At 41.0% G+C, this 135456-nt stretch overlaps 1 protein-coding gene and 5 long non-coding RNA genes across 9 annotated transcripts; 1 reads left to right on the top strand and 5 right to left on the bottom strand.

Annotated features, from left to right (window-relative positions):
• Positions 1-16601: 16601 nt before the first annotated feature.
• LOC135416115 (uncharacterized) lies at positions 16602-21396 on the bottom strand. Its single transcript, XR_010431459.1, has 4 exons — positions 21282-21396; positions 17713-17808; positions 17154-17295; positions 16602-16805 (listed from the first exon to the last, which is right to left on the bottom strand). It is a non-coding gene; the product is annotated as an uncharacterized LOC135416115 (long non-coding RNA).
• An 8617-nt stretch (positions 21397-30013) lies between these two features.
• RAD21 (RAD21 cohesin complex component) lies at positions 30014-52616 on the bottom strand. Its single transcript, XM_064646338.1, has 14 exons — positions 52373-52616; positions 46217-46390; positions 44717-44846; positions 42502-42601; positions 41422-41528; positions 40337-40540; positions 39759-39884; positions 39449-39571; positions 37574-37797; positions 37101-37260; positions 36584-36735; positions 34935-35084; positions 34395-34478; positions 30014-31785 (listed from the first exon to the last, which is right to left on the bottom strand). Exons 2-14 carry the CDS (start codon positions 46358-46360, stop codon positions 31594-31596), a joined length of 1896 nt encoding a protein of 631 aa, XP_064502408.1. The 5' UTR covers positions 46361-46390; positions 52373-52616; the 3' UTR covers positions 30014-31593.
• Positions 52617-61178: 8562 nt separating this feature from the next.
• LOC135410046 (uncharacterized) lies at positions 61179-74602 on the bottom strand. The gene is made up of 2 exons (XR_010428499.1): positions 63476-74602; positions 61179-62328 (listed from the first exon to the last, which is right to left on the bottom strand). It is a non-coding gene; the product is annotated as an uncharacterized LOC135410046 (long non-coding RNA).
• Positions 74603-88387: 13785 nt separating this feature from the next.
• LOC135410034 (uncharacterized) lies at positions 88388-112259 on the bottom strand. Of its 4 annotated transcripts, XR_010428489.1 has the most exons (5): positions 111916-112259; positions 98723-98833; positions 93628-95225; positions 93150-93275; positions 88388-88813 (listed from the first exon to the last, which is right to left on the bottom strand). It is a non-coding gene; the product is annotated as an uncharacterized LOC135410034 (long non-coding RNA). The 4 variants fall into 4 exon arrangements; XR_010428490.1 differs by lacking the exon at positions 98723-98833; XR_010428492.1 differs by lacking the exon at positions 98723-98833 and having other exon boundaries at positions 93628-93702.
• Positions 112260-115578: 3319 nt separating this feature from the next.
• LOC135410029 (uncharacterized) lies at positions 115579-118777 on the top strand. Its single transcript, XR_010428488.1, has 3 exons — positions 115579-115815; positions 117166-117228; positions 118365-118777. It is a non-coding gene; the product is annotated as an uncharacterized LOC135410029 (long non-coding RNA).
• Positions 115969-134851, bottom strand: LOC135410025 (uncharacterized). Its single transcript, XR_010428486.1, has 2 exons — positions 134736-134851; positions 115969-116326 (listed from the first exon to the last, which is right to left on the bottom strand). It is a non-coding gene; the product is annotated as an uncharacterized LOC135410025 (long non-coding RNA).
• Positions 134852-135456: the final 605 nt, after the last annotated feature.

Genomic DNA, 135456 nt, shown 5'->3' with positions numbered 1-135456 from the left:
CTGAATCAAAGCACTGGCCAACACCTAATGCTGTCACAGTATAGCACAGCTGTGCAGGAGTCCTGGAATACAGGGCAGCTGACAGTGATGGGACTCAGGCCCTGCTGCCTGTTTCACTGTTCTGTAAGGTTATGAACAGAACAGAACTGAGTTGGAGGAGAGTCATGGTTTAACCCCAGCAAGCAGCTTAGCCCCACACAGCCATTTACTCAACTCCTCCTATGTGGAGGTGGAGAGAATCAGGAGAGTAAAAGTAAGAGAACTTGTGAGTTGTGATAAAGACAGTTTAATAGGGAAAGCAAAAGCCACACACAAAGCAAGGCAAAACAAGGAATTTGTTCACAACTTCTCATGGGCAAGCAAGTGTTCAGCCGTCCCCAGGAAAGCAGGGCTCCATCACGTGTAATGGCGACCTGGGAAGACAAACACTGTCACTCTGAATGTCCTCCCCTTCCACCTTCTTCCCCAGCTTTATATGCTGAGCATGACGCTGTATGGTCTGGAATATCCCTTGGATCAGCTGTCCAGGTTTGTCGCCTCCAAACTCCTTGCGCACCCCCAGCCTACTTGCTGGTGGGGTGAGAGGCAGAAAAGGCCTTGATCCTGTGTAAGCACTTCTCAATGGCAACAAAAACATCCTGACACTGTTTTCAGCACAAATCCAAAAACACAGTTCCTGTGAAGCAAACTAACTGTATCCCAGCCTAAAGCAGCACAAGGAAGGAGTTTCCAAATTGTTTCAAGTACCCAATTTTCTCTAGTAGCTATTGCTTCCTATGCCTTCTTACGTGTCTGGTGGCATTAAGTCAGAAGTGAGTGACTGTGATGACATAATAGAGGGGTGTGCACTATAGCACATGCTATGGCATAGGTGTGCTTTCACGGTGTTCCCAGTCATCACTGCCCAGATTTTTAATTTTTCTCAGTGCACTTCTTCTTAACCAAGATGTAGTCCTTAAAAGAAAAGTTTTCTGTTTCTTCATCTGTGTGAGTTTAAGCCATGTGCCCTAAACAATTCTTCAGCCTCTGTATCATGTGTTTGCAAGGTAGTTTTTCTATGCGTTGTCTGCGCAGGTTCTTGAATGTCTGGAGTACACAGCTGTATTGTTGGCCTTAAATCATGTGGAAAGCTGTTTCACGGAGTTTGAGAAACTAGCTTGAGTGATGAGAGTTAGCCAGTCTTAGCAAAAACTGCAGGATCATTCCCTAGAATCTGCAGAGTATCACTCTGGCCAGCACAGGAAGGTGCACAGGACACTGCTGCTGTAGCCCCAGTCCAAGCTGTTCCTCCCAGCACGGCTGTTAGGAGTTGACTGTGCCTTTACTGTTCCATACAAGACCACATGCATCTTGGGAATGGACGGTGAGAGACAGAAGCAGCAAGGAATGGTGCTGTAGTGAAGATGAAAGCTTATTTGAAGTTTAAAACAGTCACGCTCATCATGGTATTGTTCCTACATTGATTGCCAAAGTCAGTCCTGAGGCGAAATTTAGTAACTCCTAAAAATATCTTAATGCAGCATATTTGTTTGATGCATATTGCCTTTCTCAAGCTGTCATAGCCCTTTCACCTGCACTCATTTGGGCACAGTCCCATGTTAATGTAGTTTTACTTCTCATTCTACTGTAAATATTGCTTGTATTTCTTCTCCCTCCCCAAACTGACCCATAGACATCACTGCTGTAAGTAAAGCTTGGAGCAGACAGCAGAGATGGTTCAGCATCAAAATCTCATTCTGAGTCATAAGTATATTAAAACTCAGTAACTTTACTAAAAATATTGTTTTTAAAAATAGAGAAGAAAACACCCTAATTATTTGCAGTAGTCCCTTTCAGTGTAGTTAAAGCTTAAATTCACTTTTTTTTGAAGACTTATAGACAGATGAAAACCTAATTCCTGCAAAAAAAAAAGAGTATTTTAACAGTCATCTAATGACTCCCACCTTAAGGAATTTAAAACAATATTTATCTATGTTTCCTTGGCATTTTGTTAGCACAAACTGAGTCATGGTGTTGCCATTGGGAAGAACTGGAATGTAAAGGGAGTGAGCTCTTAAGAGAAAAGCTGTAAAATTTGTCTGCATAGCTGCAGCTCTCCTCCAGCAAGGTAAATAACTTGTCTGTCAGCTTTGGGAGAGAGCTCCTTCCCAGGCAACAAGCAATCAGACCGTGTTTTGTTACCATTTTGAAATATGAAAAAAAGAAAGCCCATCCAGGTCAAACTGACTGGCTGTATTTATACCATTAAATCAGCAACACTCGGAGCTGCCTGTAAGCCCGAGCCCAGCTGGACGGGCTGGCTCTGCCCGGGCTGGGCTCTGCTCAGAGCACACACCACCAGCGCGGCTGCCGGCAAACCGGCCGTGTGGATGCTCTCAGGATGTGCTGCCTCTGCCTGCCAGGGGTTGGTGAGGTTTAGTTGGCCCGGGCTATAAACCAATGACAAGTCCCTCTAGTAATTCTGTGGTGCAAGTCACTGGAAGCATCCCTAGCCCTATGGAAAACACCACTGTGGAAGTACCTGTAGAGCTAACTTTGCTGTTCTAGGTGTTCACGTTCTGCCCAAAAAGCCACTGCCTTATTTATCAAGAAATGGTCTGGAGTTGTGACCACAACTCTAGCATAGACAGGGTTCCCAATATAGCTTTTCAAATGAAGTTTAGGATCATTTTGCTGTAGGGTGTCGGAGGGACTGTTTTCAGTTTTGAAACTACAGAAAGCCAGAGGTAAATTAAAACAAGCATGAACAAAAACTTCTTGGGGGCTACTGATTTCCTCTTTTCTCAGCATAAATATATACCCTAAATCCTAGGCAGTACCTCGCTAAATCTTTCTTTTAAAAGAGAGGGAAATAACCAGTGTTGTAGAGTACTATGTATGCTACATGTGCAGAGTGATAGAAGAAGAAAATGTCAGCCACAGTCTGCAGGGCATTAATGCTGAATTTAGAGCAGAGTCTCATCTACCAGCAGCAGAAGACATTTATCTAGACTGCCTGCCAATTCAATTGGCTGGATTTGTATGTTGGTGTGATCCAGTATTGTACAATAAATCACTCCCTGAGCATCTGTTAATGACGCTAAATAGATGAGTTAATTAGAAGCTTCTGGAACCTGGGATGTTTATGAATCATTAAAGTAAATATGAATATGGTATGACTTGAAGAATAAATAAATGCTAGTGGGGAAAAGAAAATAGGATGTCCAGAGCAGTCCTGCTCATTTGTTTTCAGCTACACTGATACACTGTGAATGACTTCTGCGTCAGCTTTAGAGCGTTCCTGGAGTTTCTTGAACATGTTCTGTCAGAGACAAGATGAAGAACGTTGGAACAATACCATGATTTATACTCATTGCATCTTTCAGATAGAAGTTTCACAAGCAGCTACTGTGTATTTCATACCTCTGTGTGGGCGTAATATCTCACACAGGGAGCAGCCGGAGATACAGAAATGAACAAATAAGAGCCTCAGCAGGTGTTATCATTTACAATTTAAGGGAGAAAGATTGCAGTGTTCAGAGAGAGAATGACAGAAAGCAAAAGTTTTTGTACGCAGAGAGTCAGTAGTGAGAGAGAGACTGCACCTTGTGATTTAGGAATGGCCTAACTAATGCCAAGAGAGGGGGTTGTGATGTATTTCTCATAATTATTATGTCTGTGCGCTCCAAGCCCCAGATTTGTCTCAGAGAGCTCAGCTGTCTGCCCACAGAGGCAGACATTTTGTAAAAGTTGCTACAGCTTGTTATGGAAGACGCAGGCTGGGCTCTCTCAGGGGGACTTTATTTTCTGATTTCTTCTCCTGCAGTTGAGAGGGAGAACATGCAGCTGTGCTCTGTGTATGGATACAGGGAAACAATGAAGCTGTTAACAAGAGTCCAATTAAAAACTATTCAGAGTCAAGAGCTGGAAGGAAGAAAAGAGACAGTAGTTACTGGGATTTAAAGAAATCAAGGAAGAAAGAAAAATATATATAAGGGTTTCTGAGTGTTAACTGGAGGAAAGAATTGGTCAGCAGCAAAATGTGAACCAGAAATGGCTCAGCAGTCAAGGAGAGTAGGGAACAAAATAATAAACCATAAGCAAATTAAAAAAAAAAATGATTCCATTTCCGTTAAGAAAACCTCATTGCTCTTTGTGACTCAGTTTCTGCCTTTTTAAAACAGGGAGCTGGATGGACTAAACCACTCACAGATCTTGTGTTGATAGCCCAAGAGTTCCTGCAGAATGTAGGTCTCATGATGACAAACACTCTGTGTCTTTATGGTTTTTCAATATCACACACTTTGCAGCACTGGCAGGTTTGCAGCCAAATCATTCTGCTGTGGATCTTGCCTAACATCGCGTGTGGCTCACTGCCCAGCACACAGATATTACATCCAGGAGCAACCGACTCATGCCATTATTGATAGGGTGAATCCACGCAGTTAATTGCTCCTGAGTGTACTCACAGCAATAGTCTGGGATAGCCAGCAGTTCTGGCTGTGGAGATCATGACCTAGAGCATGGTTTGGGGTTTTTTTAAAGTCTAATCTCCTTCCAGGAGCTCAGTAGGGAACCTCAAAAGTTTCTCGTTGCAGTCTTGACTTCTAGTTGATCCAGAATGATCATTTGGCCATGTTAATTGCTCTGGGGCCAAAGATGCTACTGATTAGACTCTTCAGGGGGATTATTTTTTCAGACTGTCTTGGGGAAACACTGAGGAAATTTTTCACTCTGTGAATTGGCACCCATTTCGACAGGCAGGTTTTCAGAAAAAATGAAGAGAGAACTTTTCTAGAATTCCTGGCTCCCTCTTTCCACCCTGACCTCTCTTTCAGCTCCCAAGAATACAAGCAGAGCTCTTCTGGGTGGTCCAAAAATCTGTCTCACCCAGCATCACACCTCCAATAGTGGCTGAAAGCTGTTTCTTAGGAGTATTATGAAAATTGACAAAACATCTTTTTGGTGCTTCCTCAAATGACTTTCCAACTTTCTAACAATTTGTTAGGGAGTTCCTGACCCCAGAAAAATATTTTGTTTTTAAAAGTAGACAATGAATCTCTCTTTCACTAATTTAAGCCTCTAATTTTCTGTGGTAAGGAGCTGCACAACTTGAACACATGAAAAATACTTTCATGTATGTTTTGAATGTGCTGCTTACAAGCTGGCCCTTGTAATGGGTGAAAGTTTAAGCAGTCATTCTTTAGTCACCCTTCCCATGCCACTCATGACTGCATAGACATCTGTGATATTTCCCCTCATTCTCTCTTTTCCAAGCTGAAGTGTCTTCTGCATCACAAAGAGCAGCACCTAACAGGAAAGCAGATTTCAGCTTAGTCAGGCTCACCTGAAAAGACCAGAGAGTCCCTGCATTCTGCTGGATGTTCTTCATAGAAAAGCATGAACAGGAAAAGTCTTGTGAGAAAAGGTCCAGGACAGGAACTCTGCATTCAGCTTTTTGTTTGCCACAGACTCCCTGCTTGAGCTGAATGCCATTGCTCTTAAACATGTGTTGGCTTCTTGCCTGTGGAATGATGGTGTACGTAATTCCCTGAGCGCCTAAGCTCTCCACAGATTGGCACCACTAGACAACAACATTCACAAGACAACTGGCTACTGTGCTGATATTGTTGGAAGAGCCCAGTCTTTGCCCAACACACAGTAAATCCTAAATAAAAGTTAGCTGCACACTGGGTTTATGATGGTATCCCTGTACCCTAAAATTAAGATGTAAATGATAATTTGAATATGATAGAATCATAAAACAGCCCGGGTTGGAAGGGACCTTGGAAGATCATTTGGTCCAACCTTTCACAGGTCAGGGAGCCTAAGTGAGATTATCTAGCATCCTGTTCAATCACGTCTTGGAAACTTCAAGTGATGGGGACTCCACCACATCCCTGAGGAGATTGTCCCACTGAATGATTGTTCTTACTGTAAAAAATATCTTTTTTTTATGTTGATATGAAACCTGTGCCAGTGCCACTTGCTCCTGTTGCTCCTTGTCTTCTCTATGTGACTCTTTGGGAAGAGACAGCCTCTGTCCTCTTTGTAGCCACCCTTTAAATACTGAAATACAGTGTTGAGTTCTCCCTGAGCCTTCTCTTCTTCAGGGAGAAAAGACCTAAGTCCTTCAGTCTTCCTTCACAGAGCAGGTTCTCCAGTCCTCTGATCCATCTTTATGACCTCTCTTTGGACCCTCCCCAGTCTGTTCACACCTTTCTTGAATTGTAAGGGCCAGAACTAGACACTCTACTCCAGGTGCAGCCTAACAAGCATGGAGTAGAGCGAGATGGTGATGTCTCTACCACTGCTAGTACTGGCCCTGCAGATGAAACCCAGGATCTGCTTTGCTGCAGCAGCACACTGCTGACTCATGGTCAGGTTGCCGTCCACCAGGACCCCCAGGTCCTTTTTGGCGATGCTGCTCCCCAGGCACACAGATCCTGGCCTCTTCTGGGCTTTTTGTTATGTTGTCCCAGGTGCAGGACCTTGCACTTGTTAACTTCATCTAGTTCCTGCTCACCCTCTTTTCCAGCCTGTCCATGTCTCTCTGCAAGATGTTTCTCCCTTCTGACATGTCCTCTTCACCACCCACTCAGGTGTCATCAACAAACTTGGCGAGGCTTCTTTCAATCCCATCATCCAGATCATTTATGAAGATGTTCAGCATCATGGGGCCCGGTATTGATCCCTGGGGTACCCTACCCATGATCTCCACAATTTTTCAAATATTATAGACAGTGGCCTGGCACTAGTTTCCCTACCCTGTTTAGCAATGGTCCTATATCTTCCCTGTGCTTCTGCTTACTGCCTATGTGTCCAAAACCCCATTTTTTGTTCTTCTTGACATCTTTGGCCAATTTCAGGTCTAGCCGAGCCTTAGCCTTCTTGACTGCCTCTGCACATCCTTGCAAGGTTCTTGTAGTCTTCAAAGGCTACAAGCTGCATGTCTATAGCCAGAATCTTCCCCCAAGTCCTATGTCTGTATTTTTATCCCACTTGTAGACTTTGCCTCCTTTGCCTCTCAGAATATGTTCAGCCTGTTCACATTAGATTTTTTATATTAATTAACTTGGATATTAAAAAAAGAGGAGTTCTACATCATCATCAGAATGCCCACAGAATGCAGTGTTTCTTTTTGCATTGGGTAGAAAAGAAGTCAGATTTATTGCTGCCCTAAACATAAACAACACCATTGGTGTCAAGCTTGAGTCAAAGATAGATTTGCATGAAGATCAGTGCTATCAGAACCCAGGCAGGCCTGCCAAGCTTCTGAGATGAAGATAGTAAAACTAAAATGGGGATATGGCATTCATACAAACCACTGCTTTATGCCAGTCTGTGGAATTTTCTTCCATCTATTTGGCCTTTTGTGATGGCCGGATGATTTGTTTTCAAGTCTGTATTTACTTCTGAATTCTGGTGAGAACTAGAACATTGTTAATACATATGCTTGGCAGTATCAAAATGGTAGACAATTAGCTTCAGTTATATAGGGTACCTGAGGGTTGTTTAATTTATTAGATTTTTAATTGGTCTCTGTGTGTAATGGACTTGGAAAAGATAAGAAATAAGGCCCTATAATTCATCTGAATAAATCTTGGTTCCTCCCCACATTCCATCCTTTTCAACTACTGATTTTTATTTTTCTATTAGTTGTTGCTTTTGTTGTTATTTATAACATATTTAATTACGTGCTTTGGAATAATTTTTGGTGGATGCTTGCCAGTTTACTAATATTCACTGCCCACTACCTGATGGTGTCACAAACATACCATCTGTTCACTTGTGCCTTCCAGAACTCTCTGAAGTAGCTCACTGATTCAAGCTGCAGGTGGTAGGATTGCTCAAAATACATAATTACCAAACTTCTAAATAACAAAACTTTCATTTCATGTATGCTTTTTTAAAACCACATTTGATTAAGGCTTTTTTAGCCACCCTCCAGTTAAACACAAACTTACCTCCACCACAAACATATCTGATACCATTATGCTGAAGAAGAAGGCTAATGCTCTGCTTTCACTTTTTTTTGGTTTTTCTGGAGGATTTCTCAACATCTTTTTTTCATGATTGGGCCAAAACTGTGTGTCCTGGTCCCGGGACAACTTTCTCTTGATATCCTACTCATCTGCCTAGTGGTAAGCACCACTTGTGTGGTATATCTGAGGGTGCCCCATCTTGGTTCACCTTTCTACCGAGTTTTGAATGGGAGAGTGGATTTGAAAGCTGGGAACACTGGCTCAGCCTCCCACTCATGCAGGTTGGTGCATGAGGCTCAGCTGTTTTGTGGCTGCTGTGCCCTTTCCTTTGGTTACTAATGAATTAATCCTTGTTAGAACATCTTCAAAAAAGAAATCTCAGTAGGTTACAATAATAATAATATAATTCTACCAAAAGGGGAAAAAAAGCATTATTTTTCGATGGGATAGTGAATATCTTGACAGGCTTTTACTTGAACTCCCTGAAACAGCCAGTGTTATTTCTGTGACTGAAGATTAATTTCTGTGCCATTATCAAATGTAACCCTTGAGGAATTAATTGCATTCGCATATCGAAGTCCTATTTATACCATCAAGCAATCTGGAACAGATAAGGCCCTTCTTGGGAAATCTCTGCTGCTCCACAATATTTGCCTTTGCCTCAGACAGGTTATGGCCCACTGGGACCTAAGGAGCTCACTAAAGCACCATTTGTAATGCAGCGTGACAAATCCCGGAGCCAGGGCGATAATCTCTGCAAACTCTGTACAAACAGTCCCTGTGCCTCAGCAAAAGTGATTAATGGGCTCTGCGGAATCAGCATGCGGCCCTCGGCATTAATTACTTCAGAGGGACACTCAGTGGAAACCCGGAGGTCTGCAAAGGATCCGGTGGGAGGCTGGGGGGTTGGTGAGGCCGGGCTGGATGCAGGTCCCTGGACTCTGGCTGTGCTGTGGGAGGGTGCGAGGCATCCCAAGCTCCCTGGGGAGCCCGGGGATGGCTGCAGAGCCAGTGTGGGGGCCCCAGGATGCTGCTCCACAGGGAGCCTGAACACAGGGAGCGGGGCCACGCCGGCTTGGGGACACGATGGGGCACACGATAGGCACTGAGCTGCACTGGCTGCAGCTCTTGTGCCCTGGTCACACCGGGTGCTGGTGGACAAGAGAGAGAACCTCCATCGAGCCTGGCTTTAGAGTGGGGTCAGGGAGAGCAGCAAGGCCTAGTCCTTCAGGAGAGATTGTGGTTTGCAATATTCCTTTTCTCTCTGCCATAAGTGTCGTGATTTAAAATTCACAGGCCCTTTGTAAATTATTGCAGTCCTGCTGCAATGAGTGAATCCGTGCCAGTTTGTCTCCAGGGAAGATCTAAGCCTAAATGTTTTACAAAGAATGAAAGACGATGAGAAGAGAAGTGTGCATTTATCTTTCCAGTATGTTATCTGGGCCTCATCCAAGGGGAAAATTTCTACATCTTGTTTCAAGTCCTTCAAATCCCAGCTAGGGGACTCTGGTTAGAGACCCTCGTGGAAAAGTCTTAATGAATTTACCATGCATTTTTTATAATTCATTAAATATATGTCAAATCCAGTAAAGCCTGCCTGTATGTTTTCACCATAGAAGTCTATGGCAGGGATATTATGGCCCACCCAGCCCTCTAGAGTTGCTCAGTGGTGGCACAGCCTCAGCTGCTCTGCCAGATGTGATGTATTTGTGCCCAGCAGGCTGAACCCCCAGTCTTTGTACCATAACAGTGATTTCAGCTGGAAGCAGTCATTTGGTTATTCTGACTGTTCAGTGTGATCCAGTGAACACAGAGGACTTCAGTGTGCCTGGATAAGAATTATGCTGACAGCACTACATCAAGTTTTGAGCCCACCCTGACTAGGATTTGACCCTCTCTCTTGTGTAGTGGCCTGTGCCAATGGACATCAGGCGGGGGACTGTTCCCTACCCTATGTTAAACAGAAGAAAACAAAGGCAGAAGTATCTTTTCCACTTTATATTTGAGGGATAAAAATTAGAGCACTTTGGCTTCCTCATCTTGTCCTTATCATAATATCCTAGTCCGTTCTTAAAGAGTGTGTTTATCTGACAGCCACCTTCCTAACTAAAGCAATACCTCAAAATGGATAAACATAGGAAAAGATACCTACTGGGACACTTTGCACAGTGACAGGTGCTTAAATAACAGGGGGTTTTTAAACATAGATAAACAAATAGGACAATTTTACGCTTGCTCAAAGCACCCATCACCCCTTGGGTGTAATTTGGCATTACACCTGATTTCTGAAGGCACTGATCTGAGTGAGAGTTAGAAACTCTTACATATCAGCTGTGAAGATAGTACTCATGTAGGGACACTTAATCCAGAAGATCTGGAAGGAGGATGTATTGTGACATTCACGAGTGGTTTTCTAGGTGCCATAAACAATTTGATAGACATTTTATTCTAGAATAGCACATTCAGAGTCGTGGATATAAACAAAGGAAAAGTGTCTAAACTCAGGTAACCTTTCAACTTCCACTCATCCAGAGTCATTACTACAGGACATGTTTGGCTTTGTGCTGGAACAGCCTCTCCACAAGGCAGACAGGTCAGAAGAGCAGTGCTTGGAAATTTGTTGATGGGAAGAAGTGCCTTGGGAGAGGAAAGAGCAGCTAGCCTGAGGGCAGTGGATCCTCTTTGTACCATTTGTTTTGCGCCTCACGGAAGGTGTTTTTAATCTTCTTTGGGAAGTTTCTAGCTTTTGTTGGTATTTCGAGAGAACAGTTAACCCAAAACCACTGGCAGCAGCTCAGCACGAAAAGGCCATGTTACAGAGGAACCTCTGGGAACTCTCTAAATTGCATTTCCTCAAAGTGAAACAGGGTGGGATTGCAATGTGTCCTTGGCATGGTCCTGAAACCAAAATGATTCTTCACTGACTAAATACTTTCATACAGTGGTTAGACTACTACAGGCTACAGCCAGAGATGAAAGGGAGCTGCCTTTTCCTTGAATTCTGTTCCTTGCTGTCGTGAGAGTTGGAAACGGGACTAATTTCATTGCCAACCTCAGGCTCCAGTTTGATTACTCACTGCAGTAATTTACTGATTCTGTGATTTGAACCCATTGGCTTATTGATTTATTATTAATAGGAACACTGATGCACTCACCGGATTGTTCCATTTTTTAATTAACTTTGGCAAATTGTGGCAAATTTACCCTTGCTTATTCTTTTCAATAAACTCCATTTCAGTAAAATCCACCACACCAGTTTATTCTGTTGGACAGCTTCATGGATCAGGAGTGCACGTTTAGAATGAAGTATTTCCAGGCCAGTTGATTCTTCCTTCACATTAGTATGAATCCCTCATACAGGGTGAGAATGGCACAGAAGGGAACATGGAAAACGAAGCCGAATAGAGGAAAATGACCTTTTTTTTCTCATACTACTCACTTTTCCCTTAACATGCTATTCAATCTCATAATTATTTCTAACTTAATGACTGACAGGTAGAAAAGGTTAAGAAATATGACTTAGGCATGGACAAAATAACTGTTCTCACTGGTAAATGAATTTCCAGATGTCAGACTATTCAGTAGGGTGGCTTTCAATAATGGCCATAGTTCATATTTGTACAGAACCTTACAGTCTGCTCTGCCTTCTGTCACATTTGATAAGGAAATATTCCACTTAGTGTATTGAAATTTCAACTGCAAGCCTCTGCAGAGTGCGATCATATGTTTTTAGGGCATTTTCCATCCTGGCTATCTGGTGCTATTATTGAACTTTTCAATTTGTTGCCTATTCTTTTTGCAGTGTGATTGTACCTTTTATTTCTTTCTCAGCACTCCTTCTGTTCACTGTTGCTCACAGAAATCTCCAAGACCAGGTGTCCAAGTACGAAGTAATGTTGCACAGTCCAGGCCTGTGGAGTTCATATTTTAGACAGGGATCTCCTACACTTACTGTGTGCATCCTTCTGGCACTCTCAGAAAGATGCTGGTTTTCTCCTTCAGTTCCATGGCCCTAAGTTGTCTTATTTAGATTTGGTACTCTTTTTTGTCTGAACTAGAGTCAAAACAGCTCACCATAGGCTGAATACATGTGCTTGTGGATGAAAAGCTCTATGAGCTGGTTCTCCAGTGTGACTTTCTGAGTCAAAGAATGCAGAGAAAGAAGAGGGATAAAAGATCTATTGTCTGCCTAGAAAAAGTAGAATGTCTCTAAATGAAAACATGGGTGAGAAAGAACCAGAAATTATCAAGATGTTGATGCATCTCAATTTGTCTCCAAAGCTACAAGCAAGAAAATGAACTGCGTCTCAATGACCTCTAAAAGAAACTGTGACATTGACTTCTATGAGCTTGAAGCTGGTCTAATGAAATCATGAGATGTGAGCAAACAACTGGAAGAGGAAAACTGCTGGTGTAAAGACCTTGGGATAAACTGTTCACCAAAGTAACAGCAACTACAGAAATATGTCAAATTCATTCAAGTTCCAAGAAGAAAAGACAACTGCTGACCACAGTGGTGCAAAGGAAAAGGTGGCTGCCAAAAAAATCAATGGTTATGAGCTGTGAAATATCCACAGCATCAACAAAACAGATCCTCTCTTCTCAGCAGCTCTCGCTGGGACTTTTGCAACTTCTGGGAGCTCCCAGCATGGAGGAAAACCAGTGACTGGAGGTTTTGCTGAGCTACACATTCACACAGAAGGGAGCCTCAACTGATTACAAGGCTGCTACAAATGAGACCCTGCTGGTCCTGTTGTTGCAGCTGGGATGCACTGGAGAACTCCTGAGATCTGCCCTGAGACTCTGCTGGGACAGTGGATGATGGGGAAGTGTCATGATTTAACCCCATCTGTCAACTCAGCCCCACACAGCCACTTGCTCGTTCCCTTCCTGGTGGGATGGGTGAAAGATTCAGAAGGGTAAAAGTGAGAAGTCTCATGGGTTGAGATAAAGACAGTTTAATAGGCAAACAAAAGCTATGACACAAGGAAAGCAAGGAATTGATTCACCGCTTCCCATGGGCAGGCAGGTGCTCAGGCATCCCCAGGAAAGCAGGGCTCCATCATGTTTAGTGGTGACTTGAGAAGACAAATGTCATCACTGAATATCTCCCCTCCCTTTCCTTCTTCTTCTCCCAGCTTTATACACTGACAATGACACCATATGGTAGAGAATATCCCTTTGATTGTTCGGAGTCAGCTCTCTCAGCTGTGTTCCCTCCCAACTTCTTGTCCACCCCCAGCCTCCTTGCTGAGTTTTTTTCTCCTGTATTTGAGGTGTTATTTTAATGCTGTCAATAACTGAGCTAATTTTTGATGGGAAATGAGCCCATCTGCTCCCTACTAATGTAAATATTTCATTTATCATCATGCTTTTTCTGGCTTTCAAACTTATGCTGCTGAGAGAGCTCAAAGGTAATTCTATGCATCTTGTGAGTGTGACAGAGCAAACAGAAAGGTCACAGCACTGCTAGCTCACCCACTCATCCCTCCACAAATCCGTGCTTTTCCTGATAAAGTGCTTTACAAAGTAATATTATACACCAAAAAGATTAAGCTTTTAAATGAAGGAAGAAGCTGTGTAACAGCTTGGTGAGCATTGGGTGAACAGTAACTGGGAAAAAAAAAGCCTGTTTCATATCATATACAATGGAAACTTTAGAGCATGTTGTAGGACACAATTGGTTATTTTAAATTTTGTACAATGGACCACTGATACTCTACTCACATATACACACAAGTAAATTATACGATACTTTATTTTCTCTATCTCTCAGAGAAGAGTAAGAGGCTGGGTCAACTCACCCAGAAGAAACACGAATCCCAAGAGTATCCACAGCTTCAGTTCAAAGCTCAGATCAATAAGGTATCCCTGTGCCTTAGAATAAAGACTTGTAAATATGTACTTGCCACCTGATTCTCTTTGTAATATAACCAGGGGGTATGTCTCAACAAGTGATAATTGGAAAACAACCACATGTGAGAAATCACCTTCCTTCAGAAAGGAGGCAGCCAAAAATAGAATTGAGCAGATCACAGCCCTGGGCACTCCAGGATCTTTCCACATGAATGAGAATGAGTGAAAATGAAATGGCAAAATCAGAGCTGATGACAGCCTGCCTGCCTGCTAGATGTGACCTGAAAATGGAATTTAAAATGTTTCCAACTACTATCACAATTCAGGCTGCATATCTTTGTTACCTGCACACAGAGGGGCATTTTAGAGGGGAATAGGTGGCTCTTTTTCTGGCCATGCCTCTTAGTAAGCATGAGGTATCCCCAAACCCTTTGATTCAGTCTGTGATATCTGCTATGCATCTTTCTGTGCCAAGCGTACCCATTTCACATTGAGCAAATCATCTTAGGAGTAATGAAACTGCCATTTCCATCAGACATGAGTGCTGTGCCAGACCTGGCTTGCTGCAAGAAAACAGGATCCACTGTACAGGTTGGAGCTTGGCAGGAAGAGACAGGCAGGATGGGTTTCAAAAAAGCAGCAGGTTTTTAAGAGCAGGAGACCAAAAGCAGGGTCTGTTTGATTTGGTACCCTGCTTTCAACAATCATCAGGGCTGGGTGCCTGCAGGTTTGGGTAGGACAAGATATCCCAGGTATCTGGGACTTCTTCAAGGAAGAAGTCACCAGACTGACCACTACACAGGTCAGGTGTCTGTACATCAGGGTAGCTTATTTCAACATCAAGAGCATTTTTGTTTTGCTTCTGATAAAGTATGTGGAGAACCATCAGAGAGCCCCACCGTACCTAGGTTACCTGCATGTCTGGATGGAAGCAGGGTCCAAGGAAGGTGCAGTTTTGTCTGAGGTTATTTTAAGGAAGGAACAAACATATCCAATTTCCTGTTCTTTGACAGCAGTCAGATCCATTACTCACAGGAGTTTTCCAATGTACCTGTTGAGCAGGACAGGCTAACTAGAAGAACCTGAAGTGCAGGATTAGAGGACAGGCTTCTATTAGAGCACGTGCCCTCCTTGCCTGCTTTCGCCACACCAATCACCATGGAGATTTCAACTGGGCATGGAGACAACAGGCAGACAGAAGCTACCACAGGACAATAAAAGAGGAAAAGAAAGTAACTAACTATTGAGCAGTGCAGAACCATGATGTTCACCCAGTGGCTAATCCTCTGTCTGACTCCCTTCAGATACCAAGTGGCTTCTGACTGTGACAGGCAATTTGTTCTGTCTTTTTTAAAACCCAAGTTCCACAATCACTTTTTCCTTTCTAGTCCAACGTGCAAAAAATTAAGGGATGATCTTCCTTCTCTGGACTATGGCTTTGAGTGTCATTTGGAATTTGTAGTGGTCACTAGGTTTGTATTTCAAGAGAAAGAGATGTTTTTCTGTGTTCCTTTCTCCAGTAGGTGTGGGTGTGGGTCAGATGAGGAGGTTCCTGCCTGGACTCCCTCCTCCTCTGTCAGCTAAAGCAAAAAGGGGAACATGTAAGATAACCGAAATGGTTAACCAAATTGGCCAATGACCACATAATAATAATGTTTGAATGTTATTTCTGTTCTCTCAGTATAAAGAATAAGGAGAGAGTGAAGGACTGGCTGATACCAGCCCAGCACAGTCCTCTGGGGTGACCACAGTGATTGGTTGCAGAGGGTTACATCTTCCCATGAGGCAATGAAGACCATGTTTCCACAACACCATTTCTGTTTGTTACGGCACTGGTGGTGAGTGAGAGTGAGCAGTGGCATCAGCTCCCATGGGACACGATTGCCATGTTTCTGGCCAAGACCGTCAACTGTCCCCTCATGACATCCAGCTCCTTGGTCCCAAACTCCAGGAACAAGGCACCAGTTAACTGAAATCCAGGGGGAGATTTCCTCTCACTTCAACAGCAGTGGCATTTCAGCATTGTTTTCTTCATGACACAAAATGCCACACTTTCCCAGAGTGATTTTTTTTGTCCCTGTACAAAGCTTCCACTAGTATTGAGTAGACTTTCGCCTGCCTTTGGCCTAGAGTGGTGAAATCTCCATACCTGAACAAAGGGAAAGAAACATTTGTCCTGTAGTTTGAATTTAAAAAAGAAAAAGGAAAAGGAAAATCATAAGCAAAAGCAAAAGCAAAGGCAAAAGAAATGGAGGAAGACAGAGCCACAGGTGAGGGGGCTAGGAAATGAGAAAGTCCTGAGGAGATGGAGTATTGGAAAGACAGTAGGTCAAAGTTGCACATTAAATTTATCACCAGGCTGTTATTTTTGTACAGTTGGGTCATCTATCCCAGGGATATTTTCTGTAAATGTGTGAAGCATATGGCAAGCTGCCCTTACAGTTATGTTCACATACAGGAGTGAAACACCTTTTCCTAATTTTTGCCAGAAATTTCTGGGTATACTAAGAAAACAAGGAGATTTTTTTCTAATTCCACTTACTGTAGGATCATTCTTTTCCCTGTTTTATAATAACCCTGCTGTGAAGGTGGGACATCAGTTGAATTTATCGTACTTCATTTATCAAGTTTGCAAAGATACAGAGGAGACATCTCTTGAGGGATGGGAAGTCCTGATACTCAGAGATATAAATGTTAATATCTACTTTGCTGGTGTAATTGAAAATTTTATTACATTCAGAAACATATTTCAAGTTGGGAGGCAAAGGTTTTAGGCAGATGTTTTGGAGAAAATTGTGTTTTATTGAAAATGGATGTAAAAGTAGATTAAGTCTCTTCCCATACATTAATGCAAAATTCTTTGGACTGCTTCAAGAGGTCTGGCCAGCTTATGAAAAATCTGAGCTTGTATAGTTGGTTTACATGGGGACATCCTCCAGGTGAGTCCAGTGTTTACATTAAAGCATCCTGAACATTGGCAAGTGTCTGTGAAATCAGGAAAAGAAAATTAAACTAGACAACTTGAAAATCCATTCTTACTGAAAAAAATATGTATGAAAAACACTGGCAAAAATCTCAAATGCTGTGAAATACTATAGCAGCAGTAGCTTCAGCAGACAAACTGGAACTGGTGCCTTGGAGATCTAAGCACAGTTTTGTCTTCTGCTCTTCTGGCAGTGCCTAGATAATCAGCCAAGATTTGATTCCATTGCCTGAGAGTTAGTTAAGGTCTCAGTGAAAAATGCCATCCTCTGGTGTTAACATTCTGCTCGCTTGCAAGTGGACTTGCAATGCAAAGAGGGCAGGGAATTTCAGCTATGGTGAGTCTCTTACCCAGACAGGACTCTCATCACCAAGAGGGTCTGAAATATCCATCTCAGCTCCATGAAGTGATGCAAAGGTAGGTCCAGCACAACTCTAAGAGGGGCTGTAGTTGGCACCACCACTGAGGAGGTTGGCTGTCCTGGATGCTGCTCTGGGATAGTGACAAAGCACATCAGACCTTCCTGAGCCTCCAGAAACAAACAAGTTGAGAAATGACAGCCTCCAAAAAGGAAAATAGTGTCTTTCTGAAGGATATCAAGGAGTGATGCTGTTTTGAATCTAGTACCATAAATAAAAAAAAAAACAAACTCTTCACTATAGGAAAATTGTTGTTCCTCCCCAATATTATTCTAAACAAATCTGTTCCGCCACATGTTCCCAACGCTCTCAAATATGAACTCCTCTATACAATTCTCCCAGCCCCAGTGTACATCACTGTCATTGTCCTTGCCTCCATCCTTCAGGTCAGCAAACATCTTTCTATACTTCACGCATGGACAGTGCATGAAAGGCTCCCTGCCCAGAAGGTTTTCTGGCGCAGCTGTATTGGAGTGAGACATTTTCCTACCTGCTGCTCTTAGGACCAAAAGCAGTAGGTTCTTCTATGCCCCTACGTTCCAACCAACAGATAGTGTTTTGTACCAGAGATCAGGGCTAGATGGATCTAGATGAGCAAAGAACACTCACGTATGTTTTCAACTTGATGGACAATCAGGAAAACTGGAATGTCGTTTGAACACTGCTTCCATTGACTCTACAAGAGAAAACTAGAGACAAAGTGATTTATATAGGGAAAATGCAGGAGAGAGTTCTTTTGTGCTACTGGAACTGGAATTGTGATGCTTCACTGAGCTAAGCATTACTGTGAATAGCAGATCTGTGGCAGAAGTGAGCTGGGATGGGAATTTATGGGCACAGAGAAAGAGTAATGGCCATAAATTATGGGAATCATAGGATCATCATCATCATGGCTGGGCTTCGCAAACGAAGATTTAGGAAGGCTCTATCCACATTTGTTACAGGCACGCTGGTGGCTAATGAGGCCAGTACGAGATAGACATATCCAATTGCAAAAGGCACAGCAGAAAGACTCCATAGGTGGTAAATTCTGCAAGACACAATTCTTTCTGCGTTGTCTTTTCTCCTCGAGAGTGATCCTGCGTGCGTTCTCAAAGGCATCAGCAGCATTATAGATGGTGTGCCTCCAGACCTCCCGATTGGAGGCCAGAGTAGACCAGTTATGTTGATCAATATGGCCAAGGCTGAGATGTTGTTTCAGGGAGTCCTTGTATCTTTTCTTCGAGGCTCCTCTCTTGCAGCAGCCGGTGGCAAGTTCACCATAAAGCAAGATCTTAGGGAGGCGGTGGTCCTTCATCATTGAGATGTGCCCTGCCCAACGCAGCTGTGTTCTCAGCAACATGACCTCAATGCTTGTGACTGCTGCTTGCTCTAGAACAGATGCATTAGTCACATAATCTGACCAGTGGATGTTTAGGATTGTATGGAGGCAGCATTGATGGAAGCGTTCTAGGAGATGCAGGTGGTGGCGGTAGATGACCCATGTTTCAGAACCATATAAGAGAGTAGACAGCACAATGGCTCTGTAAACACTGATCTTGGTACTTTTCTTCAAGTGTTTATTGTGCCATACACTTTTATGGAGTTTTCCAAAAGCACTGTATGCCTTTGCTAACCTATTGTCTGTCTCTCTGTCAATCTTACCATCTGAGGAGATGAGGTTGCCTAGGTAATTAAACTGCTGGGCTTATTTGAGCTCTGATTGGCCAATGGTGATATGGGGATGATGGGGGACTTCCTGAGGTGCAGGTTGATAGAGAATTTCTGTCTTCTTTAAGCTGACTTCCAGCCCAAAGAGCTCAGCAGCATCTGCAAAGCAGGATGTTAAATGCTGCAGAGCTGCTTCTGTGTGGGCAACAAGGGCGGCGTCATCAGCATAAAGCAGCTCCCGGACAAGATGGTTTAAGGTCTTGGTGTGGGCCTTCAGTCGCCTTAGGTTGAATAGGCTTCCATCAGTACGATATCGAACGTAGATACTGTCCTGATCATCGAGGTCTGCAGTGGCCCTTTGGAGCATCATGCTGAAAAAGATTGTGAATAGAGTTGGTGCAAGAACGCAGCCTTGTTTCACACCATTCTTTATTAGAAAGGGCTCATAAAGTGCATTGCCATATCTGACTTGGCCTCATGGAGTGAGATGATCCTCATGGAGTGAGATGATCATTTTAAGGAACTTGGGGGGACAACCTAAACGTTCCAAAATCAGCCACAGACCTTTTCTGCTCACAGTATCGAAAGCCCTGGTGAGGTCAACAAAGGTTGCATAGAGACCTTTGTTCTGTTCCCTACACTTCTCTTGCAGTTGTCTGAGAACAAATACCATGTCTGTGGTGCTCCTGTTGGCTCTGAAACCACACTGACTTTCAGGTAGGATTCCTTCTGCTATAGCGGGTCTGTTCAAGAGTATTCTTGCCAGGATTTTGCCAGCAATGGAGAGCAGAGTAATACCACAGTAATTTGAGCAGTCTGATTTAATTCCTTTCTTCTTATACAAAGTGATGATGACTGCATCACGAAGGTCAGATGGTAGTTCGCCTAGTTCCCAACAGTGCATCACAAACTCATGAAATTTGGCATGGAGTGCAAGGCCCCCATGTTTCCAAACTTCAGGTGGAATTCCATCAACCTCAGCTGCCCTGCTGATTTTCACCAGCTGTATGGCCTTGAGGGTTTCTCCTAAAGTGGGGGCAGTATCCAATTCGTATTTCACTCGTTGTTGTGTGATGGACTGAATTGCTGAGTCTTGGACTACATGGTTGGTACTGAAAAGAATCTGAAAGTGTTCAGACCATCGATTCAGAATGGAGGTTTTATCTGTCAGAAGCGTTTGACCATCAGCGCTGAGTAGAGGGCTTTGGACCTGGTATGTAGGCCCATGTGCTGTTTTCAGGGCCTCATAGAATCCTTTGTGATCACCCGTATCTGCGCATAATTGAGTTTTTTCAGCTAGATCGATCCACCACTTGTTCTGGATGTCATGGAGTTTCTGTTGGAGCTTGCTGCATGCAAGACAAAAGGCTGGGTTTTTTGCGTGACAGGATGGAAGTGCAAGGTGTGCTTGGTGGGTGGTTCTCTTCTTCCTCAACAATTCCTGGATCTCTTGATTGTTTTCATCAAACCAGTCCTTGTTCTTCTTGAAGGAGAACCCTAAGGATTCTTCAGAGGATTGCAGGATGCTGTTTTTCATATGGTGCCAAATTGTTTCAGGAGAGGAATCTGTAGAATCTATGGAATGGTTTTTGAGCCTAGTTTGAAGGTTCGCCTGGAATCTGTCTCTTACTGTGGCTGATTGGGGACTGTTAACTTGGAGTGTTCTCCTTGGGATACTGCCCCTCTTAGGTTTGAATTTAAGATTGAAGTTAAGTTTACAGCGCAAAAGCTGATGGTCTGTTTGGCATTCTGCGCTGGGCATCACGCGGGTATGGTGGACATCTCGGACATCCCTCCGTCGCACCAAGACATAATCAATGAGGTGCCAATGCTTAGAACGGGGGTGCATCCAGGTTGTCTTCAGACTATCTTTCTGTTGAAAGATAGTATTAGTGACGGTGAGCTGTTGCTCCACACAGAATTCTAGCAGAAGTCGACCATTATCGTTGCAGTTTCCAACACCATGCTTGCCTAATATTCCTTTCCAGGCTTCAAAATTCTTACCTACTCTGGTGTTGAAATCACCAAGGATAATGATCTTATCATCTGCAGGCACCTTTTGGGTAAGGCGGTGCAGGTCAGTGTAAAATTTATCTTTTTCAGCAGGGTCAGCTTGGAGAGTTGGGGCATATATACTAAAGAGGACAATGTGTTGCTTGTTGTGTAGTGGAAGGCGTAGGGAGATAATGTGGTCAGAGTGAGCTGTCGGCAGATTTTTGAGTTTAGGAACAATAGAGTTTTTGATCATGAAGCCAACTCCTGAGATATGCTTTTTGGTTCTGGGCTTACCTGACCAAAAGAGTGTGTAACCGGCACCATGTTCTCTAAGGCTCCAGTCCGAGGACCCCCACAGCCCGCCCGGTACCCTTCCACTCCCACCCCCCCTTCCCCCAAACCAGACCGTCAAACCTCTGTGTGCTCTGAGGCTTCCACTCTCCTTTCTCACAAGGGCACAAAGCCAAGCTGGCGAAGCTCCCTGACTCCTTTCCCCTGCCAGAGGGGGGAGGGGTGGCCCCGCGCGGGCCCAGGGGCGGCTTCTGGGGGGGGAAATCATAGAATCACAGAGTTGTAGAACGGTTTGGATTGGAAGGAACCTAAAAGATCATCTCGTTCCAGCCCCCACTGCAGTGTGGTTTGCAGAGGCCCATCTCTCAAGCCTATCCGGGTTCCTCTGGATGGCATTCCTTCCCTCCAATGTGTTGCCTGCACCACACAGCTTGGTGCACTGGATCTCACTGTCCATGTTATCAACAAAGATGTTAAACACCACCTGTCCCAACACCAACCCCTGAGGAATGCCAGTCATCACTGGTCTCCCCATTAATAGTCCTCTATGGACTTCCTTGTAAAGAACATTCCCTGTTGGGTTGTATCCTGCCTGGATAATTTTAAATGAGATTTTATATTCCCTGTCTGGGATGTTTAGCTCTTTTGGGTTGTCTTTGTCAATTAGGTAGTCTGCTAGTTGTGATTACCTCCAGGGCAGCTGGTCTGGTCTTTCCCAGGAAGTTTGTGCTCTGGTGCTGATCTTCCAGCTTCCTCAAGCCTCCTAAAACCTTCTGAAACCTCTCCTTGCTCAGAAGCAGTCCTCCCCTGTCCTGCCTGGCTGTAAACACCACCCTGAGAAGCACAGCTCCTTCAACAGGAAATTGGTGTCTCCTGTCACTGAGGGTTGCCAATACTTTTTGAGTGTGTGGATGACCTTGGCCTCCGGGATTTCAAATGAAGACTACAAAAAAGCGAGTTTACATAAATCCACATCAAGAAGGAACTGGACAGTTAGTTCTGAAGTTTTGTTACATGTCTAAGTAGGAGCATTGCTTAGATGTGGTCTGATTCTAACTAGCAGGGTGAAGGGACCCGAGAAACCTCTTTTGCCTAGAAGACCTTTCAGATTTGAAGACAGAAGAGAAATGGAACAAAAAGAGTCTCAAAATCTGTTTTCTGTACAACTAAACTTCTCCATGGCAAAGAAAGCATATGGTATGAATGCAGAAACTCATTAGTGCAGACCTTTGGGAGACACTACGATTAAGCAAAACAGAGCCAGATGAACATTTGAGAGAAACAACAAATCGCCAACACTGGAGAAAAATAACTGAGAGCCAAATGACTACAGTTGCAGACTCACGAAACAGATATTCAGGAATGTGATTTCTGGGAAAGACTTTTCTGAGGATGGTTTTCTGGCTCTGTGAGACCAATTTAGACATGGAGGGAGTAGGTTACCTCAGTCCTCAATGGTGGTGCTGGAAGATATTTAAGTTGGTAGTAGAGAGATGATGACATTTTTCTGTGGGCTGTTTCCACCTCATAGTACTTTAAATATTTTAAGAATTTAGGATTCTCCTCTAGGTTGCTTAGATTCTTCATCCTTTTTACAGTGAGGTCTTCTAAAATTAAAACACTAGTGCAGAAATGCCATGAAGACAACTTTCCTTCTATTTCCAGAAGGAAATACAGAGTCACAATTGAAGATAAATGCGTATGACCTCACACACATCCTTCAGTCACCAGGAAATTAACTGCTTTAAATCTTCTTTTCTTGGACTTTTGCCCATAGTTACATGGCTTTCATCAAGAACTCATGCCTACCAGACTTTATCATGCTTCTAAACCCTAAGCTTGAAAAAGATCTAATTTAATTGATTGAATGAAAAAATTACAGAGAAACTACAATTTGTAAGGAACTATTTTAGCTGCTTCTACTACATTTAACTGGGATCTAAAAGCTAGTTATAGGAGGCTGTGTTTTAAACATGTGCAAACTCTGTGTTGTGGTGATGATTTATCAAATTATGCGTTCTGCAATCTAAAAGGTAGTGCCTCATAACTACTTGTACCTTTTGGTTAAACAGGATTTCTTTATCCTGTGTTTGGAACAGAATTATTTTGAACAGCATTAATTAGAAGCTGAAGTTTTCAAATAATGTACAGTTTTTTTGTAGCAGGCTTGTCCAATGACCTTGAAACACTATTTTTTTTCTTTGAACGTCAGATCCAAATTTACTGTAATGTTTTAAGTTACGTCAATGGATTTAAAACCTGGTGCTAACTTGGTAGTTCTCTGTTGGAGTAGGCAGAAAAGAGTCATGGATGAACATTCATTACTAACACTTGTGTGACACTCACGTGAAACCAGCTTGATTTTTCTTAAGAGTACCTTTTCCTGGTGCTCTTGTCTAGGCCTTTCCCAAGTGATGAAGACCTGATTGAGCATCAGTGACTTAGGTGCAGGAACTCTGTCCTAACTGTAAGGCTCCTGGTGAGAGATGCTCCCTCCATCCTGTTTCTCAGCTTTGCCACTGGCAGGTTGTGCTGTGCTGGGTAAGAGAGTAGCAGCTTTCCTCTGCAGCTGTGATGTGCGTGAGGTGACGAGATGTAGGAGTGGGATGTCGGGGCACACAGCTCAGTCATCTTCACAGGGTTCTTTCATGTGGGCTTCACCCTGGGTAAGCACAATCGAGCTTTCTAATAGGACAGGCTGGGAAATTCCTCTGTCAGGGAGGAAGAAGAGTGGAACTTTGTAGTCCAGGTGGCTCCTCGCCATTCAGCGAGGAGTGTCCTCTGTGCGTTCTTGCACAGTGCATCTCTGAGGAAAATGTCAGCTTCTGTGGAGCAGGCAAAGCCCGAGTCGAAGGCTGCCAGGGAACTCTTGGCAGCTCGCAGTTGAGTACCAGACTTGGGCCACTGCATAACAGCATCCATTTTCCCTTCGGGCAGAAGAACATTCAGGCCAAGCTTTCTCTCTCAGAAATGGTGTGTAAGCCAGTTGCTACACTACAGAAATCTGACAGCTGTGGTACCCTTCTCTCATAGTGCTGCCTCCTTCAACCAGGCACAACCATTAATACATGTGCCCATTTTCTTTACAGTTAGATCACATGTACTGCATTGCTATGTACAGGCAATGCAGGCATTTTGCAGCTCAGCTCCTCTTACAATAAGGAAGGAAGTGTCAGTTCAAAAAATTACTGTTGTTTAGTTGTTAACTAAAACCACACACATTAATACAAAAATAGAAGTACCATACTTAAGAGACAAGGGCATGTAACCACGAAAACCTAGAGAGTAAGAGTAGTCTCATCTTTCCTTCCAGTATGGTAAGCATGTTTTGATTGTGATTTTCCACTCATGATACCTTATTGTGCATGTGAAGTAAGGGTGTGCTTTGTTTCACAGTACAGAATGAGCACATGTAGCCCTGGTTCCAGAAATCTGGTCAACAGAATCACAGAATCAATTAGGTTGGAAAGGCCCCTGAAATCATCGAGTCCAACCTATGACCAAACACTATCATGTCAACTAGACCATGGCACCAACTGCCATATCAAGTCTTTTTTTCAACACCTCCAGGGACCATGACTGGAGTCCAGCCCATTCCCATGTTTAATCACCCTTTCTTTCCTTTGATGGAAAAGTCTTGGCCCTAAAATTAAGCAGAAAACTCTTTGTTCCTGTGAAAAAACTGGACCTCAGGGATGACAGAAACAGAGAGGTTTTGAAGAAAGATGACAGAGACATGTTCATGTTTGTACCTGGGTACAACATGCAGGTAATTTTGTCATATCCTACTTTTGTTTAGCAGGTGAGTAATTTTGTCATATCCTTGTCCCAGTAGCCAAACTGCAGGCCCTGTCTCCCATCCTGCTAAATCCATGTCCACAGCTGGCAGACCTTATGTCTCCACCTCATTTGCAATGAAAACCTACAGTTCTCTCACTTTCAGCCCAGCCTTAAGGATTTAGAGTCCTATGGCTCCACTGCATGTATGCCCAGCACATCTGGCTGGATTTGGTACCCACTTGTGTTTCCCTCGGGGCGTGAATGATCTGCACATCATGCTGAATCAGAAGGGCCCTTTCCTAACACAAATGGCATTACTAAGTCATAAGAATAAAGTGCTATAAATGCAAAATAATTTTATGTAAGGTTATGTGTGCACCCCTGACACTGTTCCCTGGGGAAGGCTCATTGTCCTCCTTCCCAGTTCTGCCTGTTGAGAGCAACCTGCAGGGAACAGCTCTGGGTGACCAAGCTGCACTGAAACCTTCCTCCATGGCTGTGTGCACCAGGGACTGAGCTGCTTGCTCTGTTGTGCCTCACCAAAAGCAGCTCCTTGGTGATCAACAAAACCTGCCAGACACCTGCAACACTCTGATGGTCATGTCACCCTGCCAAGGGGATAGCACAGGAGAGACAGGGGTGGCTTTGCAGCTGATGTGAGGATGATTTAAATATTCCTGATAGATTCCTCTTGCATGTGGTGGGACTGCTCTTCTTGGGCTTGGTTTTAAACCTTTTTAGCATCAGCTTTGAACAGAGCCTCCCTGTAATTCCACAGGCTCAGTGCTGAAGGTGAGAGATCCCAGGGATCTCAACCCCAACTCACACCCTGGGGAGCAGCCTGCCACAATTAATGAACTGGAACTGCTTCTCACGGATGTGAAGATGAAACTTTGCACTGGAAGCACTGGTCTTTTCTGCACTTAGTTCAGCCTTGACACATGATCAAGGAAAACCTACAGCTTGTGTTGCTAAGTAGCTGCCATCATAACAAATCTTTTTGTGCCTTTTCTGGCTCATTGCTGCCTCCCTCAGCATCATCAAGACTAGGTACAAGTTTGCATTCATATAATTACAAAATGCAAAATTAGTTTATTTGCAGGGTCTCTCATCACTTATTTCACCAATCAGAGAAACATTCCTAAGCATCAAATTTGGCCTTGAAATCCAAGTACTAAGCCGCTTCTCTTTCTATTTTTTTCTCAGAACACTGACTGTGGTTTCTTATTCCTTAAACATCAGCATTTCTTTTGTTTTGGAGATTAGTCCCGTAGTCAAGGAATACGAGAAGCAGATTAATTTGTACAAAGACAGATTTAGCTGAACTTTTCTGCAAAAATGCTCAGCAGTGGAATGGTTTATGGTATTCTGATCTCTTAGTTTCAGAGTTAGCAATACAGTGCAATGTGTGGTACAAGCTGCCAGTGGAGCTCACGTTGACACTAATTCTGGCTTACTTTCCAGTAATGTGAGGACTGGGTATATTACCTTTCACAAAATGAACAAAAAATTAGTGCAGACGTATCTGCTGGCAGAGGCTGGACTTGAGCTCTGTCATAGAAATATCTGATTTGAGGGAGTACTTTCTACTTCTGCCTTGGAAAAGCAGAATATTAATAGTGGTGTGCAAATTGACGATGAACATGCCAATATACCAGTTTTAGCCAGGCTTGGGACATCTGAATTCAAACAGCAATATTGTGAATAATTTTCTTAGACTGATTTAGCACACATGCAAAGTTGGCACAGCCATCCAAAAAAGCAATCCTCACTCCTTCCCTTCTCTACTCTCCTGCCTGGTGATTCTTGTGTTATGCTGGAATAAGTTTCTGTGTGGCTGCCCAGTGTGCAGGATGTAAGAGTTGATCCAGCTGGAGAAAAATAGGTTTCTTTTGGTGGGTTTTGCCCTGAATCAGTTCCCACCATCCTCAAACCTAGAAAACTAAATTGTACAAATAATTGCCAGCACTACCTGGGCACTGCAAGGCAGGGATGGGGAAAGTATTCCAAAAAATACTGCAAAAGAGTTTAATTTAGAGAGGGATCCTTGCATGGAAAACACTACTGGCTTTAAACCCCCATCTGCTCCAGAAGGATGCCAAGTGTCATGAGAAACTCTGTGTTCCTCATAATTTGTATTCTTGATCGATGTCAAACAACATTTATAAACATCCATAATTAAAGGTTAACAACACAGTCCTCACTCATTAAGTGTTAGTTTCAGGCTATGTTATGATGTTTAATGTTTTTACTGAAAACGAAAGTTGGGCAAACAAGAAAAGCAGGGGGGCTGGGGAGGGAGAACACGTAGAGACCCAGCTTGTGACAACCAAACTAACTGTTGTATTCTTCCTGGCTGCTGGGGAATAGCTATGGCCAAATGAAATTAGAGGGTGTGTTCTCCCAGAAAGTTTCTGGCATTTCATTCTACTTATAACACAACATTAACATTAGTGTTTGGCTAATATGAATGTTTTCTCCTAGCTGACTTTTTGTATTGTTTTTTGATTCTACATGAAGATGTTCTAAACCAAAGAAAAAGTAAAACCAGCTCCTGTGACAATAACCAGGGAAAATCTTCCCTTCCTCTATCTCCTGTTCTTGTCTCCTCCCATGGATTATCATAGAGAGGTCAGCAAGAAATGCAGATAACTGTCCTTTCTTCCTTGTGTGTTGAAACAACCTGCTTCTTGGTCCTTCAGCTTTTCTGTTTGTGTTGTAGAAGTTCACAGCATATAGCCCAGCCACTCCTTGGAGGTGTAACAGAAGAAAAATATTTGAAAAAGCACAAAGACGAATGCAACCTCTTGAGGAAAGATGTTGCACAAGTAGTAGATACTTGAGAGCTTTAGAAACAGAAAAATTTATCCAAATCCCACTCCCCCCTCAAGAAATGTCAAGTACCCCCACACAGACTCAGGTGTAGCAGAGGGATGAAAATACAGAGTGAAGAATAACCCTTTGCAATTTGACTTCCTTTGCTGGTGTGGGACACCAGCTGGAAAAGACCAAAGCAGAAAAGGCAATCTCGTGTCTAAAAACAATGGTCTCAGCTCAATATCCACAGTACTATTTATCTGAGCCTCCAACAAAGTCCCTGCAGCAAAGTCACACACAACAGCTGCCAGGTCAGTTGCTTAACAAGTTGGTTTAAAATCATGAAGCATGAGTTCCCGTGATAGCTAAAATTATTGGCTAAAGGTAAGTCTTATGAAATAGGAAGAGTCCTCTACTTATACCCTTCCCAGAAACAGAGCACTATTTAACCTCCAGCTGTAGATAACATCACCTGCCTGACTTCTTCCCTTCAACTCCAGTTAAAGCAAGAACAGAGCTCTCTCAAGGGAGAGTTGGAGCAGTATGTCTTCAAGGTGGTCAGAGACACAGGGCAGGAATTCATTCAACAACTCAATCTCCTTGAAGGAATATTTCTTAGATTCATGAACTGTTTTCCTTTTTAGCCACCAAGGAGCAGTAATTTGGGAAGCAGGGCATGCACAGTACCCCTGCTGTGAACAGTTAAGCTTTGCAGACAGAACAAACCTGCTACCAATAGGAAGATGGAGCACGGAGAAGCATTTAAAGCAGTTCCTTCCCCTCACTGCTGCAGTGCAACACTAAAGCCAAACACACTAGAGACAGTCCAGCCTGACTGGGAAAGCAGCAAGGAACACATTTTACAGTAATGTTATCAATCAAATCTAAATCCCTCACGTGACAGCTTTCTGAAAACTAGATGTTAGTCACTGAACTGCAAGAAAAATGGCTTCCTATCTAGTAAAAACTAAGTGAATGCTGTGGCTAATTCCTTTAAATCCATTTAGACATTTGTTTGAGGAGGAACTATAATAAAATGCAGATGCTGTACTTCTTTACAAAAGCACTTTAAAAAAAGCCCAAACAACAGCAGTCATAGGGCAAACAAAGAAGGCTGTGTAACAGAGAGCCTTTCTGCATCTCATCATCTGTGTCCATAACAGAGAAGGGAAATATACTTCTTGTAGATACAGGAGAAATATAGAGAACAAATGCTCTATAACCAATCCTTAGACCTCATTGAGCAGCTGATTGGTGTATTACCACAAAGCCTCCTTTCCAAGAAATGTAAGCCTGTCAGTACTACTTGTAGGCCATGGTCAGAACTAGTAACAAACACTGTATATGATGAAGTGGAGCTTGCATTCAGTGTCCCAGATTATAGTGTCATCAGGCACATAGGTTTGTGCAAAATCAATTTGTCATGAGTGTTGATCACAGTGGTGTAACAGAGCAAAACTGATGATAAAAATGTACCAAATTTTTGATAGAAAAGGCAGAAGAGGTACCTTTCATTCTAGTCTGAGTGCCCAAGTCCCTGTACTTCTATCCCTTACAAGCTTGAACCAAAGGAATGCAAGTCGCTATTTTCCAGTGCAGGCAAGCTGTACCTACACACACAGGGGCTGGCTCAGCACAGGCCAGCCTGCATCCCACGGGATGGGCCCAGCTGCTTCCACAAAAGCAGTACAATCACTTGTGTGCAGAGCCCAGACTAAGCTCACCGGATCCAGGCTGGCTCTTCACCTTCCCAAGACAGCCCCTGTCGATCAGAATTCATTGCCCCAGCCTCTGTGTAAGTTCTGCAGGTAACCATGTGACTCCATGGGAGATGCTCTGCGCCCGTAGGCTTGGATCCAAGTGTCTGGATCTACCAGGAGCACATAACTTCAGAGGCACTGACATACCCACATGTAGAGGCAATTCCAGAAGCAAGGGAACAGCAGAGCTAAAAGAATTCAAGCTGGATATGTTCTGGCATTCAGAAGGGACAGGCATGGAGATGAATCACATTTTACACACAGTCTCCCCTGTTTTTCCAGACATTCCTACCACAGAATACCTGAACAAAAGCACAGTAAAGCCAGTAGAATAACCCTTCTTAATGGTAAGAAATCTGTTTACATATTCAAGCTTTAAATCTCTCAAAGAGCTAAATCCTTACATGTCCACTCCTAACACCAAAATAACCAACCTGTAAGTGCTCAGTCCCTCCTAAATCAACGGAAGGTGTTCAAACAAGACACAGAGCTAACACATAACAGCTTATAACACAACTTTTATTAGAAAAGTTATACATAACAGCATCAACTATTTTCATTATTAACCTTGAAAAGCAACAAAAACAGACTAAAAATGTGTAACAAGAAACTAATGACCTTCTCTATAATTAAACATTCAAGTTATCTACAATGTCTCTTTTTACAAAGGGGAAAATTATGGTTTTACAGGCACATCATGTTGAAAATAAAGCTGCAGTAACTTTATACAATTAACTTTTTAAGGATTATTAAACCATGGTCATCATGTAGTCTCAGAGTTTTTCAAACATTCACATAATTTTACAGTTGAGTATACACTGAAATTTCAGAGTCCCAAAATTATTTCACAAAAGTGCCAACATTAAAACCAGAACCTTCAGTGTGAACAATTTTGCCCTAAAAAAAGTTAAGACAGGTCTCCATAATCAACATATTCACATAATATTTGGTGCTACCTGGTCTAACAGTAAAGCTTCATTCTTTAGAATTAAAATCAAATGGGACTTCTTTTGAAAAACTGGTAAAATGTTTTGAACACAGGAGTGTAAATTATCAGAACAAATTGATACTAAAACCATAAATATATCCTAATAGCCATTAATGCACTACATGATTAAGTGGAATAGGGCCCATTTGTACTCTGTATTCAAAGTTTGTTGCCCTTTTGGTACAAGTGGTATCTGAATTCACCAACTTTTCTTCATATGCCTGCTTAATAAAGAAATCAGATAATTTACAATCTAGAAGTCTGTTTTAAAAAGTCTGGAGTTTATATACAGCTCTAACAAACCTAAAGCATTATATCTTAAAAGTTTAAATGAAATTACTAGTTTTCATTTGTCACTTATTAACAGTAATTAGCCATTATCAGTAGTGGACCATAATGACATGGTAAGTGAAAAGGAATGTTTTGTCTAAAATGCTTAACATGTTCTGTCCTTTCTTGTATCACGTGGAGGAAGTGCCTTCCACAGACACTCGATTCCCCTTAGCGTCAAGGGCTACAAAAATCCGACTGCAAAAATGCAGTGACACAGCAAGCTGACATATCAGGCACTACCTTTCATACTGGCAGCTTTAAGAGACCCACAGTATGCACAAAGATCTAGAGAAGGGGAAAAAAACCTACTACTATGAGAAGCAGGCCGAACATTTCAGACGAGTTTGGCAAAGTTTTAAATCAGACAATAGGTTGGCCATTCAGGTTTACTTGTATAGGTTAAAAATATCTATTGAATCAACTAGTCAAATTACTGTAAGACATTTTCATTGATACTCAACATCACATGCACCAATATTGCACACATCTGCTCCGAGGTGTTAAAACAATCTTAATCTGGGCGCTTGAGCAGTCTGGTTTCTGCAGCTGGAAGTCAAGTCACCCACCCCAGCAGTTTCACTAAAAATTTGAGTGGTAAAGTTAAAATACAAACCCCAAAATAACCCCAGAAGAAAACCAAGGACTTTATACAGACAATAAAATCTAAATTTTCTGCAATGGTCTTGTGGGCCCTACAGACAGGGCAATACACGTACACACTAGTGAGATGAGCACTAGCTCTGCTCTACGTAACCATTCAGATAATATGAAACCTGGGACCAGGTGTTGCAATGATGTCACTGTAGGGCTCCTCCTGTGTCAGCTCTATTGCTTGTTGTTTTTTCAGTACCAGGAAACTGTAGAATTTTGCAGCTGCTTGTTTTCTATTTGTATTTCTGCACAGCTCAAGCAAACTGATGGATTCTGCTCCAGTCTTAGCAAGAGCTCTCTGAAAAACACATTGACACCACAAATTAAATAGAGAACTACACAGAAACAACATCTCTTGGTAAGATTCTGTTTGTTGTCTACCCCAGGACACTGTGAAAGATTCGGAAGAACTTGACATTGGATGGGCACATTACAACATGTACACAAAAATTTCTATATAGATCTTACCTAAATGAAACCAAGTAGGCTTCCCAGGGACATGTAAAAAATCACTCTTGAATCTGCTGAACTTATTCCAGAAACACTGTAGTATAGCATAAGATTTTCTTTTTGCAGCAATAACTAACCAGTCTTATTTTAATACAGGACAATTTTTTTAAATAGGAGAAAAAAAATCAGATTTCATTTCTCAAAATGAAAGTAACTCTAAAAATAATCAAATAAAATTTCAAGAGCTAATGTTCTTTAAAAGATGTATACTTTCCTCAAGGTGAAAGTCTGTTTATTTCTAAAACTCCTCTGTTTGTCTGAAACTAGCGACACAAAGCTGCTTACATTTTCTCAAAATCTTGGCAATAATGTATTAAAAAACAGTAATTGTAAAAATACATATTTTTTCTGGCTAGGACAACAACTGACATCATCAATTTAAAACAGAATCTGCTCTGGAATATCTACTAGATTAAAAGATATTAGGGCTGGCCAAAGCAAATTACTTTAATCAGATCTCAACTTTGAACCTCACTGCAGACTTAACATTTCAGTCATCCAGAGTGATGCTCTTTTGGTACAAGGAAGAAAGAGTTGAAAAAGCTAGACGTGGTCCAAAGAGAATTCTGAAGCTCTTTCCAGACATTGTGATGAAACAGAGAGGAAACATTACACAACATTACCAACTCAACATCTGTGTACTTTAGATACTACTTTTAAGCTACGGTTGTACTGGTTTGGGCTGGGACAGAGTTATCTAAACGTCAGTTTCAGAGCTATCTTTGCAGTAGCTCATGTGGTGCTGTGTTTTGGAGCAAGTAGGCTGGGGGTACACAAGGAGTTGGGAGGGGACACTGCCAGCACAGCTGAGTCCAGCTGGCCAAAAGGATAATCCTTGCCATACGGCATCACGCTCAGCACATAACACAGCAGGAAGGACGAGGGCGGTGTGTGAGCATTTGGGATTCCCAGTGTGGCATTTGTATTCCCAGTCACTATGACAAGTAATGAAGCCCTGCTTCCCTGGAAAGGGCTAAATGTCTGCCTGCTGTTGGGAAGCAGCGAGTGAACTCCTTATTTTGCTTTGCTTGCATGCACCATTTTCACGTTACTTATTAAACCATCTTTATCTCAACCCACAAGTTTTCTTGCTTTTACCCTTCTGATTCTTTCCCCCATCCCAGCAGAAGGCAGTGAGTGAGTGGCTCTGTGGGGCTGTGCTGATGACCTGGGTTCTTTGTTTAAAGCAGTCTTACTTAAACTACCAGTATTCCTGCAGGTGTGCAAAAGAACTGACTTAAATCACATTAGTTTACAATGTAATCTGAACTAGATTTAAGTGTATTAAAATATCATAAGGGATATTTAGGAGTTTGAAATTAAGGTTGTTTGAAGATATAAGCAATTAATTCCTATGATAGAACTCTACTAACATTTTCCAGAGATGTAAAGCTTTTCCTTGATTATATCTTAATTTTGAGAAACTTAACAGAATACACACTAGAACTGAATCTCAGTTTACTGAAAACTCTTCCCCCAAAGCCACCATACTGGAAATTCAGAGATACAGGAAGTTCAGAGATACAATACTGACTATGACATTTTATAAGGACAGATGGAGCCTATCAATTTCACAAAAAAAACAAGGATGGCTTTGGAAAACAGAAACAGTTTAGAGTGATGAAACTGAAGCACTTCAGTGACTGCAGAAACTCAGGAATTGCCCAAATGTTCAAGGGAACAAAGGGGTAGGAGCTACAAACTTGGGTGAAAGGCAAAGGTAGTCCAAGAATATGTGAAGGACACACAGAGGCCTATAAGCAAATGAACAGTGGTTTGTGCTTCAGTTCAAGTGCTCACAAGAGGTGTTCAACCATCAGATCAGAAAAAAGCTCTTGAGTTCCAGTAAGCAAGAATCCATCTTACAGATAGAGTCTGTGCAGATTGAAGCCACATCCTGGAAATCAGACAAGGTCAGATTCCCATTCAGCTTCTCATGGTGTAGAATTTTTCCAACTAGCACAGCCAGGAGTAAACATCCTGTAAAATGGTTTTAGCCCTAGACCTTGATGGACTTTGCCTAGGGCCACACAGCACAAAGTCAGAGGTGCTATGGTTTCATCCAACTCAATAACTTTAAAATTTAAATTTCTGGGAGTCTTACATGCACACCAAGTGTGGACATAAAGGTTGAAAAACATCTAAGCAAAAAAATTTACTTCAAATATTCTTTGGAATAAAATGACAATTATATGAATATAGATTTAATTTTAATTTAATTATTTTACATAGATTAAATCAACTACATGCATTTTTCCCCCTCTAAGACATAACTGATATTTTAAGCTGTAACATCTACTGCAAAGAAAGCTCTTTCTTAACTTTTTAACTCAGGTGAAAAGCATCAGTGGGCACACTCAAAAGCTACTTCAAGAGAAAGCAAATGATCGTATGTACCTGAAGTCCATGAAGCATTTGTTGAGTCCTCTTGTTCCATCTCCTTTCTTCTTGATCCTGATCACCCCCTGTGCCGTCTTCCTCCTGCAAGCAGGTGTAAAATAAAAGATGTCATTGAAGTTTGTCTTGACAGCCACAGAATATTAAATATTGTAGCTAAGAGACAAGTTATCACATTTTAGGACGTGGCTGGTTTTCTTGCAAAAAGCTACTTTCATAAGGCAGGACAAACTATTTAAAATGAACAACAGCATCAAGTTCAAAACTTCTTGCACAAGGTATCATAAATATATAGAGTGGTTTAATCCAGCCATGTGTGAGAACAGGAGAACCTTCTAACTCAAAACAGAATGTATATACAATTTATAATACAAAATACCATAAATATTATAAAATGGTCATGAAATACTTTAAGAATTTACATTTCCAAAGGCAATCATTTCCCAAGGATACACTAAAGATTTTTCTTATGCCATTTACTGAATCCACAGCCAAACGCTTCTGGGAGACACATAAACTCTTCCTACACAGAGTTCTTACCTCTTCTTCTTCCTCCTCCTCTTTCTCCTTTTCTTTCTCCTTCTCTTTTTCTGGCAGAAGTTCTAGCTCTGGTATTAGCTGGCAGATGTTTTGGGGCTCCTCTGGAGGCATTTCTACAGGTGGCATTTCCAGCTGTTGTGACGGTGGATGCTGTAAAGGTACACAATACAGTTAAACCAAGGGATAATTCTGTCTGTGCTTTTACAATACAATGACGATGCAACAGACCAGTTGCATAAAATTCAAGTATCTAAATCTTAGCTATTTGTCTGAATTTTTCTTTTTTAAAAACCGAAAAGCATTTTTTTTGCTATCCATACATGTATTTTTAATCCTTTAGATTCTACTCCAACCAGAAATTATGATACCTCTATAAGAAAAAAGGCTTTCCAATAATTTCACTTAGTCCACCATCCAAACCATCGATCCCATTTCTTGAATTGGCACATTCGAATTTAAAATCCTAGATAACCAGATTCAGTGCTACATGAACACACTAACTTGGTAGAATAAGACATCTTCAAAGTATCAAAATGCTGTTCTCAGTGATATAAATGTGAAGGAATTAAAACACAGGTATCTCGCAAAGTTTCCTAAAATCTATGAGTGACTTTGGTGCTCAATTATCATTCTCAGAAAATATTTGTATCAAGAGAAAAAACCAGAAAAGCCGTTTAACAGGATTTATGTAGTCAGTTTTAATAAAATTAATATACAGTACTCTCCTTGTGAATCTATATGCAGTTAAGTGTTTGCCAGTAAAGTTACACTGACACCTGAAACTGTTTCTACACATACTCTAAAATGGCTAAGCAACTTCTGACTTGGTCAAACAGCAGGTAACACTACAGGTATGTTGACAGAGGCCTGACCTGCTCATGTGATCGAAGAATTCCCAACACTCACTCCCCCAGCTATACTGACTTCAGTACAGTTGATGCCAATTTCACCCCATAACATGGCCAAGTGGAGCAGCAGCTGCCACCCTTTTTAATAAGATAATGTAACATCAGTCTCATTCTACAGCAAACAACCTGCTGGCCAAGGAACGTGAAAAGTGAGGTTAAACATGCACAATTATGAGACATAGCATAAACCAGGACTTTCTCAGCAGATAAGCATTCAGAAAAAGAATATACCTTTCATTTTGCCCTTTTCCTTCCTTTCCCCTTCAAAATATTGTTTCCTTTCACACTGCATCACATCTAGTTTCCAAGTCTACTCATAGCTCAGCTACGAAATACCTCCAGGCAATCAGTCTTTCTTTGAAGCCTTAAGCCTGGAACAATAGGACTGTCTTTAAAAGGAAGTTTGTGCAGCTAGCACAATCCTTGCTTCAGTGGAAAATGTTCATATACACTTGCCAAGCAGAACCTGATAGCTTTGTAAACAATACACTTAATTCCTTGAAGATTTTTTCTGGAGGAAATAGTGTCATTTCCTTATCCTACATGCATTTTAAATGTTTCAGTAAGCTTTTCACTTAAGAAGAAACACCAGAATGCCTACCCAGGGGCAAATGTTCTGCTACTACTCCAGCGAATCTCACATGACCATGGAAAGCTGGGGCCTCAAATCTGTCATTTCCTGCTCAAAGACACCACCCACTTCTCATTCCCCATAAAAAAACATAGAGAAATCTTACTCACGGGTAGCACTGGCTCTGGCTCTACTTGCTGCACTTTGCGTTTCACACCTGTCTGAGGTGGTGGGGGCGGCATAACAGATTCGTCCAGGTTGGTTCTGCTGCCTTCCATCATCGACTCCTGTAAACGGCTTGGTTCTTCGAGAATAGGTTCATCTATATTCCACAACAAACCTTGGTTTAGATGTATTAGAAACCATACCAAAGTCTAATCTGCTATTAATTTAGAACTGAGCACTCTTAACAGCCTGCACAGCTTTTGCAGTGACAAGCAGAATTGGCACAGATGTGCATACAACCCAATCCAATACACGTTTAGTCCACTGGTTCAAACAATTCCTAAGCGCCCTCTATTTCTAGCAAAAATAAGTTATTTTTGGTCACAGACTGTACATCAAGCTAAACAACCATTACAAAGCTCTTTGCTCCATTCATAATCTTCGATGACTTAATACAAAGCACAAAAAAAAAGAGAAAAATAAGCTCTGAAGGAAGCAGAGCATCTTTGACAAGACACAAACCAATGACATCTCGTTGCTGCTGTTGATGCTGCTGCTCCTCTCTGGGAACTTCTGGGTTTTCAAAGTCTTTAAGGAACTCATCAAGATTGTCAGCTTCTCCACCTTTCCTCCTCTTTCTTAGGTCTTCTGGTACCAGAGGTGTAAGACAGCGAGTAAAGAGCTATAGAGGAAAGATTACATTATTCACTATTGCAGTTCTCAGTGTCCTTCAATTTCATTTCAGGTCAAGTAATTATGGTCTATCTTACTTTCCTAATTTTTAAGCTCCTCTCCACAGTACTAATATAAAAAAAAAATTTACTTCTGTAACTGGTAACACCAATGCTTAAAATAGTTATCTTTCTTGTTTTAATGCGTTTTTTTTTCCAATTATGAATATTACTATATCACTATTGATATGCTGATGTTTACTATATGTGAGGCACAGTCCTGAATACAGTCCATTTAAAAATGAACCTGCACAAAAACATTACCTTCAGTAGCCTGTTGTTCCACAAAGGCTGTGCAGGCAGAGAGAAAAGCTTTTCAACTCCACCAGTTTCTTTCCACATCATCAGTTTCTTAGTAGGCGGTGCCAAATCCAAAGTGGTAACAATATCAGAGTAGTCACTTAATTGGGCTCGAATAGTCTTGCTATCCAGTTCTTTCACACTGTCCACAATCAGCTTTCTCTTCCTCTTTGCTTTGGTTTCTTTGACTGTTGAGATTTTTAGCAAGTAATGAAGGTTAGCTCAGATACCACACCATAGAAGAATCTTGCAGGTTCTCTATAGGTCTTATTTGCCCACGTATAAAGCTACCTAAAGCATCTAAGGCAATGTCAGCTTTGGGAGAAGGACTGAAAGGCTATAAGCAGTGTGAAAGATAAATACTAGGAATGCTGTCCCGTAACCTACAAATTCTTTTGTGTAGACTCGTAGTTTTACTGAATCTACCTAAGCCTTGATGTCCTCAGCTGCACATGCCTCCCTCCCCCATGGCTTGCTTGTTAGGCTGGTGCAAACCCTGGCCATCATGTTGATTAGAGGGATGGAGCACCTCTCCTATGAGGAAAGGCTGAGCGAATTGGAATTGTTCAGCCCGGAAAAAGAGAAGGCTTCGGCGCGATGTAATTGCAGCCTTCCAGCACTTGAAGGGAGCCTACAAGAAAGATGGAGGAGACTTTTTACAAGAGCATCTAGGGACAGGACAAGGGGCAATGGCTTCAAACTGACAGAGAGTAGGTCTACATTAGGTATTAGGAAGAAATTCTTCACCGTGAGGGTGGTGAGGTACTGGAAGAGCTTGTCCAGAGAAGCTGTGGATGTCCCACCCCTGGAAGTGTTCAAGGTCCAGTCGGATGGAGCTCTGAGCAATCTGGTCTAGTGAAAGGTCTCCCTGCCCATGGCAGGACAGTTAGAACTAGATGATCTTCAAGGTCCCTTCCAAACCAAACCATTCTATAATTCTAATCACAGAGTGAAAATACTATACCAAGTTTTATCTCTAAGCCCTGCCTGAGCTTTGGTGGAGTTAATGTGGGTGGTTATCTTACCTGTACCTCTCACCCTGCTCTAGGATGACATTGCTTACAGCCTGGCACTCTGCAGCAGACCATGAAGCTCTGGCAACAGCTGTCTTTGCTGGTCCCAGCAGATCTGCTGGACCCCTGCAGCCAGCCTGCCACGAGAGGGCAGTGCCAGGGCTCTCTGATTGGTCAAGCAGGGAATCAGGGCCTGGAGCTCAGTCTGAAGACACAGGACAAGCTACTTTCTTTCTAGATCCTAATTTTTCATTAAAGCAGGGATCTGTTTACAATGAGCTAAATACAGTATTGGTTAAAGTAAGAAAGTTTCTTGCATTAAAGAGAAAGACAAGGAAATCACCTATCTAGTAGAATTTCAAATACAAAAAGATACATTTCCTGAACTCAGCAATTCATTAAAGCTACAAATCACTAGAAGAGCACTCATTCTCAGTGTAAGCAGTCACTCCTGGCTTTCAAACATAGTATATCAAGAACTGTGCTGCACTACAGATAGCATATTAGAATGAAAGACACGATGAGTTCTATTTCAACTCAGTGCATTTTAACTAGCATGTTTACCAAAAGCTATAGTATTGTGCTATTATACATTTCGACTGCAGAAATTACAAACTAGTATCCTCCAAGACCATCCATGGAAGCTACCTACCTGGAAAGTACTGGAAGGCTACTGTTAGAATAAAAGGAATTCAGCACTTGGTCCCTGGTTTCTCTTCCAGCTGAGAAACAGAATCAGCAGCAGCTCTAGACATTCATTTCCACTCCATCAAGCTAAGGTAGTCTCTGACAACACAAGTAAAATATTCCCAAATAGCTTACTCACCAGTTATGTCAATAGGCTCCAGAGCAAAAGCTTCCTCTTCATTGGGAACAAGCGTTGTCTGATCAGTCATAGTTGGTAACGGTTCAACTGGATCCACGGAGTCCGGGCTGTCTGGGCCACCCACTGCCAACGAGAACAGGTACCTTGCACTATTTCACAGCATGGAGAAACTGTGCTACCCTGCCCATCCCCTCCTCCACAACCTCAATGACCATTTCATACTTTTGAGTTTAATATGCTTTTAAGGAATTAGAATAAAAATCAAATCAGTTGAAGAGTAATTCTAGATCTAGCCCTAGCTAATACTCACTTGATACATTATCATCATCATCCATATCATCGTGGGGAGGTTGCTCTGGCATCATTACTCCACTTTCTGAGAGTGCAGGGGGGTCATCAAAAATACCACCATCATTATTACTGAGAAGTTTGTCATCTGAAGCAACCATATGAAAGAATCAGTTTTGCATCCACAAATTCATGAAAAAGTACTGACAAATTTATAAAGAAGTACAGACAAGTTTATCACAACACAGATAAAGACAGGGCAAAGGTTAGAAAACTTCCAATGCTGACACAGAAGAAAGCAGCAGTGCTTTTTCAAGGTGCATGTCAGCACAAATTTTGAGCTTACAGGCAACCTTTATTACAATACAATTGCCACATATTTGCACCTTACTGGGTTTCTCAGAACTTCATTTATGCCAACACTTAAGATCATCTGTACATCACCTGCACTGCTGTAGGACTCACAAACCAGAATTCTACTGCTGAAGGCATAACTTTGAGAGAGATCTTTGCTACAAGGAAAACAGTTTCCCCCTGTCCACCCAAGAACTTACGAATGCAGAAGACAGGACGGAGGATAAACAAATTTCTCAAACTTACCCAATATTCCACCATCATTTCCTTCTCCAAAATTATCATCTTTGTATTGGTCTTCGTATTCCAGGTGATTAGATTTCTCATTGAGGTGACTGGTGCTCTGTTCAGGTTCCAATAGGAGATTGGAAGCACTGGTGCTTACTAGCATGTCATCCTCAAATGCACTACCTTCTCTCATCATCTCACGATCATCCATCCCAAAGTCACCTGCAAGAATACAATTCCACTGCTATAACTGGCTAAAGAACCAAGGTGCAAGAGACTTAGCTAACTGATCAGCAAAAGCCCAAATGTAAAACCAAACTTCATTTCACCTTAGTTGCAGAGTTAATGACAAGGTGTAAGAAATTATGTCCAGCAATCCCATGGCAAAAGTACCGTTCAAACAATTATAAAAAATAACTATCTCTTCTTCAAAGCATTTTATTTTACTTACTTGAATTTATATTAGCAAGATCCTACTAAATTTTATCTACACAGAAACCAAAGAATTCAATGAAATTCAAAAATGTTGTACCTTATGCCTCAAGGCATACAGGGAGCAAACCAATACCAAATCAACACCACCATAAATTCCTGGATTATTCTTTCAAAAAAATTACAAATTATGGATTACAGTACTGTATGATGGGAACTAGACATTCAAGTACAACTGTCTTTAGGCTTTGATTCATATTTTAGAACACTGTTCTTGAAAAGACACTGGAAGCAGTAAACTCCTTGCCACTGACTGCTTCAGCTTTAGAAATCTCCTAATGGTTTCTGACTGAGAACATGCTTATGATTAAAGCAACACCTGACTTAATATTCACACACTTGAAAATTATAATTGACATAGTACTTCGCTAATTAACCTGACTGAATAATCTTCAGCTTTTCTTTCTGCCTATTCTAGGCAGCTAGAAGTTTTCTGAGCATTAGAGGACAGACTTTCTGGAAAAACTGACCCAAAAATTAAATGTACAAAAACAAAGCATGTTTGAGCTAATTTGTTTTGTGTTTAGTGGGCATTCAATAGTTATTGCAAAACCATATCTTATAGTTACCAAAATTAGCTAGTAACACATAATAACGCACGAGATCTTTACCAAAGTCATTATCCTGGAGGATACTGATGTTGCCTACTTCTTCTCTCATTGTAATTTCTTCCACTCTACTCTGGTTCAAACTGAACTGCTGGGCCACATCAATATCACTTAAACAAACAGAAGGCAATTATTAAAAATCTCCATTAAAAAAAATTAACAACACAAAGTTGCTTAAAGAAATATGACACTAGCTCATAAGAAGTATATTTTACACTTCAGTCACTTATGAAAAAACTGATGATAAGCAGTGAATAGAAAACATTGTTTAGAACAGTAAGACCATTAATGATTCAAACGTATCATCTCAATTGTGTTAGCTTCTGGAAATGCATCGAACATCTCCTACTCCTTGCTATATTTGGGTTACTAATTTTAAAGACCAAATTAATAATCAAGAAAAGACTTCCTCCCCTTCAACTTCAAAAGCTATTAATATAGTTTATCAAAAGCTATATTTAGAACCAGCACAAAGAGTTAACACTCTTTGTGGTGTATTAAGGTATGTTTCTTAGAAGAACACAGAATTGTTATGCAATTTCAAATTAGTATTTACTCTAATTTGAACATAAACTAAACAGAACACTGAATAATACAAGTACAAAGTAAATCCCATTATGAATAACCCAAAAGAGTAACATCAATTTTTTCAAGATCAAGAACCATTCAGGTTGTATACCTGTCATGTTTACAAGTAACCCATTAGCAATAAGAAGTTTTAAGAATTAAAAGTGCCACTACAGAGGAACATTTCCATAAAACTAATCTTGTCTAACCTGAGAACATATGTGACATAGAGTGCCTTGCATAGAGGAAAAAAGAAAATGATAACAGATACATGAGTTTTTCAAAAGCCTCTCTAAGGACAGCTTAAACTCTGGTTAAAATTACATGGTACTATGAACTTGAAATCCATACAAAGATGGTTGCATACCTGTTTAGTATATTAAAAGATTTAAGAATACAAGTTACCTACAGACCCTCTTTCTTCACATTCAGCAATGAGTTAGCTGTTTAAAACCAGGTTCTCCTCAACTAAAACCAAATATTATTTGTGGGGAAATAAAAAAACCCCATGCTTACTCCAGATCAGGAAGTGGTTGGTCAAAATCGTGAAATTCCTCAGGCAAGGTAATAGCATTGTAAGCAGCCTCTCGGTTTTCCTCAGGCAAATCAACAACCCCTGCAGAGAAGAACATCCAGACATGAGTCCCCATTCCTTACAAGGACAGCATTTTATCCTGTGCCTTCAGGATTGTTCACCCTGCATGAGCTTCTTGTCTTTAAATATGTTGAACTGATGCTAAGAAACCTTAGATAATGTTAGTAGTGAGATTCAGACTAAATCCAAAATATATACCCTCAAGCCCTTGCACTGTTTGTATAACTCTCAAAGCCTCAAATCACTCGATATTGTTTGTGTGACACTATGCAGAACTGTGCAGCCAATACAGGCATCTATGTCATCACAACACTATAGGTACCTGCTACAAAATACTTTTGTCATGATGCACCATATGAGCTGGTGAGTTCTACATTTCAGTTTGGGTAAAGCAGTGGCAGGACAGTTATGACTACTTTGCTAATGGTCATTTATTCAGTTCTATTAGCTCCAGAAGTCCAGAACAGTACTGACTGTACTTGGGCCACACAAACTCTTAGCATTTTGCATGTAAAAGAGCTGGATTACCTAAACCACATACATACCTTTTCTTATCCTCCAGAGATGCTTAATCTGTTATTCAGCAGGCATTCTCAGAGCATGACTATCAGACTGGGCATCACAAAACCAGTGCCAGTAGTTGGTACCTCTCCTTCATACAGAGTCTTAGAGTTCAGGACACTTAAAAGTGCATGGGAAATGCAGGTTCAATTCCTTTTGTAACTTGCAGAAGATTTGAGCTCTATGCTCTGCCTTCTGACTCACACTCACAACACAGGCAATTCTGAGGTACAGACACTTCAGAAACACACTCTGCCCACTGTGCTCCCCTCCACAACAGATAACCAAAGAACCACCATCCAGAGAGACTAGGAACAAGCATGAGTCTGTAGCTTACTCATCATGGTATTGGCTAGGACTGAAGAAACCTAGTCCATCCTTTCAGGGCTATTCAGAACTTTTACCTGTTGGCTGCTTAAAATGAAACATGATTCTCAGAGCAGACAGAATCAAGACAATGCCTAAGTCACAAAGTTGATAAACTGAGAACAAAGACAAGTGCCTCAGATTGTTTCAGGTCAGCATATAACTTTTGGTACATCTTGATCTTAAGGTGCTTCACCTTCTACATGCATGCTGTTGGGAGCGGGAAAACTGAAAAAACAAATTGTCTTGTGAAATGAGGACACATTTATCTGTTCTTATCACCCAGGGAAGTTAAACCCAACAGTAAACAAAAAATTGGCAACAGATAACAAATTGCCACTGAAAGCTACATAAAGTTCAATGCCTGAATCACAACATGAAGATCAGGAAACAAAGATAAAGGCATTATATACCTTAACTTTTCTCAAGTTACTGCTGCACTGGCTTTCAAGAGTTGCCTTTTTAAAAAACAAAAGGTCTCCTTTAAGTTCAGCTTTTAAATCCATTGCACTCACAAACTTAAAAGGGTAGAATATGATTCAGCAGCTGTGAGCATCCAGCAGCATCACTGCCACAACTACACTCCAGCTGGAAAAATTTTCCCAGGCTAAAATTAAAGAAAACTATCAACTGTATGTAAGCCAAGTAATTAACTGCTGGATGGAAAGTCATTTCACATTTAAATATGGAACTCTCCACGAAAAATCTCAAGGTAAGCAACAACAGAGGGGGAAATTATATTGCACACATTACGGTTCACATTATTTTCAGAAACTAAAACATAAAAGTGGTAAAAAACCAGCTTACTTAAACATTTCTTTTGTAACTCATGGCAAAGCAATCCTCACCCTTGATGGAAATAAGACCCCTTCTGTGCTTCTATTCAGTAAGACACTGGCCATTTTCAGCCAGAAGGTAAAAACCATGCAGTGAATTTCCATTTAACATCATCCACCAACAACAGCCAAAATCACAACTGAGATTTTACTGAATCAGCATTAATAGGAAAAGTTTTTGTTCAGAATTCAGTTAGAAGATATTTTTCAGCAGGCAACTCAGTCACACAGCCAGCTGAAGCTGCACCAAAGAAAATAACCTCTCCTATTACCTTATGTAATTCTACAGACAAAACAAGGCAGAATTGTATGTCTCCTTAATAAATATATTTATCAACATAACTTTTCAGAGTGCTTAGATAAAGACAGATACCTGGACGAAAAGCCATTTTAATCTTAATGAAAGCCTCATTACAGTCTGCAAGAAGATATTTTGCTTTCCTGTGGTAGATTCTAACAACGCCTAGTAAGAGATGTCCTGAGGTTCGAAGTGCCATCTTCACCTAAAAACACATTGCACAGTCAGTGAATTAGATGTAGCCTTACTTTTCCCTTTAATGACATTTCAGTCATCTTTACATGATTTTTTCAATAAAATCAAATATCCAAAACAAGTACAAAAATCAGCAGAAATATGAAGAAAGAAAGAATGCAAAGTCTACATCCAAGATGATACTCTATATACTACTCATGAATGGTCTGGCAAATATCAGTAAATTAATAGCAGCTCACTTCAGGAATTCCCAAACACTGCTCTGTCTAAAGAAAAAAAAAAGAGACAAAGCCCATTTCTACCACATGTCTTTCTAATATTTTGTTACTTTAATTGTGGAAAAAGTGAAAAATACAAAAAGTTGGACAGCCATAAATAATGATTTGGTTAAGTAAAATCTGATTATAAATGGTTACTTGTTACCTCTCCATTTCTCTCCTGCAGTTAAAAGAAAATCAGAGAGAAATAGTGGAAAATGTGGAGTGCCTATACACAAGCACTGCCACATTAAAACAATTTTAAGTTCCTTTCCTCTTTAATCTCACTGCTTTACTATGTAAACAAGTATCTGCTGTGGGAACATAAAACTGAAAAAAAATTCCAGGGAAGGACTCTTCTTAAGTTTCCAGGCTGAAAGAGCATGAAACTTGTGCTGAAGGGTACATGGAAAAATTGTCTCACAGAAAGATTAAGCCATACAGGATTTAACCTCAAACTGTAAGAATCCAAAATTTGTATTGACTACAATGTCTTTCTAATAAATCAGCCAATGAACATGTTACAGACAGTTAAACACATGAAAGAGTGCCTATTAATTTCTCCTTTCTCTAAAAGAATGCTACACTCAATAGTGAGTCTATGAACATTATCTTCTTCTTTCTAAATCCTTCCAGAGCTTATGATGAAGCAAATCACTGCTCTGGAACAATAAGTATCTCTGTGACTGTACTGTACATTTTTTGCTTACATTTAGCAGTCCTTCTAAAATCTAGAGTAGCATTTTAGAACTGTTAACATTTGTATCAACTAAAATAAAAGAGAAAGTTTTTTTTCAAATAGTTACTTTTTGTATAAGACATTTTTGTCACCTGTTAAGTGACAAAAGTCACAACCATATCACTAGCTCACTAGTTCAAAAATGAACAATTTAATTGTCATGAGTAGCACAGGGAAAGAAAACTAAAAATATTTAAAAACATCAAGCAACTTAAAACTTCCTCCAGTTTCCCAGTAGAGCATTTCACATTTGAACAGACATTTCCACCCTTTAATAGCAACGTTAAGAACTTCATTTGCTTCAGTGACCCAAACAGTAACTACCATCTTATGTACAAGTTCTTTTCACTACAAGGTAACATTACATTAATGTAAACTAAATACCTTTGGAGAAATTATACTCTCCACACTGCTCTCCAGGTTACATTCAAAAACATGGGCTTTGGTCAGCTTCTTATCCCAGTGGGCCGCCAGCCAAATTTTGGCCAGCGGCCCACGCTTGCTCAGGACAAAGTGGGCATAGAACATGGTCCCAGATGTCTAAAACAAAGTGCAAACCTGTAAAGAGAAAGACAAATATTTTTTTTCTAGATTTTTTATTTTATGAGGAACATCCCTGTAAACACCCCCTTTATCCTCAGAAGCAGTGCACATGATAGCTTTTCAATCACTAAGGTCAGACTATTTGTTTAAAATATTTAAGAAGCCAACATTTACAAGTGGTGTTCATGTAATGGCATATATATTTATTAAAAAGGAATTATAAAGCAGAAAGAACAACACTTAGACAATTAAAAATGTTTACCACCCCTCAAGAAAAAATAACCTCGAATATATTAAACCCTATGGTAACGATACCGAATTCTCATAATGCAAAGAAACACGTCTCAGTTTTCAGTCCACAGTAGTTTTCTACCACTTCCATTTCTTTCTACTCTTAATTCAGTAGCTACTACTATACTATAGCAGTATATATTCTACATTGTTTCAGTAAAGCATTCAGTGCTATAAAATACACAGCCCTAACTTTTTGGACTTCACTGTATTTTCCTAAACAGGAAGCACAATTATCTCTTCATTTCTGAATAGATTACTTTCCATTTCATTTTTTTTCAAGTGTTGATAAAAATGGTGAAAAACTTGACCGCTTTATTCCAAAGTTCTTAAAGATTCCATTTTCCTTCTCCTTCATCAGAAACAAATCCTTCCTTTCACCTACTTATCTAGTAACTACCTCCTCATGGCTGATGCCAACACATCAAACCATTGGGAAGCAGGACAGCATGATGTCTTATGATCTAAACATGCCAATGTCATGCATGATGTAACCATATGATTCAGCTCAACTACATGCTGAGGAAAAAAAAATTTGCTTTAAAGAAGTGGAAGATTACTCACAAATAGTTTTTACAACAATTTCTACAAACAGGGAAAATGAATCGAAAGAGAAGAACAGAAAAGATATAATGAGTGCATTTCAGGTTTTACCTCCTCCATGCCTACAGAAAGACTGCCAGAGGAAGCACAGCAAGTCACAACTGTGATTGCTAGAAAAGTAAGTACAGGGGCAAGAGAAGCATTGGCATTACTCATTCAGTGGAAGCAATGCCAACTTCTAGACATCTGGGTAAACACTGAAAAATTGTACATCTCAAAGTCAAGGCCAACAATTATTTTCTTTTTTTCATTTGTGGGGGGTTTTATTTGTTTTAATAAAGGAGATTTGAAGGAGTATAAAAGGATAGGGAAAATTATCTTTGTAGTGGTATCATATTCCATACTTGTAACGCCACTCACAGGTATCATTCAATGTGCAAGATGAAAACTTTAAATTTCAGCTGCATTAACAGAACTAATCATCAAGCTATCTCTCTTTGAGACAGATTGGCCACCAATTCCATTCATAACCAAGAATGGACACAGTGGAAAGGATTTAAATGAAGTAAAAGCAATGTTCAGCTTCAGCTCTAATTAACCCAGTATAAAGGATTAAAACTACTCTAAGGAGTGAGGTTAATAGCTTTGAGTCATAATGAAGGTGGAAAGTCACAAAAAGTTAAAATGTCATTTTTATTTGTTGAGATTGTGTGTGGGCTAAGGACAGCACTGCACAGACATGGACATGAGCAAGCTTTTCTAGGAAGCACAACGAAACAAATTTTGGAAGTCTCCCTGATCAATAAACATTATCTAAAGGAAGGTATTCTACTTCTTTTTATTTCCCCAGTATTTTTTGAAAGACAGCAAATTCTCTCAAAGGCCAGGAGACAATTCAATCCCTTGTATATTTTCAAAGGCCTCAGTATTTTTGTGTATGCAGAGATGTAACTTAGCAGCACAGCATTTTGGTATCTCAAGTTGCTGCCACAACCATGCAGTGCTCTGGTCATAGTAAGCCTGTACATTACCCCTGAACATGAGGAACAGGGAAAAACACAAATGTACAGTTAACAAACCCACTTGTATTAGTCTACTAAAAATATTCATCAACAGTTGCAAAAGAATGTACTTTGATTAGTGGAATTTGGCAGAATTATTAAAATATGCAGCATGGGTTTCAAAGAAGTTCAGACACACAGTTAACTGTAACCCTGAAAACATAATTTAAGTTTTCCTGCTAAATGGAAATACACTATTTGGACAACTTGACAGAAACAATTTATCTATCACTTTAAATCTGTTCCTCTTCATCCATTACTGAAGCCTTGCCACAGTGAAATATATGAAGAAAAACAGTGACAATCACACTACACACAGTTTTAAAGTGTGTTTCAATCTTAACTGTTATTAACAAATAAAAATACTGTACAGCACTAATTTCCTGTCACAATGTGGGTCTCTGCCACTTCCAAATTTCAGCAGTATGGTATGGGAATATCTGTGTTACAGCACCTGTGCAAAGCCCACCTTTACAGTTCCAAGTTTTTAGTGCCTCAGCACAACTGTTCAAAGCAGGCCTCAATGGCTGCTCCCATTTCCTACACATTTTTTCTTTCTTTTCAGACACTCCTTTTCTGTGTTTCAGGCTTTTCATCTGATCTTTAATTCATAGGACAGTATGCTCAGCCAGTGGCACAAAAGGAGAAATCAATTTCCTGGCATAAGTTGGGAGCGGGATGAATGTTAAAGGAACCAAGAGTTGCTTCAAGCAGCAGAGTGCTCATGCAGACACACAGAACATATGTCGTTGCCTGAAAAAGCAACTCATAAAAATCCACAAAAGGGTACCTGATGGCTCTTAAAAAGCTTGAAAGGTAAAACACAACTGTCAATTTTTGAAATTGACTGGATATGAACCAGGATCTTAAAACATGTTCTAAGAAGTTATGCATTTTTCTGTTATGCATCTTGCTTGTGCTCCTTTAAGGCAAAAAGAATATGTACTCGCAAAAGGCCAAATCCTGATTTTTCAAAATTGATTTTTAAAATACTCAAAACTTTAGTTTAATTAACTTTGAATTTGCTTCAATGTGCCACCATTGTCCTCAGGTTCCTCTGCCTAAATTGGCCAACAATTGCATATTTTAAAAAATATTTTTCTTTCTACAGAAGTGTAAAAAAGGTTGCATTTCTATACACATAGTAAGTAAACATGTAAAGCAAAATTAATATAATACTGGTTCTACTCTGGTAATGGATCCCTTCAAAGTAGCAACAAGAAAATTTGGTAGGTGCTAACTATGAACTTCATCTTAACCCTCAACATATTAAGTCTTAAAGTCCTTCTGTATGTTAGAATGGCTAACTATCTATACTCTAAAAAGCACGCTTGCATAGTTAGTCCCACCCTTCAAGGCACTCGGAAAGATGCTTAATAAAAGAACACTTGACAATAACACTGCAGATGAAAGACAAAACATTCACTGTATTTTAATTTGACCGTTGTTCACACCTAGTCCATTAAATCCACTTGTCTGTTGCTCTCCATAGGTTAGGTTATGTATACACACACCAGTCCATAAGTAAAGCTCAGTCTTCAATTCTTTTTTATTATCACCTACCTACCTTTGTTCCTGTCGTAAGGCTACTCCAAAACCACAGTCATACGCAGGTGAGTAGACAAATTCCATAATACAGTTAAGAAATCAGCCAGTCATTTAAATTCATTTGTCCTTGTGCTATCCTTCAATCTCTCTTCTCTGCTGGTTTCCCCCTATGCACATTTTTCTCCTATACTGTTTCTGCTCTGCTAAGCCAGCCTTGGGTGATACAGGGAAGGGTGGGATCACCCTTTGCACCTGCAGCAGTCCAAGCTGGCCCTACCAGACTTTAAAAGTTCAGAAGAACTACCCTGACCCTACAACTGTACTTTGAATTCTCCAATTTTAACTCGCAAGGCTTCACTACACAGTCCTTACATGACTGAACTCCCCTGCTGTGGGCACTCCCTAGCACTGTCTCCCTCGCAGGCTTCAGTAGCACAGTGAACACCTGGTGCCACTGAGAAAGAATTCATCACCAACAGCACTAACAAGACCTTACAGCTCCATGCCTCTTCTCACCACTACTTTATTTGATCTCCTTCTTTCATCCACCTTTATAATTGTCTGGTTAATCCACATTTTTCTGAATTTTAATACATTTCTTTGTGGCACCTGCAGCTTTACTGAAGTTCAGTGACAAGTCACCTCAATTTCTTATGTCCACAAAATCAATTATCAAAAAAGATGAAACTGAACTAGTTCAACTTGACACACCTTTGATAAATGCATAGAGCCTTTTCCATTTGTCTCCAGGTCTTGTTTTTTCCATCAACTTTTTTTTTTTAAATTCTATGGCTCAGGTTGCCATACCAGGTCTACTAATTACTCAAACCACACCACTCTGTTACAGGAACTGCATTCACTGTTCTCCAATTACAAAATACTACACACCTACATAATCAGATACAACCAGAGTCCCACTAAAGTTACTCATTCAAAAGGCAGATCACTCACAAATGCTGTACAGAGTTGGAGATTACTGAACTCTATGAACACTGTTCCACTCTGCCCCCAATTCCACAGTCATACCTAAGCCTCAGCAGGTATGCTGCCCTTGCCCCTAGATGCAGAATGTTCACTCAACCATTGGAAAAGAAATCTTTTTAATTTAAGGTGACCTTTGATTATATCAACCTTTTCCAGGCAATTCCACTTCCAAGTCAAGCTAAAAAACTTGCAGAAACCAGGTATTAACACACTCCTTAAAGGTACGCAGGTTAAACAGAAGAACAGAATTCCTTATGTTACTCCACCTTTTGCAGCAGTTACTCCTCTGAACTGTTCACCCGAAGAGCCCAATGTAACTTTTTAACATTTTGCCACTAAGAAGTTAAACTGATGTAGTAACTGAGGCAACTACTCTCATTTCTGTGGGAAATCCCATATCAGCAACCCTGATGTCAAGACATGATTTATTTAATTGTGCGGTAATTTAAGTTTATTGTAGGTCTCACTAACTTTGTGCTCCTCCTTTTATTCTCCTCAACACACTTCCTTCCTCTCTAGTTAAAACTTTAGATCAGTGGGCTTTGCTTTTCCAAGTTTCTCAGAATGTCAAATATTTACAAATGAACATATTCACAAAATAAAACGCCAGCCCGGCCTTACTTACTAATGTCCCCCATTTTTGATGACACAAGTTTTACTGAGTAAGAGATTAAGGAAAGCTTGCTTATTGCAGACGTTCACAGAACCTGGGCCTAAATGGTAACTTCTCCAAATTTAAAATATTATCTTTAAGTGTCTAAATTTAAGGAAAAGCCATTTTGACTGAAGCAGTGCCATGTCAATAAGTCACAGTGAACCTACGTCTCCTTTGCTATTGATAGAAACACAACACCTTGTTTTACATTTAACAGAAGCCCTTCTATTCAGGATCAGAGAAGTCTTAACAACTTCAGCAAGATTTATAACAGAGCATCTATAAAAGCTTGTTCTTGGTTCTTCAAGACGCCGGCATTTTTAAAGCGGCCTTTATATGCAGCTCAACAGCCTCAGCGCCCAGACGGTAGTTCATGTTACTAGCGAGGACTGCGAGAACATTCAATACCCTGCTTCACCTGTGACAGAAGGTAAGTTACATTAAAAAACAGGAGGCTGGCAGACCAAACTTTGCTCCTCTCCCCTCTCCAGACGGCAGCAGCCCCGCTGTCCCTTTTGCGAAAGCACAGGCTGGGATCTGTTACAGCGGTGCGGCCGTCACACCTCCCCACAGACCCCTCGGCCGCCCCGGGAAGCGGGAAGGTCCCTGCGGATCGCCGTGTGCCCGCTCCAGGTGCACAGCCCTCGCCCCGGCCGCGGCCGCAGCCGCGCTGACCCGGGCCCTGCCCGTTCCGCCACCAGGCCGCGCACAAGGCCCGGCTGAGCCCCGCACACCCGGCCCCGCGCAGCTGCCTCTCCCGGGGAGCCCCGGGCCGGCTCTCCCCGCCCGCCCCGCCGGAGAGCCGGCCCCGAGCCCGGGCGTGCCGGCAGAGCCCCGAGAGCCCCGCTGCGGCCGGGCCCCGCCGGGCGCCTTCGGGCGGCGGTAGCGACCGGGGCGGCCGGAGCCGCTCCTTACCCTGCTCCGGGCCCGGGGGCCGCTTGCTGCTCCCGCCGGGCCGAGCCCGAGCCGAGCGTGGCCGAGCCGAAGCGGAGCCGAAGCGGAGCCGAGCCGAGCCGAGGCCGAGCGAAGCGGAGCCGGGGCCGACCCGCTCGCTCACTCAGACAAGATGGCGGCGCGGCCCTTCCTGCGCGCGAACGCGCCGTTCAAACCGCAGGATGTTTACGGTCAAATTCCCCCCCGGCCCCGGCCCGGGCACTGCGCATGCGCCGGGCCCCGGGCGGCGGGGCGGGGCCGCGGGCGTGACGAGCGGCCCGTGATTGACAGCGGCGAGCGGGCCCGGGGGGCGGGGCCCACGGCGCGTGCGCGGGGGTGTCGTCAGCTCTTCAAAGGAGATTTGCTGTTTGGTTCGTTCCGTTTGAAACGCAACAAACGCTCTCCTCTGAAACAAACTTTTTTTTTACGATCTGCTCCGCATAACAAGGTGACTCACCAGGTCTTTGTGCTGTCCGCAGCGTCCCCCCGCTGTGGGGGGCGCTGCAGGTGTTTTCTACATGTTGTGGGGCAGTTCGGTCACTGCATACGGGGGACAACTGCACACACACCGCCCGTTAGCTTTGAACTAATTGCAGCAGTAATTAGAAAGGTTTTCTTGATCCTAATTTACTAATCTATGATGGCTACCTGGGACATAAGAGAGGGGGAAGTGTAGCTACAACTGGACTTAAACAGGAGTTAATGACTAGGTAAAAGCATGGGAAAGGGAGAACAAGGAGGTGAATTTTGGTAATAGGGCTATTTCTGGTCTCTCTGAGGCACTACGAAGTCTGAAGCTATGAGTACATAACATTCTGGATCAACAACAAACAGCCTTTACCCCAAAGAGACACCAAATACAAAAACCTGATTAAAGTAACCTCTTTCTGAAATAAAACTTCTTGTGCAATGGAGCATCAGTTTGCAAAGGTAATATGCAAAAAGTAATATGCAAAGAATGCCAAGAAAATTTGCTTACAGAGAGTTTAAGAAGTATTGCTGCTATTTGTGACATTCCGATAATGTATCTTTGTAGATGGTAACATCAGCTAACAGTATGTAAAAACATGCGGGCTCGGTCTCCTGATTCTCTTCCCTTAAATTCAATTTTGAAGATTTCAGCATTCATTTTCGTTCATAATGTCTCACTAAAACTTCTATTCTGAATAAACATTGATTCTTTGTATGTCCCACATGGATTTCTGCTACGTATACTAATATTTCAAGGGTTTTTCCTCTGCAAGAAAACATCTGCTGTATCACCACTCTCCTGTATCTCCATATAAAATGAGTTAGAGGTCCAGGCATTGAACTGGGGAGTGTCCAGGCTATCAGCCATTGTATCACTGATGAAACTCTTCAATTAGTTTAACAGTGCTCATACACTGGATTGCATCAAGTCCACCAGAAGTGTCGACCAACAAAGGTACATCATTTACTCCTATAGGGAAACAGCCACTCTCTCCTATGGGGAGAAAAGACACACCAGGTAAAGTAACAGCACAATGGTGTGAGTCAGAAACCTCAACTTTCCAACCCTGACCCACATTACTGCTGAAACATCTATAGCAAGGCCTTGCTTTTGCTCTTGCCCTGTTGAGAGCTTATCTTGGTTGCATGCATTTTAATGTGAAATCCTTCTCTCTCTGTCTCAGCAGACACTGAATATTAGTGCATTTTGGCCAAAATTGCCTTTCTAGCTACTATGGGCCAGGGTGTGCTAGTTGTCTCTCTAGAAGTCCTGCATCGCATTGCCATTGACTGATAGCAGAAATTAATGATGAGATGGAATTGTGATTATTTTTCTTTAATTGTCACTACCAATTCCTTAATAATTGCCCATTTTAAAAATAAAATAATAAAAATGGATCTCATTGTTTTTCTTATGCTCTATACTGTTTGAGCAAGCAATTCTGTCTATAAAAGACATACTTTTTGAAAACAAAACTAGGACTTATAGTTAAGTTTTTTGTAAAACCTACCATATAATTAAAAGCATAAACCTAATACACAGGTCCAATCCCTTACAGATGACAAGCCAGTTTGCCATTTTTTCCAAGTTTAGTTTCCAGTCTCTTCATACTTAGTTAATTCAGGACTTTAAAAGTACATACTTCAAAGAAGCAAGTATATGCAAATCCCAGAGTTTATAGTCTAAATTTGGCTCAGTTTAAATCTAAAGGATTTGAATTGTTATCACATCTGTTTCTCATGGCAGTATGTGAATACTGCAAAGATCAGTCTGTAATCTTGTCCTCTAATTTATTCTTGAATGTATTCTAAAAAAATGCCAGTCTAATGTAATATGATTTATTTTTTCCAGTGTCTATTAGTTCAATATTTTCCAGCTTTCATCTAAAAAGAAAGCTTCTTTCCATCAAAATTAAAAATGAAGGCAATTCATTTGCATGGCTAAAACTAAGGTTAACTGCCCAATATAAAAATGTTTCATTTTTACTATGGAGATGAATGCACTTCATGAACAAGTTGATATTTAAACTTCAGCATAATTTTCAGGTATCCTGCTAAGAATTAAAGCAATTATAGTACAGTAAATAAAGAAGATCAGTGTGTGTTGAAACTCATGTCCATTGAGTTCCACCCACTGGCCCATCAATTTCAAACAACAAAAATGAGCTCTCGTTAATAATATTAATATTAAATAATTGCGTGGCTTCTTCGAATGTTTAGATTAAGTCAAATTTTTTCAAGCTTTTGCACTTTGGTCCTCATGAAGGCCATTTTCTAAAAGAAGAAAAAAAAAGTTTCTCCATTACTAATGCTTGCTTACAGTTTTGTTTGGTTTTTTTTCACTCAGATTGGAATGAGTCCTGAATGCCCTGGCCTGAGACAGGCAATGAAACTCATCTTCCTGCCCCAGGTTTTTTTTTTCTCAAGAAGTGCCACAAGCACTGATTTGTATGCAGCACTCTGTACTTTGCTGATTTTCTCCTTGGGCTGTGCTCAGACACATGCATTCCAGATGGTACTTAAAAAAGCAAGTTTGTGACTATGATGTACACTCTTGCTAGCATAGAGCAGATCACATTATGCAGTGACATTTAGAAAGAAACTGAGGCAAAACGCCTCTTTTTGCTTCCAGCTTTGGTCAAGTGTATCTATCAGACAATGAAACCATAATTTTCAAGTGCAGAACAAATTAGTTCACATATAAATAACTTAGGAGAAAGGGCAACATGTTGTATTTCCTTTTGAATAACTGAAGTAATTGGTTTTGCCTGGCAAACATTCTCCCTTGGAATCTGAGACACAGATCCTCTTGTAAGTCACACACCCATCTTCTAGTTCCTGCCAATCTAAGATGTTTTACCCAATCACTTCAAAGTACTGGCAACATGGTTGCCAGATAAGTTGCTTTTTTGAGCCATCAAACGAGAAATTCAGAACAGTCTCAGTCACATTTCTATCATGCGAAGTAGAAGAAAAAATACCATAATCTCTAATTTGATTAGAACCTGTGTATTCTAAAAACTTCATCAATTCACAGTAGATAATCCAAAGTTTGTCCAATATGTTGGGCCTTCTCTGAAGAACAATTTCAGCCTCTCTTTACAGCAAGTCAGCTCTGCTGCAGCCGTATGGAAGAGCAGGAGGTGAAAGATGTGAATAACTGAAAACATTCCTTTCTTGCCACTTGGCTTTTGGTTCACAATACACATCCTTTTACCAGTAGCTTCAAGCAGAAAGGTTTTATATTTGCTGGGAATTGTTTTCATGGCAAGTCAAAGATGTTTCCTACCGCTATATTTCATTTGAGGATGTCCTGGTTTTGTCTGGGATACAGTTAATTCTCTTCCTATTAGCTGGTACAGTGAGGTGTTTTGAATTTTTTTGAGATTATGTTGATAACACACCAATGTTTTAGTTGTTGCTACTTAGTACTTACTCTAAATCAAGGGTTTTTCAGTTTCCCATGCTCTGCCAATGAGGAGATGCACAAAAAGCTGGGAAGGAGCATGGCCAGGGTGGCTGACCTGAACTGGCCGAAGAATATTTCATACCCTAGAATGTCATGCCCAGTATATAGACTGGGAGAGTTGCCCAAGAGTCAACAGTCGTTGCTCGGAGACAGGCTGGGCATCAGTCAGTGGTTGTGAGCAACTGTACTGTACATCGCTTGTTTTTCTCGGGTTTTATTCTTCTCTCTCTCATTACAATTATTATTATTGTTATTATCATTACTGTCATTATTATATTTTCTTTTGTTTCAGTTATTAATTACACTGTTCTTATCTCAAACCATATATTTTACTTTTTTTGATTCTCCTCCTCATCCCCCTGGGGTTGGGAATGAGCAAGTGGCACTTGTGTGGTGCTTTGTTGCCAGCTGGGGTTAAAACATGACAGAGAAACACAAAGAGATGTAACTGAGGCAAAAATGTTTGGATTTCTGAAATTACAGTGGAAATTCAGCTCTTGACATTTGCTAATCCTGGATAGATGGAATGTTGTTAGAATCTGACACAGTAAATTATGCATCACATAATCAGAACAAATAAACTTTGTTTATATTGGAGTTTTCAAGATTTCTATAATTTTGTTTCTTAAAATGAAAGTTAGTTGGAAATTCCTATACCATTTCCTAGTAGCTGGGAAAAACTGTCTATAGACTTAGCATCCTTGTACTGGCCTTTTTGACTCTGTTATGTATCAACCCACTTCTGCTGAGCAATTTTGAAAAGATTTAAGCATATTGTTATGCAAGAGGAAAACTTAAAAAGCATCCTTCCTTTTTCTTCCTAACACATTTTGTTTCCAGTAAATTGAACTATGTGTTTAGCCATTTGTAATATTAATTTTGTGGAAAGGCTTTTTTTTTTTTTTTTTAATAATTGCAACTGATCATATGAAGTTTTTCTGGCATACTGGACCTTAATAGGTTTCAAATTTTAGCAATAAACACCTGTAAAGCTTTCTTGGGCCTAAATATTTCAACTTGCTGCTCAGTTGCATTTTTTCCTCTTTAGTGTTACACTCGTCCTACACATTCCCGTGTTTCTCCTCCCAACCTGCTAGCCCCACAATTTGTGGTGATTTTTAACTTCTAAAGTTGATTGGAAGGGTGGAACTGCACAGGAAACTGGCAGGTAGTAAATGGTCCAGGAAAAAGAGCACAAGGAAAGCTCTGCAGGGAAGGCAGACACTGAAGGCAAGTGTCAGAAATACAGAAGAAACATTGATTTTTAAATGGATTTTCAGACAAATCCACCAGCTTTATACATACTTTGAGTGCTGATGCTCTACAACATTTTAATAGAGAACAGTCTTACAGTAATGTAAACTTTGCAGAAATGAAAGTATACATTAGATCTCTGTCAGCATGTAGTATTTGCCCTGGGAGTAGTTCAATACTAAAATGCTGTTAGGATAATTTTATCTGATCTGTTGAATCAGAATGGCATGTATTGCTGATGTATTTGAAAATTATCTGTTATTTATAATGTCCGAAAACATTCCCGAAATACAATGCACAAGGATTTTCATAATTTCTTACCCATTATAACCCACCATACACCTCTCTAAACAGAGAACTTTTTTTAAAAAGAATACTTAATTAAATTCATTAAGTAATCATTAAAGCTTCTTTAACAGTGGCTCTGAGGCTAGTACATCTCCAGAAGATAAAATACAGGTTAACTAGACTTTGTCACACTGTAGCAATTAGCTGGATTAGAAAGTTTTAGAATTCACGAGAATGTTAAGTATAGAGTGTTAAGTATAGATTGTTTGTCCAGTTGTCATTAGGCAATTTGGTTTTACCTTCCTTTTATCTGACTTCTCAGGCTCCTGTGATGTCAATTAATATGACTATTTTTTTTTGTGCGTTGACATAAAAGCTGTATTTACATCAAAACTATTGTTTTATGTCATAGTTGTGCTGTGTTGGTAGGCATAAGTCTTTTGAGTTAAATTTGTCAAAGACGACAAATCTGTTTCTTTGGCAAGTGTATATACTTGTAGGCTTTCCAAATTATGCTTTCCTGCATTCCAGCATCAAACTGGTAACTAGTGGTGCAGGCAATAACCATGGCGTGGTCTTCCTTCTGGTTATATTACAGCTACAGTACCAAATGTACCTGTCAGCGTGTTTCACAGGTCTGGAAACAGCATTGCACAGAATGAATCTGCTCCGACAGCTGCTCCCACTGTTGTCCATCTGTGACACTACAGGAGTTACAGATTATTCCAAGGTAGAAAGGTCTCACAAGGATCCTTGAGTCCAACTTTTAAGTGAATGCCCCATACAGGGACTGAACCCACAACCTTGGTGTTACTGGCGCCAGACTCTAACCAGCTGAGCTAATCCCTGGGTTAATATTTGACTGCTGTTTTGGAAGCCACCGTCGGCATCTGTGGCTGACCCCCAAAGGTGCAGTCATACACTGGTGACATATCGAAGACAGAACGTACAAGTTGTACCCTGCTCTCAGACACTGTTGTTGCAGAACAGAAGACTCTTTTGAAAGAGTATGAAAAATTATATCAGGATTATACTTTGATAAAATTATATTATAAGTTATGTCTGGAAACAAATCCTGACACTTTAAAATTTTGATTTCATACTCTGAATTACATGGACTTCCAACCTAACTAGCTTCTGTTAAGTGTCCTTCAAGTCTTCCTAGAAGCTGTCCCCCAACGCATGGTGTTTGAAACAGGAGGGAAGACGGCAGCAATCTTTTTTCTCAAGTTGATCTTATCATTCGAAATAAATTCCATTCTCTGTATAGAAGCAATCAATGTGTCATGGTGAAGAAAAATCAGCACACTGAACATGGATGAAACATTCCCATTAGTGTTACATGACTATAAAGAACATTCTTACTACGAGGTAACCTTGTAGGCAAGGCTGAAGTCTTGGGAAAAATTGTAGAATAGAGATTCTGAATCAAACTTTGTAACATTAATGGATGTTGAGCAAGGTTGCCCAGTGGTATAAATCAGCACGCCATTAAATCAAGTACTGGAAGTTAGTAGAAATACAGTATTTCATATCTGATGAGTATCAGGTCTTAAAATCTTTAAGGAGTAAAAAGCCATTTTTTTCACAGTGGTGCTCTTTTCCTTTGTGTGTTCTTACATTTCACAATTCCTGTTTGCAATTACTTTACACTTCAAAGTGGTCTTTTAAATATATTTCAGTACAAATTGTCTGGGACTATCTATCTGTTGAAATTTTCTGCCGTATATTTTACTGTTACATACAGGTATGGCTATATTTGTTTCTTTGATCAAGTAGGACAATTAATTACATCGTTTAAGTGGGTGACTTGATTTATAGAGAATTATAGAAGTCAGAGCAATATGGTGGATGAAAATAGCTATTAAATAAAGAATGAAGCCAAATGATGTTCAGGCATAAAAACCATATATTATATATGCAGTATAATAGCCATACTATCCAATTTCTAGTACTATTAAACATGTCAGCATAGTTTCTCTGTCTTCATAATCATGAATTATTTTTACAGGATACTGCAATTTCATTTTGTTAATAATAAAGATGTTTGATATAATATAACCTCACAAACAATAAATTTTTGTAGATAAATGAATCATACTTTATGCGAAGGGTGCATTTATAAATACTTCATGTAGAATTAATAGATGATCAATAAATGTGATCAGTAAATTACAACTACATATAGAATAAGCCAGCAGTGCCTGGAAGCATGTAAGTGGAAGATGTTAGAGATTTTCATATACCAAGGTCATAAAGAAGCCATAGACATATTGGCTCTTATGCCCATCTTGAAAAGTGACCATGATGTAGTTTGATGTACGTTTGTAGACTGATGAACAAGAAAAGTTCCCTCTGCTTGTCATGCTTCTGTGGACAAATGACCTGGAACAGATTAGGGATGGCAATGGCAGTCTAGGGAGAGATGCTCAGGAAGTAAAGTATCTCCTTCCATTTGCCCTCTACGCATTTAGCCTTCATTTACCTTCTCCATTTTACCTCTGTTTAACACTGGTGAGGTCACATCTCAAGCACTTTATAAAGGCTGGGCCCTGCCTCGTGCTGGGAGTTGTCACTAGGCTGCAGAGGGCTACTAAACCCTTTGGTGAGAGAACTGGAGTATGTGGCATGTGAAGATAGGCCTCTCTGTGGTCACCTTCAGTTCCTGGCTTGTCTCCCCTCACAGATCAACCACACTCTTGCTGTCCCCCGAAAATGGGACTGGAAGGTGATTCACTTCAAAACATTGCTGATTTCACACATAGTCTCTCACACTCCCACAGAGGAGCATGAGGACATACATACCCAGGTAGTCAGTTCAGCATGCATGCATCAGGATACTTGAATATAGGCAGTCTGCCCAGGAGCCCTGTTGAAGGATAAGGACACAGGCTATTGAGACCTCATCTTGTCTCCTGGTCTCTTAGGTTGGGAGCTAAAGCTGATTTTTACACATGCCTTTTTCTATCCTTTAGGGCATCTCGGTAATGAGTTTCTCCATCCTATCCCACATCTCACCTCCATGAGTTGTCAGCATTTACTCACTCTTCTTTGTCTCTGATGGGGGTATCCTAAGAAGATGCTATCTCTCTGTTAGGATCATGATGAACTGATAATGTCTAGATGCCTTCAATACAGTCAATGCACAGCCCTCTGGGGTATGGGCCACTCTCCCCAGCTTTGTCTTGTCAGCAAACTTGCTGAGGAGGCCGTTACAACCTCCTTCTGAGGCAGAGTAACTGAGGTTCTTGTTAATAGATCCCTTGGGGCAAATTAGAGTGAATGGACACTGAACAGACAGGTGTATATATTCAGCAGGTTTATTTTAAAAAAATTTAGTTGCAACAGATAGGAGGTGTGTAGCCATTTTAGTTCTTTTCTATAAAAACATAAACTATATCATGAAGAGAATATATAAGGAAAAGAGAAAGAGACAGAAGGGACAAGTGTAGATAGTGGAGAGGAAAAATATCACCACCTGTCAATCCAGTGATGAGACTTGATTGATGCAATTTCAGTGTCCATGGTCAGAGTGATGGTCTCAGTCTTGATCTCTTGGAGGTAGGTGCCCACACAATAAAGGGTTCACCTGGTTATATATGTTCAGACTTAAGTGAGAATGCTCCTATACTTCCAGTGTGGGGGAGGTTTACACTGTCAGATACAGATGCATTATCAGGAGGGAGGAGATTGGCATGATAAAAAGCATTACTCCACCTCTGAAGGATCTGCTTCTTATCAGTCTTTTCCTTTATCTGGCACAAAACCACTTTGTTTAAGTCACCAGTCTTATCAGAGAAACAATAGATTGCAGGGCTCAACCAGCCCATCCAATCAGTTTGGTCCATCACAGAGGCTCTTTCATCAAAGTCACTGATGAATATGTTAATACTGGGCTCAGTATTGAACTTGGGGAACACCACTAGTGGCAGGCCTCTGACTAGACCCTGTGCCACAACCCTCTGGGATCTGCCATTCATCCAGTTCTCAAGTCACCTCACTGACCACTCATCCAGTCCACACTTCCTCAGCTTGTCTATGAGGATGTTGTGAGAAACAGTGTTGAAAGTCTTGCTTAAGTCGAGGTAGACAATATCCACTGTTCTCCTCTCATCCATCCAGGTAGTTGTTTCATTGTAGAAAACAATCAGGTTGGTCAAGCCTGATTGATTCACCTCTAGTGAATTGATGCTGACTACTTCTGATCACCTTCTTGTCATCCATGTGGATGGAGATGGCCTCCAGAAAGAGGTGCTCCATTCCTATTCTTAGGTCATTCCTATTGCTCTTCTCTCACCTTTGATACTTCTGGTGCTGCTTCCACACCCTGTCTTGAGCAGCATGGCTGAATCTGGTGATCTGGTTGGATTTGATGATCTGCAGCAACTCCTACAGCTTTCCTTTCCTATAATTCTGTGACATAGTCATAGTAATACAATGCAGCCAAGGATTGTCTCTGTGAAAAAAAGAGATTTTAGGATATCCATTTCTTAGAAAACTTTTGTGATAAAAGTACTGAGCACTAGGGATATTGGCCTCTTGGGAATCTGTTATGTGAGTGATGAAGTGAGAGGAATTACAAGGAGTGAAAAAGACATCTAGTTTTAGCAGAAAGAAATCAAAATTTGATTAAAAAGTACACAAACAAAAATAAGGAATAACTTAAAGAGTAGGAAAACATTCTTAGCGAAAAGGATGTATTTATATTACTTAAAAAAAGGTGTAACAAGGACTGTGGCTCATCTGTCTGAGAAATTGGATATAAACAGTAGAAAACAATTGAAGTATCTGTAAAGTAATTACAAGGGGTTTTTACTAAAGAAAGAAATTAGAACAACCAGTGCAGAATATGAAACTAGATAGGAACAATGTGAATAGTGAATAGCAGTCGTCTTTGTAAAGAATAAAACGTTCAGAAAAAAAGTAACTTGAAATCACATTTTCAGAAGAAATATTAAAGGCAGTTTGGAGTGGAACAGATAGGTAAATACTAAAGCCTATAAATGGGTATCCCCTTTAAGAGGGAACACGAAGAGAAAAAAATTAGTTTTACTATCCCTTTTGATGATTGATTCTTAAAAAGAGACAGAAAGTTTCCTGAAGGGAGTGAATGCAGTTTGCCAGAGATTTCCCCTCAGGTTTCAATTCAGAGATAGGTGCAATTCACTGTAGCATTTGTCATTCTGGTATAGACTGGAGAACAAATGTTTTAAAATCTAGATATTTCTGAGCCTGGTATTATAAAGAACATGCACCAAACAGCCACAGAACCCAGCAGAAATGGGTAACAGACTTATTTGTGTTGTGATGTTATTGAAAATGTGGTCATTGAAGAGTACTTTGAAATGAGTGATCAGCAGTTAGTTTAGCTATGAATAAATGATGTGTAAACCAAAGCAGATTCTAAGGGCCACAACAACAAAGGGTCACATCATACATGTGATATGTCCATGAAAACAGAAAATGCAATCATCAACTGTGTTAGAGTATCTCCAGCATCTAAATGAAGTGTCATTAATGTCTGAAATTCTGTGGCTATATCTATTTAGGAAAATAAATGGCTCATAAGCCTAAATTGTATGCCCCCTTCCCAACTGCCTCACCTAAAAGAAAAGTCCAAGATCCACCTCAAAGCATCTCCTGGGAATGCCCTTGATTTGCTCTGTCCTTCAAACCATATGTTGTCCAGAGGAATACTGGACAGTGTGGGCTAAAGTTGTGCCAGGAACTGACGGTTTGGTAGTTTGGATGATCCTGTACTTGTGCCCTCATGCCACCTCTACAGTTCTTGATTCCTAGAAACACAGACTTGACTTGCAGCACTGGGAGGTGGCAGTAGCAAGAGAATCAGGAGAACAGGGAACCTGTTTCTGTCAAAAGAATAAAAAGGATCAGTGTATTTAAATTAATGAAAAGAAAGTAGTGAGGGATACAATCAGGTTTCCTTTTTGCAAGAGAGGTAAATGCCAGAGAAAGTGAAAGTTCGCTTCAGCCAACTGGCAGTAATGACTCAAGGACAAAAATGTATGACTTTTGCACAGGAAAACTGAGTCTAGATTTTAAAATTTCTAATCATGAGAAAAATATGATGCAAGGATCAGAAATTTAAGAGTCAAAAGAACTGCTGTACTGTTTTTAATATAAAGCTTGGTTAGTTAGTGATGAAAATACTATAACGTGACTGGCAGATTGTTTCCTATTTGACATTCCTGAAACCTGTGATTTTGTTTCCTAAATCTTTACAGATAATCTCTATTCAGGAAGAACATTTCTATTTCAAATACAGATAGCTAAAATGTGTTTAAGCTATTTTGTTATCGTTTCGCTAAAAAAAAATCAGTAATTTTTCTGAGTTGTAATTTTTTTCTATATTCATACTGTGATGGGGATGCTTATATTTTTTCCTAAATTATACTATGATGGGCCTAGTTCTGAAAGATTTTCTCAATGACAGCTCTCCGTAAGATGTGAAAATCCAGTCAGCAAAGGAGCAAAGCAATCAAATTGGGATCAAAAGACAGAGAGGCTGGATCTGAGTGGTGCTTAGGCAAGGTGTACTGTGGGTCAAGTGATAAAAGAGGAAAATAAATACCATTAGCCTACTGGAGACTCAGGGTGCCAGGAAGCAGAAAGGTTTTTACATGCCTTCAGCCACTATCTGGAAATATAATTGGATAAAGTCTTATTTACATCTTTGGGATTTTAAGTTTCTGATGGAATTTATCTTGCTTAAGTTGTCCTTGTCTAAGTTTGTAAACTTGGCCTTCTAGCCTTAAATAAACTCAATAAATTGGCAAGATTGAGAAGGAGATGAGAATGTAGTCTGCCCCTAGTCTGTAATAGGCTGCCAAGTGTAGCCATTAGCAAAAGCTTGCAGTGCAACCTCCCATACAATTAGAAGGCAATATTTATAAAATTAATAAAAGAAAACATGAAGCATCTAATGGAGGACTGACCCATGGCACTCATGGTCAGACTCAGGTCAAGGGCTAAGTAAGCTATATGAAAAACATGATATTTATGTAGGTAATATCCCCCATTTAGACAGATTTTTTTTCTGCAGCAATATAAACCCTGTATATCATTGCATAAAGCCACCACTACTGTGTTATGAAAACAAGGGAATATTTTCTCCTATATGCAGGTTCCTCTCCAGATTGTCTGCCTCACAATTCTTCACTACAGGGCTTCCAGCATTTTCTGTTGACATCTATTAATGTTCAGTGTTTTATTCTGTGATACTGTGATAACAAATTTTAATACAGAAAACAAATTTTAATATAGGATATATATTGTCTAATGGAAATAGCAGCAACATGAATGCAATAGGAGAAAGTAAGATATGATGCAATGTAATAAAGGCTGCGGTAAAATAAATTGCCATTGCCATACTGGTCTCCCTTCCTTGTGTGTCTGAAATCTCATCTCATCACGCAGAACATTTTTCAAGCTTGCTTTCTTTTGAGGTGATGCAAAAGATAAAGGAATTCCCAACTCTGGTGATACTGTAGGTATTTTAGAATCAATTTTAATTTGATGGAAGACCTTTCATGCTCACTGTAATGGTTATATCAAAAAAGCTGCAAGTATCAATTTCAAATCCAAATACTGCAACCCCAAATTTCATCTTACAGTTAGAAGTGAAAAAGAGAATTTTCATTTTTTACTGTTCTTCCCTTTCCCTAGAGTGCCCTTCCTGTTGCCACCAGAAATATCTTTATGTACCTGATGTTGAGATAAAGTGAGGTTAATCAGATCTAAACACATACATGAATAGACGTATATTTGCAAAAGCTCAGTTCAGAGAAAATGCTTATGTATGGCACCATGATGATAATTTTTAATAAGCAGGAAGCCACAATAGCTGCAGAAATACTTAAATCTCATTTCCTATCAATCTGTGCCTCTGTTACTACATGTTCCCTCCACCTTTGCCTGGGAGACCACTAGCTCTTAGCCCCTAGCTAATATTTTCTCAAAATATTCCTTCCTCATTTCCTTTAAGCCTTTTTTCTTCCCCTGCTTTGTCCTCAGTTTTGTCCCATAGGCAGGGCAAGAGAAAGTGTGTACTGTGTGGCTGATTCTGGGCTGCCAGGATGCTAGTTCCTTGGATGTACTGGGATACTAATTCCTTGAATGGTAGTGTAGGTGTCTTAGCATCAGTTTTCATTTGCTGGAAGAGCTTTCATGCTCCCTTGTGATAGTTATATCAAAAAAAGCTTGAAGCAGTAATTTCAAATCTAAATACTGCTGGCAGGCCAAACACAACAGGCAACTTGAGCTCACTTGTCTTCTCCACCAGGTTTGCAATATTTAATTCTTCCTTCTTTTTGCATTTTCTGCTTTTCTGAAAGCTTTCAGGAACTTCAGGCTGCAAGACTTCAGTTCCCTTACCTTTTTTTTTTTTTAACTGACCATCTGGTTCAATAGTTATTAGGGAAGGATTGACAGAGAACTTAATTAAATAAGCTTCATTTCCTTTCAAATTCATGCTACCAGCTTGCTCTGCTGTGGGCAGCATTTTACAGATAAAGCCAAACACAGATCAGTAGAATCATGCTTGTATTATGCCAGACTCCAAATCCCTGCTTCAAGCCACTGGAAAACTAAAGCTTCTAAACCCATCTGAATTGCTTAACATGTAATAAATAACTATTTTTCCCATCTTGTGGATCCCTCTATTCCAAGAAAGAGACAAACTGACTTTGGTTGAGATTTGGAAAAAAATGCTGGTATATAATCACCTACCTACTTACCTACCTGTGTCCTAGTTTCAGTCTAACTTCCTGCTTATCTCTAACCAATATATAACAGCATCAATATCAAGAGCTGTTTTTTCAGTTAGTAACTATATCTATTAGTGTGAACATTTAACAAGCTAACTGGGGCACAACAATCCCAGTTTTTTCCTTGCCTTTATCAGTATAGTGTTTTGAGAATGAAAGCCATATATGTATACACACCTCCTCACATCCTATTCTGAGGTCTTTATGTATACTCAGAATAAGGTTTGCATAAACCTTATACAATCTTTCTGCACAGCAGAGAAGTTCATGGAGTCAACATATTATGTTTTTTTAAAATGAAGTTTTTCTTATATAGGAACAAACAAGTACCATTTGCCTTTAGTGTAAAAATATTCCTTTTGGGATAAAATTGATGTCACTATATGATAGTTTCAGTCTAGGCCTTCCTGGAGACCTGCTTGTAACTGGGGAAGTACCCTATATTCCCAGTGTTCCATACGATTTTTTACGTAAGCAAGAGTATAAAATAAGAAGGAAAGGGAAGGTTCACTCTCTTTTCTTTCCAGCGAAGCTCGAGGCAGCAGTGCCCTGCAGCCCTGCAGCCAATCTTGCTGGCATGGGGGGGAAGTGAGTCCAAGTGAGGGCTTGTAGACCTTGGGAGGCAGCGGTTGTCTGGCACCATCCTGTTTCTCGAGGAGAGTCATAAGATTTTCTTTTGCTAGTTCTTTAATGCAATCAAGGGAGAAGGAGAAGAAGAAGATGAGTATCTGGTTTTAACTAATGAGGATTGTAGAATTAAGCTGAATGGTTGGACTAATCTGGCCTTGGGTCTTTGCATGCTGGAGTCCAGCCTAGTTTAGCACCAGTGTTGACTTTACTGTGCCATGATCCAACAGGACTGAGGTAACAGCAGTTAAACAGGTAATAGCAGAAATAACCAAGGAGCTGCACTTCAAGAGTAGGACTTGGACTAGGGAAGATTGGTGAAAAAAAGGGTATTTCTGCATTCATCTGAGTCTGCTTACCCCTGGGAGTAGTGTTACAGGTGAGCAGAGTTTGTGTGGTTGACAAGAGTGCTAGCTAAACCGTAGCAACTTGAAGTCACAGGGTTAGCCAGACTGGTGATGTGCTAGTTTGGATACTTGTGGATTCTGAAGTGCCAGAAACACTTCAGCAGCTTTGGTCTGACACAGGATCTGTGCATATTCATGTACCACACTACTGCAAGCAGAAGTACTGGGGAATATGGTGCACAGACATCTGAATGTCAAAAACCAAAGCTAAAATGGCTCTGCACTGAAATGAATAAACATACCAGGAGATCATTTGGCTCCAATACTTCATGCTGGCTGATGTTTTTAAGCTGCCACTTAAAAATAAGCAGAAGTATAGTCATTAAGAGCAGATTTTCTCCTTGGACATATACAAATGACTTAGCAGAATCTGTTCAAACAGCTGAAATCCTATTGTACTATGGTTTTTAAAACAGTTTATCACCTCCATAAAGTCAACATCTGGCTTGCTCTGCTATAAAAAACTCTAAGAGCTACTATTTTAGGCAACTGTGGATTTGCCTTAGGTATTTATCTTACAGTAAAGTATGACATTACAGTTAGTGCTGTACAGTGCACATGCAAATCCAGTTTAATGGGGTTTAAGCTGGGATTCATCCTGCATTATGTTAACCGCTTGTCCAGGTTGCCTGAAATGGAACAGGGTCACACTTGGTTCCTGCTACAGTCTCTCAGCAGATCTTTCGTGCCCTGAATAGAATTTGAGTGTTCTTCTCACATTCTTCTGTGCAGCCCTAGGGTATGGCTTACTCTCAGGATGTGCCTGTCATTCTCCAGCCTTTACAGCAGGTCCCTAAGGCAAATGACTCCTCCCACAGATGCCTTAGAAGTGTACCTAAACAAAGATGGAGTAAATCCGAGCTTTACAGCAGCCCCAGTACAGTGCAACAGCACATTTGTGGGGAGCTTTATCTCACCTATATTCAGTCATGTAGAGGCTGAGCTTCTCTAAACTAGCTGTCTTCACAGTTGGTGGGCTGACACAGGTACATCCAGAAAGCAGTTCCTCTTATTAGTGCTGAACACACTTCTTGAGGTATGTATCTTTGCTGCATGAAGACACTTGTCTCCCTGCACTGGCTGCAGATTTTTCCTGGACAACAGGTTTGAACTACATGGCCAACTTTTAGATGAAAAAATGTGAAGATAAATGCACCGTGGATGACCACATAAAAGTCCCTCTGGAAAGTTTAAGGAGACGTTACCACTGATAGCACTGGGTACAGACGTACATTTTAGAAAGAGATCTGCATGACAGGCCATGAAAATGTTATAGCTGAGGAAGATAGTTCAATGTAGAAAAGGACTTTTCTTATAGCAGCTTTATTTTCTTCATCTAGATCTTGATTTGAACATCTACCAGAAAAGACATGTAAGTACAGAAGAGAACTTCCATATTTTGGGCCCTTTAACATATTTTTTTAGTATATCTTTATGAAAAAGTATATATCTCTACATTTTATTTCTGGTGGTATTTTTTTGTATCTTGGTTTTTTTTTCCTTTTGTTTTCCTAGAAGTCTATAACAACACAACTTTTTAGATGATTGTTGAATATAAACTAATATCTGACTCCAGCTCAGATGATTCCTAAAACTGTACTGCAGTAATATATCATATCACAGAATAATTTTGTTCCAGACATGATATTACACTGCTAAGATATCTCTTCCCACATAGCAGAAACAGAGCACTTGGAAGACCTGAGACATAAGGGATTCGATGGGAAAAAAAACGCAGCAGAGTCCTTTTATAGAAAAATGCATGGTTTTAAAGGTGACTGGCAGAGAATCCTTTCAGTGTTGTTTGTAACCTTACAATTGTTGTTTGTGTTTCCTTACTATGTGCAAAGAAATCTTGAAATGTATTATTTTTCTCAAACCCAGTAACAATTTCAAACAGGAAGTGTCTTTTCAAACAGTAAATTTCATGTCTGCCAGGAAAAATATAACAGCAGCGAGAAATGTATACCTGGCTCTGAAACCTTCTTTATGCCAGCAGTTTGTACTTCCAGCTCACTTACCAGTTTAAACACAACCACCCAAGTATCAGTGTATGTTTGTTCGGAGGGGGAGAGCATGGCTGTTATACTTGTGTGTGCTCTTATTTTGCAGCATGAATAAGAATGAAGAGAAATAATGTTTTCGCCAAGCATCTACCTGTTTTTCATAGAACTGAGATCTGGGAAACAAGTTCATATTTAAGGTTATACTTACATATCCTTTTAGAAAACAGGAGAAAACTGTGAAGTTTGGGGCTGGAGGGAAGGCATGAAGTCAGCTTTATGGGTCTTTTTTTGGGCAAAGAGAAGTGGTGCTGGGAGAGCAGAGGACAGAGCAACAATTTCAAACCCTTCTGGGCTGTGCTGCTGAAGACTGCACATGTGCAACACCCACACCACCTGCTCTACTGGCCATGCTTCCTGGGAATTGTGGACCTCTGCTAAAGGCTTGTTGACAGGACCTTTGCTAGTGATTGAGTTAAAATCCTGTCAGAGAGGTTCAGTGCTTTTTCTTCTGTACTGCTGCTCCCAGTCACAAGTCAAATAACCTTAAGAATTACATCCAAATTAACCTCTCCATCACCTCCTATTTCTTTTCAAAGTCTTCACTGAGGATGTTTTTCTTCACACAGCTATAACATTTGAATATTATTATTGTTCAGAGTTTATTTTATTGTTGAGATTACTGTGTAATCTTCTGATCCAAGAAACAACAAATATCACAAAAGCTCAAAACACATGGTCTTTTCTGCTCCATAGGGCAACTATCCAAATGATTTGGCCTCTGGAAATAAGAAAGACAAGAAATATGTAACAGATACACTGATTTATTTTTTTCTGTACTCGAGCTAAGGTTTGGCAATTCAAAAACAAAGGCTGGAGATTTGGTTTTCTATTATATCAGTTTTACACTGGAATAATACTGATAGAGTGAAGTAAAGAAGCAGTTCCAATATACATTATACATGCCAGACTGGTGCCAGGGGTCTCTGGACTGTTTCAGCCATTCCTGATGAAAGAAGTTCAGAGAATTCCTGTAGAGTTGAAATAAAATGGAAGGTATTAAATATTGAAGATTATGATAATGTTAGGGATTAGTGTCAGAGCCTATGCTTAAATCCCTGCATAGTAGGACAAAGTTGGTTTTAAAACTTCTTTGGTCAGTGGGGGGCTGTACAGCATTACAGTGAGATTTTTTTCAACCACCCAATGTCTTCACACACCAACTCTCCCCCTGCTGAAACCTTGGCAAACCTCACCCATCCCGTCATAATGTCCTGTGCACACACCCATGCTTTGCCCGTTGCACTCTTCTGTCTCTTTCCTGGCTCTTCTTGGGAATAAATTACCTTGGTCCCAAGCTCTGTGATGCTGATAATCAAGTGCAGCCATTCCCTGTGATGAACCAGCTCCATTAGCTCTGGATCCCAAGCTTAGTGAGCACGTAGTATTTCTGCATGTTGTATCTGTTACCAGCTAAGGATGGAGGGAAACCCCCACACCACTAGCCAGCTGGGGCTGCTGAGCTGTAAAACCCTGAGGGAGAATTTTGTGGAAAGCCACTTGAACTAGCCTTGCAGAAAGCCTTTGTCTGGCATTTGCTGTCCTTCCGCTGGAGGCCTCTGTCAGCATAACACAACTGGCACAAGTGGTTCGGTTGTGATGGACAACATCACAAACAAGGCACAGCGGGACAAGTGATACTAAGTTTATCCACTAAGCAACAGCATCAGGATCATTAGATGCCAGTACCCACATGGTATTCACAGTCCTGGTCCTTTGCCCAGCTCTGCACTGCTCTGCTTGGTCCTTCCTCCTGTCCTCAAGGCATGCTAGGGGTGTTGTAGTGTCTGTCTATCTGTGTCTCTCAGGCTACCCTCTCTTTGTCCTCTCTCCTCTTCTCTGTGGAGAATTGCACTGGGGTCACATCTCCAGTATTCAGGTGGAGGGTGGGGAGGGGAGCTCCAAGGCCACCTTGCAGGCTGAAATCTCCCTGGGACAGATCCTAACCCCAGCCAGGTCATGTCAGTTTGAAGAAAGGGTCAGTAATAGAAAAGAAACTATATGCATGAAGTACAAATTTGTAGCTTTCACAAAGATTAGGATGTTAAAAATAAGTATATCCTAATTTTTTTTAAAGTGTATAATTAGACTTAAGTAGAATTCTAGTTTTAAAATAAATGAAATATAAATCCTGAGTTCCATTTGTTCTCCTTGGGTTTATTTCTTCCCATTTGTAAAATGACCACATACAGAATTTTTTCACTTAGCTGCTAGTTAAAGGTTGCTAGCATAAGGAAGAGCAAAATCTGATGATGATTCGTAGAACAAATACAATGAATGTTTCAAAACTGCAAGTTACCCTGCACCATCAGTACAGTGCCTTAGTAATATTTTGAGTATGAAGATCTTGCAGCCTTGTAGTCATGTGGTTCTTAGCTCCCAGAGAGCCACAACCACATGGTAAAATGCTTTGTTGGCTTTTCCATGCAGGAATAAACTCACAAGGACTTGCAATTGGACCACAGCTGGTTTTCTACTAAACAGCCATCCATTATTAAGGAATTCCAGGGATTAAAATCCAACCTGGATTTGTCCTGGGTTTGTGGTGCTCACAATATTTTTCTGCTAAGATGACTGGATTCTGAATCATGGGAAAAACTACAGGTTCGTGAGTTGTATGCAATGCATTTTCTTCTCTCTAAATTTCTGATGGATCTCAGGATGCCATGTCTTTTCATCAGTCATACCTGCCTTTGGTTTTAAAGCATTTTGTGCCAAATCTCATCTGCCTGGTTTTATCATCCTCTTATAATTCCTTTATGCTTCTCAGAGTGAGCACTTCAAAAGTGAGTTAAAAGTTCTGTCAACATCTAGATGGGAAACAAGAGTAGGGACATTATATCTTTCTATATTTCCCCCTAGGACAGACTAGTGCAAATGAGAGAAACTCATTTTTCTTCTGGAAAGAGATTCTGGGTCTCCTTATCACTAGAAGTTTTACAGAAGTTCTTGCCTCTTATTAGATATGAGTTGATCTGAGTTGTGAGAAATTCATACGCTATTAATCATCAGATGTATTAATGTATAGATATGTATAGATTCTCTGAAGTTTTTGTCAACCCAGCTTCCTAAGGAGGCTAGGCAGTCTTTACTTAAACCATAAAGAATATGTAATCTTTGAAAAAAAAAGAAAAGAAGCAACCTGAAAGCCTCCTCCTACCATGCTGTTTTAAAATAGAAAGCTGACTACTGTGTTGCTGATTTTGTGCTGCAAAAAAAATTTATTTTCGAAGCAGATAAAAATCAGTCTTTTGTTTTGAGCGATTTGAAGAATTATTGCTTCTTAAAAATGTATTTTTTGTTTAACACCTTTACCAAGATCAATCTGCAAGAGGTTAGGTAGAGGAGGTAACTCATTGCCCTGTTAAATGAACTTAATTATGCTAAGGCATACTTAAGCAGTAAGGTGGACTTTTTAAAAATACGTTTTATTCTCATGCCATTTATTATTTGGTACTCTTCTACCCAAACAAAGGAGAACAATACATTTAGAACACTCTTTTTACAATTTCTTTATCTTTTCCTGCTGCATGGGAGTTAGGTGTGATCAGCAAGGATATATTTCTCGTTGGTTATAGGGAGAGTGCTCTGGCATTTTCAATGCTGGATACGTAAAGTAATTTTTATATTTCAGATTAAGACATGACAGGCTTAGTCAGTGGCTTACTGTGGGTCAACAACTTATTCTGCTATTGAAGTGCTGTTAGCACTGCCAATGTTCCACTGCTGATCATGTGAGGATGTGACAAACAGCAGCTGCACACTATGCTGGCACTGGGGTGATCCCCATTTTCATGTCTGAGGCAAACTTACAGAATTTGTCAGGGGCCTGTAGCCTTCATGGCAGTACAGGTACAGCACCCAAGTACCAGTACTGCACATTACATCGTCACACCTCGCCATGGAACCAAGGCATAAATGGTCGGTGCCAATGTGTAAATAGAGTCTATCTCATCAGCAGCCCTTCTGAGCAACATCAATTGTTTTGTAAACCACAAGTAGCTTGGAAACTGGGAGATGGCCTCCTTTGCCATGATTATTTAATAACTGGAAAACCATAAAAGATCTGTGCTGATTTCCTAAACTAATCATCTAGGCACAATTTCTCCATCCAGACCAAGCCAGGTAAGTCAATCTTCTGGTTACCGAACAAAAGCAGCATGCATGGATGCTTCAGCCTCAAGGCTGGTATGGCCCCAATAGTCCTGTAGTCTTCTCAGAAAAAGAAAGCCTGAAAATGGGGGTCCCCATAGAGTTTATTCTGCAATTCATATGGCAACAAATCTATTATTCAACCTTAATCATTCTCCAAAATGTTTTCACCCCAACGCTAATGGCTAGATTGCCCCATAACTGAGGCAGATTTTATGATATTTTGTCTGGTTCAATTGTACTTTTAGTGTCTGGATAGCTTCCACAGAAATTAATCTCTCGTCTCTGCTTCAGGAAACAAGGTTAACTGTAGCACCAGTTTAATATATGGCTCTACATCTTTAGAGACTTCTGGATCTTGCAATTGCTTTTCTCACACACAATTAGACTCCCAAGTATTCATTTCTGCTTAGTATTTATCAAACTTCCTGTATTATCTAGTTTCAGTATCTGCTGAAACCCCCTTTACCGATGTTCTTTCCCAGCCAAACCAGGGGGCTTCTTTCAGTTCATATCACACTTAATTCAGTGTTCAGGACCACTGGCAATTCCCCACATCTTCTTCCTTTCCATCTTATTCTTTGATGAGCCTGTGCCCTCTGCTTTCTACTTTTACATCAAACACTGTTCTTTCTGTACTTCTGGTAGATCCTCCCACTCCATCTCCACTACCTGTTGACACACTTCAAATTTTCACCCTTTATCTTTATAGTCTCTAGTTTGACTACCTCATCCTCCCCAACAGCTTCTGTTGCTTACAACAGTTTTTTTTCCTCCTGTTGTGAATTTTTGTCTCTGATATAGCTTCTTTGGTGTTACCTTGCCATTTCAAACTCTCTTCAAATAAGACTTTTTTAGCCATCCCAAGGATTTTCTTTTCCTCTTTTTCTGTTTGTTCAGAATTTTACTGTCCTCCTTGTCTTGTAGCCTTCCTGTTACCTTTGATTCCTCATTCTCTCTGTCTCTCCATCTACTCACTTGTTAAATGTAATTATTTTATTCTATGTGACATTAGCAAGCCTAATCATGACCGTTTATCTTTATTGCTAAAATACTTGTCCATTTCTACCCTCATTTCTAATCATCCTTCTGCTGAATGTGAAATGAATTTGCTAAACTCATCTTCACCTTGTCTTCTCTAACCATGTCTTCTTCCAATCTGAATAATTTCACCTGCTTCATGAGTCTTAATCTGTAATCCTTTTGAATGCCTTGGATAATCTGTCTGCCCAAGAACATATCTGAATTTACCTACAAACCACTGCACCCTCTTCCTCCCTTTCCTCCCTTTTTTTTGACTCCCTGGGTCTTCATTTCATTGTCCTTTTTTCCCCAGGCTTCATTTGGGGAGGAGTAAATATTCTAGATCCTGTTTTTTCATCCTATCTCTGACATGAGCAGCCAAATGAATGCCTTTAATGCTGTTATGGTGCTCACACCTACCACCAGCAGACATACTAGACACTAGAGAGACCACAGATTGATGCAATGGGATGAGGCTTCTGAACTGAATTTACTATGTGCCTTTGATTAAACATTGATTTATTTACATTGCCTTCCAGAACGTCTCGTATTAGTGCTAGTGATCTGCAATTAGTATGCTTCTGTCTCCAGGAAGAAATGGGGAGCAAAAAGGTAATAGGGAGAATTTTTCTGTATTCCCTATGTTAATAGTGTGAGATAAGGCATAGTCTCATTCCTTCATGAGAAAAAGTAAGCACTTCCCTGCAGAAGCCAGCTGGGAACATTAAAATAGGGCAATGAGAATATGTAGCCAGCATTTTAGCCTGAAATAAGCAGTGTGACAAGTAATGTCTTTGTCTTTTTATGTATTGTTTATAGGATAGGCCTTCAGCAATAATGTTCATGGCATTCCAGAAAAAATGGCTTTTGCAGTTATTAAAATGCTGAGGTGTTTACTTTCAAATTACATGCTGCAGCATTTTTTTTCTCTTGGGCACCAATCTTTAAGGAGACACATCAATAAAATTCAGCAGTACTGACTTAATTATGTCTCTTTCTAATTCTAATTGCTCAGCTAGGTGTAATATCCTCCTGGGGACTAAGCTTCAACTGCATTTTTAGGGACTGTGTGAACTAGCACCTTTCTTAGGTATCACCCTGGCAGCGCTGGAAAAAGTTCAGGTTATTACCATGGAATATGCACAGTACAGATTTCCTGATGCCATGTTACCTTACTCTGACCTGCAAATGCTGCCACCAGAGGCTAATGTGATAGTTATTGGATTTGCTGCAGAGTTTGCCAACCAGGCTGTCAATTGTATATCTGCTGTGATACACGGTTTTGTAGAATAGACAGCAGTATGCTTTAAACAAGGCAACACTAAAACCTTTTGGACTCCTTGTGGGACAACAAGTAACCATAAACCAATAATTTCCATTAACAATTAGTCTGTTCTGGAATTTAACTAGCGTTCTTCAGTGGAAGAACACTGTTACGTGAGATCTCTGGCCGTATGATTTCTTCATTTTTGACTGCGTTAATTTTGCTGTACCTTCAGATATTGCCAAGATCGTATTGGATTTGCTTAAGGGTCTGTGTTATGGGTTCTGTAGCAGAAGCGGATTATTCATACATTTTCATAGTTTGTGACTAAATGACCGTATAAAATGGCAGTGAAAGAAAAAAAGAATGAGCAGTATGTAATATACAATATTAGCAAGACACCTCCCACCTATCAGCCTTCAATAATTGAAATTCTTTTCTCTCACCTTTGAAGGGAAAATACCTTCTATTTTACATTGAACATTTAAATGGCTGTTTCCTGTTCTGTGTCTGTAAAATCACAGAGTCATAGAATCATTCAGGTTGAAAAAGGTGTCTGAGAGCATCAAGACCAAACTTTGACCAATCACCACCTTGACAATTAGACCATGGCACTAAGTGTCATGTCCAGTCGTTTCTTGAACACCTCCAGGAATGGTGACTCCACCACTTCCCTGGGTAGTCCATTCCAATGTTTAACAGCCTTTTTCATGAAGAAATTGCTCCTGATCCAGCCTGAATCTCCCCTGGCACAGCTTGAGGCTATATCCTCTTGTCCTGTCATTTGGTGCCTGGGAGAAAAGTCTGATACCCATCTAGATACAGCCTCCTTTCAGGTAGTTGAAGAGATAGTAAGGTCCCCCTGAGCCTCCTTTTCTCCAAGCTAAACACCCCCAGCTCCCTCAGCTGCTCCTCACAGAACTTGTGCTCCAGACCCTTCACCAGCTCCATTGCCCTTCTCTGGACACATTCCAGCCCCCGGAATGTGACGGACCCGAAACTGGACACAAGATTCAAGGTGCAGCCTCACCAGTGCTGAGCACAGTGGGACAATCACTGCCCTGGTCCTGTTGGCCAGACTGTTTCTGATACAAGCCAGGATGCCATTGGCTTCCTTGGCCACCTGGGCTGGCTCATGTTCAGCCACTGTTGACCAGCACCAGGTCCTTTTCCACTGGACAGCTTTTTAGCCTCTCTGCCCCAAGCCTGTAGGGGGTTGTTGTGGCCAAAGTGCAGGACCCAGTACTCAGCCTTGTTGAACCTCATATCGTTGGTCTCAGCCCATTGATCCAGCCTGTCCAGACACCTGTGTAGAGCCTTCCTACCCTCCAATAGATCAACACTCCCACCGAACTTGGTGTCCTCCACTTAGTACAACCCAGCAGGATTAAACCCTGACAAAAATCTGCAGAGTAAAAATAACCAGCCGTTGAAATTTACTGGTAACAGACAATGGAAATTGTTAACATTCAAGTGTGAAAAGTTCACCCATTTTTTAAATTTATCATATGCACAAATGTTAATTACATTTTTAAACGCCTGAAGCCTACAAATTTTGAGAGCACAAAAGAAACTATAGTAACCTGTTAGACACTTGTCCTTTTCTTAGACTTTTCTTTGGCACTCTCGATAAGTGAGTGCTAATAGAAGGGCTGACAACAGAAGTGCATTTCTGATGCAAAACACCAAGGACAGGATGAACGGTCAAACCTTAAAGAAAAGAATGGGGCCTTTTTGTTGTGGAAATGAAGCTGCGATAATGTTCCCAGACTATAAACTGGCAGCCTGGAATGGCAAAAACCATAGGAGCTTTTTCAAATTCTTTATCGGTGTCAGCAGATTTTTTTTTTCTTCCTGTTGGGGTTTTTGTGAAGAAAAATGTGAAATTTTATGTGAACAGTTTGTTACTGTATATAGCTCTTAGCAACAGGGCTGCAGAACATAAAGGCAAAGATTTTATTGTCCATTCATGAGCCTATTAGCACTATTAGTGAGATAAAAATTCTGTGACTGAGGTGTTCTGTTCCCAAAAATTAAACAGCATTAAAAAATTAGTCTCTGCAAAAAGTCAGCGGTGGAGAGGAATTCTTAGTAATCTTTACATGACTACTTGTGACTGCTTTACTCACCACATGAAAGAGGCAGAACAGCCTGTTGCACCATCTGTCTAAGGAGGCTGGTAATTTAACGCCATCATTATTGTTAATTTATGTATTATATTTCTATCAGTACCTACATGTCATGAATGGCCTCTAGGTCAGGTCAGTGGGCTAAGGATACCTGGGGTGTGTTGCTGACCTGTCCTTCTCCACCCCTGTAAAAGCCTTCCTCTCTCCTGCCTCCCTCCTCACAGCATCACTCCCACCTTCCCAGTCCCCTACAACGACTATATGGAATCTTCTTTGCATTGCCTCCTTGTCTCCAAGTATGGGTGAAAAGAAGGTAAATTTTCCAGACAGGAACCAGTCAGGGGGAGATACAGACTACCACTACCATTTATTAGGATACATTTTGTGAGTTAAGCTATTATTAATGATGGAATAAAGCTGTTAATGGTAACAGCATGTAACTATGGGTACTGTCCATTCAGTTACCCCTCTCAGTTGTTCATTTTACTCAGCTAGAGCAGCAGTAAGGAGGCCAACCCTGGGTGTTTATTGAGAAGCAGAGGTCATACCAGTGCACCAGTGGCTTTTAGGAAGGTGTTCTGAAGTCCCTTCCTGCCCTGTACAAGCCCTGTAGACTGTGATCTGTGGCTGCATATGGCAGCTGCCACCTCCTTGGCTATGGTGTGAGTTATAAAATCTAGTGGTGATGCTCTTGCATAGTGATAGCCTTGGACACACTCCACAGGCTCCTGCTGTTCTGAATTTATCAACTATCTTGGATTCAACTAGAACAAGTCTCCAGAGCTCATCACGTTTTGTGAGACTTTCACACACTACCTCTCTGTGTGCACTTTTCCTCTTGCTGTTTTCTGGTAACAGTTTCTGTGTGCAGACATGTTTCTATCCACGGGGTCCATTCACCCAAATTCACGCAGAAGTTGGACTTGTGACAAGTATCAATAAAGTGTGAGCAGCCCTTGCTGTGTCCCCCTGCAGTATGAGGTGGATGCTCTGTTTGTACCTGAAGGAAATTTCCATACGAGCGATCTCCACCAGTTCAGCATGGTCCTTCGTGCATGTCAGAGAAGCCTGGTGACTTTGCCTGTAGGAATGTCCTCTTTAATGAGGCACGTAATTTAAAGCTAGCACAGTTGCCTCTGTCCTGCACGGCTACTTTGGCTGTACCCATACAGCCAGTTAGAGCATTTGCCCTGAAGAACACAGAATTATGGCCAGAACATAATGAAGAAAAATGGCAGAATGGATATAGAGAAGGCCTGAAATACAGTGAAGGTCTCTTAACCCAGCCTGCAACATGACCCTACAGACCATACTGCCATGAATCAAACCTCCCCATTTTCTTAACGCTCAGATTATTGTCTTTTTTTTTTTTTGTCTTAAAAACATTAAATAGACCCACAAGACATAATCAAGAAGTTAATGACAAATCTGGGCAAAAAGCCCAGAAATGCCTTGTGCGCAGTTGCCTGTCCTGTGCATTAAAAATTCTTTATTCTTTTTCATTTCTTTTTGCTGAAATGAAAACTATTCTTAAATCCAACTTAAATTTCATTGCTAAAAAATTCTTCCTTGATTCAGCTGAGGCAAGGCACAGTGCCTGCAGAGAAGGTCTGAAGCTGGTCTTTCCCCTTCACTTTGATGAATTCTTTTTCCAGAAAGGCCAGCATACATCTGCCCCATAAAACAGGAAACATGAACTTCAGATTTTTCAGCACCAATTACCCAATCAGATATACCAGGTCTACTGAGGCACCACCCATCCCTGGAAGTGTTTGAAGACAAGATCAAACCACTTTGCAGTCAGCAGGATGGAAATGTAACTGATTTGCACTTGCCTAATACTGCCAGTTGAAGGATGAGCTAGCTCTTCATGCATTTTTGCACTGGAGGTGGCCAAGAATTGATAAAATATGTATTTTACTAGTAATTTTACTCAAGCTTTGCAGGTATGGCAAGGCAAGAGATTGAATATACCGGTAAGAAATAGAAAAGCAGCTCTCCTTAGCAATGCAAAATCATTCTCTAAATCTGTTATTCAGGGACTGAAATGAACAGTATAACCCTCTTGTTTTCCCATCTCTGCCTATGAATAGTCATATATTTCACTCGCATCTGTATTTGTAACATTTTTAACCTAATCATCAAGCAGTATATATGCAAGGAAGATAAAATACAATTTCTGCTCACTGACCTTTCAGTCCCTTAACATATAAATTGTTTAAGAAAGCCTGCTGAATATTTTCTTATCTTCTGTCACTGGAAATTTCATGCTCCCTGTGAGGCTTGGTAGGATGTTTAATATAGACACTGCGTGGTGTGCTGATTGATGGGACACACTGCAACCCGGACAGCTTTCTGTGATTTAACACATAACAAACCACAAAAAAACACAAAAATCACACAATATTTCAGAAGCACACATTTTTGGAACCAAGTTTCACCCTTATGATGGCCTGGGCTCCCTTGGGACTGGTTTCAGGGTAGGGAGGAGGGCTGGGTAAGGTCCCTCTCCAGTTACCAAGCAGCAGGTCCCCACCCCTGTCCCTCAGGGACAAAGCTCCAACCTATTAATACATCCTTCACACATCAGAGATTAGAGCAAGGGACTCTCTGTAAACATTGGTCTCCAGGACCATATTCTGGTGTGGTAGAAAAGCCATCCAAAGTGAGCTGTAAATGAGAGAGGCTGAGTCCTGAATGCAAACTGATTGCAATAGTGCTGTGTTTTGCATCAGCAGTCTTAAGTAAAATTAATCCATGTGGAGCAGTCATATAACACAGCAGTATGGTTTCTCCAACTTACACTTTTTATGTAAAAGTAGTTCAGGTACCTGCATATCCCTGCAGCCGGCAGCACCAATGTGTGCTGTGAAACCACACTGCAGCTGCCTCAGTTAAATAAGGGAGGGGCTGGATTTAGCAGTGGATAGAGACTGACTTGAACTGTGGCATCCCCACTAATCGTGCTATTATCTTAACCTTTAACTTAAATTTTGTCCATCTCCTACTAGCAAAAATCATTATCAGGTGATGTTTTGACTTCGAGAAACCTGAAGTGTTAAGGAAAGCTCAATCCCAGCCAGCAGCTAGAGTGAGAAAAATGTTGAAGTTACAAGAAGTCACTAATGTCAAATCCAAGTATTCTGGCTATCAATTCACACATTTAAGATAATTGATGAGCTTATCTTAGTACTTGTGAGCTAAGCAGAGGCCAGCTAGGGTAAAAAGCTGCTATCTAGGTGCAAAAGAGAGGTTTGATTAAAGTGGAAGCAGCTGATGAAGGAGTTCCTGTGCTAGCCCAGCTCCAGGTTTCAGCCCCTCAGATCCAGTGAGCATCCCAGGACCTCCCCATCACGGACAGCTCAAGTTGAAACACCAGGCAGCTCAGCACTGGGCACGTGCTGCAGCAAGGGCTTTTCAGGCAGCAAACTCTGGCACAAAAAATGCTGAGGGCCCCGTCAGCAGCTCTGAACATGCAACAGGGCACTTGCCGAGGCTCCTCTTCCAACACACCGTTTCCTTTCCATCTGCCTGACACATGGTGGCCAGAGGCAGCTCGCCTTTGGAGCCTTGTGGTGTGTAAGAAGGTTGTGCCTATACTGATGGCGTTCATAAATGGAACTCTCCACCAGGCAATAAGGTGGGCACTTATGCCATTTATTCTGTATTGCTGGGTGGGTTTCGGTTGTTGCTTTTTTTTTTTTTTTTTAATCTACTCCATGTGAAAGAAAGAAGCTAACAATGACCTTTTGAAAGACAGGTTTCTTCAGAATGCTTCTACTATGTCAGCGAATGCTAAATCTCCAGTGTATCTCTTTTCTCTTATCTTCCTTTTCAAGAACGTTATGAGAAATTGAAATGTCCATAGCATTGTCATATTAAAAAAAAAATTAAATTTAATTTGAAACAATTATTCAAAGAAAAGTTCTAGTAAAAAATTTATAGACACTATTTAAACATTAATAATATTCAATATATTAAAATACTGACAATGCTTTATACTTTGTCATAAAATAGGAAAGTCAAGTATCATCCCTATCCCTTTTTGCAATCAATTTCATAAATCTACATCAGAGAAAAGCACATTCCTAGTCCAATTAAATGTGTATAATGAAATATTTACATATAATTTATGACTTTGAGTTATAGAATTGTTAAGAGTTAAATCCAAAACTGGGATTGCATTTCCAGTACATATATTTTATTAATGGTACTTTCAGAAAGATACTTACAAAGTTAGGATGGGAAAATGAAGAATAGAGAATATAGGAAAAAGCAAAATCAGGACTATATAGTCCTCAGAAATCACACCTATAATTTGCTTACCCTGATAAGGATACAGTCTCAAAATTATTCTTCTTAGTGCTGCCAGCAGGCCAAGGATGTGATCCTTCCCTTCTGCTCAACCCTGGTGAGGCCACGCATGGAGCGTGCTGTACTGCCCAGTACAAGAAATACAGACATACTGGAGGGAGTCCAATAAGGGACCATGAAGGTGTTGAAGGGTCTGAACCATCTCTCCTATGGGGAAAGCCTGAGAGAGCTGGGACTGGTTAGTCTGGAGAAGAGAAAGCCTGGAGAAGAGATTGTGGGATCTTATCAATGTATCTAAGTAGCTGAACAGAGGGTACACAGAGGACAGAGCCAGGTTCTTTTCAGCAGTGCCCGGTGACAGGACTGGAGCCAATGGGCACAAACTGCAACACAAGAGGTTCCCTCTGAACATGCAGAAACACTTCTTCACTGTGAGGATAACCAAGCACTGGCACAGGTTGCCTAGGGAGGTTGTGGAGTCTCACCTTGGAGATATTAAAAAAAACCACCTGGACATGGTTCTGGCCAACTGGCTCTGGGTGGCCCTGCTTGGTCAGAGGGGTTGGACCAAGTGACCTCCTCTTGACCTGTCCCTTCCAATCTCAACCATCCTATGATTCCTTGAAAGGGACAGGACCTGAATCCTGTGCTCTGAAAGACCTAAATTAGATGAGTTTCCACTGTTCTTCTTGCAGCCATTTGCTAATCTCCAGTGATCCTTCTCCATGAGAGTGGTTGTCAGTCCAGACAACTATCATGTGTTCATGCAGTTATAGGCTTTCAGGTGATAGTTGTTATTGCCCGTGTCATCCACATCAACACGACTTGCAGGGAGACACTTAAAGATAAGGGGGATGACACAGTTAGAACTCACCAGTTCAGCACATCTATTCCCAAGTGACAGTTTATAAGGAACAACCTTAATATTTGTATTTCCTATCTTGAAATACTTAGCCTTGCAGATAGTGTAGTCTTCTAACACTTTCAAAATTTCTTAAAAAAAATTAATTAAATTAATTTACCATATCTAATTCCATTTAGTAGGTCCACAAAGGACAGTCAAAAGCACTGATCTAAAGACATTTAGTAACACAGCCCAGACTTCCACTAGATGAATTCAAGAAGCAGCTGGTAACACTTACACAGACCAGCTGTCTGTGCGGAGATCGGTGTATCAGTCATAGGGCAGTAACACAGATTGTCAACTGTGGGTTCTGTTCATGGTTCTTGAAGTGAATCTTACTCTGATTTTTACAGATAGGCATATAGTGCATTTGGGGTGTTAAGGTAGTAGTTTAGCAACATAGACTGATTTCTGTTGGAATCATATGGTATTGAGCCCGCTCTTTCTAACAGAATTTGGCTTTTGCAGTTGTGCAGTGGCCCTCTGTGGACCTCCCAGTAGTGCTGTGAGCTGGCAAAACCCAGCAGGTCAGGACAACAGCAGGGGATCAAGGCGAGAATGCTCAGGGGTGTGCACTTTGCACTGAAGCAGCAGAAACTCAGAGAAGTAGATTTCTTAGAGCTAAGGTTCTCCCTCTGCCCCCAGTTTAACTGTTTGTTTTCCCTGGTCAAGGGTGATCTCTGAAGTGAAAATTCATCCAGAGTTAAGAATCTTTTCCTGATGGTATGTTTGCTATAATTGGTGTTTATAAGTTGTTCCAGGGGGGATGAAACGTGGTCAGTGCAGATGGGATGCCCAGTGATATTTTCAGCAAACATCCATTGAGTTCTGCTTATCATTGTTACTACAAATATGTTTTTTATATATATATATACATACACATTATATTTAGATATATTTTCCTACATATTTGTTATATATATATTTTAGAAACTCAGTATTTGCCCAAATTAGAGGTTTTTCATGGGCACAGCACAAATTTTGCCAAGTTGTATTTCCCTATTACTATGTGTAAACATAACGAACATGTGAAATATTAGTTCAAGCTCTTGCAAAGTTATTGACCCTTTCCCCCTCTTATTCTCAGAAACAGCTGAACTGGCTGTACCAAAATCTAAGAATCAAAACAAAAACATAACCAGCTAGAGTACATAAAGTAAATGTGCTACAAATGATTATGTCTGGCAAAATATAAGCCACTGAAAGCAAGAACTTCATGGGAAAATATCAGACAGCCAGAATTATCAGGATCACCTATCATGATCCACTGATCATTTAATAGAGTTAAAATGGAAATTGGTCTTGACTATATTGAAATCACATTATGGTTTCATTTTGCCTTTATAGGAAACATCTGGGAATGCTGGAACTTATTCATACTTTAGGTCTCCTAACTCTTGTACCTCATCCCTGAAAGTTTCTGAGATACTCATAGTAGTTGGCAACTTTCATTCCCGCAACAGAACTCTTGCCTACATCTAAGTCAACACAAATTTATAAAGAAATTAAAGGCATGCAATAAGCCTTAGAAAATCTGCAGCATTTTCTGTGGCATTTAATTTTCCTTTAATGACTTTTCATGATAGGCAATATGTGATAGTTATTGCTAAGACAAAAACATTAAAAAAATAGAGAATGATGCAAAAGGTACCTGTTTAGGGAAAAAACTTACATAGAGGCTGAAGAATTAATTTTCAAAGGATTTATGAAGATGTGTGAGCTGGAGGTCTTTTTAACAAAAATGATATCATTTAAACTCTCTCAGTTGTGGCTATACAAACATTTCAATTACAGTACCCCTATAATAAGAAGAGAAGCAGACTTCTGGATCTGCATACTTGTGTCTCTCTGCTTGTAGATATTGTATATTTGGAAGGTATATGCAGTTAAATTTTACACTCCAGGACATATAAAATGGGCATATAGGGTGCAACCCTGCAAGGTGCTGGTACTGTGTTCATTGCCACACTATAATGGCTCTCTGCAGTCATACCCTGATGGGTCTGGTCTGATGTATCTGTAGTTAGAATTGTGCTGAAGGGACTTGCTGGGCTTGGTTCAGAGATGAACCTTTACAGCATTAAGTCTGTGTTAATTCACACACTTGCATTGATGCTGTATTTCAGCTCTCAGATTGTTAACTTTTTGATCCTAATTATTTTTGCTTCTTTTTCAGATTATTTGGGTAACTAACAAATATACATCCAGTGGTTGCTTCTCTAGTGAAGGATTAGGTTGGCTGCCCTGTAGCTAGCAGGAATGCTATATCACTTGAAAATGGTGTGAGAAGTGCCTATTTTTATGACAATTACTTTTACATTTCTACCCAAATGAATTTATCTATCCTGAAAGAGTCATGGTGTAATTTAGTTTGATAGGTACCTTCTGCTAATAAAAATCTTTTCCCCATATCTTTAGCTGAAGGTGTGCTCCCCACCAGCTCTCCAGGACTCGACTGGATTTAAACCCAGAAATGCAGAAACTGAGCAATGGAAGTGAACTGTCAGCAGCTTTTGAATCCAAAGCACTGAATGTTGCTGTGAACCCAGAATAATAAACTGTGTTTCAAGATGTAGACCCTGTGGATGAAATATATATTCCATAAATGGTTCTGAGGACAACATTATGGATAAGCTCCACAAGCTTCTTGGTCCAATTTGGTAGCAGAACACATGGCATTGTTTGGAAATTACAGAAATATTTTAGTGAGGGTATAGGGGTAAGTGATGTTTATATTAAAATTTGCAGTTTTACTTGCCTTTTGGAGAGAAGAGTTTATTTTTTGAAAAAAGTGTTTAAGAAGTACATATGAATAGGAAAGAGTCTTTGTCTCATTCTTGAGTTAAATTTTGTAGAATTTTTAGTTCTTTAGCTGTCTATGCTGATTTCTTTGAGATACATGTCACTTCAGATGTTCATTAGTTTAAACTTTCTTTCCTGAAAATAAGAATTTTTAATTGTGCTTTGTAAGTTGATTAAAAAAAAAACAAAAAAAACCCCAACCAAAACCAACCAAACAAACAAAAACCCAACAAACCAGCACTGTTAGTACTAAGCAGCATTTTAACTTTTATTCCTGGATTCAAATAGCTAAAGGATATGAGGATGATTCATAAATGCAGAACTGGCTCGGCAATAAAAATCAGTGCATATAAAATATATGTAACTGTAAAATTTAACATTTAGCCATAAAAGCTAATGTCTACAGGCACAGGAGAAGCTGAGTTATTAACCCTTTTATTGCATGCTGGGCTTTTTAAGAGTTTTGTGGAAAGAGCAACTTTTATATTAATTTTGATAAATGTGCTGGGGAAAGACCATATTGTATTCTCCAGCAACAAAATCTATTAGAAACTGTTGTCTTCTCAGTTATTTCTCTGAGAGGTCAACAAGGACAAGGCAGGCAGTCTGGCACTTGGAATTCCTACAGAATCCCACAGTTCTGAGATTCACTTGAAGGTCTCCAGACTCTTGTAGAGGTCCAAGAAAGCTGCACCTTATGATCCGGTAATTGGATTGTGCGTCAAAAACAAGAAAACCAAAACTTGTTTTGTAAAAACAAAGGTCCAGACAGGGCAAGACAAATTTAGATGAGCAAGGCACGCAAGCCTCTGTTCTGAGACACTGCAAACTCAGTTTGTGCTGCCCAGCAATGGCAACACTGGGCTGCCAGAGGCCACGACTTCATACCAGCCAGAGGTGTGTGCTGGCTGGTTTTGCCTTGCCTACCTTTCCCTCTATGGAGTGGCTGAAGGAAGCAGAGAAGACAAAACAGTTCATATTCTGCAATGTTAGACTTCTACGTTGCCTCTCAAAATGAATGTGGGTTTTACCTCAGCCTGGCAATGGTACGTTCAACTGAAGATTTAATGGGAGAAGCTAACAAGCAATTTACTTAAATGGGTACGTATTCAAAGCCCAATTTGTTTCTGACTGATGGCAGTAGTAGTCTACCACTGGCTTCAAAGAAAGCTAGATGAGTACCACTCAGTGAGGGTAATATTGCATCTCCTTCTGTGTGCTGCAATTAAAGTACTAGAAGTATGTCTGTAAATGCTTTACAGTGTAATGCAGCTTTTGTCTCTGCAAAGGATTTTACCTTAAAATAAAGTGGAAGGTATTTTCCATCTTCTATAGTTGGGACAAAAACCTACTACTTAGATCAGACATCTTTAGAACTACTCTGTCTTTTACTAAATGTTGTAGTGTTTAAATATGTTTAATACTTCTACATCTTCAGTACCACAGTCAACACCTGTCCCAGTGAAGACATCTCCTCCCACTCTCCCTCTCTCTCCTCAAAGGGCTCCTTCAGCTCATCTGATTTTTTTTCAGTTCTGGAAGCTCTGCCTTTGAGGGATATGACTGCTGACAAACACCAAATGACCATCCTTTCCGTGCCACTGGATGCCAACGTCCATCCTCTGCTTTTTGAGAAGGCAAATCAAATTTTGTGCACACATGTCTCCTGGAATGTCGAAAGCTTTGGCTGCTGTGTCCACAGGGCTTGCTTTGTATGTGTGTGTATCAGCACTGGGCTTGCTGGCAGTACACCCCACAGCTTCGAGCACTCTACACAGGAGCAGTGCTGAAGTACTGCCTTGAAATTTCCTCAGCTGATGTTATGTTACCATAAAACTTTTATTTGCCCAGGATGATGCTTAATTTTGTTCATGTGTAGAGGTGATAAAGTACTTGAATACACTAGAGGACATTCTCCTAACACCACGTGGTGTGGTTATGATGTGTTGACATTTTTTAGAGAGAAAGAGTGGCTGAAACAACACCAGAGCATTGCAGAGATATGCAGTGGTGTTGGGTTGGTGGCAGAGAAGAAACAGCAGAGAGGAGATATACAGCAATAGCTCAAGAACTTCTCCATGAAGAAATCAGGCAGAAATGACTGAAGACAATTTGCCCAAACCACCTCTAGTACCCTAGGGCTTCCTCCAGGTGGTACTGGTCTTAATAGTCCCTCATTTGTTTGGACAGAACATCTTCCCACACACAGGATACCAAACTCGCCCTTCAAGGAAGGCGCACAGATAATTGACCGCCACTTTCAGCACTTTCAGAATTTGGCAGTCACCTAAGAAACAAGGTGGTCAGCTTCTCAAATTTATTTGAATGCAGGTTTCAAAAGTGTCATGTAGATGATGTGGCTTGATGCAATCTGCTGAACAATACACAGCTGTGCTTTTACACGAAGTGATCACCAAACAGTGCAAGCTGACTTACATGGGTCGAAGGTATCCATGAGAGCAACACAGGCCTAGGATGAAGGAAAGATATAGTGGGGCTCATATTATCTCAGTGACACCTAAAACATGTTGTTAATGGACAGTGAAGATGGGCTTTTTCCACCGATACTTTACAGTGTTTACTGTGCTAATTTTGTTCACTTCTTTAAACACTTGATGTGAGAAAACAGGTAATTCACATAAGTTATATTGAACCTTGTTAATTAGATGAAATATATTGGGAAGATTGATTTATTCACCACATTAAATAACCACTTACATGCAAAACTCTCTGTTTTCTGACTGGGAACAGGACATGGTTTCTTGCTGATTTTTTAATACTTAAATGAAACCTTTTGGCGAAGACACAACAGCTTCTCTGCTTTTCATTTCTGTTTTTCACAGCTAAGCAGACAGCAATGCACTCTTAACAAAAACACAGAACTTTATTAGGCTTAGAGGCATGTGCAAGAGACAGCCATAGAAAAGTACTTCCAAGATGTGCTAATCATCTGCAAGAAGTAAATATGTTATGGCAGAGTAGCCAATGAATAGACAAGGTTGTCAGGAGATGTGCAGGCTGTAAAACATGCTGCAAGGCAACTGCACACAGAAGATGCCAAAGCAATCTCCAAGGCTCTTGTTATGTCTGTTTCTGACAGCTCAGCACCACATTTGGACACGGAGGCCAAATGATGCAGCTCTTTGACTTCCCATTCTGTGGTTACACTTCTGGGCCCAAGCCAGACGATCTCGGCCTCGTGCTCCAGTGCATCGTACAAGCTCAGCTGTGCCCAGCTCTCACAGCGAGGGCAGTGTCCTGCTCTGCTCAGGGCCAACACACACCACTGAGTCTGAACCCCTCCTCTTGTCACGAGTGGCCAGGTACCCTCTCTCTCTGGAAGTTACTGCCCCTCCAGTCCAACTGATGTGCATTCAGTGTGTGAAAACTCTGTTATCCAGTTAAGTCCTCAGATAGAAAAACCCAGTCTGTGCATTTTACTTGGAATTTTGACAAAATCTGGGGGGGGGAGGGGCACAATTATGCAAGCATCTCTTCCAGCAGATCAGAGAGGTGATATCCTCTGAGAGCATAAGTGGTTATAGGCAGCAGTGGGATGTCTGCAGTGGGATTCCTTCCTGCCTGCCAGTAGCGTCCTCCTCACACCAAAAAATGTGTCTGCCCTTGGTCTGATTCTGACTGAAACTGTTTTTACCCTTAAAAAGGAAAGAAATATTAATGCTTCATTTATTGTATATATTTGTAAATTTGGGTTATGACAACACTTCAAGGAGTGAAGACAAAACTAAGTATTCAGGTTTTCCAATCAAAGAATATACTTGATTGTCTTTCTGTTATTTAAAGGAGGTTTTGAATGACATTCAAGTCTAAGCTTCTCTATTAGAGTGGGCAGATGTCACATTTTCATATAAAAACAATTTATTATATGTACATTGTAATAGCAGGTGGCTGTTGTCCTTAATGCTTACATAGCAGTGATCTCATTTAGGCTGACAATCTGTGAGCTACATGCAGCCAAGCCATGGACCATTCCTGCAGGGTAAGGACTCCACAATGGAGCACTTCCACTGGGCCTGTGCAAAATGGACCCCACCAGCACCAAAGCTGCCTCTGACAGGATTTACTCACATGACTCTGTTCTGCAGGACTGGACCTCTGGGCTTCTTCCATTAACTACTAACATATGCAAACACTGAATCTAATTCCAGCTCCATCCTCAATCTGCTACAGATGATTTTTTACTGTGACATATCATACACGGACAGAATAATGGCTTTTTGCCCTCAGTACCTGCTTAAGAAAAAGTAATTCCTGACACAAACTCACATTTACAGGATACCCAATGTACAATGCCGTCTTTCAGCTCTACCAGTTTTGTACTACTCCTCTTCCATTTAGCTTTAAAGAGGGAAAAAGTGACTGACTCTGGTTTAATAGTATCTCTATTGCTAGAAGGAAGGGTGTGACAGTATCTTGACAGTATCTATTAAGAATTCACCAACAATTTTAAAGCTAAGCACCCATCTACATTAGGACACAGAGACCAGCAGTGTTTGATATTTCTCTCATCTCACATTTATCTATTTTAGACCACTCTGCCCATCCATACAGATTCAGCAGAAAATCATTCTGAAATTAAAACAAGAGTGAAGAGAAATTGCAAACAAGAATAAATAAGAAGTGAGGGACAACTGCACCTTGAGGCTCTCAGTTATTAGAACAGATTTCAGCAAGTGCCTTGGAATGACATAGCTGTTTGTCTAGAGTTTCCAAGACAGGTTATTCAAGGGCACACACAGCCTCTGTCAGGACTGAGCTCTGCACCATGTGTCTCTCAACCAGCTGTGGAGCTGGAGGGCTGTGTGCTCTTCTGCGCTGTAACCCTTGATCACCCCTCACAGTAAACATGTGCCCCGTGGTTCTCTGTATGTCAACCTCTACACATGTTCCACTCCTAAACAAATCACTTGCATTGACAAAAGGAGAAAAATGTAACATTATTACATTACATCATTGCATAAAGCACTGTGGTTCTATCAAACTGCAAGGGAAATAATCTTTTGGGAGCATTTTGCTGGTGTAAGTTGAAGCCTGTTGACTTTCTTGCTGGCAAAACTACACTTGTTCATGGCTTTTATTCCTGGCAGGTGCTTCTGGAGCTCGGTCTTTAAATCTGGCAGCGCCAAACATCTGCAGCCTGTAGTGGCCCTTTTGTAACATCTTTCCTCTCTTTCCATGGACAAATCCCAAAATTATGTGTCTTTTTCCTTATTGCTGACATAATGGTACATTCTCCCAAGAATAATAAAAGCAGACTGGGAACACAATAGCTGGCCTTTTGGCTAAATATTTTGCAAATACCACATGAGTATTTTAGGATTAATGACCTATTTTCATTTGACAGTCAGGAGCATTGTCTGATTCTCTGTCTTTTCACTTTTGCTTCTGTATTAACTGGTGTCAGTGTTCCTCATATACAGAGGAATATTATTAATCTGGTAAATTGCTGATCTGTTATGGCTGTTTTCCAGGTCCATCCAGCTATCTAAGGTGGTTAGTGTATTCCACACGTTTCATGGACTCTGACTCTAAATGTGTATTTAAGCCATTAAAATAAATGTACTTTTTTAAGATTTTTGTTTTAAAAATTGCTGATAAATTAACAGTGAACATATCAGAAAAATTATTATTTTCTTCAGTCTAAGTAGCAAGTTTTAAGGGCACCACCGACAGTTGGACAAACGTAATGATTTCATGGACTTTTGAGGAGAAGGATGTGGATGCAGAAGGAAACAGCTTAATTGCAAGGATTAATGAAACTGCTACTAGTTCAGTAACAGCATGTGGTTATATGCTGCAAATGGAATAGCACTTGTGGAAGGCAAGAGGGCTTTTCAGAGAATCATTTAAGATTTTTTAAGTTCAAACATAGCATACACCAATTAAGAGGCTGAAGAGCTGAATAAATACTGAATTAATTTGATCACATGCACAAGCAAAGTCAAAGGCAATGGAAAAGTTAGAAAAAAATTCTGGGAAAGTTAATAAAACAAATAATTTAGGAAACATCTAACAATTACAATCTCATTCATCATTGTTACTCGGGCAAAAACAACTTACACAAGACTGTTACAGGTGAACAACAAGCGAATTGGAAAATAAGACAATGGAAAATTTGATATAGTTTGGAAGAGTAAGGGGAGGACCTTAACTATCAGGAGAGATTCACATTGGGAATTCTTTGCCATACCAAAAACTGCCAGAGTTCCGAGCTTTGAATATGTGCTGAGAGCTAAGAATAGACCAACATTTTCTTGAACATATATCTTGTTCCTTTTTTCTGATTTTGATGTGCCGAGAAGAGTAAATGTGATATTTCTTTTTCCTTCTAAGAGGAACAGAAAAGCACTGCCCATATGGGCTTAACTTTCAATCGCTAGAGTGAGAAATGCAACAAATCTATATCTCCTTTTTTTTGATATCTTCGTATACATATAGGTGCAGGTGCAGAGCTCTGAACATATGCAAACACTAACTTGTGTATACTGATGTGGAATCTTTTAATCAGTGCAGATGCAACACTACAGAGGGTTGTGTATGCAGTTTTTGGATGTCACAGCTGTCTGCAGTTAAATAATTCTGCGTTGAAAAAACTACATTAATGTCTGCATGTATTTGAAGCACTGTGCCTGAATGCAGAAAACTGCACTAAGTAGATTTCATCTGTGCTGATCCAAGACTATGTGGTAATGAATTTGCATTGAACATAATGACACAAAGAATAGATGATATTGAACTGATCTACTGCAATATGCTGATTTTGAAAAAAAAAATTCACTCCAAACCTTTCTTTCAGTTTATGGAAAGAATTTACATCAGCAACTGTAGCAACAGCCTGGTTTAGGTATCCATAAAGTGAGAAAAGTCCATTTTAGAGGGTTGCATGGAAAGGGAAGAATCAGAACTGGAAGCTAATATGAGGAGAAAAAAAAAGAAATAAATAGCCACTCAGCAGACACATCCAGATCACTTAAATTAGACATGTATAACTCGTATAATTTCTCATTTTTTTTGGGCATTAACATAACTTGTACAATTATTGCTTTGGACATTTTATTTCACTATAGTCATAATGCCATAAAATTACTTAAAAAGAGAATACTTCAAAGATTTATTATCTTTTTCCAGTATATTAGTGTTGAGATATCTGTTGTACAAATGCAGAAGAAAATAGTCTTTGTTTTAAAGCAATTGCAAACTGTATCATCTGTGGAATTAAGCTCTAAACAGATAAAATGGTAGGGATAACAGAAAGAAATTTACCTCTTATACAGAAGTCCAAGATAAAGGTGTGATAATCACTGCAGTCTTCCTGTGTTTTGACAAAAAGGTTCAATTCTGCAAAGACAAGAATTTTGTTCTGACCAGCAGCAGGGAAACCACAGGGTGAGGAGAATCATTTGTTACACAGAAATTGTGAGATATGTTTGCATATAAACTTTTAATTAAAACTGCTGCTCTTACCCTACTGCTGGTGGAAGCCATAAGGGTGACTAATTAGGTCTCTTGCAACCCAAACAGTATGGGTGCTAACTGTTAGAGATTATAAAGCAGTATTAAGTCTGGAAGAAATCTGGTTTATGGTCTTGCATAGGGATCCATGTAAATGATCCTGTTTTTTAACACAGTTCTCAGAAATACCCTGATGATAAAGCCAGCAAGACTTGCAGTTACCCATAAACTTACAGATTTGGCTCTACGTTAGAGTGATAATGTAAACACAGGTCCTGGTTAGCTCTGTATCAAATTCTGTGCTGGCAAATTCCTGTTCAGCTCACAGTTTCACTGGGGCTTGGCAGGGGAAAGGGGTCTCACAGCAAGACTTGCACCAGAGCTTGATCCTTGGTAGCATTATGCTGCCCTGTGGGTCTCATGGTGCTCTCCAGAAAAAGCATTGGCCAAGGTGGGCAAGGGCAGGATGATCAAAGGAGGCAAATATCTCCAATCTGCTGCTGCTGGACATTGATCAGAGGAGAGGAGACTCTGCTCCCCAACATCAAGAATTGCCACTGCACTCTCTGGGTTGTTATTGCATACAGTTTCACAATCAAAATGGGAGCCAAACAGTAAAGTGGTCCTGTCAGAGGTTACAGAACAAATCAGTGCAGGAGATGGGAACACACTTACTCCTCAGTAGGAGTCTATTGATTTTTTAACTGCTGGGCACATTTGGCTGCTGAAAGAGTCATAGAGCTCAAATGAGATACAAGAACAAATAATTCACAGCAGACCTCAAAGATGAGTAATTTTGGCAATGCATCTTACCACCCCTGTAATTTCTTTTCTCAATTATTTTAATGGAAGATGTTGAGAAGTGATGTAGAGGTAAAAAAAAAAAAGGAACAGGATTTTGCCTTCAGCAGTGGAATATGGATTGTGAAGGAGTGCAGAAAAATAGCCCATGATCATCCATCGAAACCTGAAGGATGTCAATGTCTTGCCTAAACACACACATTTTAGCTTTCTTGGGTATCTCACTTGGTCTTCAGCTGCCATTCCAGGGTGAAGCACAACTTCCATGGTTCTCCTGTCTTCTCTTCTGGCCTCATTTATCATCTCAGAAATGTATGTAAATGGAAATAAAGCTGCATTTGAGGAGTGGTGCTTTGTTACAGTCCAGGCTGTTTCTGGTCTATAAACCAGCTGGGTTTGGTATCACAGTGTAGTTAGTTCTCATTATTGGTTATGTCCACACCTGCTGCGCTTTGGGATTTAAGTGATCACTCTTGAGTTCACTTGAACCTTCATGAACAATAGTGTGTGCAAAATTCAAATTACTAGAAAAAACACTGCCTCTCTTTTAGTTCATCCGTCATGTTTGTGGATCAGGCTGGTCTTGGAAATGGATTGGTGCAGCTGGTCTGCTTGGGAAGAAAGAAAAGATTCAATTAGTAGACTAAGTTACTGATGATATTGTCTGGAGAAAAGAGGTTTTCTTTCTCCAAAAACTATTAATCTCTCTTTCAAGCTAATCTCTTTCTCAGAGGCCTAATATGTTTGGAGAACTGTATTGCTGGAGGAACTGAGATAGAAATGGGACATCTTCCCTTCTATCAAACTTAAATTATGCCTAAAGAATTATGCAGGAATTGGAGACTGTTAGATTTCAGTAATTGACTCACAGCTGATAATGTGGGGTCTTACTCTGACCCTCCAGAGGACAAAATCCCCTTTACAGTGTCAATGGGACTGTTGGGAGCCCAACATCTGAGAAAGGCTTCTCAGTCACATTGCCAGGAGAACACCTTAGCCACAGAGAAGTGATTTTGACCTTGTGATTTAGGGGTAAAGTGTTACTGAAACTGTGGACAGGCATTTTAACTCTTTGACAGGCTGTAGATACTGTTATTAAATAAAACACGTTTCAAAAAATCAGTTTTGGAGAATTTGGCAAGATTTTTTAAATTTTGTAATTTCCAGAAGTCAGCAGGAATGTGTAATTTCATTGGAATTTGGATCAGGATCTTACTGTGTTGAGATTTTGTTGTTAAAAATGTAATTTCTGCACCTCAAGAGCCACAAGATATGTTTCTGTCAGAGCTTGTTTTTGCTGGTCTGGAGTCTCCCTCGAACACAGCTGAGCACCCTTCCACTCTGCTAGGGTCTGTTACCAAAAATTTCTCATCAGCTCCTGCTGTCAGGAAGGAGAAAATGTAGGTTACCATCTTCCTCTTTGATCTGTGGAATGCAGAGTTGCTCACTTCTGCTGATGAGAGTCTAATGCCTACTTAATTATAGAATCATGTGTCATCCTAGTCTTCTTCAAGCAACTTAGAATTTTTAATGTAAGGGAAATGTTCTGAAATTGTTAATCACAAGGGGTCCAACCCCAGGAACCAAGTATCACCTAGTCAGCAATACAAATACCATTATATCTGAATACCTGCTGCTTGTGTAAATTGTGGTACTTCAATTTTTTTTGCTTCCATCATGTATATTTGGGAGTGGATATAATTTTCCTATTGAAATCTATATTGATCTCCAGAGTAAATACTCTGTTATATTAGTTGCCTATTTAAAATGTTTGTGGTCTTGTATTTCTTCTTTTGGGTGTGCCTGTGTGAAGTCTGTCATTGTATGTCTAAGAATATAAGAAAATTAAAACCTATGATTTTTTGACTTTTGGCAGCTATATGGCTTGGAGTGAGAACATAAAGCAATGGGGTGAGATCACTGATTTGAGATGTACAGAACTATAACTGATGTGCTATTTGTTATGTACACATGTATATGTATGTATGTAGGTATATATATAGAAATGAATATATATGTCATGGCACTGAACTGCTTCTGTAGGAAGATTGTTCCTGATAAGAGGTGATTAGGGAAGGTCCACACAAAGCTGGAAGGGGTACTGGCTGTGGTACCCTGTGAGTTTGCTGTCCACCTGTCACTGTGCTCCTGATTTAGGTCTTAGAGCTGGCATGAAGTTCCCTTAGCTGTCTCACCAACACTTGTCCAAATAATGCATTTTCACCTATAGAGGTATCATTTCAGCAGTGCCATAGAAACTTATGTATTGGATCAGTGTCATATACTGTGAGTTTTATAAGTTCTGCTTCCTTCTGTCACAGATCTACACTTGTATGAAATACACGTCTGGATCTCACTTGAAATCAGGAGGAGTTTGGAATTCAGGCATCACTTCAGCTGTTTTCCCTGTATCTCTGTATGTTTGGCATAGTGATACAGGTTTTAAACTCTCCTCCTAGACTCCTGTCTCTGATAATTGCCACTCCAAAAGAGGTGCCATATCTTCCCTGATTCTAAAGGATCAGCATGGAGAAGCAGATATGGGCTGTTGATGTGGGTTGTATGTACAGCCCCTTGATGCAGGAGGTCCTTAGTCAATACCTCTGTGAACCTCATCACCATAACTGCATGAATGCTGCCTGAAGGCCAAAGGTTATCAGAAGCCAGTGAGAAGGAGAGGGCAAGAGTGTCATGAGAGATCGTGTTGGTGGTGGTGCTGCCTTCTTAGGCACAGGTCAGGTCTGAGTCACAGATCTCCTCTAATAAGCACCACACATTTACAAACTTTTCTGGGCACACTGAATCTGTGAAACTGGGCCATGCTGAGCAGTGAGAGGGGCAGGATGGAAAGAAGGGCAAGTTTGGTTTAGAGAAGCCTTTGGTTCAGTTTGGATCACAAATTAGAAAAGGAAGGTCAGCCTGCCAATGAGTTGATGATCCACCTGAAAGTTTGCTAATCTAGAGGTCCTCAAAGTAGGCTATAGCTCTGAATCAGTTGTGAGTCCAAAATTGACCATTATAGAGGAGATGCTGCATTTTCCTGACCGACTGTCTTTATACAGTCCCTTGTATATACCTTGTATAGTCCCACAGCAGACGACCTGCCCCATGGGCCTGGGATCTGAAATAATATTATTTTCACTTCAGCAAAGATCTCAAATTAACTCACAATTTATTACAATGGTAAAATACTATGGTCTTTCTTATGTTAGTTATTAACGAAAATATTTGCACTGGAGGTTTATTTTGCCAAAAAACCTCTGAAATTAACTGCATCAGTGAACTATAATATAGGTAAAGCTCCATATAAATTATTTGATAGGGAATTAAAAAGTAACAAGGCAGCAAATCTTGAAGAAATCACTTACTCTTTGATTGGATTTGAGACCCCTCAGGTGACTCAGTTGATTTGCCAGGAAATGTGAATTTTAAAACCATGCCAACAAAAAGCAGAGCACACCCTCAACCTAAACCAAAAACCATGCCTGAAAGTTTAACACACAAAGTTTTAGCATATTCTCAGCTATGACTGATTGAGGTTTTTGCTGTTCTGCACTGCTCAGGGGTCTCTTTTAATTAATATCAAACACTGTGGAACAGAAGGAAATACATTAAAAAGGAAGTTATTAAATTTTCCCCCAGCTGTTATTGCTAGATGTGCCATATTTTTGACTACTGATTATTAATAGAATTCTACACCGTAATTCCGATGCTGCTATATTACATATTTTAAGAGGCAAAAATGGTCTGGAAATGAGAGCTGAGGTCTGGGCTACAAGATTATTCATCAATCTCTTCCACAGTGTGACCTTGGGAGACTGCCTCAATTTCCCCATCCCTCAGTTAAGCTAATAACCTCTTGCTTCCCATGGCCGCTGGGAGGTTCAGTTAATAACTCAGATTTCTCTCAGGTCTGCAACTACTTCTTTTTGTGCTATAGGCTCAAGTGCACAACTCCCATCATACAAGGTTTGGGAAGAGAGGTTTTAGCATCAGAAAGGAAATCTCTCCAGTCCCTGCAGAGTTGCAGAGGGCAAGAGGAGACACTTTGACTTGCAAAGAAGGAGTCTCCTATATGAAAAGACAGAAAAGGGATGAGCACTACCTGACAGCTGTCCCAGGAGCTGAGCACTCCGTAAGAACAGGAACCTGTCTGGCATGTGGGGACAGATGCTCTTCTCTTTGAGAAACCTCAGCAAGGCATAATGCAAAATATCTGCAATGAAAGGATACACATATGCAAAATACACCATAGAGTAAGAAGTGTGGAAGAGAAAGGAGAAAGGTAAATGGTACCTTTTCAACTATGGGTAAATAATCAGCAGTTTTATGAAATGTGCACAGAGACTGTCTGCAGGTGATGTACACAAACATCAGAAAATTTGCTCCTGAAAGCACTGCTGACCTAAAATGGTAGCTGCAAGTCGTTTTAAAAGATAAAAAGCAAGAAAGGGTTTCTGAGATCCAGCATCCAGCTTTGAGGGCAGAGCCACACAGGAGACTGGAGTCATGGCCAGAATCCAAGCACTTCATTATGTTGTGCCATTTCCTAAATAAGAGGCAATTAAAATGCAGCAACTTGTACTGTTCCACTGCAGTGTAGCCATTAAGCTTCAGTTTGCACGTTAGGGTCCTATTTGGCAAACAGAATATTTGTGCTAGTTGCGTAAAAAGACACCACAAGACCACGCACGTGCCCTGAATGCCCAGTGTGACACTTTGGAAAATCTGTCTGTGTTAAAATTGAGTTCTGGTGAGTTTATGATGGGTTTTTATCTATAACACTGTGAGCCAGGCTTATACTTAAAAGTACATTATTGGTATTAGACTTTTAATATAATAAAAAAGCATTCATGGTGTGGCATGACTATCTACACTAGTAGAGTTGCCCTCCAAAATGAAATGAAATTATGAGCAGAGTTTTTCTGTGGCATCTAATCTTCAGGGAGATTTTTTTTTTTTTTTTTTTTTGCACACTGATGTTAGCTGGGAACCACAGATCTCAATGCCCTTGACTGAAAAAACCCCATGAGCTAAAATGTGTAGGCTCAGTGAACATGGAATCAGCGGTTTCCTCACAGGTCACTGTCTCCAGATTTAGGTTGGAAAGATTGACACAAAAAATGGAGAGTCTTAACCTGGATAATTCGTTGTTCAACTGCAAGCACTATAGAACAGCGGGAAAGATGCAGTACAGGAAAATGGCAGAGCTCCTCAGATTGCTTGAGTGAGATGGCATTAAGGCCATGGAAAAATCCTAGCAGAAAAGAAGGAATGAAGAAGCAATGTGCAAAAACTTTATCTTACATGTCCAGAATCCGAAAGAACAACAGAACACATATATTTTAATCTAGGCAAGGTAAAGGGAAGTTGGACAAGGTCTGAGAAGAGGTGACAGGACCATGAGAAGCCTGAGCTAGAGATACAATGAAAAGGGACTTCCAAAGGAAAATTCTCAGGAATACTCAAGACGGATGAGGATGCTCTGGCAAGGATGTACACAAAGATTCTGCAGGCTGATCCAACATCTTATTTGCTGGCAAAACCATTTTGGAATTGTTTAGATTTTCTAGTCAAACAATATCCTGGTAGCTCCTCATGTGCCATCCTCTTTGCTCTCTTCGTCTAGCTCAGGAAGAATTTCTTCATTGAGAGGGTTGTCAAGCAGTGGAATGGACTGCCCAGGGAGGTGGTAGAGTCACCAACCCTGGAGGTGTTCAAGAGATGACTGCACATGGCACTTAGTGCTGTGTCTTAGTTGACATGGTGGTGTTTGGTCCAAGTCAGACTCAATGATCTTGGAGGTCCTTTCCAACCTTGAGGATTCCTTTTCCAACCTTCTATGATTCCACGATTCTTGACCTCACCCACTTCTATTTTTTGCAGAGGGTCAGATACGCTCTGAACCTTGTGGCTTCCTTTCTTCACTTAATGCCTTTCCTTGAAGAGCACGATTAAAAACGAAGTGCAGGAAGGAGAGCTTTGAGTAATGGAGTTGAAGTAATGGGTTATTTCAAGACAGTAGTAATGAGACCAAGAGACAGATAGCTCAAGGTCGCTCACCTCCTGCATAAGGGAGCAGACAGTCAGGATCTACATGGGAGAGGTTCACATCTGCAGCTGGTGCTTACTCAGTCTTGGGAGAACATTGAAATCCCTTCATGTTCTGTGTCCACAAAAGATAAGCCAGCACTGTAATATATAATCTTTAAGGCTCTTTATCTTTGTTTGTTTTGTTTTTGTTTTGTTGTTTTTCTTTTCTGGAGTGAAGAAGTATAGGAAATTTGTTGGACTGGGATCTTTGTTTTACTTTGAACATTCAATCTTTATCATCCCATGCAACCAATCTGCAACAGGCCAGTTGTTCTTTAGTTTTATGAGCCTCTATTAGATGTGAGTGGGAGTTTACATAGAATCATTTAGGTTAGAAAAGACCTCTCAGATTATCAAATCCATCTGTTAACGAAAGACAGTTCTTCACATCTCATTTCATTACTGATGCAAAATGGAATTTTCCAGATAATCTGCTCAAATGATCAAATAAAAAGCATTAATTTTTACAACTTGTTCATTATTTTAAATGCTTTCTATGTTTCCTCCTAGAGCTCCTGTGCTGAATGGATAGAACTCTTGCAGATAATGCTTTATTTGCAGGCTGTATCTAGATTCATTACAGACAGAGAAAAAACAAGACACTCTATGGACAAGTCATACGTAAAAAAAAGCCCCAAAATTCAACATTACAGGAGGCAAAGAACTTAAAGATATTGCAGACATCTAAAAGCATAAATCACTTAGGCTTTCAACACTTCTAAAAGCTTGTACAACTTTTAAAATGTATCTACCCACTCCTTCACCACATCCAAAGACAGGTGTTCAGGATCAGCAAGATGAAGATAGAGGACTTTCTCCACTCTTACATTAATCTAAACAGAAAAAAGTCTTTGACATCTAGGCTGTGTAAAGCCAAGTTTTAGATCTGTCATTGATATCTGTTCAAAGAGTTGTTGCTGCCTTCCAGCACAGGAGATTACATGGCACATAGCAGCAGCTGTCCCCCTTCCAGTGCAATGCAATCAGAAAATGCCCATGGTGATATTTAGTTCGCTATTAAATTTGATTTAATTTTCATAGTGCTGCGTATTTGTGAGCTGGCTGTATCCGGGGATATGAAAGAAATTGTGAGCGTTGAGGGGAGTTTAACAGCTCAGCAGGGGAAGCTGGAATAACTTGTACCTGGGAAGGTACTGGATAATGCCTGGTCTGTTCTTCCCAGCGCCAAGCAGTGAGCAGTCTCATGAAGGGTACAGCCATCTTCCCAACCCTGCTGGGCTGTAAGAACACACAGCAGGTTAGATGAATGACTTCAGGAAAGCACAAAGTCAGAAACTTAATTTCAAATGTAAGTGTTGGGAACTGGGGAAGAGTGGCAAGAGCCCATTTGAGATGCAGAAGGCAACGCAAGAAAGCTGGAGGCTGAAATCCTGGTGATGTTCGTATGGACAGCAAGACATCTCTGTAAATGCAGTGGGAGACAATCGCAGCCCAGGCAAGGAACAAGGAGGGTGGTCCCAGCAAGCGTGGAGCTGCCAGCAGAGCTGGCAGTGGCAGGTGGGCAGGAGGAGAGCTGTGCTGCTGTCCACTTGGTACCCAGGATCTCTGTCCTCTATAGCTGGATGTGCAGCATCCTGTCTAGAATTCAGAATTGTAATGATTTCCAGCTATTGTAGCCTCATCTTTCTCCAGAGCTATACAGATGGGACTTCTGTGCCATCAGATTTAAGAAAAATACATGTAGGAATTCAACAGCATTGCTTGCAAAGTAGACCTGTGGATGCCTGGGAACATGAGGAAAGCGACAAGTGCAAAGAACACCTGTCACAGTGAACACATCTCTGATTCCTAAATTTCAGAAGTCCTACTTAGAAATGAAGACATTTTTGGGAGTTCATTCTAGATTTGACTCTAGGTTAAGAGCGAGATCTTGCCTCTTCACTGAGACAAGGCAAATTCTGTCATATGAGAAGAGGATGAGGTCACTTGGTCTGTTCAGCCTGGAGAAGAGGAGATTGAGGGGAGACCTCATCGCAGTCTACAATTTCCTCATGAGGGAGAGAAGAGGGGCAGCCACTGATCTCCTTTCTATGGGGAACAGTGACAAAACCCAAGAGAATGGCCTGACGTTGTGTTAGGGGAGTTTAGATTAGATATTAGAAAGAGATTCTTCACCCAGAGGGTGGCTCGGCACTGGAACAGGCTCCCCAGGGAAGTGGTCACAGCACCAAGTTTGACACAGTTCAAGAAGTGTTTGGACAATACTCTTGGACACATGGTGTGACTCCTGGGGAGGGTTTTGTGCAGGGCCAGGAGTTGGACTCAATGATCCTTGAGGGTCCCTTCCAATTCAGCAGATTCTGTGATTCCATGATTCTGTCATTTCACTGTGGTAAGTATGTATTATCTTTTGTTAGATGAAAGTCCAGCACTCAGCCCAAGAGGAAGGACATGATTTCTGGCATTCCCATATCTGAAGTTAAGTCCTTCTGTCTTCTAAAAACTGTTTATGGAAGCCTGGTGAAAGCCTTGTTCAACTGGAGTTGGGATTGTAAATGTTGTGTAATGGAAAAATGTGATTACTGAAAAACAGTGGAAGTGAAAAAGGAAGGTTAAGAAATTCCCAAATATACTTGCGTCATCCTACTCTAATTCATCTAATCTGTCTGTCAAAACTGTCTTTTTCAGCTATCAGTCTAAGCATACTACTCATCTCCATGGATATTAATGTCCTCTGCACATTTCATTACATTCAACTTTTTTGCCTTCACCAGTGCAGCACAGTTCTCTGTGGATGCCTCCTATTCTACAGATATTCTTTGTCAGTAACAATATGCTGGTCTTGCTCTTCAATTCCCTACCTGCCAGGACTCCTTTTTGTCCCTCTTGATGGAGAAAGAACTTCAGAACTGCAGGTCACAAAGTTATTTGTGCCTTAGTTAGTCTTCCATAACTACAAACAAAAAAAATTATAAATGTCAGAGGAGGTGATTTTATGTCTGTGCTCAGAGAGGTGTCTGTATCTAAATAGAACAAACCTTTCTCCCCCTCAAAAATTCCACAGAAATAAAGATTCATTTCTGAATTTTCCAGTGCATCTTATCTTCATTTGGACACAAACTACTTCAGGAAGAAAGTGCATACAGATCAGAGAGTGCTACTGATGGAAGAGAAATCATAAGTAATAGAATAATAACAGAAAAATGGAGAGATGAAATTGTGGTACCTGAAAAAGCCTTTGCTCCACGCCATGAATGCTTTTCCTCCCCTACACACTAGTTATTTGTTTTATATAAATACAGGAAAGTTGATTTGAAGCTGAATAGTGAAACCAGAATATTTTTCCTTACAGAGCACCAATAAACTGATTTAGAATGAAATATTTTACAATTATATAATTCTTTAACAATATATGTTATATATTCTAATGAAAATGATTTAAATCTAAGTTGTGAATGTACCTGGAAATCACACAATTTTTTTTTTTCTAGAAGAAAGGGCACTAAATTTAAATATGATGTAAACCTTGCTGTCTTCCCTCTATAGTTAGAAATACAAAACCCTTTTGCTGGGGAAGCTGTTGAGTATGGCTAGGAGGATTATGAAGCATAGTTTCAGCTGCAGTATCCAATGGGAACACAATAACTTCAGTGCTTTAGTTCCCCATTCCCTGAAATTTATGGCATCTTGAGCAATTCAGCTTGTGCTGAAGAGGTTCAGCTGAATTAATAAATGCTGTCCTTACTTTATCCAAAAAGTGCATTGAAATTTACTTCCCCGAAGCACACCAGGTGTGATGGACAGCATCTTCTGTTTCTAATGACCTTGTTTAAAACAATAAAATGGATCTCAGAAAACTTACGTTTTCCATGCTAGGTATGCTGTGTGAAAAAGATCTCAGCACTAAAAGCAGACAGGCACAGTGCTGGGCTGGTCTGCACAATTCAGTGGCGCTCTTGCCTCCATTGGTTGGAACTAACATAAAACCGTGACCAGCTAATGAGACACATCTTTATGGTCCTGGTTAATGGATATTAAAACTCCATTCCCTTTCAAAACCTAAGACCAAACAACATGTCTAGCTGTGGCTGTCAGAGGATCCCCATAAGGGAAATTTAAAAATGAAGGTCTTGTGAGTACACTGTTTGCCCATTCCCTGCTCGCTTTTAACTTTTTACATCTAGAAGGTGTACCGACTGGAGACCAGCAACAAGTGGTGTTCCTCAGGGGTTGGCATTGGGACTGGCTTTGTTCAATATCTTTGTTGATGACATAGCAGTGGGATCCAGTGCACGCTCAGAAAGTTTGCCACCAGCCCCAGGCTGTGTGGTGCAGCCCACAGTCTGGAGGGAAGGGATGCCACCCAGAGGGACCTAGAGAGTCTTGAAAGGTGGGCCTGTTCAAACCTCATGATGTTCAACAAGTCCAGGTGCAAGGTCCTGCGCCTGGGTCAGGGCAATCCCAAGCACAAATACAGGCTGGGCAGCAAATGGATTGAGAGCAGCCCTGAGGAGAAGAACTTGGGAGTGTTGGTTGATGAGAAGCTCAATATGACCCAGCAATGTGCTCTTGCCTCCCAGAAAGCCAACCATATACTGGGCTACATCAAAAGGAACATGACCAGCAGGTCAAGGGAGGTTTCATGGAGAGATACATGGAGACATCCAGCTGACAGACATCACTCTTAAGAAATTATGTTTTTTACCAGAGTCCATGAAAGTCTGACTTGCTGGTGAGAACTTTGGGTATTCTCTGGGCTAACTTTACTCACTAGAGCTTTGCACTTTTCTGGGAACATTTCTGAGGACATGAAGCAGAAATGGTAGCTTCACTTCTGGCCATTTTCCTTCTGGCCCTACCCTCTCTGTGTGAGCTGCTCCCTGTGGTACCAGCCAGTGCTAATAAGGCAGAGGGAATGTCTACCTGTGTTTACAAGAGCTGCACCAGCAGTAGAGCTGCCCTGGTGTCACTACAGCAACCATGCAGAGACCATTTTAACACCATCTTTGATATACAGAGATGTCTTATTACACCCAGACATTCCTGCCTGGTGCTGGGAAAATGGACCTCCTTGAGAGGCTTCTCCTTCTCCATGGCTCACAGAGAGTCTCTGGCAGATGGCTTGCTGAGTAGGGTGTTCCCAGTTCCATACTACATGGTGTGGGGCACCCCATCATGCCTCAAGGTGCATCCTCAGTTCCCTTTGCTTATTGGGAGTTTCTTCGGTTCATTAAGTTTTCAACTCAAGGTTAAATAAAATGAGCAAATTCCCTCCCTGGCCAGCAGGACAGCTTTGAAAAAGGGGGAAATGTGTATCTCCAAGTTGGTTCTGAAAGATGATTTATTTGCTTCTGGGGCTGAAGCCACATTTGTTCATTTGTTTTATTTTGCGCTCGTCTTTACCCCAACATCCCTCTGAGAGGAGGAGGAAGGGTTGGAGAAGAACCTGTCTCAGCAGTGAGGAACAAAGTGTTCATTCAGTGAATCTTGTTGATTGCAATCTACTAGATGACTTCTGCACGTTTCACTTTTAATTAACTACTATACATTTTCTTGGGATTAGTGACTTGTCAGCATTTTGGAATCTGCTGCTAGGAATTTTAAATAATAACAGCATTTATCTTCTGCATGGACACATCACGGTTAGGCTGATAAAGATTAGTGAGGAGTTACAATAGGTTTTTTTCAGTCTAGGAGTGAAAGGTGGGAGAAGCTTGGGGTTTGATTTTTTAAAATAAATATAATAATAATTTCATCTAATAATGATATTCCTTGTATTAATAGACCTAAGAGAACCAAGTACCTTTCTCAGAAGTTAATCAGGAAATAACTTTTCTGTCCTGCCAAGCTTTTCTCTGCCAAATCATGGCCTTAGTTGCTAACCAAACTCCTTGTCCCTTCAGACACAGGAGCTCTGATGTGGAGAGGAAGAATTTAAGTTGTCATCCAGGGAGGCACACCAGTACCTGCTGAAGTTCATTGCTGTTTGAGGCCAAATTTACACCAGTCCTCTAAGCAATCTCCAAAAGACTCTTAAATCTCACAGAGAGGGGTTTTACCAGGAGGCAGACAAATTCAAATTAGAAACAAGGAGCCCCCCTCCCCCTCACCAAGCCATAAATAATAACAGTGCTGGTGAGGAGCTGTCCTGGCAACTGCCCTTTCCCACGTGAAACTGCCAGCTCCTTTTGGGCACCTCTCTGGAAGTGACAGTGCTGGACTCAGAGCAGGGTATGGAGACACTGTGTAAGGCTGGAAACTGAAGCTGGCATGATGTAAGTCACTCGGACTCAGCATCTCCGAAGATTTGCTGCTGCAGTTTTAGTTATGACTGATAGAGATGTAAATGAGGTTGGGTTTTTTAATACAAAACCAATTTCTACAGATTTTCTGTGTGCTTATCTATGAGACAATGGGAACAAGTCTTACCACAGATCACAGGGATGGGTACTCAGACACTGGAGAACAGCTGTGTCTGAGTGCTGAGTGGCACCCCCTGAGTGCCCTCTGAGCAGTGCTGTCAGACCTGGTCCTCAGTGTAAATCAGAATTTCTTTGAAATTGTGATGCTTTATCCCATTTGAGGGATGGGGCACTAAAGCAAAATCCTTGAGAACTGCTGGTGAACATGATTTCCTTTTTTTTTTTTTTTTTTAAGTCTTTGGTCTGCAAATAAAAATCACCACTGGAAAATATTTTTTAAACAAACAGTTGCATTAAACCTGCCTCAATATCTAGACTGAAATGATTTTCATCAGTTTCTAGTCCTAGTAGTTGATCATCTTTTGAAATTCTGGGGGAGAGAGGGAGACTTCTCTGCAAGTATTAAAGAAGACCAAATCTCTATGTGCAGATGAGATTTGGTAGGTGAGGAAATAAAGAATAGCTTCAAATTGAAGTTGAATGTTAATCTTTTTTTTTCCCAACCCTTTTATAATTTAAAAAAAATACACTGACATTTCTACATACCATGTATTTAAGAGGTTTTCCTTTTCAGAAGGGATGTTGATGCATGGATTTTTTTTTTTTAGAAATTATTGCAATTAAACTGTTGTCCAAAGAATTACAAGGGAAAAATACTGCTTCTCAGTATCTGTTTAAAACCCTGTTAGAATACCAGTTTCCTTAAAATAAAGGTTACTGTCTCTTTTGAACAATGAATCAAATGCAGCACTAGGTCCCTGTTTATTTGTACTGTGGCAGCACCTAGAGGCTCTTGACAGAGATGTTGCTTATTACAGAACTGAGCATTGTCTGCAAATGCACACACAGAAATAGAATTCAATAGTCATTGTCACAAGGACCTAAATTTTTAAACACTTGCATCCTATGACACAACACTTCTTAGGACCTCCTGGAAGAGAAAGTTTCCTGAAATTGTCATTAATCTATTTCTTTGGTAATAAGTGGTGATGAAATGGTTATTTTTATTTGAGATTAATTGCTGGTAAGTGTTAAGGAACTGAAACAATTACAGAACTTGAATAATCGGCAGCTGGTATGTGGCTTGAAATGGTGGATAATAAATTATTTATAATGAAAGCTACTGAGGATATATATCTTCTGCCTAGCAGTAAACACAGAAACCTTACCAACTACTTTGTTTTCAACTTTTAACAGAAAGAATATGATCATTTCAGAGTCAGATGTACTGCATCTATACCTGAGTTCCTCCGTTCTGCATGCCTTAAACATCTTTATCAGTTCTTTTCTGAGTGAAGCCACAGTACTTTCAATGGCTGAGTTCATTTTATTTGTCCACCTTCCTCTTGCTAATGTCTACTGGAGGAAACTTTGCTATGTGTTGCTATTAAATGTGGCAGATTTGGAAAAGAAATCGCTAAGCTATAGAAGAAGAAACTCAATTTTTCTAACTTTAAATTCAGTACTGAAGGATACAGCTTTGTCAAGGTTAACCTAGCCCTGCACAGTGATTTGGATGGATTGGGATGTAAATCTTTAGGAGTTAGCAAAGAACTGAGCACAGACACCAAGGCAGTAAAATAGTCAATATGAAACTGTGCCAATATTTGTAACCTTGTCTCCTCTTGCCCTGTGCTTCTGCGATGTGATCACTGATGGAGGAGGGGGAGGACCATCAAACAGACCTCGACTTTGTTAACTAACACTGAGTTCAATCCTTGATTTAAACGGCAGCAGAACTAGAGCTGCTTATAAGAAATACTGAGTAGTCATGTGGTGAATGCATAATAAACAGATTTATAGCGTTTTTCCTCCAGCTGCTATTAGTAAGAAAATAAAGGCAAGATTGCCTAAATACAAAAGAGAAATTTAATCTTCAGCTAACCATAGTGATACATGGCTGGCAGAAACACAATCCATCTGTGCTTTCTCTGACAATGCTTTCCACCATTTGTTTTAGAGAAAGACATAAAGTTCTCATAATGCATCTGGATAGCTATGAAATACTCTGGCTACTGTTGGAGAGAGAGAAGGCATTTCTCCCTGAGTTCTGTCAGCAGTGCTTCTTGAAACATGAAGATTATCTCTTGTAATCATTATCCCACCAAGGACAGCTGCAGAGTCCATGTTTAGTCAGGGACTGTATGTGCTAAAACCTGGAATAGCTGCACTGGGTAATGCAATTACCCCAGATTTTCTCAGAAGGGGAAAGACTTGACCCCAGATTAGCTAATTTTTTTGAGACTGCACTGTACTTTTTCTCCACATCTCAAAATTTTGGCTATAGTATAGGCCAGACATAGTGCGAGTTCCTTTTTGCTCACTGCAGATTGCCTGTGGCTTTAATGGCAGACTGTCCCCTTTGTTTACTTTCTACATAAGAGAGTAAAATGTTGTGGCCTTCTCCATGCATTCATGGTGACACTCCTCTTACACTTCTCACTTACTTGTAAAGATAAAGCCAGGAGCAGGCTGGAGTGTGGCTGTGATACCCTATCCGCTCAGTGTTGGGGGACTGTGCAGTAGAGCTGGCCTGCCTGGCCCCACATCAAGTCCAAAGAGTGGAGATCCAACAACCAGCGAAGGGAATTTCCTGAGTGAAATGCCAGTGGCATCCCATTCCTCTTGTCATTTCTAGCTCAGGGGCTGGACACATGATGGGGCAGCACCCCTGCCTCCTTCGTCTGGTCTGTCCCATCAGGGCAGCCTGCAGTGAGCGTCAACTGAGAACCTCCTTTAGTTTGAACCTTTTTGGTGACTTTCTGAACATGTACAGAGCAAAGAAATCCTCACACAAGTGTTTAAAAAGCTGTGCCCTTTGAGATGAGAACTTGGAAACAGACTTAGAGATTCTTTTGAAGAAAGAGAAGGCAATGAGGAGTACAGATTTGGGTTGACACTGTCATGTTTAATAGAAATTTTTGCCTCCTGGAGGATATGAGGGCTGCTCCCTTGAAGATTTAACCCCAATTAGTCCCTTAACCTAGGCACTAATTAGTGTTCTTTGGATAAAAAATGTATATGCACAGACTAGCTTGTTTTAATTATTATTCTAACAAAGAGCCATAACCTATAACTTGCTATTTCAAATCAGGAGAGTAAATTAAAGGAAAGTACAAAACATCTTCAAGTAATGATCAAAGAGAATACTTTGTGATTTTCTCCTGGTGTTAATTAATACTGCTTAGTTGGTCTGGTTTGCACTGACAATTTCATTTTGGGGAGCATCCGGGATTGCATAAGACTGAAGGCTAATTTTAAATATACTTGGATTAAGCCAGGCACATACAGCTACTGCATAATTCAGAAGGCTACTTTTAAGTCACTGGGAACGTCCACCTTGAAAGTGTCCACACGAAAAACTATGCTGGCCATCTTGCAATGGGAGCTTCTGTCCCCATGGGTACCTTGTATGGATGACACTGTCATACTGAAAGCATGAGACAGGTCTGGAAAGGTTTGCTCAGGCAAGGAGTAACACATAGCTTTAGTGGAGCCTGTAAAGTCCTGAGTAAGAACCTTCAGCCTTTTTTTCCCCTGTCCTCATTCTTTTTGCATCCCATTTCTTAGGCAGCATCAGACTGGAAGAGGACCTCATCCAGACTCACAGGATGAGATTTACTTGATGCAGGCAAGAGTGGCAGAGTTGATCTTCAAAGGAATAGCACAGAGGTCTTCAGAGTCTCTTTGTAGATAAGAAATTACTCGGGGAGATAAAAGCAAAATCTAAGCAAAGTTAAAATCCCATGAGAGAGACACTTTGTCAGGGTGTCAAAGCCTGTTCCTAAAGGCAAACTTGCATATGAAAAAGGGGAGTAAGGGATCAGAGTAGTTCTGAGTGTGGGGAGCAAAGACTAGGTAGAAGATGCTGCTCCATCTACTTTGCTTTGCTGAGAAATAATTCTGCCAGAACAAATAACATATATTTCATTTGGTGTCTTCACTCCTTTACTGTTTTCAGTGAGTAGACAGCTGAAATACTGCCAATGAAGGAAAACAGATTTTATGATGAATAGTCCTACACCATGAAAAATGAGATTAGAGGAACGCCTAAACTAATTTCAGGTTATTGCATTACAATCTTCATCTCAGACTAATTCTCAGTAGCTTTATTCCAGGTTTATGGACAGAAATTTAAAGCCAGTACATTTTATCATCTGTATCATTCAGTCCCTTTTTTTTTTTTTTTTTTTTTACTGAAGCTTTGCAATGTTCTCTTTAATTTCCAGGAGAATGAATTTCACCTTTTATAACATTCAGAGACAATTATGCTGTCTTTATGATGAATGATGTCACCCTGATCCCAGCAATAAAAGAGAATGTACTAATGCCAATAAATATATTAACTGTATCAATCATTCTCCTGATTTTTTTTTACTTTGTTGTTCAGAAGAAATAGCATGCAACCTTGAGCTTTTAATTGGTTAACACTTCCATAAACACCATAATGGCTCTTTAAATCTTTCTTTTGTCATGAGAATGGGGAAAACATCATGAATAAATAATTGACTACCACAGCAGAGCTCAGCACTGATCTATGGGTCATTCAGGAGGTGAACTTGATCTAAAGATTTATTCAAACTCTACAAGACGGGTTGAGCTGTTTGTGCTGGAAGTAGCTGTATAATACAATATATTTTCACATGCCCTTCCAATTACAAAAGAGTTCCTCAATGAAATGTGATATTGCAATTGGACAGTGGTTTAAAAACACGGGCTGAATTCCACTGAAGTCAGTGGATGTGGGTGTTCTCTGACACGGCAATTCAATTAGAAGTATTAGAAAAGTAGAATTGAAATAAAAAGATTAAACCAGCCGTACCTCCCCAGCTGGCACAAGGAAGGAGATGGGGGTAGGATCAGCTCCTGCAGCTCCTCGCTGCCTCCCCTGGGAGCGCGGGCGCTCTCTGCGCACTCACAGCAGGAACACGTCCCTGAGTTTCAGTCACATTTACCTTGCACATGGCATTTGACAAGCAGCAAGCCCCCGAGAACTACAGGTTGAAGCTGAGCAGTTTTCCAGAGTGGGATTTTAATTTGCTCTCTACGTCACATTCAAGTGACATGACTGGCTTGAGTAGAGCTCTAACCGAGCTTGGAATATGACCCAGCTCTGTTCCCAATGTACAAAACGGTTAAACGCAGACCGAGTGAAAAAGGCCTGTTTCTCCCCTCTTTATCGGAACATTGATTTTCACAAAATGGCTGGAAAATGAGGCGGAGAACACCTTTACAAAACAAATGACAGCGGCACGACCGGCCCCGCAGGAGCGCCCGGCGCTGCCCAAACGCGAGCGGCTGCTGCCACCTGGTGTCGCCGAGCGGAACCGGGACGGGCTCTCCGGCACGGCACAGCCCGGACATCAATCAGGGGGAAAACAGTGGGACATCTTTCGTGGCAACTCTCGCAGCTAATTCCTCTTTCACTCGCTTCCCGCTCCAGACCTGGCTGTTTGTCTAACGGGCCCCATTTCCCAAGCACGGGGCAGCTGCCGAGAGAGCGAGGAGACGGCGGAGTGTGGGCTGATGCTAAACGGTGATGGAAAGAAAACGGGTCTTCAGCCGAACGTGAGCCGAGCAGGGCCGTGGCAGTCTTAGGTTTTGTTTGAGCGTTTTTAGTAACCAGAGCAGTGGCTCGAGTGCCAAATCTCCCCGACTTCATGGAGTCACAGAACGGTTTAGTAGGAAGGGACCTTAAAGCTCATCTTGTTCCACTCTGCTGCCATGAGCAGGAACACCTTCCACTAGACCAGTTTGCTCAAAGCCCCATCCAATATGGCCTTGAACATTTCCAGGGATGTGACAACAACTCCTGCGGACAACCTGTTCAACTGCCTTACCATTCCCTTAGTAAAGAATTTCTTCCTTATATCTAACCTAAACCTTCCTTCTGTCAGTTTGAAACTGTCACCCTTTGTCCTGTTGCTACATACCCTTGTCAAAAGTCACTCTCCAGCTTTTCTGTAGTCCCCTTTAGGCACTAGAACGATGCTATAAGCTCATCCTGGAGTCTTCTCTTCTCCAGGCTGAACAGTTCCAACTCTCTCAGCCTGTCTTCAGAGAAGACATGTTCTATCCCTCTGATCATCTTCATGGTCCTCATCTGTACTCACTCCAACGGGTTCATGTCCTTCTTATTTGGAGTCCCCGGAGCTGGACACAGTTCTCTATGTGGGGTCTCACTAGAGTGGTGCAGATGGGAGAATCCCTTTCCTTGACCTGCTGGCCACTCTGCTTTTGATGCAGCCCAGGACACACTTGACTTTCTGGGCTGCAAGTGCACATTGCTGGGTCGTGTTGAGCTTCTCATCAACCAAAACCCCAAGTTCTTCTTCTCAGGGCTGCTCTCTGCCCAGCCTGTATTAGTGTTTGGGATTGACCTAAAAGCCTTCACCCAATGGTTTATGGCATTAAGCTTCTTTTTGTTTAAGGGAGGCTGTGCATTTCATACAGGCACTGGGCACACCAGCTGGCCCATGTTCTCATGACGTGTGCTACTCCAGCAGTAGCTGGCTCAGTCTCACTCCCCGTTTCCACCTTACCCAGTGCACTTGTTTCAACCAGGAAGGACATCCCATCAGACCAGCACGAGTCCACAACCCAGTCAGACAGGCAAACTGGTGCTGACATTGGAAACACTCACACTGCTCCCTCTCCATTCAGAACATCATAGAATCACAGAATCAAACAGGTTGGAAAAGATCTTTGAGATCATCAAGTCCAACCCTTGATCCAACACCACCGTGGTTACTAGACAATGGCGCTAAGTGCCACATCCAGTCTCATCTTTCCATGCATCTCTCTGCCCTGCTTACCAGTGTCACAATGTTTGGTTCCTCCCACTGTAGCCCTTGGATTGGAACCTTCTTTTGAGCAGGGATCCAGATCCAGTTCCCCCTGCAGTTCTGCTAAGTGCCAGGCAAAATGCTAATTGTGATGGCAAAGTCTAAAATTTGAGAGCATAATTGACACGTGCAATAGGGCTAACTAAATTAAATACAGCTGGAGAAATACTGAACTATCTTTTAGCCATAGGAGAGCCCTCATTTGTCAAAAGCTATTTCATCTCCTCTAAACATGGGGAAACAGTGATAAATAACTGAAACCCATGCTGAGTTTTTTATGGCAATCAATGTATCTGTGGCGAGTGGCCCACACCTGATCTTTCTTTAGACAACATGAGAGTATTAATCAGCAGCAATTATCTACTGGCAAAACCTAACAAAATTCTGCAAATATGCACAAAATAAACAGTCTGCTGGCCTAATAATTGGGCTCTAAAACAAGCTGACAATTGCTACGGATAATCACCTTATAACTAACCATTGCAAGTTCTTACTGCACATCTACAAGCTGTTGATTTTAGAGTCCACAAAGGAGTGCCTGGCAGTTTTTACGATAACTTTTTTTTCCTTGGGAAAGAAAACAACACCCACAATATTGGAAAACAGCAGAAGATCGGTGAGGGCTACAAACAGGGTACAGAATGTTTTGTGTTTCTTGGTGCAGGGGAATAAGTTGTAAAGAGACAAGAACAAGGATAGAAAGTCTTGCATAGCACAGAAGAAGGGTTATGGGTACAGTTAACTATCCTTGTATTTCCTAACAGAAAACTGCTTCTGCAAATAAAGAAAGGAATTGGATAGGAAAGCACAAAGAATAATTGTTCACTGAATCCACATACCTGTATGTTATTTAGGAGTGTGCGGAAAGCTTTGGGCAGAATGCAGTACTCTGAGATAAAGCTTGAATTATAAAAAAAGAAAAAAGGAAGGATGCACGGCTTAACATTTTTTTCCCTGAAGACAAATAAGACCCTGGATAGGTTTTTATGAAATATTGCTTGGTTTCTTATAGGAGCAGCTAAAGAGTGGGTCACATATATTGATATCACAAGATATGTGCGTGGGAGGTAAGTCTGGCTCTCACCTCACATTCTGCTTTAATATAAAGCATTATTCACCTGCAGCATATATTGTTTTTGCAGTCAGCATATACAGGTGAATTAACTGTGGGTGGGCATCCTCTCTGCACACTGCTAACACAAATAAACATGAGAAAGCAGAGCTGACCGCTAATACCCTTCCACCTGTTGGTGGGGCTTGCCTTGGCCATCAGACATGACCTTTGTGGTATTATGCGTTGCTGTTCTCCATCCCCAGGTTACTGTCAGTGTTGGTACAAGCCTTTGTTCTGGGGCCAACAGCCATGGTAGCTGTGAGTTTGTGTCAGTTATGAGCAATTAGCCAAACGGGTTATGAATTTAGGTACATATATTAGGCAGATTGGCTCTCCCTTTGGAAACTCTTCCTCCCATGTGTGATGCGGAATTTGTGTGCTTGCTTCAAAGGACTAGTCCATAAAGTCCACTAAAAAAGACTAGTCTGTCAAAGTACTGGCTGGGGCCCATTAAGATTGACTCAATACTGTTTGTACCCATTACGCCAATCTGCTATTGTAACTGTGTGACTTCTCCAGACCTGAGTTTCCTCAGTGTCTTCAGTTTTCTTTCTGCACTGAGACTGAACTGACTGTGCCTATCTTATCAGATATACCATCCCCAATGGTATCCTGATCCTCCTTCTTCCTGTAGTATTCTCCAGTTGCTTCATTTTGCAGACACTGCAGAGCCCTTGACTGGAAAAGTGAGTGGACATTTGTCAGAAGTGGTATTTTCTCCTGTGTCAAGCTGGGATTTCACAAAGTTGCAAAGAACCCTACAGTAGTTTTCTGTTGCTGATTACATGGCTCCATGCACACCTGACACTGGTCTGTGCACACTCCTGGGCCATTCATTCCTGAACAGCAATCAATCTCTGGTGTATCTCTGTGTGTTAAAATCAGGCTATAGTTCAACAAGCACTTAAAGCCAGCAGAGCAGCTAAAAGAGATTGTATTGTCCCTTCTCATCCCTACTCAGCTGTTTCTGCCTCCACATTATCTCCTTCCTTATGCTGAATTCTAGCCCCAAGCTGCATTCAGCTCTGCCTTTTGCTGGCTGTGATCAAGAGAGTGACACAAGTAACCACAGGTTACTCCATGGCATCCTGAAGTAACTAGCTAGTGACAGCTTTTGTGCCCTTTCTTCCAGCTGCCAGGTCTTTCTTCCCAGGTGCTCCAAGCTGTCTGTGTCTTCCTGTGGCATCTGGTGTCACTTCTTGTGCTGCAGGGACTTAGAGCATCCAGAGAGGGGCCTTATTTCTTTTCTTAAGATGCTTTGAAAAAGACTTGATCTGAAAAATAGGAAAAGAAAATGGGTTTTATTACCTTTACGCCCAAATAAGTCCTGGGGTTCACTAATGCAGAGATACTTAAAAAAATTGTGCTCTTTCTCTTTTCTGGAGAGAGATGATGCAGTTCTCCGAGAAGAGAGAAATAAAATCACCAGCATCAGCTACACAGAGACTGGGCAAGCACCTTGAAACTCCCTTCCAGTTCTGGCAGTGCATCCTTCTGACCAGGGGCTGGGTGCAGCTGAGAGTGGGGGGATGGGTGGACCATTATCTCCATAAAATCATTTCAATCCACCTGTAAGTACCAGACCCTAGACAGTGAAGAAAACCTAAGGTTTCAAGAGTTCACCCAACTCAGAGCACATTTATTCTGAAAGTTCTCCTCTAGAAATATAACCTGAGTTTTCTACCGAGGTCACGTTGACTCTGGAGACATGAGACCTGTGCATCATGTTTTCAGGTGGCTGCTGCCCATCACTGGTTTTTAATTCAGTAGACAGTGGAAATGCCAAGGCTTCTCATCAGCCATATGTACATGACCCTTGGAAAGCAGCAGCATGATCTCTTCCACACCATTACTTTTTATTGCATTCACTGTTATATCTCTGTGAAACAGGGAGACAAAATACCCACAGAGCTATTTTCGTTCTTTGACAGAACAAGTCTGTTGAGCTTCGTACGTGTAATGTGAAGAACATCAGTCATTTAGAGCTAAACTGCAGTTGAAAAGGTCACAGTCACTGTGACAGAGTAAATGAAATGTTTAATTCAAATAGAATATCAGTTACAGTTGCAGTAGCACTCAGAGTCACTTGTGTTTTCTTTTCTTTTCCCTAAAGCTCAGCAGAGTGTGATTCAGCATTAGCCGTTGGCACCCTTGTGTTATAGAGCCCTTCCAGAAGGTACTTAGTTTTTATTTTAGATGTTCTATAAACTGAATAGCGGGTTGTGTCTGCAGAACCCTGCCTCCTCTCCATGGATTGCACAGGAAGAGAACTGGGAGAAAGGGGGACGTATTTGCATTTTTTGTATATGTAGTAGCATGAGTCACAGAGCCAGTTTTGGATTTTTTTTTTTTTTAAGACTAGGTTCTTTGGAAAATGTGAGTTTTTTAAAAAAGATTTTTTTGGCACATTTTGCTTATGGAGAATGAAACAGTTTGGGCTGGAGACTTCGTCCCTGTCCTTTATCAGCTAGGCTCTGCTCAAGGCTCTGGCCCGCACAGCTGGAGACTAGTCTAGCCCAGCTCCTGCCACCCCAGCAGGTATGCTGGGGTGGACTTGAGGCTTATATGGACATGGGCACTTAAGCCTCTATTTTTATTGTAAAGATTTCACTCTATCACAGCAAAATTCAGCAGCAGCCACTCTCTTTATGTATTCATGTGGTTGCCCATGACATATCTCAGCTATGGCCACATCTTGCATTCAAGTAACTGCTTAAAAATGCTGTGGGCATTAGACCTAACTGTTAAGGCTTCATCTCACTTCTCATCCTAGCAAAACACATCATCCTAATATGTTAAACACTAGCTAACACCAATAGGACACACTGTCTTCTTGAAAATGTATCAATTGTATCATGACCATCAGCCTGACAGGAGACCTGGGAAGGCTCAGCAGCATTAGTGCTTTCTTGGTTTGCCAGAGCTTTTATTTAAATGGGAACTGGAAGAGCATGAGTGTAAGAGGGAGGTGTTCCCTGGGACCAGGCAAAGTTCACTGCCCTGGCCTTAGCTGTGGGATTAGTGACCAGCCAAGCTGCCTCATGTCTGTGACTGATGCAGAGTCAACAGGCAAATGCTGGGTTACCAAGGAAAAATGCCTAATATGCCAATTTCATATATGAATCAGGGGATGGTGAAGAAGAGATTGATGCTGTTGTCCATGTGACATTTAGTAGTGACTTATAAAGCATCCAGAGCAGTGCTGGCTCATTTGGAGCTGGCGTGGCTCTCTTGGCTCTCATTGGTGTGGGTAGTGCCCACTCTAGTTAAGTCACTTGCAGATGCTACAGCCTTTGCTCTATCTCTGCACAGCCCAATGCCTTGCTGGTGGAGCTGACCTGTGCTGGCTTGTGCTGACCGAGGGCTCAGGGAATGCAAACATATCGGGACTCATCTGAGCCACAGCATCTCCGTGAGCCCTGGATATGAGGCCATGAGTTTCATCAAACTGCCCAAGCCTGAAGTTTGCTGCCTAAACCCATAAACAAGCATGTGAGTGCATAGCCTGCAGTCCAGAGCCCAGTTCAAGAGGAGTATCCATGAATAGGGCAGAAAGAAGAGCTCTGCTTCCTTGGGCTCCCTAATTTTTCTCAAATTGACTTTGCAGCTCAATATAAACCTCTGTGATTTTAACACTGGCTGCTTACCCATGCTTCTCATTTTTGACATGCTGAGACTGTACATTTCCTGGAAATAAAATGACTGAGGGAAGCAGAGCTGCAGAAGGAATTTGAAGGTTTAGTGATTCGCGCACAAAAAGCCCTCTTCTCCCAGGCATGCCTGCCAAGTTCTCATTTTCAACCTCAGATGCCTTTACTATTAAATTACAGCCACTGAAGCGGATCCTGAATTGGTGCTCCCAAGGACAACAGCAGTTGCTTTGCTGAATGGCAGGAGTCCTAATAGCAGCCTCAGCAATCACAGGAACAGCAAGATTTCTCTGTTGTCTCTTTGTGGATATCATCTTGATTTAGACTCCAAATGTCACTGCCTTGGAGGGTTCTATGTTTGGTGTTTCACCCTGTTAATGTACTCATGAAATCAGTCCCTTTCCTTTCTCTTCATGTTACACCTATTTCACAGCTTCCCAGTTATAACTAGATTTTGTGGGACTTTTTTATAGGGTGCTTGTTGGCTCAAGTATAAAAAGAGCTCTGGTGCAATTGTGAATGTTTCCTGTGTGTTTGTGTGGGACCCCTCAGAGCAGAGAATTTGGGTAAAGAGAGGGCTCAGATAATGAACCTGCAGTTTGGGAGTGTGTAAGGAGTCAGAAAGATCTTGTAATTAGACAGCACAGGGAAATGATCTGAACAGAACTGGAGAGCCCTTGGAGCAGGACAGGCTGGTGGGAGCTGCCTGGAGCCTCTGCAATGCAGTGAGCTGCAGCTCTGCCCCTGAAAATCCCATCCCTGTAGCTCACAGGTGGCCTTCTGACATCAGCCCTTATTACTGCTCACCATGGTTTTCCCAGCCAAGATCAAACTTTATTGGGGTCACTTGTAATTCTATCCCCTCTATTCCTTCTTGCTTTGACAGGGCTGGAGGAAGGCTGAAATAATTTCTTATGTGAAATATGACCTGTTATCTATGGACTCCTGTATTCCTGTGGGGTATCTCCTGAGCAGTAGCATCTGATCAGTGCAAACACTTCTGAAAGTCCCTAAATGCTGTTTGGTTGCTGTCCCTCATTTTTCTGAGCATCTCTGTCTCTGCATACTGTTGGGACACAGTCATTGCCACAGCATCCCTGCCCTGCAATGAAACAGATGCTGCTACAGCACACCTTTGCAGTTGATAAAACTTTTTTTTTGCCAGGTTCCTGTGCATACCTGCAGCTGTCTGCTAGAGGGGAGGGTCTGTAGGACTTTTGTCCATAAATGCAAAGCAAGATAAATGTAAATACACATTTGTTTCTTTTTTTATGTGACATACACTTGGAAATATTAATAATTCTGCTGTTCTTACACGAGCAAAAAATGGACTGCCTGCAAATCACAGCTAGAAATAGAGCTGCAAGATGTGCACTGGGAGGAAGGGCATGTTATATGGTCACATGGCAAATATATTTGAGAGAAAGTTCATCACCTGCCATTCAGCCCCTTTTAGCTGCTGTCCCACAGGAATGATACAGGTCCCTCCTGTCAATTCTGACCATCTAGAGCAGCATCACAGCCTCTGGCTCATGTTCCACCCCCTGGTATTTGTTTTTATTTTAATGATTTTTATGAAAAGCCCCGAATAGCAGTTGTATTGGATGCAGCATTGCTTGGACAACTGCACACAGTGTTGGGACAAGCCAGACTCTGCCACTTCTTATTAGGGTGGTCATAAGTAGTTTTTATATGTTTGGTTGCCTCAAAAGGTATTACATCCTTAGCTAAGTGTTTTGAATTATAGTGATATAAATGGGGGAAAAACAGGAATCAAATAAATTCATAGAATTATAGAATGTTTTGGACTGGAAGGGACCTTTAAAAGCTTTCTGTTTCCAACCCTCCTGCAATGAGCAGGGACATCTTCAACTACATCAGGTTGCTCAGAGCCCCATCCAACTTGACCCTGAATGTTTCCAGGGACAGGGCTTCTACAGCCTCCTGGGCAACCTGTGCCAGTGATTTACCAACCTCATTGTGAAAAAATCTCTTCCTTATATCTAGTATGAACCTTCCCTCTTTTAAGTTAAAACCATTATTTCTTATCCTAACACAACAGGCCCCGCCAAGAAATTTGTCTCCATCTTTCTTATAAGCCTCCTTTAAGTATTGAAAGTTGTGAGTTGTTGTTGTTAAACTGTAGGTTGTACATAAACAAATGCAAAACTATTTTTGCATCAAAGCTAAAGCAAGTGTTGAGTAAAGTGCATTATGAGTAACAGCAATGTAGGAATCAGAAGAAATCCTTCTGTGGAGTATGTGTGTAATGAGTCCTCGTGTAAATCTTTCTAAGGAAATTCTCTGACTTGGTAGAAGGCCAGAGCTCTGTCATTGTGTTCTATCTAGTAAAAAAGGTACAAGTGCTGAACCCAGAGCTTTGAAACTGTCTGTGAATCTAGCTTAAAGACTTAGGGAAACGGAGTCCAGTAGAGAGCATTTTTGCATCTCAAATAACAAATGCACAGTTCTCTATGGCAACAAACTGTAGGTATGGCATTATATTAGTTCTGTTGTGCAAAATGCGAGGCTTTTGTAAATCTACATACTTTGCTTCCTTAAAGCAGGAACTTTGTTGTGTACCCAGGTAAAACCTATCTTCAGGATGACATTCAGTGACACTTCTCAGGAGCCTTCAGCCACACGTTACCTGAAAACAGTTCTGGATTTGCTTAAAAAAACTGTTCTTTATACTTTCCTTAAGGAAATTATACATTTCAGAGGTTTTTTAAATCACAGATTGGTATTTACCTGCCTTAATGTTCCTAATGAGATGGAGGTCAGTGGTAAATGCCTATCTTTGATAGATCGTTTGAGCCCATTTATCTCCAGTGACAATGTCACTTCATCTGATGAGGGTAGACTCGACCATGTAACTTTTGGATGCCAAAAAAAGGGCAGAACACCATCACGTTCTACACCAGGGACACTGATGGGCAAAGTACCATTTCCAAAATGGGAAATTGAGTCCCAGTAAGGAATTCACTTTGAGGCTTGATTTGTGTGGGTATTGCTCAGATATGAGAGTAGGACAAGGTATAAACCCTGAAATAGGCACTAGGGATGAAAACATCTGTATATACTAGATAAGAAAATTTATTCATTACTAGGCAGCAACTTTCCAGTAAATTATCAACCTAGCATCTGACAGAGCAGAATGAGCTATCATACTAATAGGAACATGTCATAAATATTATTGCTTTGAGAATGTTGCCTGCTTTTTCCAAATCCTTTCAACTTTCTCTCCAGTTTTTCTCCAATCATTGTCAGTGGTAGACCTGGATGAAAAACAGTGTTTTTTGTTGTTGTTTTTTGGGAAATAATGACTTCTCTGTCATTATTTTCAATTTTAAACAAAAAAACTTGGAGCCACCACGGTGAAATTTCCCATAGAGTAAAAGTTTAGATAGTTTCAGTCAAAAACAACAAAAACATTTCATTGTGATAATGCCGTGTATTATAAAAAAGTTTTCTACAATGCACAGTATCTAATTTATTAAATAAAATTGAGACATAAATACAAAAAGCATTTTGACACTGTCAAAACAAGCCAGCTGGACTTTTTCCTCTGAAAAATGCAATCAAATTGTACTCTCAAAATTTAATACAACTGCATTTTCCAATTGAAAAACCGATCCATCGGATTTAACTTAAGGAGTCTGATCCTGCCAATGGGTATACTAAAAAATTGACAGCAACCTAATTGGGTTAGAGTTGCAGAGCTTTGGTCAAATTCCTTCTCTATCTTAAATTTTTGTAAATTAATCTCTGGGACAGGGCCCTGGCTGATGGAAGACAGCAAACAGCCTGAATTCTTTGAGCTCTGCAGGGGTAAAGCCAGATTAGAGCCACCTATTTCCTCAGCTTTAGCTCATGGTCCAGAGAACAGGAGTGTGCTGATCCACAAGAGCTGTGTTGGTGTCCCACAGCAAACACCTTGCCATAATTTGTAACTTATCTAAACTGCAGCAAGAGGATGGTGGAAATCAGATTTCTTCTATTACTTGTGGAAACCAGGAATGGAAATAAATAATTTACTCAGCAAAGCATCTCCCTTCTTGGAGAACTCTCACAGCGATCTTTTTGTTCCTCAAATCCGATATGGTTTAAATCCATTGCTTGCTTGGTTGTATCCTCTTTTCTGCCTGACATTTTTGACAAGCCAAAGTAATTCTTAGAGTGATGTTTTTCCCTTTAAGTGGTACAATCTGGTTTTACACCTAGTCATACTTTCAGACCTAACACAGATTCCTCTTTTTGTCACATTTTAGAGAAAGCATAGTAGAAAAAAAAATTATATATATATATATATATATATATAAAGCCTTTCCATTAATTCTACCACATTTTCTGCTCTCCACCTTCCCTCTCTGAAGTAGGATTGATCCTCCCTTGCCCAGTATGCATAATGAGCTCAATGCTCCTGCATCTCCACTTAGCAAGTTCCTACTGCAAAGAGACGGCAGGTCAGTGTCCTTGTGTTGTTAATCCATTGAACTAACAACTGAAACCTGGGAGGATTTTTAACCAATTATAAATGAGCAAGTTATTAATGATTAAAGTTACCCAAGCATGACTTTGTACTCCTCACTTCAACCCCACTCCCTTTTGAACAATGTCATCATCAGATAAAGAAAAACCTCGATATTGAAACATTCTTGTACTCACAGACTTGGGAAGAAAGTTATCAAAAAAAAATCTAATGCTTACTGACTCTCTGTTATGTAGAAGTTGAATTGTTTTTAGAGAAACTTGGTACCTGATAAATGAACCTCATCTGAGATGAATCCAGAGCCTTGACTTGTTATTTTCCAGCATGCTGTTACAAACAAGGAGAAAATGAAACTCATATCCTCAGAGGTGGATAAGCACACCAAGGTCAAGGGGTTTATACTGCATTTCTCACCTTAAAAAATATTACTGCTGTTCACTGAACTGCTCTAGACATCTTCTTACAGCAACCAAACCAACCCTGTCTAAGTGGGGGGTTGTTCCCAGCGTGATATGCTCTCCCAGCCCCTGAGCATGGTACACTGACCAGAAGGACACGCCATCAGAGGCCTGCTGTTTTGTTAATCTCCTCAGGCATTTCATGAGTTTTTCTGCTCTCACAAAGCTCAAGCAGCTTCACAGCTATTTTAGCTATCATTTAAGCATATGGTCTTATTTCATGGTGAATTAAATTTTAGGTTTTTCCAGCAGAAGGAAAGCAGCAATCATATATGATTTCCCCACAGCTATTCCAGGCATGTAATAGCTGAAATGCACTTGAAAGAAGAGGTCTTGGTCAATGCAAGAAGTGTTAAGACACCCTATCTAAATTACAAAGTTATTCTGTGGACTCCTCAGGTAATCAACGGAAAGAGCATCCTGAGAGCAATTCAGAGCAGGAACCTAAATTGGACTAAATTTCAGACATCCATCCTTCTTTTTCTTCCCTCCTACTGGCAGCCCAGTTTCCCAGCCTAACTCTGACTTGAGATTCTTCCTGTCAACATTTATTTCTTGAGCGTAACTCGCTGCAGCTTTTTCTCACTCCTGTCCATAACTCTAGGCAGATGACAGGGCTTATGATGCAAATTTTTAATTTTTTTTTTTAAGGATCTGTGCTATTGTGAGTAAAAATATTACATAAAGCAACCTAAAGACAGATAAATCACTACCAACCAGCACCCCAACTAAACATACCTTCCCGGTTTTGCTCAAGTGAGAGCATGGGCATAAGTAGCACAGAGTTTCTCATTGCTTGTTTGTAGCTGTAGGGTCTGCAAGGATTTTCATGAAATCTTCCCACATCCTGAAGGGAGCCTTGGTGTTTCATTTGTGTTGCAGAAATAAAAATCAACACCAAGCGTAAATATTTTATGGATTTTACCTGTGTCACATCAAAGCCTGGCCAAGCCAAGCAAAACAAAGCAGAACTGCAGGGAAGCATCTGCCATTTCCTCCTTACTCTGGTGTGTCCCATAAGCAAATCTGATAAGTAAGTTCTGCAAAATGTTACTTGAAATACAACATTTTAATGAAATGCCATAGAAAGTGGTAGAAGTGATACTTAATGCACAGATCTCTTTTGTTCTATTATGCATTGATGAGGGAATTTGCATGATCATTAGGGGATGACTGAAGTTTGGAATCTTTTTAATGAATATTACATTCTCGTCTATTAAAGGGAGGAATGACAGTAAATTCTTCTTGTAGCAAGTTTCTGCCATCTGTGTAACTTTTCCCTAGAGCATCACTAGGAACCAAGTCAAAGGAGGCACCTAAACAGTGCAAAGGAAAGAATTTCAGCAAAGTAAGACCTAACCAGGTTTCCATGTAGCTGGTACCTTCTCTCTGTGGAAGTTTGACTTTTCTTTATTCTTTTTCTTTCTCTTTTTTTTTTTTTTTTCATTTTGCCAATTGACCTATGGTCCATGAAGTTCAACTGACCTGTCTTCACACTCTTTTTGTATGAAGTTTATGAAATATTATCAGACATACAAACTTCTTTTATTGTATTTACTGAAGCATATTTGACAGAAAATTTGGCATGCATAAGTAGGTCAAAAGATACAGTCAGTTTTGCAATAATTTTCTATTTCTTTGACTCTAAAATTTTCAGGTATTTTCATAGTTTAATTAAAGGAAAGTCAGATGTACTACTTGCCTAGTTTTCAAGAGCATAGGTATATATTCAACCACAATTTCATGTTTAGGAAAGAAACACAACTTTCTTTTTTCTTAACTGAATATACATTTTAAAAAGATAACAAGTCTTGATTAAGAGGGGTCTGAGCAACAAGTACTTAATCATATACTTAATCAGCTAGCATGTACTAACTAGAACTGCTTAGAAAACCTTTCCCTCCCATTAATTATGTTGAATCCTGAAATCAGTGTAATTTATTCTCAGAATGCTTCTGAAAACAATTCAAAACACAGAAGGTGTGATTTGCTCAAACTCACCATAATCAAATCTCATTAATTTATATATTTCATTATACTTGTCTCTCCCTTTTTATTGAGAAACTATATACATCATAAGACCTTTCTGCAACAAAGTATAATGAGAACTGTAATCTTTGTATCAAGATGGCAACATTCTAGTAAAAGCTGAACCCCAAAGGTATCAAACAGCATATTTATACTGAAAATACAGAGAAAACATCCACATTTCCACAGAGAAAACTTTTTGTTTGCAAAGTAATTTATCTGCAAAACAAATGGATTTGCTCTGTTTTCAATTATTGTAGCTGGCAGTTTAATTAATTCTTCAATTTATTTTCAAACTTCAGCCTCCAGCCATTCGATATTGCTGTTAGGGAATGACCTACTATTTCTTTTGAAATCATGCTATTATCTGATATCTTTCTCTTATAGACACTTCTAACCACTCTGCAATATTCTTTGGCCTTCAAAACTTAAGTTCACTTCCTTTGATTTTCTCTCTTCAGGTCACAAATCCTTCCTACAGTTTTCCTCTGAATTCTTTTTAACTTTCAGAATTCCTTATGGACTATTTTCTTTGAAAGTTTTTAGAAACTTGTCTTTCCCTTGTAAGCACAGTCATAACACTCTTTCTGCTAATGTCATTGTGCAGGTTCAAGAAGACAGGAATACATCTGACTACTTACTTAAAATGTCTCACCACCCCCTCATGCACCAGAAGTAACTCTGCTCCTAAGGTCTGATGTCAAAACTGCACCAAGCCTGTCTGATCCTTGGGCCTCTGAAAATGTCTGAAGTTTCAAATCCTTGCTATTGAAAGGATCAGAGCTAAGCAGGACCATGAAGCAGGTTCACCAAGACCCCATCAATAGGTAGGATGTAAGATGGACAGTGTTCCTCAGACAACAAAATTGCTCCACAGTGTGGGTGCATGAACCTCACATCAGTCATGCTACGGGCAAGAGACCTGTGAAGATCACCTGAAAATGTGCTGCACGCTCCCACACAACATATTTCTCATCTCTTTGGCTGCTTTCCATCTTGTAGAGATGGAAGAGAAGGCAGTGAGCTTTGTGTGACCTTGCTTTTCTTGTTTCATGGAGCAGCTATGACTCCTACTGGAGATTTGTTACTTACCAAACCCGGAGTGCTTTTAGCACTCATTGCATAAATGTGCATATTGGGCCACCACTACATTAAGGAGAAACATGCTTCATGGGAGGCTCCAAGAAGAGAGGCCACTTCTTCTGGAAATTCATTCATACACTGAAACAGATGACTGTTGAGATACTGGTTTCAATGCTCCTACCACAAAAGAAGAAAGAGTGGGAAGACCTCTCCTTGAGCTGTTCTTCCTGCACTAGGTGTAGGAGAATTGGTCACCGTGATCTCTTCGTTCAGCCTGTGGCAACTCTTGAGAAAGAAATGAAGCATCGAGTTAAGTGAAGGAAGCAGGTTTTGTCTCCTTTCTTTCACTGATAGAGAAAGCTGAAGCCATCAGTATGGTTTCTGACCTGGGAGAAGACAACCTTAACAACCCATGCCAGTGGAGAGCTGGTGGACTGCAATTTCTCAGCTCTGGTGAAGAAAAGATCCTGGGTGAAGTCTGTAACCACGACCAGGCTGAAACTTGGGGTCCACTGTCTTTGGGGACTTACTAAGATTTAGAACAGAGGTCAGGAGAAGAAATCAATGTAAAGACGAGAAGATACTGTTAAAGCAGTAAAAATGGTTTGACAATTCAACAAATTCAGTGCATTTCCTAGTCTATCTGAGCCAAGACCCAGTAGAGGTTAAGTACTGAACTGTACTGCCAAAATGTTTATTGATCAGAGTAATTGTCTATCTTGCCACTTCCAGGAATCCAAGATATGTCTTTCTTCTATTTCCATGGTAGTATTTTATGGAAATCACTAGAAATAGAATATTCAATTTAGGCTGAAGTGAAGTACTTGAATCATATGTAGCCATCAAAATCAATAAACTAATTTTCATAGATGATAATTATTTCTCAGTTCCTATGGGAAAAAGGAGTCCATGGTTGTTTGGAATTTAAATAGATATTTTCTATTTCTATTTGTCTTGCTCCAGTAAACCTTTACTCACTAAGAATATGTCAGTTGTTAGCTGTTAATTACTATTCTAACAGTATTCTACTAAAGGTGGTCTGGAAACCTGTTTTCCCACTTATTGACTTATCTAATTTGAAAAAAGAATGTATTAAGGCTGTTTAAAATAACTGTGACATTGATATTTTATCTAATCCCTGTTTTAACAGAAGCAGTCAGTATCTTCTCTTTGTACGAGCAGATGAAACTGCATATTGCCACTCTGATTCTCCAGTTCTGTGACTGGACTTCTTTAGCCTCTTAGGCTTAACAGCAGTGCTTTCCACATATGGAAAGATTTAGTATCTATAAAGATCCTCCCCATAATCTGTGCTACAGGAGGAGTCCCTACCTCCCTCTGAGGAACATGTGATTCTTGCAGACTTCTTCAGCGATTAAAGGTAACTCAGATTCAAAAATCCTTTGTATGCAGTACATTCAGCTCAAGAATGAGACATCTAAATTAAGATGCCTAAATGTAAGGTCTTGATTCAGGTGCCTAAACACAGATGCCTAGAGCTTTTCAAGATGCCCTTGTAAATTTGTTGAGATGCTCATTTGGCCTTCAGCTGCAAGTCTAGAAGAGCACAGGTTTCCTGCAGGTCATGGCTATATATGCCAGCTGTGGAGATTTCCTAGGTCGTCTTAAATGACACTGGACACCTATGTTTACTAATTGAATAGAACCCTAATTACTATTAGATTGAGGAACACAGAGAGAGTCAGTAAAGGGATTCAGCTCTCGCCAGGTCGACAGCTGGATCTCCCTAACCTCCACTGAGGGTACTGACTATAGCAGTTGTTCAGGCACCAAGATCACCTATAGACACTTACTTGCAAACACCTAATTTTAGGTGTCTTTATCCCAAACTGAGACCAACCCACGAAGTGCTCATTGTAACAAAGGATGAATTCAGAAACGGAAGGCAGAACACATGAAAAGGAGGAAACTGTCTTTGTCAGTGACTCAACAACAGATACAAATACTGGCTGGTAGAAGTCCCCCTCTGAATGTTTCAGTGAATGCCATGTCTTAGAAAAGGTGACTATGAAAGGGCAATCTTCTCCTTTTACCTTCCACTCTCTGAGGTTAAACAGTGCTTCTTCTATGGAAGACTTATATTAGAGAGCAGCTGTAATCCAGATATGATGACAGTTTTTGTCATAATTATCCTGTTCTTTTATTAACACAATTGGCTTAAGCACCAATCACTGCATTAAAAGTAACCTGAACTTTGTTGTGCCCTTCTGTTTCAATCAGGAGCATCTACCATATGCTTGACAGAAAGGGACAATATTGGATGGTATAACATTTGAAATGCCTCCAAAATTAACCTTTTGGTTTCTTACACTTGTAAAAACAATTCTCTCCTGCTGCTCAGTGCAATTTGCAGGAGGTGTTGGGAAGGAAACAACCTTGAATTTTCTTATGACACTAACTTCCATTACAATAAATCTCAAGGTGAGAGCAAACAGGAAGATATGAGCCTCTCTTACAACCATGTTTCTGGATGACATCATAGTCAGAGATGTTCTTTATAGTCTCTGCTGGAAAAAATACACCAAATTTTATTGGCAGTGTCTCTCTGACAGATGCCACAACTGTCCTTGTTTAAACCAGCATCAAATCACTAAACAGAACTTGAAAAAAATAAAATCCAAAATGCTGTTATGAGAATTTACATTACAAAAGTAAAAAAAAAAAAAAAAACCAAAACAAAACAACAAAACCCCCCAGAAATTAAAAATGAAATTAGAATTTGCTAAAATAAAAATACTGCATTAAAGGTGTGTTTTGGAGAATGTTGAATTCCAGAAACTAATCCAAATAGGTGTAGAATGGAATACTTTGAAAAACTGACAAAAGAAGTGCTAACTGTGCATGTTAAAACCCCACTTTCTTTCTTAACCATTCACTGATTTTTAACTTGTTTAATGTCTACGTTTAGCAGACATTTAGCAGACGTTTAGTCTACATTCTAGATGCAGAGCTAACTATTCAGAAAGAGTTTTACAAGACAGTGCCGTACCAATAACATGAAATATCACTTTATAGTTTCTTCCTAAGGATTACAGTCCCAGAAACAGAAAATACATTCTTCCTTTTAAGAGCAGAAAACTGCATCCTATCTGACTTGTCATCTTTGCATTTATCAAGATTATTATCACAGGTTATTCTGCAGTTCAGAAAAAACCCCCAGAAAGTTCCCTGGTACACATGGCCAACCAAGCATTAGTCTGAGTGCCTCGGATTCTTGCTTCACTTTCTGTATTCACTGCCCCTGTGATAGCCTAAGTGAGATTTTCTGTGGTAATGTACTGAGTCTTCCAGAAGGCTAATTATAGTTTTCCAATACATAATCCTGCAATCAGGACCTCTTGCACAGTTACCTGCACCAGCAGTAAGACTGTGGGCATGTAGTGAGAAGCTCTGGAAACTGATGTAGAGCTGCTACTGAGAAACTCACTTCTGTGAAAGATAATAGCCTTCCAGAAATCCCAAGTCAGTGACCTGAATAGGAATGAATTTAGATATTCCAGGCCCAGTTTCTTGCCTTATCTGGTCTGATGGGGATCTGTGATGTCAATGGAGCTGTGCAGCACAACAGGAGCCATGTGTGGTCATGAAATTGCTTGTCTCATTTGTAATGCTGTTATTAATATTGAATTCCAACATCATAAGCATGGAGTAGCATATATTACTTGTGTACTATTACTTGTGTTAGTGTGTTTGTAGCACATTCAGCAGTGACCTGCTTACTCATTATGAACAGAATCATAGAATCAAGCAGCTTGGAAAAAACCTCCGAGATCATCAAGTCCAACCCTTGATCCAACACTGCCACGGTTACTAGAACAAGTGCCACATCCAGTCTCATCTTAAAAACCTCCAGGGACGGTGAATCCACCACCTCCCTGGGCAGCCCATTCCAATGTCTGATTACTCTCTCTGTAAAAAATCTCTTCCTAATATCCAACCTAAACTTCCCATGACACAGCTTGAGACCATGCTCTCTTGTCCTACTGCTGATTGCCTGGGAGAAGAAACTGGTACCCACATGGCTACAACCTCCTTTCAGGTAGTTGTAGAGAGTGATGAGGTCTCCCCTGAGCCTCCTCTTCTCCAGGCTAAACAACCCCAGCTCCCTCAGCCTCTCCTCATAGGACTTGTGCTCCAGTCTCTTCACCAGCCTCATTGCTCTTCTCTGGACCTGCTCCAGCACCTCAGTATCCTTCCTGAACTGAGGGGCCCAGAACCGGACACAGTACTCCAGGTGTGGCCTCACCAGCACTGAGTACAGGGGAAGAATCACTTTCCCTGGTGCTGCTGACCACACTGTTCCTGATCCAGGCCAGGATGCCACTGGCCTTCTTGGCCACCTGGGCATACTGCTGGCTCATGTTCAGCTTCCTGTCAATCCAAACTCCCAGGTCCCTTTCTGCCTGGCTGCTCTCCAGCCACTCTGTCCTCAGCCTGTAGCGCTGCATGGGGTTGCTGTGGCCAAAGTGGAGGACCCGGCACTTGGCCTTGTTGAACCTCATCCCATTGGAATCAGCCCATCTCTCCAGCTTGTCCAGGTCCTTCTGTAGAGCCCTCCTGCCTTCCAGCAGATCAACACTCCCCCACTGATCCCTGGGGGACACCACTAGTGAGCGGCTGCCAACAGGATGCAGCACTGTCACCACCACTCTCTGGGCCTGGCAATCAGTAGAGGGTGCTCCTGTCCAAGCCATGGGCTGCAGCTTTTTCAGGAATATTCTGTGGGAGACAGTGTCAAAGGCTTTGCTGAAGTCCAGATAGACCACATCCACAGCCTTCATCTCATCCACCATGCGGGTCACCTGATCATAAAAGGAGATCAGATTGATCAGACAGGACTTGCCCTTCCTAAACCTGTGCTGGCTGGGTCTGATCCCTTGTCCATCCTGTAGGTGCTGTGTGATTGCACTGAGGATGATCTGCTCCATAACCTTGTCAGGAACTGAGGTCAGGCTGACGGGTCTGTAGTTTCCCAGGTCCTCCTTTAGCCCTTTTTGTGGATTGGCATGACATTCCCCAGCTTCCAATCATCTGGGACCTCCCCAGTGAGCCGAGACTGTTGGTAAATGATGGAGAGTGGCTTGGCAAGCTCTTCTGCCAGCTCCTTCATCACTCTAGGATGGATCCCATCTGGTCCCATAGACTTGTGAGGATCCAAGTGGCTCAGCAGGTCGCTAACTGTTTCCTCCTCGATTACAGGAGGGCTATTTGGCTTCCTGTCTCTGTCTACCAGCTCCGGAGGCCAGCTATCCCAAGGACAACCTGATTTACTGTTGAAAACTGAGGCAAAGAAGGTGTTAAGTACCTCAGCCTTTTCCTCATCCTTGATGACTATGTCCCCCCCATGGCCAACAAAGAATGGAGGTTTTCCTCGCCCCTCCTTCTGCTATTGATGCATTTGTAAAAGCACTTCTTATTATCCCTATCACCATAACTGGTCTACTCTGGCCTCCAATTGGGAGGCCGGGAGACACGCCATCTATAACGCTGCTGATGCTTTTGAGAAAGCACGCAGGATCACCCTTGAGGAGAAAAGACAACGCAGAAAGAACCGTGTCTTGCAGAATACACCATCTAAGGAGTCTTTCTGCTGTGCCTTTTGCAACTGGACGTGTCTATCTCGTATTGGCCTTTTTAGCCACCAACGTGCCTGCAACAAATGTGGGTAGAGCCCTTCCCAAATCTTCGTTCGCGAAGCCCAGCCATGAGTTTCTTGTCATCCCTAACGAAGTGGATAGATTGATTTCAAATTGTGTCTCTCTAATTTTCTTTCTACATGACCTAACTATATTGTTAAACTCTTCATGAGTAGGCAGCCCTCTCTTCCATAGTCAGTAAGCTCTCTTTTCCCCCCTAATTTCCTTCAAAATCTCCCTGTTGAGCCAAGCTGGCCATCTTCCCCGCCAGCTCTCCTTTTGGCAGACTGGGACAGCCTGCTCCTGTGCGTTCAAGACTTGCATCTTGAAGCATGTCAATCCCTCCTGGACCCCTTTGTTTTCAAGGGTTGTTTCCCAGGGTACACTCTGAACTAGTCTTCTGAGTAGGCCGAAATCTGCCCTCCAAAAGTCCAGGGTAGAAGTTTTATTGATGGCCCTTCTTGCATCCCTGAATATTGAAAATTCTATTATTTCATGGTCACTGTGCCCTAGACGGCCTCCAACCACCACATCTCCCACCAGCCCCTCTCTGTTTGTGAACAGAAGGTCTAGTGGGGCCCCACCCCTGGTAGGCTCATTTACCAGCTGGAGCAGGAAGTTATCCTCTATACATTCTAGGAATCTCCTAGACTGCCTCTTCTCTGCTGTGTTAAGCTTCCATCTGGCAGGTTAAAGTTGCCCACAAGAACAAGGGCTGGCGATTTTGAGACATCTGCCAGCTGCTTGTAGAATAATTCATCACCCTCATCATCCTGATTGGGTGGTCTATAACAGACTCCCACCAGGATATCAGCCTTGTTGGCCTTCCTCCTGATTCTGGTCCACAGGCACTCAACCTTATCGTTACTGACTTCAAGTTCTACAGAGTCAAGAGAGTCAGTAACATATAGAGCCATCCCTCCAGCTCTCCTACCTTGCCTGTCCCTTCTGAAGAGCTTGTAGCCACTCATGGCAGCACTCCAGTCATGCGAGTCATCCCACCACGTTTCTGTGATGGTGACTACATCACAGCTTTCCTGCTGCACGATGGCTTCCAGCTCCTCTTGTTTGTTACCCATACTGCACTGATTTGTGTACATGCACTTAGGCTGGCCTGCTGATTTCACTTCTAACTCCGGCTTTCCAACCTCAGGCTCATCTCTGGAGAGCCTGGTTTCAACCCCTTTAAACCTAGTTTAAAGCCCTCCCGATCAGCCCTGACAACTTATGGGCTAGAGTCCTTTTGCCCTTGCTAGATAAATGAAGCCCATCTGACTCTAGCAGGCTAGGTACCATAGGATTTGTCCCATGGTCAAAAAAACCAAAATTCTGCTGATGGCACCAATCCCTTAGCCACCTATTGATAAGATGGGTTTTCCTAGTCCTCTCCTCATTCATCCCCGCTACTGCAGGAACTCAGGTGAACACCACCTGTGCTCCTGTCCCATTACTAATCGACCCAGCACCTTGAAGTCCTTTTTAATTAGTCCTTTAATTAGTGTCATCACTGCCAGCCTGGACCACTAGCAGTGGATAATAAGCTGAGAGCCAGATTAGCTCAGGGAGCCTCCTACTAATATCCCTCATCCGAGCCCCGGGAAGGCAGCAGACTTCCCTGTGGGATAGGTCCAGTCAGAATACAGGGCCTTCAGTTCCCCTCAGAAGGGAGTCACCAACTACAACTACTCTTCTTTTTTTCTTTATAGCTGTGGTTGTAATCTGCCCGGTAGATGGGGTGCAACCAGGAGACCCTCCAGACAGATCCTCTTCTTGCCTGCCCTCTGCCTGACTCTCTGGGTCCAGGGCCTCAGACCTGTTCTTTAAGGGCACCCGGGGAGGCGATGGGGGTCGGCAGGGGATTCCTTTACCTCTTCAATCAGGGACCTGTTTCCATTTGTCACTATTACTGGGTTTGCTCCATCTGCCTGATAGCAGGAGGGGCAGGGCTTCATTGTCTCCTGCTGGACTTCCTTTGGGGTCGAAAGGGTATGACTCCACTAGTCTATTTCCCTTTCACTCTTCCTAATAATTCTGAGCCTCTCCACTTCTTGAGCTCTGCCACTAAGCACAGCAAATCATTCACCTGCTCGCATCGTATGCAGGTGTCTCTCGCACGGTCCTCCGGTACTGACTCCAGGCTCAGACACTCTCTGCAGCCAAAGACCTGAAAGGCTGTGTCCTTCCTGGGGGGTTCTGCTTAGGTTAGCACACTCCCCCTGAGAGCAGCAGCAACGGCTTTCACTCCTTTGGAAACCATTGCTGGGTCCGGCTGAGTTGCGGGGGAAAAAAATTAGAAAAAAATTACCCACACCCACCTCACAAGCCACCAGAGAGAGAGCTGAAGTGTGGTCGTGCCCTGCCTGAGCGAACTGCTGTGCCACACCCCTGTTTGCTTGCTCGGGGTCTCTCGTGCTCCCTGGAGCAGTTTAACTCTCCCGGCAACGAGCTCGGCTCCACCCCCTGCTCAGCTGATTAAGCCTGGCAGGGCAGCTGGGCTGAAACACTTAGGGAGTGGACCTGTCTGGCCATTCTGGAAAAAGTGCTTGGAGTCTTTCTGTTATTACTTTACAGTATAGAAGAGTGTCTGAAATATCAGTTGTTGCTGTACAGTAAAAGTGTTGCCTGCACAAATACAATTACTATGATTCTGAAAGCTCCTATTTTAAAAATTTTCCTTATTTTGCTGTCTCTTGTGACAGCAATTCCCATTTTTATGATTCAGACATGTAAGAGAATTAAAGGCCTACAATGAACATGTACCTTGTTTGTGCTCTGACACTTTCTTTTTCATTTGCTATATATTTTACAGATCATTCTCACTGATTTCAGTTTAGCTTAGATGCCTGGGCATTTTTTACTGCCAGTACTGTTCAGTATTGTTTATTAGTCAGCTACGTACATTTTCAGATACTTCCATACCTTTACATTCTTGTCCTTAGTAATTCTAAGTATTCTGACCTCCATCGTCTCGATCAGTATTCAGTAAACCTATACTGAAGTAGAATCAACAAAACTATACCAGACCCTAGCTCTTAC

Source organism: Pseudopipra pipra, chromosome 1 (genome assembly GCF_036250125.1).
Source record: "Pseudopipra pipra isolate bDixPip1 chromosome 1, bDixPip1.hap1, whole genome shotgun sequence".
NCBI lineage: Eukaryota > Metazoa > Chordata > Aves > Passeriformes > Pipridae > Pseudopipra > Pseudopipra pipra.
This window is presented reverse-complemented; position numbering and strand designations above follow the sequence as displayed.

Bases quoted from the DNA above. Each gene is read 5' to 3' on its own strand.
- RAD21 (XM_064646338.1), bottom strand. From the start codon at position 46,360: ATGTTCTATGCCCACTTTGTCCTGAGCAAGCGTGGGCCGCTGGCCAAA. The intron at 41,529-42,501 runs GTAAGCATGGGG...TGTTTGTTTAAG, and splicing joins CAACCACTTCCTGATCTGGA to TGATATTGATGTGGCCCAGC. The intron at 35,085-36,583 runs GTGAGTAAGATT...GTACCTTTACAG, and splicing joins AGCCAGAGCCAGTGCTACCC to CATCCACCGTCACAACAGCT.